This window comes from Monodelphis domestica, chromosome 3 (genome assembly GCF_027887165.1).
Source record: "Monodelphis domestica isolate mMonDom1 chromosome 3, mMonDom1.pri, whole genome shotgun sequence".
Classification (NCBI taxonomy): domain Eukaryota; kingdom Metazoa; phylum Chordata; class Mammalia; order Didelphimorphia; family Didelphidae; genus Monodelphis; species Monodelphis domestica.
This window is the reverse complement of record NC_077229.1, coordinates 230440604-230584782: the sequence shown is the minus strand read 5'-3', so window position 1 is coordinate 230584782 and position 144179 is coordinate 230440604. Positions and strand designations below refer to the sequence as shown.

Sequence of the window (144179 nt, the reverse complement as noted above, 5' to 3'; positions counted from 1 at the left end):
GTTGGCAATGGAATAAAAAAGATCTGAGTTCAAATCCTACCTCAGAAATTTATTAAGCTGTGTGATCCTAGGCAAGTTACTTAACCTTTTTCAGTGTTGGTTTTCTCATTGGTAAAATGGAGATAATAATAACTTACTGCATAGAGTTATTGTGAGGATTAAATTAGGTAATATATGAAGCATGTTGCAAACCTTGAAACACTATTTAAATTCTAGCTGTTATTATTTGTTTTGGCCAGGCTTAGACTTCCACATCCATTTTTCATAAGCTAATTTAAAAAAACAACAGAAAGAAGATCTGATTTTCTGGAAACCACACAGTAAGACAGAAGATAGAATATCATTTTGCTGTTTTCCATTCTAAAGCTCAGTCACTAGATGAAGAGTTCTCCAGAATCCACTGGTAGGGCATGTCTACCTACCTCACATATAGTGCTATCTCAGTATCACTTGACCAACCAGTAGAGACACAGCCTAAAAAAAAAAAAAACATTTTAAAAGCACATTAATTTTGTCCCCACAAAATAAATAACTAGTTTTTTTGCCAAAGGGTAAATGGCATGATCAGTCTAAATAGGAGAATATATGCTTTATGATCATTTAAAGGTAATTAAGTGATAAAGCTATAACAACTATTTTTTTTTCTTTTTAAAAAAACCAACATTATTTTGGACAATGTTAAGGGCACTCTCTAAGCACTTTTTTAAATTAACTATTATCCCTGAGAGCATGAAACAGAAAATGAATTGATGGGATGTTGAGTTAACTAAGCTTCAAATGTTTAGAAAAAAATTTCAGAGTTTTAGGGCGTACAAATGCTGCCATTATGCATTTCAGCATTGCTATCCTGCCATCCATTTGAAAATGCTAGTTAGGCAGTTCACAAAGAAAAGACTCCCCTTCCACCATAGTATTATTAAGTATCATTATTTATGGCTTCCTTTTAATTTAAAGAATTTAAGTTTCATAAACACTGAACAAAATATTAACTCGATGAGAAATTATCTGACTGTGGCCACCCCTTGTTACATGAAAAAAAATACAAATAGGCAACTGGGCTATTTGTCCAAGAGCAAATCTAGGGAACAGCATAAATTATTTTAAAAGATCTGCTTATAAATCATTCAGCTAGTCTGACTTGGAGTTGTTTTGCAAGTGGCAAAGGGAATTGTAACATCTGTATTTCATAATGTACATTCAGTCATACACTTTTATTTCCTGTGGGTCGATGCCAGGTTTAACCTTTCATTTCTAGTGATGCTGGAAGCTAGATGGATATTGCTAAGCAATCGTATAGATAATAATGAATTCAGAGAGTCACTGAGGAATAAAGTTTACAACAGCCATGAGACCTAACAGGTTACCTTGTAGGACCTTAAGGAAAAAAAACTGCTTACCTGTGCAACTTACTGTTTGCTCTAAATGCAGTGGCATAGATTCATCGCCATCTCTTGCAAAAATCATTGTTTGGTCTCTATTCCCTCTTTCTGAGACAATGAAGAGGCAGATCAGTGATTGGTTGGGGTGTTATGCCTGATAAGCTTCAGCCAAACATCATAATGACTTATTAGTAAGTGTTACTTATTGGCCCATAAATTTCTTCCCATTTTTGTTGTCTTTTCATGAAGCATATATGCATTGCTATATTAAGATATGAATTAAACTCTCATATGTCCCAAGCCTGTATAGTTAAAGAGATGTTTCTAGGAGAGTCTTTTAAATCTTTCAAACATACTTAAACTTATAGTATTCTCATCCAAAGCATTTTAATTCAACAAAGCTTTTTTTTAAAGTGTCGGCCATGTATATGGCATTGTGCCTTCTGTGATCCCCTTAGTCAAATTCAACTCTCTAAGTAGGTTTGATTTGTAGGTGGGAGATGATACGCAAAACACAGGGGTAAATATCCTCAGTAATCTGATGTTTGATTACCCAAAGATGCCAGCTTTGGGGATAAGAACTCACTATTTGACAAAAACTTCAGGGAAAACTGGAAAACAGTATGGCAGAAACTAGGTATAGACCAATATCTCACACCCTATACTATAAGGTCTAAATGGATATATGGTTTAGGCATAAAGGGTGAAATCATAAGTAAAATAGGGTATAGAATGGTTTACCTGTCAGTTCTAAGGAGAAGGGAAGAATTTATGGCCGAACAAGAGACAGGAGATATTATAAGATATGAAATGAAAAATGTTGACTATATTGAATTAAAAAAAAAAGTTTGGTACAAACAAACAACAAGCTGGGGAAAATTTTATAATAAATTTTTTGATAAAGGCCTCATTTCTCAAATATATAGAGAACTAAGTCAAATTTGTAGGAATACAAGTCATTCCCCAAATGACAAAGGGTCAAAGGGTATAAACAAGCAGTTCTCAGGTAAAGAAGGTGGGTGCTGGGAGGTGGAATGGTATCTGTACAGAAGTCTTAGTGTAAACATACTGCTTGTTATTACATCAGTCCTTTGGGTTGTGAAAGATTTTGAGTCTTCCAGAGTCCTTTACTTAGTTCCTTGTCTTTATAGTCTTCTATCCACAGAAACTGGGCCCACTTAACCTCAGTCTGTAGATTTAGTCCTCTCTTATAACCTGGCAGCACTTCTGTCCTTGAGCAAAGGGAAATATAAAAAGATTGGACTTAGTAGGCCACCAGTTCCTGCCTTTTTCCTGTTCCTGATCCTTTTTTACCTTTTTCCCTGGTGGTTAGCTTCCTGCCTTATCTTCCAGTTCCTTATTATTGAGTCCATGGATTGTATCTTAGTTTCTCAGGAACTGAGTTCCTTCTCTTGTGCCTCAATGATTGGACTCCTATCAGCTTTCTCAGAGATTGGATTTCTTCTTTGTACCCCAGAAGTTGGCTTACTCTTCCCAAATGCTAGCAGTCTGACAATCTGGGCCTCAGACAGTTGTCTCCTTTTTGGTCTAATTGAATGTAAGCCCTCCATCTTGGTCTTGTAAAGATTGGATTTAGCTCTCCCCTGATTTTAACAATGAAGTCACTTAACTCTTCCTTTATTGTGAAGATTAAATTGTAATCCCCTGTCTATTTTTAGACTTCAATTCCCAAAGTGTTAACTCAGTATTTAAAGTAGATCTACCCATTTTAACTACAAAAATGTGTTAACTAACCAAAAAAGGTGTTAACTAACTATAAAAGGTGTGACACTCATTTCATACATTGAGTGGACAGTCCTGTAGAGGAGCGTCTGCTGTGATTGGTAGATATAAAATTTAGGGGAGGTGACATAAGAGAAAAAGATCTTTAAATATAGTAAATAGAGGCACAGGGAGGAATCAAGAATCAATCAGTTACTAGGGCTTGGAGTGAAGATTATCAGCCAGTCAGTATTGGACTGGGAGTGAAGACAGTCACTCAGAGCTGGAGCGAAGACAGACACTTGAGGAGAGACTGGAAGACAGACACTCAGACTTGGAGTGAAGACATTTGGCTGTGGAACTGGACCCCTGGAGGAACTCATGCAGGAGACTTCAGACTGCTTTTCCTTTTAGATGGTAACCATGGTGAGTGTAAAAGACTGACTTAGTTTCCTTGCCTTTCTGGAGGTGTGAACCTCCAAGAAAGGCCCATCATCTAGAGACTCTTTTCCCCTGGCTAGGCCTTAGAATTTCTACCTGACTCTGAGGAAGCAGATCTTTCTCTCTCTCCCCTTTTATCTCTTCCTTAATATCTTCCCTCTATTGTAAAATAAAATACCATAAATTCCATTTACTTTAGTAATTCATTTTGGGATTTAGAAATTAAATCTCTGGCAACTACCAATTAAATATTCAGTTCAACCATATGTAAGTTTAACAGTCTCATGTTGTTAAAAATACTTGGAGTCTTCCTATCTTTGCCCCTATCTTCAGATGCCAACCCTACATTTGAATCCCCTTTTGTCCATCCCTAGAATACCTGACCCCTTAGCTTACTCTGTCTTACCTTCAAGCAGTCTGGTAAAGATGCTTCATTTCCACCCGAGTCATTTTTCTGGTGAATGAAATTAAAATATCCCTATAAGGTATTAAGCCTCCCTAATTAATATCTTATTTATTATCACTTTATTTGACAGAAATTTCATTTAAATTTCACCAGCATTTATAAACTGTCTGCCATTTACCAGGTACTGTTGCTAGACAAATGGAAAATATAGAAGAACCAATGGGAATGAATGTTTGGAGTGGCCTTTGTTTTGGTGTGATACTGGGATAGTATTGGAAAGGCCACTGTAAGAGAAATGGATCAGAGCTAGGACAGCTACTGGGGTGTAGGCTAAAGGACATAGGATTTAGACCCAGATAGCTAGTGTCTAAATTCCAGATCTACTACTTTACTAGCTTTGTGTCTCTCATGTAGAAAATTTAACTTTTCCTTAGTTTCCTCATTTACAAAATGAAATGTTAGATCAGATGGCCGCTAAGGTCCCTTTCATATATGAATAAATAATAAAATCATCTTTAGGAACTATACAATTTTGCCTAGAGGATAAAACTGCCTATATAGTTTGAGAAAACTCAGGAACATGGAAGGGGATGTTTAAATTTTCAGTTCCAACAAAGAGGTAGGAATTATTTTCAGTCAGTACTGAACTCCACTGGTTCAGAGAGTCTTTGATAGAGAGTCGAAAAGCCTCTATCCCAAGGCTTAGTCTACATTATAAAGATATGGTTTGAAGGTACTTTCTTTGAATTGGGCTTTTGATTTCCAAGTATTAGCACTGGGTGGCTGAAGATTGTCACTGTACAATTTATCTTCCTGTGGAGTTCTCCATTTTTATGAATATACTCTACCAAGCAGTCCAAAAACAGAGTAGTTGGCATGATGTAGTTAAAATCCTTTAAAGACTTTATTTTTTCTTCTTCTGAAAGTCATCATGATTAGTGCCTAAATTGCTCAAAGTTTAGGCAAGTTTGGCTTCATAAAACTAAAAATTAAAGAATCTCTATTTTATAACCCAATAAAGAATCATAATTACTATAGCCCACCTACAGATTGCTCTTGGCTACACAATGGCAATATCAGATATTCCCACAATGCCTCCAAGAATGTTTCCTGATTTTGGAAAATTAAAAAGAAGATTGACAACATAGTATCATTTTTCTTTGTTTTGTCTTTCTGTTTTTAAAAAAGGAGGTCAAGTGAGATAAATTAAGGGAAGAAAAATGGGATGTTTTTGTGTTACGATTTCATGCCTCAAGAAGCATTTAAGAAAGAGCACTGAAATGCCTTTTCCCATCATTTTAATATTAGTAATATTAGAAAAATACTGTCTGAAAGAAAAACCAAAATATTCCTACTGTACCAAAATCAAAGCAACAAATATTTTTATGTGTTTATTGGAAGGGTAGAAAAACATCACCAAGGAAACATTGCCTTGAAGTAATTATTTGATTTTTATTTTTGATCACAAGAATTATGAGATAGCTATTTCCTATAGTTGAATGCCTTTATAATATAGTTTGTCGCTATTCATGAAACATAGACAATATCCGTAGTACCCACTTAGCTATTCCCAAGTTTAATATGGATGTTTGAGGGCAATAACTATTCAAACCATTTCCCAAGACCCCATCTTTTGTATTGCTATATTGTTAGACCATTGCAGACACATAAATCAATAGTAAAAGCATTTAATTAAGACATGAAACAAAGAAATAAAATGCAAGGAATTTTTAAAAACCGGCTTCCTGTACTGATCCACAATGGGTTATAATCTAATTAATTCCTCTTTAGTCCCCCTGACTCCTCTGCATAGTAGCAGGACACATCTACTTTATAATGCACGCCTCCAGGAATGGCTGCTTGGTATTGCTTAGTATATCTGTAGTACAATTTGCTTCTTCAAGTATATTTCACAATACATGCTCAGGAGCAGATAGGAAAATGACAAAGCGACTCAAAACTTTCATCTTCGCTCTGGAATCATCATGGTTCAAATATAACACTGAGCTTCATGGGTGCTATAGCCATATCACTCACATGGTCCTTTTCTTTCACTCTGCCCTGGCCACGGCTCTCATCTTGCCTCTTTATAAATTGCTTAGCAAAATTCCTGGCCCACAATGGGTACTTTATAAATGCTAACTGTCTTCCATTCACCTTCTTTACCACTGCCTCCATAAGTACTATGGAGGTAAATATGGTGAAAATGGAGAACATAGTGTAAGAATTTCTTCCAATAAATGAAGATCATTTGGACCCAAACATCATGTGAAATAGAGTCCTATGAACATGTCCTCTTCAGACACAAGGGGAAGAGTGATGTGACAAAAACTATAATAAGTGAAATCTGGTTTTAGAAATAAAAAGGGTTACTGTTTTTGTCATCTATGTTTTCCTGACTTGGTTCTGCCTAGTGAGAGAAACCAGAAATTGCTTTCCTTCTTTCAGTGATTATTCAATAAAAGAAGATTCCATTTAGTCCCTTAAAGAGAAAAAGTTATTGTTTATGTTGAAATAAACTATCACTATTTTAACTTCTGCATAAATATCCCAAACTCTTAGGTCCATGAAGAGTAGAAAGAAAGGCACAGGACCATGAATATTTTTGGTCTCTGCTTTTATCTTCAGGATTGAACAAAGGATCAGGTTCATAGATTATCAGTCTTAATATTTTTAATCTGATACCCAGGTTGACAAGGCTGCGATGCAGAAACAACCCATTTACTTGACATTATTAGGTAATAATGCATCTACTGAGTGCTACTTGGTCCACTCAAGTGAATTTTCCAGATAATTGAAGTTTAATTCCTTATGAACTTTTTAAAAAGCACAGCTACTAGGGCAGCTAGGTGGCTCAGTGAATAGAGAGCCAGGTTTAGTTAGATAAGAGAGGTCTTGAGTTCAAATGTGACCTCAGACAACTCCTAGCTGTGTGACTCTTGGCAATTCATTTAACCCCAAAGGTCTAACCCTTACTGCTCTTCTGCGTTAGAACCAGTACCTGGTTTCTATTTTCAGATGGAAGATAAGGGTTTTTAAAAAGTGCTAGTATGTCACATTTTCCTGTTTTCTGCAAAAGAGAATAGTAATGATTACATGGGTCAATAGGGATATGATTGGGGATGTAGAATCTAAATCAGGCAGCCACAAACTTTTTACACAGGGTGCCAGTTCGCTGTCCCTCAGGCTGTTGGAGGGCCAGACTATAAAACAAAACTATGAACAAATCTGTATACCGCTGTCTGGGATAGCGGAGGCTGCAGCACTGGATGTGATGGGACTGTCACACCTTGCACAGGCCCAGCACTGCCACCACTATACCAGGCAGCAGTATACACAAGTGTGGAATCCCCTCCCCCAGATCACCACTCACCATACTGACATCTTCCATTGTGCAGCCACATAATCCTTTGTGCAATGTCTCGTTCTTGTTCAGTTACTCTCAGAACAAGGCTCCACACAAAGGATTATGTCACTGGAAGTAGTACTGTACTTGAACGATGTCACATACAGTGCTCCTCTCACTGACTACCAATGAAAGAGGTGCCCCTTCAAGAAGTGCAGTGGGGGACAGATAAATGGCCTCAGGGGGCCACGTGTGTCCCATGGGCCATAGTTTGGGGACTTGTGCTTTAAATGGTCACCCTAATGCAAATATCAATAATATGGAAATAGGTCTTAATCAATGTCACATGTAAAACCCAGTGGAATTGCTTGTTGCTTACAGGGTAGGGGGAGGAGGAGGGAAGGGAAAGAACATGAATTATGTAACCATGGGAAAATATTTTTAATTAATTAATTAAATAAAAAATTTCAAATGAAAAAAGAGAATAGTAAATATCAGGTACCCTTTTCTTGATGACACAGTCATCATAACCAAGTCTGTCTTAGGAGATAGAATATTTTACTCAAAATCAATTAGACCTGAATTCAAATCCTATGTCCTATACTTAATAGCTACTAAATGGGTATTAAATAAGATTATATATATAAAGTTTTAGAAACCATAAAGTGTTATGTAAATATTAACTGGCTAAATCATGGAGCAAGTTAGTTAATCTCTCTGAATGTTAGCTTCTTCATCTGTAAAATAGAATAGCAATAGAATCTACTTCATAGCATTGCTAGAAGGCTCAGATGAGATAATATTATCAATAGTAGTCAATAGTGGACTATAAAAATAGTCAATAGTAGACATTTTGTAAACAATGATTATTAATTACTATTATTACTATTATTGAGTTCTTATTTAAGAGTGCTCTAAGGAACTTGAAGATAGGGAAGGCAGTTAGCCCCAACACTAAACGGACCCAGACCAATTTGGTTTGTTTTTGGTTCTGGTTTTGGTTATTGGTCCAATCTATCCTTTTTTCACCTTTTTAATTTGATACATTTAATCTGAAACTAGACGAAGACATTTTAAAAATTGTTTTAAAAATAAGAACTAACAGAGGAAAATGGAATTAATGAATGGATTTTATAACAAATTTTGACTCTTAGGAGACTTTTTTTTTTACTTACTTTATAGTTTTCTACCATTTTACCAAATGGCCAGTATTGTCAGAGATGCTACCCTTGATTAAATGATCTGTTGCTAAATCTAAAATTTTCAGCTTCATTTCCAGCCTCAACCCTTAGTAACAGGAATACTCACTGAAGCATAAATAGTACTTGGTCATTTTCTGTATGCTTCATCTCCTCCCCCCCATGTATTCTTCTCCAATGTTTTGCTGATACAAATTGAACCCTCCAAACTGGACTACCATAAACCATGCCCAGGAGGAACTAAACCATTCAGCTCTTCATTTCCTGGTCTTCAACTTCACCAGGGCCATTTTTGATATTTTTACTCTACCTCATATCATATTACTCCTTTTCCACTTTTTTCTGGAAGAATTGGAATCCAATCACCACCATTATATCTAGAAAAGGACAGACTACCCTATTGTTCTACTTATCATTTCTGTGACTCCTCTAACCAGAATACTCTAGGTTTATTCAGTAGACACATGGACTCAGTAGGCTAGATTTGCACATAGTCAATCATCACTTGGATTGGGTTCTAGCACAGAAACTCCAGAGATGAGTTGATTAATTTCTCAATCAACTGGGGACATAAGGGCATGGATTGTGGGAAAATGATTTGAGGTCATGGTCTCAGGTCCTGACCGGTCCAAATCTGCAGTGGCAGGAAGGAGAAGTGAGATGGATATGTAGCTGAAGTATGGTCTAGCAGGCAGATCCACCTACTGTCTCTAATCCTGAGAACTTTGATTTAGGGGCTCAGCACCTCCTTCAGACAGTCATCATACCCCATTCAGATACTTCTTTCCATATGGCCTCTACTTACCCCATGGCTTTCTAGAGAGAATATAAATGGTGAAAGTAAACAGCTTAAAGGAAACCAAAGCATGGGATAATGCTGTGGTTGAGTCATTTTTCAGTTGTATCCAACTCTTCATGATCCCATTTAGGGTTTTCTTGGCAAAGATACCAGAGTGGCTTACCATTTCCTTCTCTGGCTCATTTTACAGATGAGGAACTAAGATAAATTGGGTTGAATGGCTTGCCCAGAGTCACACAGCTGGTAAGAATCCGAGGCCAGATTTGAACTCATGAAGTCCTGACTTCAGGCCTGGCACTCTATTCACCAGCTGCCCAATAAATGCTATTCCACTTACTCATTCATTCATTTCATAATCAGATTTTAATTTGTGGCTTTTTTCTTTTGTTGTTGTTGTTTTTGTAGCAAAATTGTATTATAATAGACAGAAACAATATATAATAAGGGTAGAGAAACCTGTGATATGACAGTTTTTAGGAGGAAGCCTCCATTCTCACCCCCAAATATCCTCCCCACTGGTCAGTCTTCCAGCCTGAAATTTCATTGTTAGTGATTAAATCCTTTAAGTTAGGGTTCTCTTTCCAATGAAAAATATTCCTCAGAATTTTAACATATTAAACCAATAATTGTTTCTTTTGACCTTAGTGTGAATTAATTTAATCAGACAGATGTTTTCTTCCTGGAAAGTGACTAAGCTCAGTGCACTGAAGTTCTGATTGAGGGCCGACAGATGAAGAGAGGTAATTCAAGGGTATGAAGCAAGTCTGATTGGAATGTCTCAGTGAGGGGCTCCAGGCAGCTGGAGGTAATAATGAGGGTGCTGGGAAGCTGGGGGGAGGGAGGAAGAGGCAAGGAGAATAAAGAATGGGAAGTTGTAGGGCTGTATGGCTAAGTCAGCAATGACAGTTTTGCTTAGAATGGCCTGGGTAACAGGGCAGCCCCAAAATTAACTATTCTTTGTTCCCATGGCCAGCAGTGGATTGAACACTGGTGGTAAGCCAAGGTGGTGTTGTGGATTAATGGCCCTGGTTTGGAGATGGGATGGTAGGGAGAATAGAGGCGTGGAAAGGGAATTTGATGGGAGCAATTTCTTCTGAATTGGAAGGAAGCAGGGTAACCTTTCCTCAGAGAGCTAATTAACAGCTTCAATGAGCATTATAATGTGTTGCTAAACTGTGAAGTCACTTTTTTTTACCTCTTCCTGGTATGTTACTTATTTATCTACTTGCCCTAATGCTCCCATAGTTTCTCAACTATTTGAAGAAAGCTAGTTTGTAAGCCATTACTGTATTCCTTTAATCCTCCTCCACTTTTTCCCCCAGTTCTTCTTTGAGCCTAACTTATAGGGCATGAAAATCAATTGATTTTGAGATATTTGTAAAGAGATTAGCTCAGTGCTTGGTATACAGAAGGAACTTAATAAATGCTCCTTCTCTTTCCCTTTCCTAGTAGATTAATAATACTAATTTATGTATTTCTTTAAGTTTTGGAAAACACTTTATATATACTATTTCATTTGATTATAGGATTTGGAACTGTAAGACTTAAGGGATCATTTAGCCAAATATCCTTACTTAATTAAAGACCAGAGAGGGAAAGGACCTTGCTTGAAGTTTCACAGGAAATAATTTGCAGAGCTATGATTTTCTGGTCTTCTGACCTGCAAAGCTTCTATTCTTTCCTCTACAGCAAATGGTAAGACAGTGGTGTGCTGGAGCCAGCTCATACCAGCTCACAAAAGCTGATTTTAATTTTCAGTATGAGCATTTATACTTCAGAAATTAGTAAACATTTCAAATAAGGACTTATTTATTATTTTGTTGCCTGTCTAGACTTAAGAAAACTATGAAGAAAATGTTAATAGTGCAGATTAAACTTAAAAGTGTATTATATGGACATATTATTCAATTTTTAGAAAGCTAGTTGTTAAACGTTTACCAACATGCCTCTGGCACATTTCTTGAGTTGAGTTGAATTAAATTTAATTAAAGAGCAGCTAGCCATTAAGAAACTCAGAGACAGTACGTAGAGTAGAACTTCATCAGAAAACATCTGGCTTGAGATCAGCTATACAGTGAGTAATTATCAATAACTCTAGCTCTTAAATCTCCCAGAGGTCTTAAAATCTTTTTATTTCAATTTTAGGCCTTGAACCTTTTTTATTTTACTTATATAACAAGTACTCAGTGCCTAGCACATTGTAGATCCTTAATAAATATTTATTGATCAACTGATTGGTTGATAGGCACTGTGGATGTGCTCAGTAGGCCAAGAGTTCCCATGTAAGAGATTTTTTAGTATAAGCTAAAGCTAAAAAAAAAAATAGCGTAAGATTTTTTAAAAAATACAAAAATTTTTTAAAAAATTTAAAAAGTGTATTCATTCCAAGGCAGAAATGTGGTACGGGCTAGGCAATAATGATTAACTAACTTGCCCAGGGTCATATTGCTGGGAAGTATCTGAGGTCAAATTTGAACCCAGGACCACTTATGTCCAATCCTGGCTCTCAATCCACTAAGCCACCCAACTTCCCTAGGAATAGTATTTGAAGAATAACTTCTATATGTCCAACTCCAGAGAAAGAACTGATAAACTGAAATAAGATATAGTGTTATATATATATATATGCATATATATATATATGTATGTATATCCTTTTGTCAAATAATGCCTTCTCTAATGGGTTGAAGGAAGGGAGGGAGTCAACTGGGCATTTTAATGTAACAAAAAACAAATAAATAAACTATAAAGGAAACCCTTTGCTCAATGCCTGGTGATACTTTGCTTACTCTAGTAGCATTAGGGTGCTTTTAATTTCTCTCATTGCATTCCTTCTGTCTCTTCTGTCTATAAGAGGTATAGGCTACATGAGTGATGGTGCAGGGAAAGCTTTATTCAACTCCTGCTGGGGAGCCATGGTGAAAGGAACTTCTAGGTTAGTTCCTTGGCTAGGAGATTAGGAGAGGGAAGGAGGAAATAAATGTTTTATTAAGTGCTTACTACATGCCAGGTACTTTACAAATAGTATGCTATTTGATCCTCATAACAACCCTGAGAAGTAGGTGATATTATTATCCCATTTTATAATTTAAGGAAACTGAGGCAGATGAGGTTAAGTGATTCAAACAACTAGTGTCTAAGGTTGCATTCGTGAACTCATGTTTTCCTGATTCCAGGAATTGAATGAAATGTACTGTCTATATTTGTAACATTGGAATAATGCTTTCTATTATTTAATATGATTAAATTATTATGCAATGGCAACTATATCACAGAAAGATAAAGAAGCAGGGGAGGAGGATTTATTTGCGGAAAAATATTTATAAGAGATCCTTTTGTGGTGGCAAAGAATTGGAAATTGAGGTGATGTCCATCAATTGAAGAATGGCTGAATAAATTGTGGCATGTGATTGTGATAGAATATCATGTGTTTGTTATAAGAAACGATGATCAGAATGATTTCAGAAAAAAACTGGAAAGACTTATATGAACTGATATAGAGTGACGTGAGCAGAACCAAGAGAACACTGAAAAAGTAACAGGAATATTGTTCAATGATCAGCTGTAAAAGACTTAGCTATCTGCAGCAATACAGTGATCTGAAGGACTTATGACAAAGAATGCTATCTACCTCCAGGGAAAGAATTGTAGGATTTTGAATGCACATCAAAACATATTATTTTTCACTTATATATTTGTATTTTTGTATTTTAGTTTTATATGAGTTTTCTTCTATGACAGCAGCCAATATGGAAATGTTTTCCATGATCATACGTTGCTAACTCTCTCAGGGAAAGGGAAAGAAAGAATGGGATGGAGACAATTTGAACCTTATGATTTTGGAGAATGCATATTGAAAATTGTTATTACATATTATTGGGAAAAGAAAACATTTTAAATGGTTGTGCAAGCCATGAACAGATAGGAAAAACCACACCTATACTCTAGGCCAGTGAAATAAAAAGTGATACCTCCCACAAAAGGGAAAGCTTAGAGGAGAATGACAATCAGACCTTTGAGATCCAGAGAGAGCTTGGCTCTTGAACCAGACCACCCTCTGGTATGGCTGACAGATGGGAAAGAGACCTTAATTAACCAGAGCACCTGCTCTGGTCCAGGCAAGTAGTCATAGAGTTTCCTAACCCACCCAATAGCTAGTATTGAAGTTAGGTTTATACTTGTCTCTGCAATTCTAAAAGACTTCAAGTTACTAGAGGGATGATCCTAGATTTTACTGAAAATTACATTCTACCTGTACCCTGCCAAACACCTAGCACATTGTGAGGCACTCCAATATTTGGACTGAAGCTACTTTTTTTTCCTGGGATATATAAAACAATTTAAACTTCAAGGAATTCTTAAATATATGTATGTATATTTTTTGAGAGAAAGATTTAGAAATAGACACTAATATGATGAAGCTAAAGGACATTTAGGCTTATCTATTGTTTTTTATCTTTAAAATTTTAATGATACCAGCTGTGTGACCCTGGGCAAGTCACTTGACCCCCATTGCCTAGCCCTTACCACTCTTCTGCCTTGGAGCCAATACACAGTATTGACTCCAAGGCGAAAGGTAAGGGTTTAAAAAAAAATTTAATGATAATCTTATTCTTGGATTAAAATGAATAACTTTAGGTAGTTTTCAAACTTCAATGATTTTATTATCATAGAAGATCCTGTCAGACTATAAATGTTACCTTTCTGCCTTTGCAGAAAACATATCTGGTTTTCTGTGTTGGTAATGATGAGCTACAGTTGTTATTGTTCAACTGCATGGATGGGTCAAACTGGAACCATGAGAAAAAACACTGGTGTCCTTGACTAGCATCACAAAATGGGCCTTCAAATCAATTTTATGATTCATGGAGTTAAAATAACCCAAGAATTTATTAATTTTTAAAGAATTTATTCTGTAATAATTATATAAAATAAAATAATAATAAATTCTCTAAGCACTTATAATTGATAATTATATCAAATAATAAATTCTCTAAGCACTTATAATTGATAATTATATCAAATAATAAATTATCTAAGCACTTATAATTGATAATTATATAAGTTATGTCAAATAATAATAATACATTTTCTAAGAACTCATTGATAATTATATAAAATAATAAATTCTCAAAGAATTTATAATTGGTAATTATATGAAATAATAATAAATTCTCTAAGAACTTCTCATTGATAATTATATAAAATAATAATTCTCTAAGAATTTAGCTATTAAGATGAACTTAGCAGATCACAATTGTATTGCATTTTTTGCACTCTCTAAATGCGGATGCCCTGACACAGTTTTTATCAATAGGTCTTAGTTATGGCTCTGGGGCAAGCATTTCTATGCTTCCTGGTGGTGTGTCTATGCTGAGGTAGAGCACGGAGGGATGGTCTGCTTTATTTAACCTGAAGGTGTCTTTCCATCAGTGAGGTGGCAGCTGAAGAGCTGTTAAAAGACAAGCTCTTTAAGCTACAATGGTTTGATTAAACACTAGTCAGGTGACAGAGTTAGCATACAAATGGGGCTACTGACTGAGAAGTGGAGGTTCAGCTTTAAAGTCTGTGTAAGTAGTGACCCTTGAAGACTCGAACTATAGCTGATTTCCAGAGATTTTTTTCAGAATGCACACAATCATTCCTAGCCCAGCAGCAAAACAGAGACAAACAGCAAAGAGGCATTGTTAGAAATGGGCTTTGGGGCCTTGACATCTGTTCTTTTGCAACCCAGCTGCTTGTAGCTCCTCTTTCTGCCAGGGAGGATGACCGATGACCTTGAAATTGAGTACCCAGGGCTGCTGGTGACTCCCACTGTGAGTAGGAGTACTGCACATCATGCTAGGATTTCTTCCTTCTGTCGTGGATAGGCTAAAGATACCAAAAGACACAGTGGGGGTGAAACGGGGCTGGAGGGGAGCAGAGGGGCCAGCCCCTAACTCACAACGTTCTTCTACACGGAGGCACTCCTGCCTTCCAGTGAGTTGGTTTTCAGACTGACAATGGAATGCCAGGAAAATGGCAATGGAGGGAAGGCACCGGCCTCTGTCTGCATCAGCTCACTTTTTAAGGGAATTGAAAAATTTTTCAACACTAATTTTTAAGTAACACATGGCAGAGGGCACCAGTGTTAGTCATTCAATTTAAAAAGCAATTAAAAGTAGTAAATAGAGCCTCATCTACTTGCGTTTCCCTCCCTCATTATGGAACTGTTGATTCCTGCCTCTAAAATAAAACTGGCAACTTTAATCTGACTCTTGGAGAGACTTGCTACTTTTATCTATGAACAAATAATGTCATTCCCATTTGAGAGAGCGGGGGAAGCAGAGTGACAGAGAGACAAACAGAGATTAAGTACATTCTCCAAGGCTGCACTTTATTTGTTGACCATTTTGCTGATAGAAATTATCAGGAACTGGATGAGGTGAAGAGTGTTTGAATAATAGGCTCCATTAGTGCTGTGGTAACCCCTTCATCCAAGTGTCAATCTGCCTCACCATCTCTTATTTACTGGCTGGTTCTGGCTCTTCAACAGAACGGCAGCAAATCAGGAGCCAAGGGAGGAACGTTGGGGAAAACTGAAGAGGTTGTTGTCAGAACTGCATCAGCCAGCGGGAAGCCCACTTACGCCTTTGGAGTCTGGGGGGCTAAATCCTAAACCAACAGGCAGTTTTGTGACTAGTGCTTTGTGACCATGCATGGAGGAAAATAAACTGCACAAGATGGCATCATTAGCGTTTTTGTCCGTGTTTTACAGATATCCCCCTGTATCTGAAAAATAGTTTATTTAAATAATTTTAACATGTTCTGCCTTTTAGTCTGCACCAATCCCAACTTGACTCTTATGTTTTGATTTCTTTAGACTTGCCAATTTGCTCTTCCCTTCCATCTTTTAAGTCTCTCTCTTCCTTTCCTTTGTCCTTTGACACTGAAATACTCCACTTCTGAAATATACCAGGTTACGGTATTATCTTTGATCACATTTTCTCATGGGTCATTTTTATTGCTTTTTTTGTTAGGGTTCCTGAGAATTCTGTCAGTGTGTGATTCCTTAATACTAATGGCTCACAACCTATGCTTGTATTTTCCTTATGTTTATAATATTGGATGATGCAAAGGGCTAATCAGAGAGGTTCTGAGAAAGGATATGCGAGGATATCTAAGTGACTATTAGTTGGTTCTGACCTGTGATTTCACTGATGGTATGGTAGACAGTGTGCTGGATTTGGACTGAGGAGGTCTAGGTTAAAATCAGAGCTCTGTCTCTTACCACCTCTATGACCTTAATTCTCTGAGCCTCAGTGCTCAGTAAAATGAGAGGACTGGACTAAGTACCCTCTCAGGGTCCTTTCAGATATAAGTCTGGGGATCCTATTATTTGAAGAACTCCTGGTGTGGAAACTGTTTCCACCCACACATCTCATTTGTGACTCTCAGCCTTAGAGAGTTGTCTGGGGCACTGAGAAGCTAAGAAATTCCCATGTATACATGCTTATTCTACGTCAGATGCCAGACTTGGGTCCAGACCTCCTGTCAGCTTTCCATCTCCAATGCTATGCTGTCTCTCAACTGAATACAGAAAAAAATTTCAGTATATGAAAACTTTTTCACACATATCTCCAGACCTGGTTCATAGACACTCATTTTCAAAAATGATGACCAATTGTTCTCCATATCCTTCAAGGAGAAGAAATGGATTTATACTGGCATTTCAAAATTTAGACTGGATATAAAGAGTCTTGTTTTAGAAAGCCACTTTTAAGTTTTGAATTTGAGTATATGAAGAATATGGAAAAGAATTAGAATTTAAGGATCCTTTTCTGGAAGATTTGTAATATTTCTAGAGTTCTTTAAATCTAGGATACATTTTATCTATCTAGAATGGATCATACATAAAGATAAAGAAATGAATTCTCCCCCAACTTTTCCAACCCATTTCCCTGCTTCTCCAATGTCACACATCCTCATTTTCTAATTTACTCAGCCCTAAAACTTTAGAGCCATTTTTGGTATATTACCTACATTCATTCATGTATCAAATCCTATATGAATCTTTTCTTCATAATGTCTTTCATTCTTATGGCCACCCATCCTAGTTCCGTTCCTCATTACCCTGTGTCCATTTTTTGTGCTAGTAAATATTTAACCATCAGCTTTTCTGAGGGAGGAAAATTTATTCAGGACACATTTTTAAGTTTAATCTGCACTTTTAACATTTTCTCCATTACTTTCTTTTTTTTTAAAACCCTTACCTTCTTTCTTGGAGCCAATATTGACTCCAAGGCAGAAGAATGGTAAGGGCTAGGCAATAGGGGTCAAGTGACTTGCCCAGGGTCACACAGCTGGGAAGTGTCTGAGGCCAGATTTGAACCTAGGACCTCCCATCTCTAGGTCTGACTCTCAATCCACTGAGCTACCCAGCTACCCCACTCCATTACTTTCTTAAGTCTGAACAATCAACAAAACAATAAATCCAACTCTGATTTTCAGCTTGCTGATTTCTGATGTGTTAATGTTCACACAGAAAATTTAACAATCAAGTTAAAGAATCATTTAGAACAGGCTCCAGCACAACCCTGATTATGTGAAATTACTGTGACAGCTTCCCAACCCAACTGATTTCCTTTTTCTAGGGCTTTTTAACTTTTGATCCAATCTAAATAAGACTTCTGAAATTAAACATTGCCTTCTAAACAGAAACTCTCACCTCTTTTCCCCATTCTCTCCTTAATATGGCTCTTCTCTTCCTATCCAAATTTTATTCCCCCAGCTTTCAATACTTCTGCTTTAGGAGGGGGTTCTCTAGGGTTCATTATCCAATAGACATTTTCATTGAGTGTGTTGATGTCCATTTCCATGCTCTCAGGACTATAATTCTTATTGCCTGAAATGATCTTCTGTTTCCCCTTTGCCTATCCAAATCTACATCTCTCCTGAGTGACTTTCTCAATATTCTCTCTCTCTCTCTCTCAAATATTTGCTGCACAATTTAATTTAATCAACATGTTAAGCATCTCTGATGTGCTATGCACTATGCTAAGCATACTTAATATAGAGAATAATTTCTTTTCTTTTTGGGTAGGATCAAAAGTGGATCCAAACTTGTGATTTCATTGGTTTAAGTTCTGGTGAAGAAATTCCCTCTTCCCAAATTAAATCTTCTCTTCTTTATAATTTAATGTGTTAGAAGGTTGCCTGAGTCACTGAGAAGCCAAGAGACTTGTCCAGAGTTGTACACATATGTAATCTGAGATAGCAATTGAACCCATGTCTTCCTAATTGTGAGGTTGGCTCTCATTATATTGTGCCACGCACCTTGGTAGGGATATAGTAGGACATGTTAGGCACTTAATAAATGCTTGGATTGATTGGTTCATCTTATATATTGCCATCTTGTCCTCTAATTATTTCATGTATATTGGTTTTGTCTTCCTGCCTATGTGGTCAGTATTCTGAGGGAAGGACCATATTTTGGATTTCTGTGAATCCTCACAGCTCTGTCCTGAATCACCCATGCAGTACTTTGGAGAGTGCTGAGCATAAGGTGGTATCCATTGACTACCTGTCAATCAATGACTTGATTTAATAACTGAACTCAATCATTTCTACAACTTCATTTATCCCTGTAATACTGATTACTAATTTTCTTTCTAGAAATATAAGGAATTTCTATGAAATGAAGCAAAGTGAAGTGAGCAGAAATAGAACATTGTACATGGTAACAGAAATAATGTACAATAATCAACTATGAATGACTTACTATTATCAGCAAGGCAAATTTCTAAGACAACCCTAAGAGACTCATGACAAAAAAGACTATCCACTGCTATAGAAAGAACTGATAGAATCTGAATGCAGATTGAAGCATACCATTCTTCACTTTACTTCCTTCATGAATTTTTTCTAGCATGTTCTTTCACAACATGATGAACATGGAAAAATATATTATATAATAATACATGTACAATTTATATAATATTACTTGCCATCTAGGGGAAGGGAAAGGGATAGGAGGAAGAGAACATATATCATGTCAGAAAATGATTATTAAAAATTTTATTGACATGAACAATTTTTTAGAAAAAGAAACACAAGAAACATTACAAGATTTGCCATGAATTTTCCAAATAGCCCTGAGAGACAAACAACATCTATTCCAAATATAGTTGTTCCTCATTACTCCAGACTGGACTGTTTGGATTGTGGATCATCAAAAGCATTACCTATCTCTCTTTACCTCTATTACTTTGCTATTTTTGCATTGCATTGTTCATTAGCATATCTTCCTGAGGTCAGGCAAGGGAAGAAATAATAAAACTTAACTGATTGATAAGTTGCTAAGGAACCCCAATTTATCAATTCTGAGCCTTGATTTTATATTTGCCAACTGGCAACATTATCCTCGATTATCTAGAAATTTTTTTTAACCATTTATAGTGTCCAAAAAAAGAGAGAAAAAGTTCTTTCAAGTTCAGAACCTTCGAATCTAAGAGACTTCATAACATTTGTTAAAACTTCTATAACAGATATGAAGTCACTATCTGGTATAATTGTGTCTTCATATCTGTTATAGAAGTTTTAACAAAGGCTATCAATATGAGCTGAACTTATAGGACTTTCTTCTTTTGTGACTGTATTATTCAGTATTAGAATTTACTATTTCACATAAAATAAATTTTATATGTGTATATATACACACACACATACATACATACATATATATATGTATATATATATATATTTGAGATTATTGCTATGGTATGCCACTTATCTAGCACCTTGCTCCTAAATTCCATCACCTCATCCTGATCATCTCCTGTATCAACACCACCACTTTTATTCTGTCCAGAGGACCAATTAAGAATCTCTCTCTTGCCCTAAATGAGATAAGTTTCTTCTTCCTTTCCTTTATCAATATCTGCAGAGACAGGTAGTTTTTTGTTGTTGTTGTTGTTGTTGTTTAAGGACTGGTTCTCTATTACCCTTTGTCATTCCATATTATGTTGTATTAAAAAGGATGTGTGGCCAAAAGGGGATCCCTGAGGCACATCTCCAATATGTCCTGCCAAGGTGATACTGCATCATTAACAGCTATTTTAAAAATCTAACCATCTCATTTTTTGAGTCTTAATTGTATTATTATATTATTATCTAGTCCATATTTTTCCATCTTCATAAGAATAGTATGAGCTTTATTATCAAATGCTTTAATAAAATGTAGGTAAATTATATCACCCCCCCCCCAAAAAAAAACCCTTACTTTCTATCTTAGAATCAATATTGTGTATTGGTTCCAAGGCAGAAGAATGATACCGGCTAGATACTGGAGGTTAAAGTGACTTGCCCAGGGTCACATAACTAGGAAGTGTCTGAGGCCAGATTTAAATGAAGGACATCCTGTCTTTAGGTCTGACTCTCAATCCACTGAACTACCCACATGCCCCCTAGGTAAATTATATCTTTAACAGATTAGTTCAGTTATCTTTTCATAAAAGTAAATAAGACTGGTCTGAAATGATTCATTTTTTATGAAGCCATGTTGACTCTGTATCCTCTCTACATATTCACCAACTCTTTTTTCAATGTACCATTAAAATTTTTTTTTGAACCCTTACCTTCTGTCTTAGTATTAATTTTGAGAAGAGTGGCAAGGACTGGGCAATTGGAGATAAGTGACTTGCCCGAAGTCATACAGCTAGAAAGTATCTGAGGCTACATTTGAAACTAAGTCCTTCTGACTCTAGACCTGGCATTTTATCCACTGTGTTACCTAGTCACCCCTGATTTTAAAAACTTTCAAGTCTACTGGCCTATATTCTCCTCTCTTAAAAAAAAAAAAAACAGGACAAAATATGCCCTCCTCTAGTTGTTGGTATTTAGTTCTTTTAGTGTCTGAGGATGTCATCTGGGCCAAATGACCTAAATGAATCAGGCAACTAGGTGCTCATTTGAACCTTTACCTTTTGTTTGGTATCAACTCCCTATTAGCTGTTTTTCTATAATTTATAGTACAAAATATGGAGGAGAATCAAAAGAAATATTGAGAAGCTCTGTCTATGCTTTGTTGACAGTGATCATCAACATCACATCAGCTCATCTAACACAAGATCTTACTCCTTCTTTGAGCTTCCTTTTCCTTCCAATAAAGCGCAAATGCCCTTTTGGCTGCCTTAGGTTCTCTTGCCAACCTCAATTTATTCTGAGCTTTAGTATGCCTGATACCTTTTATAAGACTACATCAAATTCATATATTCATCCTGTTTCCTGGCCTTGCTTCCATTTTCTATACATTTCTTTAAAAAAAATCTTAGTTGGTTAGTGAATTCCTCGAGCATTTACAATGGCTCTTCAAATAATTCCCATTTTCTCCCTTCTTTGAATTGTTTCTCTTCTTGCCATTAGAATCTCATTCTGGAATATCTCTCATCCTTTCTGGGCTAACTTCCCTTGTAGCATTTGTAATCTATGGAATCCTATCTGTAGCTAAATACATAGGAGAATACAAAAGCCAAGAAGGGAAAATCCTTATGAATTAATATAAAAGATGTCTGATTCCTTGAAGTCTCATTTGACACTCCTCCCTCACTAACCTCAATGTGCCTACCTCAGCTCAAACAAGCAAACTCATAGGCTTGGATTGGAAGCCCTGGTCCTAAGGTAGGGTATCCTCCCTGCTGCAGTCATTGTATCTGAATACTACCCTACCCCCTCCACTCTGCAGGAAGCACTGCTCACTCATGTCAAGGAAAAGGAAGAAGACAGCTGAAGAACTTAACATTGGTTGATGTATTGGTTAGTTTTGCTGAACTGTCCATTTTTATTCCTTTTTATAAGAAATGTTGCTATTGGAAGGGAAAGGGCATATTGGGAAATGAAAATAATGTAAAATTAAAAAATATATCAATATGAAATTTAAATGAAAACTTAAATTATTTCAACATGGAGGAATAGTAATAGCAGAACAAAAAAGATCATTACTTATATTGGATACCATTGTAAATCAATAGTGATTATGATTCATTTCCATGAGATATTCCTATTTGCAAATAATATTGTATTGATTGCATGAAACCTAAGAAGACTGCAGTCTCCTAAATGAGGTTTATAAAATCTCAAAAATATTTGGCCTCATTATTGACACAGGAAAAACCAAGTGGATAACAAATGTTTATTATTCAGACTATTATATAAGATTGAAGAATAACCCATAGAGCTTATCTGTCATTTTATATGTATATATATATGAGACTGTTACTGCAAATAAACAATAATTTGGGCTCAGAATTTAACAGAAAAAGGAGAATGAATAAATTGCTTTTAGGAAATTAGATTGTTCCTTTAATGACTTCAAGCTTCTCCCTGAAATAGGCCTATCTTTTCAAATCTCAGTATTTTTTCAGTGATATTTTGTATAGCAGCAAGTCATCAAATATTATAGAATACTAAAGAATTGAAGTTGACAGTCACCTACCTAAAGAGGAATGGAGGCACATGGTAAATAAATAGACTGTAATACATTACCAGGGAATAATTATACAAAAAGGAGTATATATAAAGAATGTTATCAGAGAAATATATGACTTACAAAAAATAATGAGACTTTAAAATAACAAGAGTTAGAGATAATTGATGGACAGATCTCATACTATTCCACTGGCATACATCTGTTGTGAAGAGATCTCAAGAAAGGTCAGCACATCAAGTTGACACCCATGAGAAATTTATAGGAGGACAGAGATGAGGTTCTCTCTGTATGTAGACCTGCATTGGTTGTGATTCATGTTATTAAAGGGAATATCAAAATCAGTAAGATCATAAATCCATTAGAATATTAGAGAATGAATTAGATTTATAGCAAAGTAACAAATACATGTTATGGATAGTTGAATTTTCTATGATTAAATATGTAAATTTATAAAGTTATCATTTAGTTTCTCTCATAGCTCCTTCTTACATGTTACACATTCAATATCTGACTCACTCCCTTGTCTACCTTTAATACTTGCAGTCGTCCATAAGTCTGACTAAATGACAAATCTGCAAGAGCAACTAAATTTCTTGCATGGTTTGGTAGTAGGGTCAGTCTAGTAGGTAGTGGTTGGACCTCCTTCTATAAGCTCACTGACAAGTCCTACTACTTAGAAACCCTTTAGGTATCTAGCCACGATAACTATATTTTTTATTTCTGTTTTATGTCAGCCTGTAAGTATCGAATTTGAGCCTATTGGTTTTTTTTTCCCTTGAGGAGGCCAAGTAAGAGGTGATAAAATGTTTATTTTTTTTAGTTTATATTTTTACCCAGTGAGTATATAATTCCCAAAAGATAGTATGATAATCCTTTTTTTTAAGAGTGATAAACTAAGAAAATAAGTTCATGCTGTGGCTTCATAAAGATCATTCTGCATTTCCTGCTGTGAGTTATCTCCTCCTCACCCAGTGACACTTGAATATCCCCCTTTGGGGCAGATGGCTTTCATTATTACAATCCCTGAAACTCAACAGATTCACTGAGCGACACTCCATTTTCAAGAAAAAGACAAAGGTTAATGGTAAATCCAAGTAGTTCTCCCACTCCCGACTGATCTGCTCCTAGCTCCATTGATTTCCATGCTGCTCTCCATTCTTTCCAAGCTGTGGGAGAAGCTGGTAGATTATTTTCCAAAAGATGGATGCCATCTCCTGGGAGTCTGTGAAACTGCATGACCTAGCCCTAAGGAAAGCTGAGTAACCATTTCCGGCAAGTTTTCCTTTTCTTCCTTCCTTCCTTTTTTTCTTTTTTAAAGTATTAGTCTTCCCAAAATCAGATTTCAATATGTAGCTGGAGTAGACAGAGATCCCCAAGCACAGAGAGTAATCACACACTCAGGTGTCACCCATCAGGCCAGTAAATGAGCATTCAAAAGAATGTAGTGTCTTGCCCTTCACAGATCTGTGTCATGATGTTGCTTCATTACATGGGTTATTTATGGTGTACTGGGGATTTAAACTCCATGTGACGTAAGCTGGACCACAAAGTTGTCATTGCTGATGTTCCCTGATTTGAGTGTCTCCCTCTCCTCCCCCTCAAACAGAACAGAATGAAGTCAGAGAATAGAGCTTTCTCTTTTGAGTTAATTCTACAATGTAAAATAAAGTTTATTTTCTCCAGACCTTACACAATATATACCCAGGGTAAATAAATAATCCCACAGGGCTTTCTATGACACAGGTTACTTGTAATGTCCCCCTGTGCCTCCTACCTATATTTTCACTCTTCCACTTAACACCAAATATTGAAATTTTCTTTCTTCTTTTGAATGAAGGTATACCCTAGGGATTATTTCACTCTCATTTGAATAGGCCCCCAAAATAAGTATGAGTCATCTTCTGTGAATAATAGGTCCCTGAAATAAAACTGCATGATCCATTGGCTTTTTGAATGTCTCCCACATAAGGGAAGCAAAATGCTTTCACCTTTTATTTCTCCAAATACATATGGGAAAAGGGCCAAAGATGGAGCAAGAGACTAAACCTTCTTCCTTTGGTTTCAGATGAGTGAGTGATAGGGTACCATAACATTGATATTTAATGTACCTTCTTTAAGAGGGTCAGAGATGAAACACCACTGCTTTGTCAGAACCAGTCTGGCCTGGGAAACATAATATTTAATAAGTCATATTTAATTAGCTTTCATCTAATGTGGTGTTCTGTTGGCTGTTATTTGTGCAGCCCTCCAGGGCCTTCTATATGAGGCCTGCTTTTATTGTCCATTGATATCATATCTGCTCAGAGATATTATCAGAAAATATGAAAGGTGCTCCTCACATGATACTGAGAAATATTAATCAGTAAGAAGTACTGATGGCATTATTAAAAAAAAACAAACAGGGGACAGCTGGGTAGCTCAGTGGATTGAGAGTCAGGCCTAGAGACTGGAGGTCCTAAGTTCAAATCTGGCCTCAGACATTTCCTATCTGTGTGATCCTGGGCAAGTCACTTGACCCCCATTGCCTAGCCCTTGCCACTCTTCTTCCTTGGAGCCAATACTGGCTCCAAGAAAGAAGGTAAGGGTTTAAAAAAAAATAAATAAAATATAAAAAACAAACAGCTGAGCAGTGTCACTGCCTCAGAGTCTTGAAGGGAGAGGCAGAGCAACAAGGAATTGGTATTTTTTGTTTTTTGTGTTGAACACGGATCTATCACCTTCAAGAACAGATCATACTGTGTTGTGGGAGACTAAGGTTCATAAACCCTTTTAACTCTAGACCTTTCAATGCTTGGACATACTCCATGGGGGCCAAATTCCCTTTGAAAGCAACTCAGGGAAGCAGACAGGACTTGGGAGAGATGCTGGCTGACCATGAACCTGAGCTAGTGATGCTATAGCTCTAGAGACAATGAGGAGATCATTCATGGAACCAACTATTCAACTAGGTGTGGTGCTCTTAATTCTCCAACTGATTCTTGAGATAAAAAGTGCTTTACACAGGCCAAGCCTTGTTATTTCTGTTCATTTAAAGAGCAGTAGTATTATGTACTCTGGTGAGACTAACCTAGTTAAACCCTTGCTTTGAAAAGAATGAATTACTTGAGGGAAATTCTCCTTTGTGGAATCCTTATGACCTAGAATTTATGATATAAGGAAAGGTGTAGCATGTGCATAGATCAGAAGAATTCAGTAACTTCTTCTCTTTGAGAAGAAATGTGTGTTCCTAGACTCTTTCAATTAGTGGTAAACAGAGAATCAGCATGTTATAATGGAAAATTATACATGCAAAGAAGATGATGGATCCAGACCTGGAAGAGACCTCAGAAGCCATCTAAGACAGTCTTTTCATTTTACTGATGAAGAAACTGAGACTCTTGGAAGGGTAAGTAACTTGCCCAAGGTCACACAAGCGTGATGGGCTATCAGAAGGAGGATGTGAATTTTCATCTTCTAATTCCAAAGTCACTTTTCCCCCCACTGCACCACACTTCCTCTGCTGAACTATAGTTAAGTGAGACCTGGGTTTTAAGTTTTGTCTCTGATCTAGCTACAGTGTTGCTGGGCAAGACATTTAGTATCTCTCTCAGCTTGTTTTTTCACCTGTAAATATGCGAAAAGCACCTAACTCTCAGAATATGAGAATAAAATGAGATGATTGCGAACAGCAAACTTTAAGGTGCTATATAGAAAGTAAATTTTCATTAATTTATCTGCATCCCAACATTTTTGATACCTGGCACATTACACAACATGTGTTTCTTTATTCTTTGTGTCTTCTCTCAAATCATCTTTGGATATGGAACTCAGTAAAGATTAGATAATAAAAATATTGATTCTCATACCCAATTGCACCATTATGCCCTTTTATTGTGTGAGAATTGGTAATAGGATCTTAAGAGAAGCAGCAAGGTCTTTTGAGCAGTTAGGCAGAAGGATGATGATCAAGAAAGGAATGTATGGTAGATCCTCATGGAGTTTCTCCTCAAAGTTCAAAGAGTTAAAACCCCTTCCTACTTCTTTCTTCAGTCACTTGGACCTACTCAGAGAGGACTTTTTAAAAAGTTTTATTCATTTTTTTTGTTTTAACATTACAAATATTTACAGATTAGTCTCACTCCATGAGAAGTCTCTTGTTACAAACTAAACAATAAAGTAAAACTAATAAAACTTGTGACCTCATCAATAATACTGTAACAGCTTTAATCTGAAAGTTGATACAAACTTTTACATCTCTATCATCACCAACCCCTTTTTTAAGAAAATTAACAAGCTTAAGGGGGAACTAGATAGTAAAACCATACTAGTGGGGGACCTTAACCTTCCCCTATCAGAACTAGATAAATCAAACTAAAAAATAAATAAGGAAGAAGTAAGGGAAGTGAATGAAAAGTTAGAAAAATGAGAGTTAGTAGATCTAGAAAAAATTGAACAGGGATAAAAAGGAATATACCTTCTTTTCAGCAGCACAAGGTACATATACAAAGATCAACCATGTACTAGGGCATAAAAACATTGCAAATAAATGTAGAAAAGCAGAAATAATAAATGCAACTTTTCAGATGATAATATGATAAAAGTTATAATTAATAAAGGTTTATGGAGAAGCAAATTTGAAATTAATTGGAAACTAAATAATAACATTCTTCAAAACTAGGAGATCAAAAAACAAATCATAGAAACAATTATTAATTTCATTGAAAAGAATGACAATGAGGAGACAACATATCAAAATTTATGGAATACACCCAAAGCAGTACTCTGGGGAAAATTTATCTCCTTGAGTGCTTATGTCAACAAAATGGAAATGGAAGAGATCAATAAATTGGGCTTACAACTTAAAAAATTAGAAAAATAATCAATTAAAGATCTCCAGATAAAAACTAAATTAGAAATCCTAAAAACTAAAGGAAAGATGAATAAAATTGAAAGTAAAATAACTATTGAACTAATAAATAAGACTAAGAGCTGGTACTTTGAAAAAATAAAGTACTGATAAATCTAATTTTAAAAAAGAGAATCAAATTAACAATAGCAAAAATTAAGAGGCAACCTCACCTCTAATGAAGAAGAAATTAAGACAATTATTAAGAGCTACTTTTCCCAATTACATGGCAATAAATATGACAATCTAGGTGAAATGGGTGACTATTTACAGAAATATAAAATGTCTATATTAACAAAAAAAAAAGAAAATGAAATACTTAAATAATCCCATCTCAGAAAAAGAAATTGAACAAGCCATCAAGGAACTCCCTAAGAAAAAATCCTCAGGGCCAGATGGATTCACAAGTGAATTCTATCAAAGATTTAAAGAATAACTATTACACAAACTATTTGACAAAATAAGCAAATAAGGAATCTTTCCAATTCTTTTTATGACACAAATATGGTACTGAATTCTAAGCCAGGCAGACCAAAAACAGAGAAAGAAAACTACAGAACAATCTCTTAATTAACATAGATGCAAAAATCTTAAATAAAATACTAGGAAAAAGATTATAGCAAGTCATCACAACGATTATTCTCTATGAGCAAGTGGGATTTAAAAGAGGAATGCAAGGCTAGTTTCACATAGGAAAACCATCCATATAATTGACCATATCAATAATCAAGCTAACAGAAATCACTTGATTATCTCAAAAGATGCAGAAAAAAACCTTTGACAAAATACAACACTCATTCCAATTAAAAACACTAGAAGTATAGGAATAGAAGGGCCTTAACACAAAATAATAAACAGTATTAATTAAAAAACACCAGCAAGTATCATCTGCAATGGGGATTAGTTAGAAACCTTCTCAATAATTAAGAGTGAAAGAAGGATGTCCATTATCACCACTACTCTTTTGTATTTGAAATGCTAGCACTAGCAATTAGAGAAGAAAAAGAAATTAAAGGGATTAAAGTAGGCAGTGATGAAACTAAACTATCACTCTTTGTAGATGATATGACGGTATACTTAGAAAATCCTAGAAAATCAACTAAAAAGCTAGTAGAAATATTTAATCATTTTAACAAAGTTGCAGGATACAAAATAAACCCACATAAATCATCAGTATTTCTATATATTTCCAACACATCTCAGCAGCAAGAGCTAGAAAGGGAAATTCCATTTAAAATCACCCTAGACAATATAAAATACTTAGGAATCTATCTGCCAAGAAAAGCACAGGAATTATACGAACACAACAAGACACTTTCCACACAAATAAAACTAAATCTAAGCAATTGGAAAAACATTAATTGCTCATGGGTAGTATGAGCTAATATAATAAAAATGAAAATCCTATGTAAATTAATTTACTTATTCAGTGCCATACCTATCAAACTATTAAAAATCTTTTTTATAGAATTAGAAAAAATTATAACAAAGTTCATTTGGAGGAACAAAAGATCAAGAATATCAATGGAACTATGAAAAAAAATGTGACGGATAGGGGCCTAGCAGTACCAGATCTTAAACTGTACTACAAAGCAGTGATCATCAAAACAATATGGGTACTGGTTAAGAGCTAGAAGGGTGTATCAATGAAATAGACTAGAGGTAAATGACCTCAGCAAGTTAGTGTTTGATAAACCCAAAGATCCCAGCTTTTGGATAAGAATGCACTAGTGTGGAAGAGAGAAATTATAAAGCATGCAGCAAGACAAGAAGCAATGGCTGAGTGACCTGACTGTTAATCAAAGGAAGATTCCATTTGGAATGTTACTGGGAAACAGTTGAAGGTAAGAGCCAACTGCTAACTGATTTCTGGGCTTCTTGGCTGTTGGGGTGACTTTGAAAGAAAAATCAGGGGTTTATCTCTGGGACTTGGGATAATTAAGCTGGAGGTGCCTTGACTGATTTGAAGGCAGAAGAAGGACAATAGTCCATATCTCTCTCTCTCTGACTTGCTCTGTTTCATGATAGTAACTGAATTGCCATTTCTCTCAATATCCTGCAAGCTAAGATTCACTGTAGATAATAGGGAAACCTCCAACCCTTTTACCTCCATTCTCTACCCTTTCCTGTTTTCCCCAATAAACCCTTACTTGAGATAAAGAAGAGAAAAGAGTATTTCTTCTGAAACCTCATAGCTCACCCTGAGTGACTTAGGTTTATATCAATATCTTATACCCTATACCAAGATAAATTCAAAATGGGTAAATTACTTAAATATAAAGAGTGAAGTAATAAATAAATTGGGCAAAAATAGAAGAGTATACCTGTCAGATCCATGGGAAAAGGAGGAATTTAAGACTAAGCAAGAGATAGAGAACATTACAAAATATAAAATAAATAATTTTGATTATATTAAATTAAAAATTTTCTGTATAAAAAACCCAATGCAACCAAAATTAGAAGGGAAGCAATATATCACAGAAAAATCTTTATAACAAAATTCTCTGACAAAAGTCTAATTTCCCAAATATATAAGGCACTAAGTCAAATGTACAAGAAATCAAGCCATTCCTCAATTGACAGATGGTCAAAGGATATGAATAGGCAGTATTCAGATAAAGAAATCAAAACTATCAATAATCACATGAAAAAGTGTTCTAAATCCCTCCTCATTAGAGAAATGCAAATCAAAACAACTCTAAGATACCATCGTATACCTAGCAGATTGGCCAATAGGACAGTAAAGGAAAATAATAAATGTTGGAGGGGATGTGGAAAATTGGGGCACATTAGTGTCCTGGTGGAGTTATGAATTAATCCAACCATTCTGGAGGGCAATTTGGGAATTAAGCCCAACGGGTTTTAAAAGAATGCATATCCTTTGATATAGCAATACTACTACTAGATTTATGCCCCAAAGAGATAATTATGAAAAAAATATTTGTATAAAATATTCATAGTCAAGCTCTTTATGGTGGCAAAAAATTGGATAATGAGGGCATGTCTCTCAATTGGGGAATGGCTGAAGAAATTGTGGTATCTGATGGTGATGGAATACTATTGTGCAACAAGGAATGATAAACTGCTTGATTGCCATTTGAGCTGGAAAGACTCCATGAACTGATGCAGAGCAAAATGAACAGAACCAAAGCAGAACCAGGAGAACATTGTACATAGCAACTGAAATATTTTGGGGCAATCATATGTAATTGCCTTTGCTACCAATAGCAATATAATGATCCAGGATAATCCCAAAGGATTTATTAAAAGAATTCCATCCACATTGAGAGAAAGAACTGTGGGAGTAGAAACATAGAAGGAAAACATTTGATTTATCACTTGTTTATATGGATATTGGATGTGGGGTTTTGGTTTTTAAAGATTACTTTATTACAAAAATGAATAATATAGAAATAGGTGTTGAGTAATAATATATGTGTGTAATGTAAGAAAGAGAGATCCAGGGGGTTGCAATGAGAAGCCAGGTTGAAGGAGAGATCAGCTGAAGAGCAGTGGAGGAAGGGCAGAGAGAGAAGCCTGGGAGTTCTAAAGGGGTTAGAACTCTGAAACCAACTGTTAACAGTCTTCCAGCCTAGGAGGTGAAGGAGGAATGTGGTTTTCCTGGAAGCTAAGAAAGAGTCCATTCATTTGGAACCTGACATTTCTTCTGGGACCCAAAAATATCTCCACTAAGACTCTTCAAGAACAGCTACCTGAATTATCAAGGGGGTTTTGGATTGGGATGTCCAGAGGCACTCAGCCTTGAACCCTGAGAACTTGGGGGGCTAGTCTGCCAGAGGTGACAAGCATTAGGATTTCCTACTCCCCACTTTCCTTGTCTGACACCCCTACTTTTCCTCCCCTTTGTCAACCCAAATAAATTGTTTGCTACTTTAGAATTAGGTCTGGTTGGTTTCTGATACTAGGAAAGAGGGCAGAAGATTTGGGGAGAAACACATCTTTCCCCAAAAAGGGAAGGTTAGCTCAGGATCCCAGTGATCCAAACTGCCTAACCCAAGGAACAACATCTCTCCTTGATAGTGGGGTGACCTCAGGTTTCTGAAGGGAAGTGATAGTGGGTGTCCCTAAGGAGACCAGAGGCAGAAGAATCCATCCTGCCTCTCAACAATAGCTGGGACCAAAGGGGAGGCAGTGGGTCATCTTACCAAAGCTAATCTCTCCAGGTCTTGTCTTCCATCTTCCTAAACTATCCTCTGAGGAGACATATTCCCCCTGTCAGGGAGACAAGACTTGGCTACCTCTCCCCCATAAAAGAGAGGGGAAGAAGAATCTTTTCACCCTCTCTCCGCATTACCCTCTCTCTCCTTTCATTCCCTCCATTCCCCTCCCAATCCTTCTATTACATGTATAATGCAGTGGAATTGTTTGTTGGTTCTGGGAGGGAGGAGAGGAAAGGGAATGGAAAGAACATGAAGCATGTAACTATGGAAAAATACATGAATTAAAAAAATTAACAGAAATCTATTTTCTTTCCTTCCCATTCCTCTCATCCCCACTACAATGGATAAAAAAGGAAATTGTTATAAAAAATATGAATAGTCAAGCAAAAAGAGTTTCCTCTGTGTCTAAAAATTAACTATATCTAGATCATTCTGCACCCTAAATCTATGATCTCACTGTAATTGATAACATGTTTGATCATTTGTCTTCTGTAATAATGAATGGTCATTATATGGATCATCGAAGTTATAGCTTTCAAAGTTGTTTATTTTTATTTAATTGTCATTGTATAAATTGTTCTCCAAGTTCTACTCATTTCATTCTTTATCAATTCATAAAATTCCTCAAAATTATCCATTTTTATGATGTTGACTTTATATCCTAAATTGTTCTTCTGGTTCTAGTCACTTCACTCTATACTAGTTCATATAAGTCTTTCCACATCCCTTTAAAATCATCTATTCACCTCTTATAGCATATTAATATTCCATTACATTTATATCCCACAACTTAGTCATTTCTCATTTGATGGAAATCCCCTTGGTTTCTAGTTTTTTTTTCCATCATAGAAAGAGCCACTTTAAATATTTTTATTATTTTTTACTAATAAAGGATTTTTTCCTCATTCTTTGATTTCTTTTGGGTTTAGGACTGGCATACCGACATAGATGAATCAAAGCAAACATGCCTTTAGTAATTCTTTGTGCATAACTTCAAATTGTTTCCCAGAATTGTCATACTTAATTCACAGGTTCACTAACAGTGCATCAATGTATCTATTTTCCTTCAATCCCTCCAACAGTTATCATTTTCTCTCTTTTATCATCTTTTCCACTCTGATGAGTGTGAGATAGCATCTCAAATTGCTTTGATTTGCATTTCTCTAATTAGAAGTGATTTGGACCATTTTTTTTCATATACATATATAAGAAAATATAGATAGGCTAGGTTTCTTTGGGTAGAATTTTTGAATCTCATTGTGTTATTCAGATTGTGTTAGAAGGACACAGAGGATAAGAGCTACAAAATTGAATTTGAGGGAAGGAAATTGTGAAGGATTTGAGAAGAGCTGTAGAAGAAATTGAGCTACAGGAAAATAATTTAGGAAAAGGGAAAGAAAGAGAAATGGAAGAACCTGAGGAAGAGGGAAGAAGAAGGCAAAGAAACTAACAAAAGTCAGTAAGAGAAGGATTTGAGATGAAAGAGAAATGGAAGACAAGATAAGAAAGACAAATTAGCAAACGAAAGGATTTTAGTGAGAGAAGGGAAAGGAAACTGGGTGTAGCTGTCCAAGTGATAAGAGATATTAAAGAAGCTGTCAAGGTATTATGGGGTCCTAAAGAAGTAAGAAGCCAAATGACAGTTTTGGAGTGAAGACACCCATAATTTGTTGCACAGCAGCAATACAGAGGAGATGACTACTATGAAAGACAAGAAATCCAAAGATCTCATTTTCAGTGAAATATGGAAAGTAGGTGAATTTTCTTGTGACCTACATTGAAAGCATGATGCTTATATTTTCACAAAATTGTTATCTATATGCAAAGAAAAGGCTATTCTCCTTTCCTAGAAAAGAAGACAAAATGACTAAACTTCCTGCTTTCCAAATTATCAGGTATAGTAAAGTGTTCCTGTAGAGAATAGAAAAACATTAGCATGTAAACAAAAAAGAAAATCCCCTTGAAGAAAGAGAAAAAATACTAACCTATGAAAATAAATTGGATAGAACTCAGAGGATAAAGGCATGAAAGATCTCTGAAGACTTGGAATTATGAGATAAATTTTAGTTCCTTTCTGAACAGAAGAGAGCCAAATACTCTAAAGACAACGCCACTGCTTGTCCTGCAAGGAATGATAAAATAGATCCTTTAGTCCTGCAGTGTGTGGGATCATACAGTAAGGGTCAGAAGAGACAAGTAGAGGTGCTTTCCTTCTAAACTCTCTGCCTTAGTATACCTGAAGTCACAGTTTAAGTCCTGAATTTCCCAAGAAGTCTGTCTCTATCCCACTTGATGGGAATGCATTCCCACTGTTGATTATTTCCAATTTACCAAGTTTCTATCTTGCTTATACTTAGTTGTTTTCTGTTATCTCCCACAATAGATTGGAGCTCTTTGGGAACAGGAACTGTCTTTTGCCTTTCTTTGTATCCTGACCAGTTAGCACAATGTCTGGCACATAGAAGGCACCTAATAAATCCTAGTTGGCTGACTGACTTTAGTGAATTCCTGCTGAGTTTGACCAAAGCTGCTATTTGTTACCCTGGTAACAACAATAAAAGCTCTGATCTCTTTCTAGGTAATATGACAGAAAATCTTTTAAGACTTGTCCAACTTCTCACTTCTATTGATTCATTTGGACACAAATAATAGGGTTAGAAGGAACCTAGGAAGTATGGCTAAAGGTTATTAAAGTTTTGGAAAGGAAAGGAAGATGTCAGGATGGAAAAGGAGTTAAATTACAGAGATGACAAATTCTTGGCCAGTGATGGAGTATACCTAACAAAGGCTGGTAAAAAACAAAGGCTAGGTATCTTGCATATTGAATAAAAAGGACTTTTATAAAGGATAAGGAAGGAAAGAGGGCACCTATGTATGTTTCTCAAATAGATACCATAAAAAGTAATTGTAAGACAAGAATCCAGTAGTAAAACCATTGGTCTCAACTATTTAGATTCCAATACCTAAAGCTTAGACAACAACCAAAAAGAAATAGGTGCCCTAACAAAAAGAGGAATATTTGACCTCATGGGTATTAATGAGGTTTGGTGAGATGAAACCCAAGACTTTAATATGGCTCTGGATGGGTACACCTTATTCAGAAGTGACAGGAAAGGGAAAAAATAGTATGGATGATATAATACTGTATATTATAGAAATATACTTATATGGGAAAAACAAGGAATCAGAGGAGTGAAGCATAGTGGAAAACATTTGGGTGGTGCTTTTACCATTATAGTTCATCAAAGACAAAGCATTAGGAAGAGAAAAAACAGATTAGGAAACCATACTAAAATGATGCTATCAGAAAATGGGAATACCATGTATGGAGGATGGATTAAAATATAGGTCTGATGGGTTCCTAGCTAAACATTAAAGGCACTTAAAAACAATATATTTACCTGGAATCCTACAAATTTAAACAAAAAGGCTCTAAAATGAAAAATAAAGGAAAGTAAGAAATCTGTGTGTGTATATACCTAACCAAGTTAGACATCATAGGGATGGCCTGAGATGTATAGAGAAAAATAGCAGTAGAGATACCTAGATGTTCATAGGAGAAAAAATTCAAGTAAGAAGCCACAATAAAGATATATACATATATAAAATATATACACACATTTAATATTATATATATTTATATACACACACATATATATAAATTTCAGATACTCAAATCCACAAAGTATGGAGGGGAGATAGATATACAATTTTACATCTTTTCTCTAACTTCAAAAAACATTACAAATACCATTCATGCAGTAAGAGTGAAACCAAGATTAGCTTGAGTTCCATAGGATAACATACAACACAAAACCTTATGAGAATGAAGACTAGTCTTAGGTAGAAAAAGAAAAAAATATTCTGACAAAAAGAACAACTAAGTAATTTAATCACAACAAGAAAAACTCCTAAGCTTTAGTAGCAAACTCCAACATCATAACTATGACAAATACAAACACACAGTAATGGAAGACTGGAAACACCTAGAATACTATTGAAGCATCTATTCACATTGGATGAATTTGTTATCAAAGACTTTAATACCAACTTATAGATGAGAACTGAAACAGGCTACCCATATCTCTTAACCTTCATCCTAAAACAATTTCTACCAGGGGAAGGAAGAGAGGGAGGGTATGCCATGAAGATATTACCTCATAGTTTCAGATATCTCACAAGAAACAATGTGGTCATGTCATCAATGAAGATACATACAAATGATATCTGATTTAAATGAAAGCCCTAGTCATAAGAAGCAACATGAATAGCCCTAGAAAAATAATCAATAACAAGCAGTCTTTATGAATGGAAAGCTATGAAAGGAAAGCACACGAGAGTACTAATCAATAGAAAGTATAGACAAGAGAGCATTACACATGTTAAAATGATTGAAAGAAAAGCACTCCTAAAGCAAATAAAAAAGCTCCGGATAGGAATATAGTCAGTAAAACAGACAAAAAAGAAAAACATGTATTTTAAAAAATTAGCTCCAAAGAAAAGTCTCTACGTAATCTATACAAAGTCTCTGCCAACAATAGTAATAACAAAGAAAGTAACAAAGTTATTTAACATGAAAACATAACTCTGTGACCAAATGAAATACATTATTTCCAAATTCTATCTCTAAAATATATCTACAAGACAGCAAACAATAAATCCCCTTGTGAAAAATTCAGACATCAAAAGATAAGAAAACTTCAAATTTATATTCTTAACATAAATCTAAGAACTTATACATATTGCATACACCTATTCATGAAGATGATCATATGTAAAACTTACTTCCACACATGAAGAAAATTAATGAATACTGACAAGCACTCATGAAGAATTCATTTCTTACTTCCATGCACAATGAAAAATTTCAATCTTACATACATGCACATGTAAAAACCTTACACACATTCATGATCCTGAATGTTCCAGTATGTTCCTGAATATTAAAAGGACACAGGACATCAATCAAGGTGACAACAGACAAAACGTGGAATGCAGCACAGATGAAGAGACCAAGATACATAGTTTCTACAATCAACATCAAAAGACATGGAAGGACTTTGAAATTTTGGACTTGTGATCATGAAGTTATGTAAGAATATGACATACATGTCAATATCACATATATACATACATATACTACACATAAATACAATGTGGAAAATCTCATGGACTGGGTAAGTATATAACAAATGCATAATTGCAAAACACAAAATTCACACTGATATATAAATTTCTGTGGAAAATTCAAACAAAGAAATTTCTTATCTGCATGAGTTTGCACAGAAATCAAGAACAATGTATTATATTTGTACATATGTAAATCTGTATAGATACAACTTATGTACATATGTAAATACTAATGTACTAACAAACTAACTATATTAGAATAATTTATTAATGTTCTAATAACTAACTATAGGGACAGATTAGAAAATTTGTTCAAAGGCTTAGGGAAGTAGGGACAGACATATATTTAAGTAAAGAAGTTAGATTACAGTATGATTTTAGGTTAACAGTTGTTAGTAATAGAAATTTTACTTAGTTGAATTTATAGACATAAGGAGTTAAGACTTACATATTCAAAATACTGTTGGAATTGTTTAAAATTGTTACATGATTTCTTATTATGTTCATAACTATATTCATGTAAATTCTTTACTTACCTAAACCATTTTCCTATACCCAAACTTAGCATAGAATGAGGTAAACAGAATAGCTAAGATAGATAAGGATTTGTTGTTTTGGGAGGGTAGAGGAATATTTAACATAGTAAAGCCTTAAGAATTAGATAGTTAGGGGTCAGCCCGGTGGCTCAGTGGATTGAGAGTCAGGCCTAGAGACTGGAGGTCCTAGGTTCAAATCTGACCTCAGACACTTCCCAGCTGTGTGACCCTGGGCAAGTCACTTAACCCCCCATTGCCCAGCCCTTACTGCTCTTCTGTCTTGGAGCCAATACACAGTATTGACTCCAAGACGGAAGGTAAGGGTTAAAAAAAAAAAAAGAATTACATAGTTAGAAATGTAACAATATATATCTAAAAGGTAAGTACCATTAATACAAGATGCTGGTTGCATCTTTTTTCCAAAGACAAAAAGGGGGGATTGTGGAAGAGAGAAATTGGGAAAGCCTACAACAAGACAGGAATAGGTGGGAATGATGACCTGTCATTCAAAAGAGCATTCTGTTTGGAATGTGACTGGGAAAAGCAGTTGGAGGAAGGGAGCAGACCAAATGAAGTCTGGACCTTTTAGCTGGGAAAGACAGAAGAGGTCTGGCGTCTCTTGGCTTTTGGAGACTGAAGCCTGAAGGTTATCTTTTGGCTTGGAAGACAGAAGAAAGAAGGACAGTCCAGTTCTCTCTGATTTGCTCTGTTGTGATAGTGACTGAACTTCCAGACTTATCAGCTATTTTCCCAAATTGAACTATATCCCACCATCCTTCAAACTAAGACTCATTTTAGTATTAGGGAAATCCCCACTTTACTTAATTTAGAAAAGAGAAAGAGTATTTTATTTGAGACATCATAAACTCACCCTGAGTTGATTTAAAGAAACCAGAAGGAGAATCAACAGGAATGGAAGGGGGGAAGAAAGGGGAAGGGAGGGAAAAAGTGAGGAAGGGAAGAAGGGGGGGGAGGAGGAAAAAAGATTAACAGCCTGATCTGTATTTATCAATTACAATTCAAATAGTCCCTCATTACACTAACAAACAAAGTGAACTAGTACTCTAAAGGCAAACTTGATCTCACAGATACTGAGGCTTGGTGATTAGAATATGACCCTTAATGGGGTCATAACCTTATTCACAAGAAATATAATAGGAAAAAGGAGGGGTGGTGTGAGTAACACTGTGTAGTAATGCAATATACTAATGCAAGGAAATACATTAACTAGAAAGTAGACAACATTCAGATGAAAATCAGTGGAAGGGGAAACAGAAACTATATTGTCACCAGAGTACAACACAGATAAATTTGTTCAAAAAGAGTAAACAAGAAGAGATTGGGAAAATAGATCATAGGCCTTATACAAAGTAATTTGAGGGAAATAATTTTCCAGAAATATGTTGGAGCCTTCTCTCTAACAAAAGCAGGCTCGTGGCTTGCTTTAATGACAGTTCCATCTTTTAAAGGGCAGAGCAACCAAGCAGAAATTCTATTTCTGTCTTTCAAAGCAGATGTATTTTCTATATAGTATATATAATATATACTATGTATATATTATATATAACTATATTTACATATAGTAAATATGTAACTAACTGTATAGCTAGAAAAACTTGTATTTGAATCAACCTGCCTCCAACACATACAAATTCTGTTATTCTTGAAAAATCACTTAACTTCTCAGAGTTGTAGGTAACTCTCTAAGACCATAATGCGATCTATTGCATTGATAGAGAAGGTTCCTGGGACCTAGAGTTCCTTATATCAATGAAAGCACAGATCAAGCCCTTATCCCACCAAAACATAGAAAGTTCAAGGGAAAGTGGGTTAAATCTTAGAAAAAACATCTGTCAATGGGGTACCTAAAAACACTTGGTTGTTAGAAGTCCATTTTTCCTTTCCATGGCCCTCTCATGAAGTTCTTTTTATGTATGGTATAGATTTCTGTTGGACTCCTTATAGAGTCCTAAAGCAACGCTACCAGTGAAAAATGTAAATCCTCTGTCCTTTTGAAATCTACAAGATCCTCCTCTGTTTATGAGGAGATGACAGAAATTTTCTCTCCCCAAACATTCTGGATAGCTATTTTGAATTATGCCTAAAAGGCTATAAAATATTGCATACCTTTTGATCTAGTAATACCACTACTGGGTCTGTATCCCCCAATTTTTTTTAATGGGAAAAGACCTATCTGTACAAAAATACTCTCAGCTGCTCTTTTTGTGGTGGGAGAATTGGAAACTAAGGATGTCCCTTAATTGGGAAATGGCTGAACAAATTGTAGTATATGATGGTGATGGAATACTGTTGTGCTATAAGGAATGATGAACAGGATGATTTCAGAAAAAGCTGTAAAAGGGAGACTATTTGAAAAGAGTATAAGATTTCTCTTAAACCCTTTTCAGTGACGAGCTAGAGAATAAATATGATTATTCAACTGCCATCAAAATGGGAAGTTTTAGAAAGACCTTATTTAGAAAAACAGTTATTATAAATAGGACATGAATCCATGAAGATGGGATAAGATGTGATGAGGAAGGGGGAGGATTTGGGGGGCGAGGATCTGTACTTAAATCTCAGAATACAGATTTGAGAGAATCTCGGTGATCATCTTGTCAAATCTCTACACAAAAAGGAATCACCACTCTATTGTCTCTGCCAGGGATAACTATGTGATTTTGGGCAAGTCACTTCTCTGAGACTTAGTTGGCTCATTTATAGATGTCAGAAGGTTCATCTATATAAACTCTAGGGTACATATCCATTTTATACTTATATTCTTATTTTTAATATCAATTTATTTTTTTAATTTTTTATTTATTTAGAATATTTTCCCCTGGTTACATGATTCATATTCTTCCCCTCGAACCTCCCTTAGCTGATGAGCAATTCCACTGTTTGCTTATATTCTTATGATACATTTCAGAATCAGTCTTATGGTCTCATATGAATATATTGACATATGTTAGATCTAAAATAGTTTTGAGTGTTCCTAATCTAGGAAGTTGTTCCTTAAGGGAAAGGATATTTAGAAACAGCTCTTCCAGCCAGGACTTTAGGGTCCTGTTGCTAAGATTTAAAACAGCTTAATTTAAGGAGAAAAAAGGTTTTTTACTCACCCATTCTTGCAGCTGTAAATTTGAAGTCAAGTTAAAAAAAAACAAAACTGACTGATATGCAAGTAATAAAGCAAAAAAAAAATAAAGGAAAGAGATTTCACAGAAATATTTTGAGGGTTTTCTCACCAAATTCGTGGTCAGCCATAAACTGTTAGATTTAGAATAGTTTTGAGTGTTAATTAGTTGTAGATAAGAGAGTGGGAGCCATAAACTGTGATAATTAAAATGTTTGGGAGCAAGGGAAATATATATATATCAATTATGACCGCTGAAATGTTTCCTACTGTGTCTTGGTTTTATATAAATATAAGATGGTCACCAGGGAACATATTCCCAATTTATGAATATGCCCAAGCCAACTGGGTTTTATAGAGAAATTTAATTTATAATACACTGATTAATCAATAGAAAAAGAGAGAAAGGAAGAAAGGAATAAGAATGAATAAATCAGTCAGTTGGTTTTATCACTCACCCAAGATCTCTCTAGGTAAGGCTTCTCATGCCAACCTCAGGCTCCACCTTCAAGAGAGCCTCCTTTCAAAAAATGTTTCCAGAGAATTCTCTTCCTTCAGAGCCAGCCTTCTCTCCTGGTCCTCCAACAGAGCAACCTCCTCAGTCCTCCTCCAGAGCCACCTCACTCAGAGCAAAACCTCCTTTTTCTCTCCTCAGACCCCACTATCTTTAAGGAAACCATCTAAGTTCCCTCCCCTCAGTTCTCATATCTACCAATCACTGTCCATGTCTCCCCTGTGCCAATGGTGGCTCCAGTTTAACCCAGGACCTCCCAGAGGTCTGTGGCTTTGCACATGTCTGTTGAAGGTCATATTCTCAAATAATTAAATCTTGATCTTTGCTGCAGCCCTTCCTAAATCCTGTTACTCTAAGTAGGGTGGAGATTGTATTTTCCAAGACCTGGTTCTGTCATTCCAAGTATCTCTATTGTATCAATTCTAAAATCAATCATGACTCAAAGAACTTCCTGTTCTATGCTTAAGCATAGGTCAAAACCCTTTCCATTGTTTAGCAAAAGGTTTCTGTCCTAAAGTAGTCTTAAGTAGGGAGGAGAAGGTCCTCCCATGTCAAGGGATTTCACATTCCAATAGAGTTCTTACTATCAGTAGGAAATTTTTTCCAAGTATGAAATTTCCCAATGGTGAAATTTCCAACATTCATAAGTCTAAGAAATTTTAAGGTTTACACGTAGAATAGAAAGACATTCATCTGAAACCACATTCCTTCTATAATATGAATATGTTTTTAGTATCTTAACCAGGGAGAACAAAACTAGAGAAAGAAAAGTATAGTCTAATCCCTCAAAAAATATAGATGCAAAAATTTTGAAGAAAACATTAACAAATAGGCTACAGCAATATATCACAAAAGTCATATGGTATGATCAGATGGGATTTAAATCAGGAATACATAATTGGTTCAATTTTGGGGAAATTATACTCTTAATTGAATATAGTAGTAGTAGTAGTAGTCTCTCGGTAACTGAGGATGATGATTGTCTTTGTGCGCTTTCATCTGTGATGTAGATGAGTGTGCACAAAAACACTTGTGCATGAAGGAGATTTAAGTGGAAAAGTCGATGCACAGAGATAGTCCAACTCTCTTGGCGTTGGAAGCCTGAGTCCATTGGCACGAAATGTCGTTACACCTGGAGACTTCCTCAGTTGCATTGGATGGCCGTGTTGTCTTTTGTGCTCCAACATGCCCTAAGCACTCCACAGTGCTTTGCTGCGTCGCCATCTCAGCCGTTGAACCTTCTTATTGGTTTTTTCCGTCAAAGCAGTCTTCACATGCTGGGTGAGCAAGGCCCTGGTTCACCAGGGGTCTATGACCCGATGGCTACCCTCACAAGGTTTAGCCGACCTGTCGAAGCCATTGCCTGGGGAGTGGCTGCTGCCACATGCTAGCAGCTACTAGGAGCCACAAGTGAGAGCTGGGTGTCAGGTGGGGGTCAGAGGTTGGAGAGCTGCCCTAAGACGGCAGGACAAGCCCTCCATACCAGAGATACTACTCCTCCCTGAGCACCCCATATACCCCAAAATAATTGAATAATAATAAATTAATATATTAATAATAAAAACAACAAAGATAATATGATTATATCAGATAAAGAAAAGGCTTTTGACAAAATATGGTATCCATTCCTATTTTTAAAAAACCATTAGAAATTATAGAAACAAATGGAGATTATCCTAAAATGTTAAGTAGAATCTATCTAAAACCAAGAGCAAGCATTTTCTGTAATGAGGATAAAACTAGAAATACTGTCAATAAGATCAGGAGAAGAGCAAAGATGGCTATTAAAACCATTATTATTTAATATTATACTAGAAATGTCAGCTATAACACTAAGACAAAAAAATGAAGGAATAAGATTAGTCAATGAAGAAACAAACTGTCAATCTTTGCAGCTGATATGATGGTAGACTTAGAGAACTTGAGAGAAGTAACTAAAAACTTTTGAAGCAATTAAAAACTTTTGCAAAATTGCAGAATATAAAATGAACCCACATAAATCATCACCATTGCTATAGATGACCAACAAAATCCTACAGGAAGAGATGGAAAAATAAATTCCATTTAAAACAACTGCAAATCATATAAAATATTTGGGAGTCTATCTACTAAGATTCACACAGGAACCATATGATTACAATCAAAAAGCCATTCAAATAGAGACAGACCTAAATAACTGTAGAAACATTAAATACTCATGGGTAGGCTGAGCCAAGATGGTAAAAATGACAATTTTAGCTAACTTAATTTACTAATTTAGTACCATACCCATCAAATTACCAAAGAATTCCTTTTTTAGAGCTAGAAAAAATAACAAAATTCATTTGGAAGAGCAAAAAGTCAAGAATTTCAAAAGAATCAATTTTTTAAATGGAGGAAGGCAGCTTAGCAGTAAACGATTTTAAACTACACAATCTTATACTAAATTAAAAAAATAGAGTAGTAGAACAGTGGAGTAGATTAGGCATATAATATATAGAAAAAAATGAACATAGCAATCGAGTATTTGATAAACCAAAAGATATAAGCTTTGGAGCAAGAACTCATTATTTAACAAAAACTGCTGGGAAACTAGAGAGTAGTCTGTAAAAACTAGGACTAGACCAATATCCCACACCATATACCAAGATAAGGCCAATAAATACATGATTTAAACACAAAGGGTGACATCATAAACAAATTAGGGGAACATGCGGAAAGAATTTGTCAGATGTATAGATAAAAATTTTATGACAAAACAAGAGATAGAAAGGATCATGGAAATTAACATAGATACTTTTTATTACATGAAACTAAGAAGATTTTACACAAACAAAACCAATGCAGCTAAAATTAGAAGGAAAAAAGCAAACTAGAAGAAAAATTCAATTAAAACAACTTTGAGTTACTACCTGACACCCATTAAATTGGCTAACATTGCAGAAAAGGAAAATGACACATCCTTGGGGAGATATGGAAAAATAGGTATACTAATGCACCATTCATGGAACTGTAAATTGGTCCAAACATTCTGGAGAACAACTTAGATTTATGGCCAAAGTGGTATAAAAGTTTCATACCCTTACTAAGTATGTAGGTCCATATTCCAAAGAAAAGGGAAAAGTATTGACACATCCTTGGGGAGATATGGAAAAATAGGTATACTAATGCACCATTCATGGAACTGTAAATTGGTCCAAACATTCTGGATATAAATTTAGATTTATGGCCAAAGTGGTATAAAAGTTTCATACCCTTACTAAGTATGTATAGGTCCATATTCCAAAGAAAAGGGAAAAGTATCTTTATATTAAAAAATATTTATAGCAGTTCTTTTTGTGGTGGTAAAGAATTGGAAACTGAGGAGATGCCTATTAACTGGGGAAACGGTTGAAGAAATTGTGGTATATAATTGTGAAGGAATACTATTATGCTGTAAGAAATAAGGAAAGAATTCAAAATGGACAAATGACAAATATAAAGAATAAAATCATAAATAAATTAGTTGAACATAAAATAGTATGCCTGGGGGCAGCTAGGTGATTCAGTGGATTGAGAGCCAGGCCTAGAGACAGGAGGTCCTAGGTTCAAATTTGGACTCAGACACTTCCTAGCTGTGTGACTCTGGGCAAGTCACTTGACCCCCATTGCCTAGCCCTTACCACTCTTCTGCCTTGGAGCCAATATACAGTATTGCCTCCAAGACAGAAGGTAAGTGTTTTAATTTTTAAAAAATAGTATGCCTGTCAGATCTGTGAGAAAGGAAGGAATTTAAGACCAAACAAGAGAAAGAAAACATTACAAAATGTAAAATAAATTAATTCGATTACATCAAATTAAAAAGGTTTTGTACAAACAAAAACATGTAGCCAAAAATGAGAAGGAAAGCAACAAACTGAGAAAAAAAAATTTACAACAAAACTCTCTGACAAAGGTTTAATTTCCCATATATTTAAGGAACTAAGTCAAATTTGCAAAAATAAATTAAGCCATTCCCCAATTGTAGCATCCCAAGCATATTCACATCTATGAATCATAAATGACTGTATGGCGACTGTGTCTCCAAGCATAAAGTTTTATGGATAAGGTTTGTGAAGGTAACCTTGATCTAACCATGCGGCCTGTTGCCTAAGACAAACTCATTAACATGTTCGGAGCACTCGCGGGGGAAAGCCTGGTTATAATCTACACGCACAAAAAAGTGTTACTCTCACCCCACTATCCAATCCTTATTGTCCATGCTTTGTAACGTGGTTACTATGTGCTTGAGAATACTTCCCTAATCAGAGGAAGGCAATAAATACAGAGGCGGCGACCTTGAATCAATCTCTCTCTCTCTCTCTCTCTCTCTCTCTCTCTCTCTCTCTCTCTCTCTCTCTCTCTCTCTCTCTCTCTCTCTCTCTCTCTCTCGGATCTTCAATATTCTCTAGCAGTGACTATGTCTCTCTCCCCTCTCTAGACCTTCTCCTTCCCCGAGGCTGTAACCCATCTCAGCCTGCATTCCTTGTCTTAATCTCCTGATTCACCTTGTGTTCCTTTCCACTCATACTTTCCTATTAAAGGGGGTACCATAGGGGTTGCCTGCCCTATCCAACCACTGACTTGTCCATGTTTTTCATTCTCCACCCTGGTTCTCGGTTCCTATCTCTCCTCGGGTCCCATCACAAAGGTGAGCCCCTTCCCTTGTGGGACCCTGCTGGTCAGGGAAGTCCATAAGTGACACCCCACACCAATTGACAAATGGTCAAGGGATATGAATAGGCAGTTCTCAGATGAAGAAATAAAAACTATCAATAATCGCATGAAAAAGTGTTCTAAATCCCTCCTCATTAGAGAAATGCAAATAAAAACAACTCTGAGGTACCATGTTACACCTAGTAGATTTGGCCAATATGGCAGCAAAGGAAAGTGATAAATCTTGGAGGGAATGTGGCAAAATTGGAACAATAATACACTGCTGGTGGAGTTGTGAATTAATTCAACCATTCTGGAGAACAATTTGGAATTATGCACAAAGGGCTTTAAAAGAATGCCTATCCTTTGATCCAGCCATACCACTTCTGGGTTTGTACCCCAAAGAAATAATAAGGAAAAATGCTTGTACAAAAATATTTATAGTTATGCTTTTTGAAGTGAAAAAAAAAAAGGAAAATGAGGTGGGGTGTAAGGAAGAGATTACATCAGCGAGATTGGCAAGAAAATGCAAGGAAATGAAAGCTTGAAGGATCTGTCAATCAAGGTGAGAAGGAAAGAAGATTCTGAAGAAGAATCTGATCAGAGAGACAGTTAAGAAAGTCAGCATCTGAAATTGGGCACTTCTCTCCTGAATTGTGGAGAAGGAGCTAGCAGGCAACTGCTCTGGATTCCTGGATGTTGACTTCCCATTGAAAGATTGGAGTATAGCTCTAAAGATCCTTTTCCATTTATCAACAATATCCCCTCAGAGACAAATCAACTTTACTTCCTTGTATTGGATTTCATAGTAGATTAAGGGAGACCATAAATTCCCTCTTCCCTCTCCCAATTCCCTAATTTTCCTTCTTTAAAATAAATCCCTTTTAGAAAGTATTAGAGTGTGAAATTAGTCTTTTGAAAGCTGCTGTTAACTTACCATCTGAGAAGAGCTGTTAGGACTAACTGAGAGAGAGAGAGAGAGAGAGAGAGAGAGAGAGAGAGAGAGAGAGAGAGAGAGAGAGAGAGAGAGAGAGAGAGAGAGAGAGAGAGACTGGAAGTGGGGGGAAGGGGGCAGTAAGAATCCCAGCTTCCCCTCGTAACCTATTAGTGTCACCACTCCAGCACTTCTCTTACCTTAAATATCCTAGTGAGGAGCATTTATTCCAGGTGTCCCTCAATTGGGGAATGGCTGAATAAATTGTAGTATCTGATGGTAATGAAATACTATTGTTCTAAAACAAATGATGAACTGGAGGCTGGAAAGACCTCCAGGAATTGATGCAGAGCAAAATGAGCAGAACCAGGAGAACATTGTACACAGAAACTGAAACATTATGGCACAATCAAATGTGACATATTTTTCCACCAGTAGCAATGATCCTGGACAACATCGAGGAATGTATGAGAAAGAACTCTTTCCCCATCCAGAGAAAGACCTGTGGGAACAGAAATGCAGAAGAAAAACATATGATCAATCACATGGTTCAATGGGAATATGACTGGGGTTTTGGTATTAAAAGATCACTCTATTGGAAATGTTTTGAACAATGATACATGTATACCCCAGTGGAATTGCTTGTCAGCTCAGGGAGGGGGAGGGAAGAGGGTGGGAAAAATCATGAATCATGTAACCATGGGAAAATAGTCTAAATAAATAAATAGATAAATAAATAAGTAAACGAGAATGCTAACAAGAAAAAAAAGAAGAAAAATGAAATAAGGAAAGAGTTCATTTCAGAAACACCTGGAAAGACTTATATGAATTGATGCAAAAGGAAATTAATATAACCAGAACACGATAAATAATAATGACACTATTGTAGTGATTACCAATTGTGGAAGATTTAGCTATTCTGAACAATTCAATGAGCCATGATAATTCCAAAGAACTCTTAATGGCGATTGCTATCTACCTCCTGAGAGACAACTGATGAACTCTGTAGTACAGACTGTAGCATATTTTTTCACATTATTTTTCTTGTATGTTAAAAATTGCAACACATATATAGCCTAACACAATAATAATATGAGTATATATTTTCCAAGACATCATATATAATTATATTGTTTGCCTCCTCAATGAGGAAAGGAAGGTCTGGAGGGAGGAAAAGAATTAGAACTCAATATTTTTTGATGAACACTGAAAAAAATTAAACATTTTTAAAAAGAAAGTCATACATCTTGGAGATTGGCTGCCACAGGCTTGCCAATTTATCCAAGTCATATTTTTAGAAAGCATCCCCAGGTATTACACGGGTCCCTCTTCTAAGGTATTGTAGAAGGCTCTGTAAGATGTAAAATTGTCAGTGTTTAGCAATCAGCCACTTTATTTTTTTGCCGTTGGGTCTGTGACAATAATTTTCTTTTACTCTCTAGGGGATCCCTGTCTAAAGCAAGTTAAATGTAATCCACACCGCCATTTGTCTTAAATATCAGAAGTGTTTGCTAGATAATCAAATCAAAATAAAACTGAAAGAGGGCTTCAGCTCACTTTTCCACTCCATCAGTATCCCAAGCCATTGACCACCCCACATCAGTGCCCCATGCAGCTGCCCACATTGGCAGGCATCATCACCACAGGAAATACCATGTGTTTGATGTTTGCTGTCACACTTTCCAAATGGCACAAGATGCAAAAGGGGGAATGTGTTGAATGATAACTTATTTGTTTCGCAAAGAGAAGCACAATAATGGGGAAAGAAAAAGAGAGATAGAGAGGAAGGCTCCGACACAGAGACAGCATTAAAGAGAGCAACAGAGACAAAGAGAGACATAGAAAGAGAAAGATAAGGACAAGGGAAGAGACAAAAAGAGTTAGAGTTTATATACAGTCTACTTGTCAATTTTTTTGATGCAAGGAAAGAGGAGAGAGAAAAAATATTATATGTCCGCTGGAAATTAGTGTCCTTTCCCTAAAATTCTGTAATACTTATATAATATAAATTAGAATAATAACTGGAATCAGTTGTACAAAACATTTTTTTCTCTTCCTCATTCCTCATATCCAATCACTTTCCAATTCCCATTGATTCTCTCCCTACATTATCTCTTATATCCATCTCCCATTCTTAAACTTTTTCCATTTTACCATTGCTACCATTGAGACACAGGTCTTCATTACTTCTCACCTATATTACTAAAATAGCCTTCTGAAAGATTTCCTTATCCCTACTTTCTATGCTGGTACAATCTTTATATAATCATGAAATTAATCTTCTCACTGAATTTTTGTTGTTGAGTCATTTCATTGATGTCCAATTCTTTGTGACCCTATTTAGGGTTTTCTTGGCAAAGATACTGAAGGGGTTTACCATTTCCTTCTCTAGCTCAACAAATGAGGAAACTGAGACAGAGGATTCAGTTGCTTGTCAGGGTCATATAGTTAGTAAGTATCTAAGATAAGATTTGAACTCAGAAATTTGAGTCTTCCTGACTCCAGGCCCAGAATTCTGTCCTCTGCACCACATAGCTTCCCCCTTCCACTGAATGAATTTGGTCTAATCATTTCTCAGCTCAGAACTACACAATCAGTCCTGTGGCAAATAGCACAAAGTGCAAACTCTTCATCTTTGCATTCAAAGCTCATTGCATTTTAATCAAACTGGATGTTTCACTATTTTTTAGACCTGCCCTGCCTTCTTCTACCAACATATATTCATTCAAACCATCCCCAATTGCTAGAATTCAGTCTATTGACTTCCCTGCCAATTAAAATTCCTCTCTTCTTTCAGTGTCCAATCTATGAAAACTTTCTGACATCTACCCAGCTCCCCAAACAGAAATACTCTTTACCTCATAAAAAAATGTTTGAAATATTTTGATTTGATCTTTTGTCATCAGCATGTCCTTTCTTGTATTATAGTTATTTGTGTGCTCACTGTATTTTCTCAAAAAATAAAAAAATACTTTAAGCATCTTGAGAGCAGAGACTATCTCAAATTTCTTTTTTTATGCTAATACTTGATATAGTATTACTAAATACTGCTGATACTTGTCTCTTTGGAAGAGTAAGCCAATCATATTATCCATATATATATATATATATATATAAGGAAAACAGCAAAGTCTTCTGTAAACTCCTGGAAATTGTAAATATTTGCAATATTGTAAATATTGTATTGTAAAAATTTATTTGTTGACTAATTTCAGTCTTGCTAAATTTCATGAAAATTCATGTTATAATGCTTTGCTACCTTATAGGTGGTAATTTGATAAAATTTTAAAATATAGATTGTGTATTTTTAAAATAAATATATATTAGAGTTTTTATTATTGCTTTTCAAGCTAGAAGGGATCTGAAGGATCATTCTTCCCAATCTCTTTGGCTTATTTAATTATTTTGGCACTTTAATGTGTTTAATAAATTTGTATTGATGTTTTGTTTTACATCTAAATATCCCCCAGATGACTCCCCTTTCTGAGAGGGCAATCACATATTTTAATTTTTTTCTTTTATTAATCTATCCCTCCCACTATCCTCTTCATTTAGCAAGTTAAAGAAAAAAATAATAAAAGCTCTGCACATGTATTCATAGTTCACCAAAACAAATTCCCAACTTGGCCATGTCTAAAAACATTTATATCTTACTGCATTTAAATTCATCACCTCACGAGAAGTAAGTGGTGGTTCATATTCTTTCTTTTGGATTCTTGATTTATCACTGTACTGAAAGAGTTCTAAAGTCTTTCAAAGTTGTTTTTCTCTACAGTTTTTTTTTATAGATTGCTCTTCTAATTCTACTGCCTGATCTCCCTCAGTTCAGAGATGTCTTCCCAGTTTCTTCTTTTTAAAAAACTCTTACCTTTTGTCTTGGAATCAATATTGTGTATTAATTCCGAAGCAGAAGAGTGGTAAGGGCTAGGCAATGGGTGTTAAGTGACTTGCCCAGGGTCACACAGCTAGGAAGTGTCTGAGGCCAGATTTAAACTTATGTAATGAGTTATTTGTTGATTAGGTGAGCAATAAAAGATTCTTAATAGGTTAGGAATAGGTGGATAGAGAGCTGAATTTGAGTGAGCTGAATTTCTTTAATTCACAGTGGAATCCTCAAAGAGGATGATGGGAAAAAGGAATATGATCACTCTTTGGACGGTCCTGATTAAGGAAGGGTGTCTAAGGATCTTGCTTTGAGAATTTCTTCGAAACATCCTAGTATCAAGGAGAGAGAGAGAAAATGGTTGATTGGAGAAGAGTGGTCTTGCAGTTCCTCTGTTTCGCCAGTGGTGGCAAGAGAGAGCAACAGCTGAGTGGAGATGTCTGTGAACTTCTGACCAGTTGAGTTTCATCTGAGCAGAAGGAAGAAATCCAATTTATCTCTCACTGTTTATAAAATTATATTTTAGTTTTAGGATAGAAAGATAGCTAATTTGGGAATTCGATAGACAGCAAAAGTAGTTAAGTCAGGCTTGAGAAATCAAGCATGAAGAAAGTCTCTTGTGAGACAGATTTTGGAGTGGTTTTTAGTTAAGATAATTTTAGAATTAGTGAAATCTAATCCCCAACAACACCTAGAACCTCCCATCTCTAGGCCTGGCTCTCAATCCACTGAGCCACTCAGCTGTCCCCTTTCCCAGTTTCTTATGAAACTATTTTTGTCATTTCTGATAGAATAATAATGTTTCATTAAATTCCTGTACCACAGGGTTTTTTTCAGCCATTCCACAAATAAGAGGATAGCCCATTAGCTTCAAGTTTGGGAATATGAAAATAACTTCTATAATATTTTGTATATACATATATTTTCTATCTTTGATTTCTTTGGAGTATAGGACAAGTAACGGTAAAGCTGGGTCAAAGGGCATGCAGTTTAGTAACTTTATGAAAATAGTTTTGAGTGTTTTTCCAGAATGTGTGTTGTGAAGATAATTTGTTCCACTTATCAACCTCTCTCTTTTTGTAAACCAGTAGCAAATCATTTTTATGATTGTAGCTTAGGGTTTATATAGATATTATTTACTATATTAAAGAAAGATTCATTTATTCCTATGGTTTCTAAAGATTTTTAATAGAAACAGATATTAGACTTTTTACTATTTATTGATATAATCATTTGTTTTAATATTATTAGTATAATTTATTATATTTATAGACTACTTTATGTTTAATCGACCCTGCATTTCTGGCACAAGCCCAAATTGGTCATAGTGTATAATCTTTCTAATATATTATTGTAGTGTAACATTTTGTTTAAAATGTTTATGTCAATGCTCATTAGGAATATGGGTTTCTATTTGTTCTTTACTTTCTATCTTCTTGGTTTAAATATTGATCACATTTATATTGATATAAGGGATTGGAAGAGTGCCTGCTTTTCTTATTATTGAAAACATTATCAAGTTGTAGTAGTAGTATTGGAATAAATTGTCCTTTGAATGCTTGACTGAATTCACTTGAAAATCCCTTTGGTCCTGGATGTGGTTTTGTAGAGAAATTAATTTGGAGATTGTTCAATTTATTTTTCTGGTATTAGTTTACTTTCTTTTTCTGATATTGAATTACTTAAATAATATTCTTTCATTAGTCTATATAATTCAAATTTTATAAGTATTCACCTATTTCCTCTAGGTTTTCAGTTTTACTAGCATGTAATCAAGCAGGCACAATAATTTCTGATGTTTTTCTTTATTACCTCTTCAATTGGTGAGTTCTTTTTCATATTTGATATGAACAGTTTGATTTTCCTCTCTTAAAATATCTGATTTATTTTTGTTATTACTTTTTGGTCAAAAAATAGTTTTTATCAATAATTAGTCTTTTATTTTCAATTTTATTAATCTCTTTAATTTTCAAAATTTCTGTGGAGAGATTGACCTGTTTAATCCTTTAATTTAATCTTATTTTTAAAAAATATATTTAATTGATATCTGTTGTCTTTAAATCAGTCATTTCTCTATTACCCCACCTGATTGGAGATTTTCTCTAAACAATCAATAATCAACCAAGAAACATTTATTCAGCACCTACTGTGTTCTAGGCACTGTATTAGACTTTAATAATAAAAACTCAAAAATGTCAACAATCTCTACTCTCAAGGAATTTACATTAAAACTGGGGAGATTAGAGATGTATGTATAAGTATATGGGGGGGGGGAACATAAGGAGAAAAAATACAAATAAATGAATGTAATTCAATTCAGTGTTAAGCAGAGAAGTTACTAACAGTTGAAAGGACCAAGAAAGGTATATAGAAGATGGTGCTTGATCTGAATTTTGAAGGAAAAGAAGAATTATATGAGGTGGAGGTAAGGAGGGAGTCATTTTCAGATATGGCAGGAATCCAATGCAAAGGCATGGTTATGGGAGATGGCATTTTATGTATGAAGAACAGGAAGCAGCCAGTTTAGCTAGAACACTTTTTGGGGAAGAAAGTAATATCCATTGAGATTGGAAAGCTATTTCCATGCCAAGTTGTGAAAGATTTTAAGTAATAAACAAAGTTTAAATATTATCTTAGAGATAGTAGGGAGCCACTGAAGTTTATTGAGTAGGGGAGTATGATAAAGTAAAATAATTAAGGAAAAATATCAAATAAGGTGATAATCTTATAGTGTCTGCACTATAACATATTGTATACAACATAATACATTGTAAACAATGATCCTATTATATCCTAGGATTTCTCCACTGTCCCACTCTGAAGGGAAAAGGAGGTATGCTTCATTTTACTCTCTAATAGCCTCATTGTGAGTTACTCAGAATTCTATTTTTCAGTAATTTTTAAGTTCACATTATTTTAGTGTTAAGTACACTGTTCTTCTGGTTCTGCTTATTTAATTATTGATTAGTTCCAACAAATCTTCCTAGTTTCTCTAAATTCCTTAAAGTCATCATTTATTACCACACAATAAATATCATTACATTCTTATACATTCATATACCGAACTCTCTATTGGCTTCTAATTCTTTCCTATGAAAAAGGCTGTTGCTATGAATATGTTGGTATTTAGGGGACTTTGGCTTCTGTCTTTGACCTTCTTTGGGTATGTTTCTGGCAATGGGATCCCCAAGTCAAAGGGCAAAGGCAGTTTAATCACTTTTCTTGCATAATACCAAATTGACATCCATAATAGGTGAAACTTCATAGCATCTGTCTTTCCATACTTGCTCCAACACTGGCTGTTCCAAATTTTTGTCATCTTTGCCAGAGTGTGTAGGATGAGATAAAACCACAGAATTATTTCATTTGATCATTTATAGTTTGCAATCCTTTTGAAAAAAAAAAAACATTTGTTCATATCCTTTGACCAACTTATCTAGTGGGAAATGATACTTGGTATTATAAATGTTTTTTTAATTGAGTCCTAAGATATCTCCATTAACCATTCTTTCATTTATTGGAAATCAAGAAAACCTGAAAGCAATCCTCCTTGAAAAATAAATTCTTGCCAGACTATATTACACTTTTACTAACCTCCTTTCAGCAAACTGACCCTCCAAATAGGCCTTTCATCATTGGCTTCCAGCCTGATCTTGGTCTCAGCAAAGCTGATACTTGTGGTAGTCCAACCACAAACCTCAAACATAAATGTCCTGAACATAGAGATTTCAGTGTATCTAATCAATGTTTTTTTTTTTCACATGTTCAAAGTGAGTTAAAAATTTTTAAGTAATTTTTCTTACATTGGTAATATTAATGAGCAGAAATGTGTCATTTCCCACATAGTACAGTTCATTAGTTTTTAAACACCTTAGATCAGGAAAATCTGAGCTTAAGTCCTGCCTATGACCAGGTGCCAATCTTCAGTGAAAAAGGAAATTTCAGGGGCAGCTGGGTGACTCAATGGATTGAGAGTCAGGCCCAGAGATGGGAGGTCCTGGGTTCAAATATGACCTCAGACACTTCCTAGCTATGTTACCCTGGGCAAGTCACTTAACCCCCATTGCCTAGCCCTTACCACTCTTCTGCCTTGGAACCAATATTGGTTCCAAGGCAGAAGGTAAGGGTTAAAAAAAAAAAGAGGAAATTTCCTCACCATGAGCTCCCTTTATCAATAAAGTTATAAGTCAAGGTTAAAAAAAATTATACATTAAAATACATTGCTTTTTTGCCTAAGGCATTACATGAAAACAACTAATAGTTTTTAAATAGGCTTCATGATAATGCCTTTATTTCTACTGGTTATAAAACAGAATATATTATCAAAGAATATATTCCATTCAATAAGAAATATCAGGACCAGATGACATCTAGTTAATCAGTCAATACATCTTTATTAAATACAGACTACATGCCTGGGACACTGTGCTAAGTGCTGGAAATACAAAGAAAGTTAAAATTAGTCCTTGCCCTCAAGGAGCTCACAGTCTAAAGGGGAAGGCAGCATAAAAAGAACAAAACTTTTTGTTCAATCCTTCCCTTTTACTCATATGGTTTGTTGGTTCAATTCAATTTTTTTAATTTGTTTGGAGAACTGCAATTTCCAAGAGGAAATCAGCCATTTGCAGAAATCTCCATATATTTAAACACAGAGGACACTATAAATAGAAAGAGAACTCCAACATACCCAGTCTTCTTTTTATTATTATAAGAGAGGGTGGGAACATATAGATAACTCCAATAGTTTTTCTTTGTTAATGGCCTTTTATGCTTTGAGGTTATAATTTTTTGAGCAGTTCCCTCAGACTCTATGACTTGTCAGGAATAAATAGCATCAACAAAGGAAAAGATTACTTTGAGTCGGTCTACTGGACTTGTACTATTTACTGGAAAATCACTTAGACACGTGGTTGGTCACTGAACTAAGAAGAACAAATAAAATGACAAGCCCAAGGAAAGTTGATGGTCCATTTCACTAAGGTACATGTCATTCTCATAAAGCTCTGTTTGTGTTAGTATCTAGTCAGAGAGTAAATTAGGCATGATCTTCTTGGATTTCAGATCTAAGTGCTGTTCTTGGAGGACTTAAAGGGAAGCAGAGAAGGAAGAACCCAAGTTGTCTAATCACTTCTCTTTAACTCTGATTCTAATCAAATGCACTTGATGTAAAATGAATTCATATTCTGGTCCAAGCCACATCTTTTATTTTAATTAAAAATCCCAAGGCAAAGGTTTCATAACTTGCCTGAGAAAAAGTTACTCTAGTGCTTTCATGGGAAATAACATCCCAAGAGAACATTTACTTCTTGAGATTAAAAAAGGTTCAGATATTTTAATTTGTAAGATGTAATTTTTAAAAAGAAAAAATTATTTCTCCAATAATGAGAAAAATATTAATCAAAAATACCATTCATTTTATATCAGATAAGAAATATTTGGGCTAAGATAAATTATTATGACAGTACTAACTACTGAAGTAGGAATCATCAGATTCAGTTGTCTCTGTGAAGTCAAATTATTGATTGAGCGGATTAAAATCAGTTTCAAAGTAGTGATAAAGATAGGAAAATAATAGTATATTGTGTCATTATAAGAGTTCAAACTTAACCTATTTAACCAAAATGTTGAAAAATAGTTGTCACAACAAAGGGGCCAAAATAATAATAACTATTATTATTAATAACAACACATAGTACTTAAAGGTTTGAAAAACACTATGTCTATTTTTGTTTCTGCATACACATATAAGTATACAGGATGTTTCAAAAGTTTCAGTGCAATTTTAAGCTATTAAAGCTAAGAAAGGATTCAGATTTTGGGGTTACCACATATAAATTAATTTGTTTCAAAAAAGAAACATATTCAATAGATACTTGATCTTTTTATCCAGACAGTGAAAACAACATTAGTTTATAATGAAATCAATGTGCATAAAATATTACTAGAAAGTTGATAGAATATTACTAACACTAAAACTTTTAATCATGAAAAGTGGTGAAGAGGAAAACAAGCCTATAAAAAATTTGGCAAGAGAAATCAGGAGGCCTGAAGATCCTGAAAACAAATGATAGAAAGAAAATGGAAGAACAAAAAACAAATATGAAATTGAACAGATTTGCTTTACTTCTATAGCAACTTATTTGTTCATTACTGATAGTCATACATTCTGATAAAAATTTTTATAGAATGGAAAAGCAGAGTTATGGGTAAATAGCTACTTCTTGGAATTATCCTCTACCCTTGTGGCCTCTTTTGATTATTTCCTCCTTCCATTTTAATGAACATGCCCAGGCTATCTATGTCTTCATTCCTCTCTTTTATGCACTCCTGACTCTGTCTTCCACCATTAGAATATAAGTTCCTTGAAGACAGGGACTATCTTTCTGTTGTTTATACTTTTAGGACATAGAAATAAGTGCCTGACACATAGTACCATAATACCCAAATTAAAATGGTTCTTAATGATTAAGTTGGAAAGAATATCTTTTGCCTCTCCCTCCTTCTCCCCCATAGAATATGTGCTCCATGCACAGTGAATATTTAAATTTTATTTTGTATTCCTAGCAAATAGCACAATGCCTAACATATATTAGATCCTCAATAAATGCTCACTGATTGACCTAATAAAAGGTTATTTGTTGATTGACAAAAGAATGTCATACTGGAGGTAGCAAAAATTTAAAGGCATTCTAGGATTGATTTTTTAAAAATAACTCAAAAACCAATATCTTATACCATTTACCAAAATAAGGTCAAAATGGGCTCATGACCTAGGTATAAAGGGAACTGAACTTCCTAATTAATCAATAATTTAACTTCACACAGACAACTGGATCTGATGATTCCTACTTCAGTAGTTAGTGTTATAATACTTTATCTTGGCTCAAATATTTCTTATCTCATATCAAATGAATAGTATTTTTGATTATTATTTTTCTCATTATTGGTGAAATAATTTTTCTTTTAAAATATTACATCTTACAAATTAAAATATCTGAACCTTTTTAAATCTCAAGAAGTAAATTTCCTCTTGGGATGTTATTTCCCATGAAAGCACTAAACTTGAGTAACTCTCAGGAAAGTTGTAAAACCTTTGCCTTGGGATTTTTAATTAAAATAAAAGATGTGGCTTGGATCAGAATCTGAATTCATTTTACATCAAGTGCATTTGACTAAGTTAAGTCAATAAATATTTATTAAGCAATTATTATATACCAAGTACATTCTAAGTGCTGGAAATACTAGTAGAAAGATAGTGTCTTCAAGGAGCTAATATTTTTTATGGGGAAAAACAACAAAAAAAAGGAAAGGAAGTGAGGAATATGGAGAAATGGGGAGGGGGAAACCAGAACCCAGAGAATCATGAGTACATACTGGGGATGAATAAAGACATGGCTAACCTAGAGATACTCCTTAAAATGGAGGGAGGAAACCCCAGTAGATCAGAATAAAAGGATTCAGGGGTAGAAGGAACTTCTTAAAAGGACCTATTTGCTCATAATTCTACTTTCCTACTTTATTATGTCTATAGAAATCTTTATAACAATGATCCATTGATGCAGAGGGTCTCTGGTGAAAAAATAGAAGGAAATGAACAGAACTTTACTGAGACAATTAACTGATATGGACAGAAAATACACATTTTTGGTTGATATTTTAAAAGCACATGAGAGAAATAACTGGAATTCTCCTACCACAAACTGTTCCCATTTATACATTAAGACTGTATAAGTGATTAAATAGATAAATAATTCCTTAATAACTATTACAATGATCTGATTTGTAACACTAAATAAGGCATAAAAACAAAAAGTCATATGACTGCCAAAGGTATTTGCCATTGTGATAATTAATATCCTAGGCACAGTCCAAGTAAAAACAAGATATGATGTTCTATATATGGTATGCTCCTCTAGATGCTTTTATCTGCAGAGAACATTGTTCTAATTTCCCTGAAATATGAAATATAAAAGGGACTCCTCAATGAGATCCAGAGATAATCAAAATAGTTTGGTAAGGCTGCCTCTAATATTTCTTTTCTCCCACACATTCTTTTGGAACTAGCTCTGGCAATGCATGTGTCAACCTCATCATCTATGTGAACATCCCTGGAAATTTTACTGCCAAAATAATTGAACTTATCCACAGCATTCAGAATTTCTCCATTTTCCATACCTAATAGTTCCACATTTGGATGATGTGGTGCTGGTTAGTGGACAATCTGTTTTCTTAGTGTTAATTATCAGGTCAAAATTCGCACAAGTGGCAAGAAAATCAATCCAGCCTCAGAAGCTGCACTGAGTGCACAATCATCCGTGAACGAAAAGTCAAATACCAATTTTCCCTCCACTTTAGTCTTGACTTGTAGCCTTTTCAAAGTTAAATAATTTACCGTCAATGAAATAACTGACTTTGATGTCATTTTCTTCCTTGTTGAGGGTGTCTGAAAACATGTTTAAAACCATATGAACAGTTACCTGCATTGGTGACTGGGAGCACTGGAGAATATTGTCCATTATCGGGGAAGTGCAAGCATGCCATCATGAAACTGACACACAATACTGACAAACTTCTGGGCAACCATATTTTGTCATGATCTTCCACAAGCCCTCTCCACTGAGAGTGTCAGATCAATGAACGTTGTGTACAGACTTCTGTTTGACTCCTGGTATTTTTTTTCTGGAATTGCTGGGTAGCAAACACTGACTGTTCCGAAGCCCTTTCCGAAGCCACCTTGACTCTCCAGTAGATGAACATTTTCCAGGTGAAGGACCAGTCTATTAAGGAGGATTCTGGCAAGAATCTTACTGGTGATGACTAAGAGAGAGATAGTCTTCCCCCTTTCCTTTCTACCCCATATCTCGTGAAAAGACAACCTATTTCCTTTTCCTTTATAGAGATAGACAATGGAGGCATCCTTGATCTCCTGGGGGATAACCTCCTCTTGCCATATAGCCCAGAAAATTTTAGTCAGCTTTTGTATGAGCAGTGGGCCCCCTGCCTTGTAAATCTCTGCTGGAGAGAAATCAGCACCAGGCACTCTGCCACATGAGAGGAGCCTAATGGCATTCCAAACCTCTTCTGCTTATTTCTTATATTATGAAATATAGTAAGACTCTCCAAGTTCTTCTTTTCTGATGCTTAATCAGGACAGAAAGGTGATTTTGGGTTCTTTAAGTCTCTGCTAGCCAACCACAAGCTTGGGATGATTATAAAAAAAATCAAAAAAGATTCATTTCATAGGATCAGCCACAAATTGTATGTGAATTAACTGAGTATCTAGTTAAGTCAGAGAGGAACATTACCAGGCTGGCAGAAATAAGAGGAAATTTTCAGCCACAACAATTCCCTAAGACTCCCTACTGAATTGTGACTAGGTTATAATGTGTATCAGCATTATTCAGATCAATAAAACACAGATCATTAAAGAATTGAAGTCATCGCATAGTTAGATGAGCAATCCACTAAGTCTATTCATCAGTCCCTGTATCTTGGGCAGTCTCAGTTTACGGGGTTAGGCTTAGAAGTGAGCTGGAAAGAAAAGAGCATGGGTAGAGCCCAACAAATATAAATAATGAATTCTCTAAAATGGCCATGTGTCCAATTCACACTATTTGAAGCTATGATGGTATAAAACATGGTAACTGGTTCCAATCCAGCGGAAATATGCTGTTTGAATCTGAATAATGTGACTACTTCCAGGGGACTCATTATTAGCAGTAAACAGAACCTCATTGTATGCTGCATTTGAGAAACTTGGATTTAACACCAAGCTATTCTCTACTACAAAAATTTGTTTTTTTGAGAATGTTCTCCCAATAATAATGAGACTATGAATTATAGAACAATTTAATTCAATTAAACAAGCACTAATTAAGTACTGAGAAGCTAAGGCAGTACAGTGGATAGAGTGCCAGGCGTGGAATCAGTAAGAGCTTAGTTCAAATCCAGAATCAAACACTTACTAGCTGTATGACCTTGGGCAAGCCACTTAACCCTTTTTGCCTAGTTTCCTCCTCTATAAAGTGAGCTGGAGAAGGAAATGGCAAACCACTCCAGTATCTTTGCCAAGAAGACCCCAAATAGGGTCACAAAGTATTAGACTTATAACTGAACAACATGTTCAAGGTGTGAGTGATAAAAAGAAAAAAAAACAACAATTTTAAATCCTTTTCCTTGAGATTCTTATAATCTGCTGGAGAATGCACTGAGGAAATAGACATAAATAATAGGTTGATTTGAGAAGGGAGAGAACCCTATCAATTAGAGAAATAGGAGAAGGGACACATGTAATAATCTAAGCCCTAATGGAAGTAAAGGATTAAGAGAGGCAGATGTAAGGATGGAGTGCATTTTATCTATAGGGGACAACCTCCCATTAGGCAAGGAGATGAGAGATGAAACGTCAAATTTGAGTGTTGTTCATAGGCTAGTTTGCCATGGAATGTGGAGCACTGAAGGAGAACAATTTGAAATAAATTTAAAAAGTAGAATGGAGATAGAATGTGAAGGGAACTGAATGCCAAAGGGAGAAGTTGATTATTTAATCCTTTATCAATGAATTCATCAGATATGATAAGGTCAAAGGAAGAGAATCAAATTTAAAGGAGCTTAGTCTGTGCATAGAGAATCATAAATGCTGTTTCATTGTTGGTTTTGTATTCCTACCATCTAGCATAGCTCTTGGCATATAGTAGGTGCCCAATGAATGCTTATTGATTGAATAATTGAACTGTATTGGAAAGGACTTTAAAGATAATCTAATATCCTCACTTTACATCAGAGGAGAAAGGTGGTGACTAAAAAATCACATCTAAGATAATGGCAAAGCCAGGACAGAGAAGCCCAGAGCACCTTGCTTCCCTACTAGTCACTCACTTTCCATTAAATCATGTCAGGTGTAGAGAGACAGACAACAATGGAGGAGAGGGTGAGGGGGAGAGAGAACTGGGAAATGAAAACAAACAAGACTTCTTGGTCCCTTCCTTCAAGGGGCTTCCATTGTAGAGGGGCCAGACAACAGAGAAAGAGCAAGCGGAAAGCCAGCAGGGAAGGAGGGGATAGCCCTGGCACAGCAAGGAGGCGAGGGAGGAGGGATTGCCTGAGATTTGACTACTATCTGCCAGCAATGATGTTTGGGCATTAACTATACATTTCAATTATCTAGGCTTTTACTGTCCCTCACTACCATGAATAATTAAAAATGTCTTATATGTCATGAGCAACATTTAAAATTGGAACTAACAAAGCCCAATTAAATATTCAAAATAACATTTTAAAATACATTTAAGTGATACTCAATATTAAAGTTGAGAAGACTTTTTCATAGCTACATTATATTCTGAAGGAACAACTAACCGAGGAGTACATGTCCAAGGTTTTGCAAGAAAGGAAAAGCAAAAGGAGGCAGGCTTGGCATGCAGCAGCTCTCTGGAATGCTCACAAGTGCCTAAAATAATTCAGTAAGAAGCTCATTGTGTGTGCTCGCTACATCTGGAAAATGCTTGTATTAGGTAAGGCCTGTCTCCATTCTTTAATTCTGTTACTAACTCACTCTGTGACCTTGGGCAAATCATTAACCTCTCTAGGTTTCAGTCGTCTTATTTGTAAAATAAGGGGCTAGATTCCAGCTGTGAAATACTACGGATTTGGAATTTTTTTTTTAAATTGGCATGCCCATTTTATCACCTTCCATCACAAATGGATTGCAAGCATCATGTTATCTCCTGCCTGTTGCTTTTTCATGTGTGTATACAGTGCTAGTACTGAGTAGCTATTTAAAAAAAAAAAAACATCTCCACTATAATTCTCTAGATTATACAATAACAAGCAAAGGTCAGGGTTGTAAAGGTCATAAAAATAGCAGACTATAAATAAAGTTAAATGTGGTATACTTCCTTTTTATGTTGAGATGAAAGTATAGACTTGGACTGGAGAGGTGGGGGAAGGGAACAAGTTAAAAAAACCAAATGTTATCTGCTTTAATGGAGCTCAGGGGTATACTGTATGGGTGACACAGATACATGACTCTCCTTAGCCATGGTAGAGTTACTCATGAGCACTGGGGAAAGAATATACCTCTATATTTAGAGTAGATTGGTCTGAGCCAAATATAAGAGAGAATGTGGGAAAGGATGTGAAGAGGGAGAAAAATATAGTTGTTAATATTTGGTTTGTTCATTTCTAGAGAGACAGTTTGGTAAATACAATGCCCACATTTGTAATAGCTCTGTTTGTAATTATACATAGGGGTGTGTTGAAAAGGAATCAACCTAAGAGCTGAAGGAAGCTGAAAACTGGCTGATTTTTCATGTGGGGCATTTTCTGACTTTGCTGAATGTCTTCTTGCTGAAGAAATGTCTGGCAGCAAAAAAAGCATCAGCACCTATATGTAAAGGTAGGGCTATGTGAAATAGTAACTATGTGGTTTCCTAATGATGAAGCTGTGCTGTGTTCAGTATTTCTGAGCAAGATAAAAATTGAGGGGAGGGGAGAGGGAAGGAGGGAGAGAAAGAGAGAGAGAGATGGAGAGAGAGGGGTGGGGTGGGGGAGGGAGGGAGAGAAGGAGAAAGAGAAAGAGAGAGAGAAACAAGCCTGGAAGGAATAAATGTAGCTTCCAATAAATGGCCCTTTATAGACATTCTGGATAGGAAATTGCTGTACTAAGGAAACACTATGTATGAAAATTGGAAAGCCTATTGTTTACTTAGATGTATGAAAAGAAATAGGTCAGTGACTTTGTTTCCATGGTGACTATTATTGAAATAAGACAAACTGACACCAATGCTGATTTATTTTCCTATTCAAACCCTCTTTAAAGATCACTTTAATCTGAGTTTGCTACTGGATATAAACACAGCGACTGAATGAGCTTTCAGAGGAATTACCTTTTGCTACTTGCAAATGAGAAAGGAAGAAAGGATAAGTTGTGTGTGTGTTAAACCAAATAAGAAGAATCCAGGATCACAACTTATAAATTTGGGAGGTGAGATAATACAAACAATCATAGCCTTATATGTAGTCATTATATTCTAAGCTAACTGAAAATTTCATTTTCACCTACAAATTGATTTGTTGTTTCCCTTCAAATTCCAAACTTGTTTCTTTTGGTATGCTATTCTCTCCTGCTTGGTTATGGAAGTTTGATTTTCAAATGCAAAGTCAACCAAGTATTATTAATAATCAGTTATAAATAATGCCATAGTAGTTTGAATATAGGCTACATATTTTTCCCAAATCTGCCTTGCATGAAACTTTAGTATATGTTATATATAAGTGATATTATTTTTCAGTATATATTTTCAGTTTATCTTCATCCCAACTTTTTTCTCAAAAAGATATCCTTCTAAAGATCAACATATAATAGGAGATAATTTCTATTTGGATGAATACCATCTATAAAGCAAAAAATGAGGCAAACTACAGATTAAATGAAATTAATAGAGTGTCAGTCTAATCCCTTTGATCATTTTAACAATCAAGGTAAATCACTATGTGATTAATTCTACCAGAACAATTAAAATTAATTTTCAAGGCAGTTGAAGTGTTCTGATTAGCCAAATTGCAGAATGATTTGATGCTTCATATAGATGCAACACTATATGTCTATGATATCACTGGATGAAATGGAAAAAAAATTGTAAATTTGCTCCAAATTTGTTTCCAAATATAGAAACTGGGATTCATCATAAATTCAACTAGACAATATCATCACTCTAATCATTCAGGCTTGAAAACTTAAGTCATATTTCACTCATCCTTTGTAGCTATAAATATCTGTTGATTCTTCCTTATTAACATTTCCCCCATATATATATATATATATATATATATATATATGTGGGAAATAAATAAATAAATAAATATTTATTTATTTATTTATTTCTAGGCCCTAAGATATCATTCCTGGATCACTGTAATACCTTTCTAATGGATCTGTCTTTCCCTTGTCTGATACTCTCCCCTCTAAATTATCACTACCCATGACTTTCAGCTTCCTTTTTTCTAACAAAAACTTCTTTCATCATATAATTTCCCTGCTCAGATCCTTCATCAACTCATAATTATCTACAGGATAAAGTCCAAAGTCCTTAGAATAGCATTCAAAAGCATTCATAATTAGGCCCCAACCTGCCTTATTCTCATTCTCCTTCCTAACCAGAAACAATACACAGTACCACAGATTAAAATTAGGTAGTGATTAATTCAAATAATGAATCTCTGAAAATGATTACATATATTTTAATTTGTACTATTCAAAGTTGTAATTATATAATACATGGTAACTGGTTTCAACTTAATGGAAATATGGAGTATGAATTTGGTAATGCAATCACTTTGGGGGGAATTAATTTTTCGCACTAATCAAGACCTAGCTATACATGTTTCCCCCTCAATTATGTCAGTTACTAGTAGTTTAATAGTAGATATAAACATGACTGAAAAGAATTATTGCCCCCAAATTCTAACACTGAGCATCCCAAATATATTTTCTCTCCCTTTAGATAGGCAATTTATTTTGATGCTGGAGCCAATGTATTTTAATTTGGGCATTGCTACTATGGGACAACATTGTTTAAAATTCAATGGGCTATTAATCTTGAAAGTAAAATTTGATTAGCTGAAAAGGAACTACCAAAGAAAAAGGAGAAACCTTAGTCCAGATGGATGTACAGAAAAATTCTATAGAATGTTTAAGGAGCATGTAATACATATGCTCCACAAATTATTCTAAAAAAATTAAGATAGAAAACTCACTACCAAACTCTTTTTGTGGGATAAACATAACCTAAATCACTAAACCAGGATAAAGCAAAGAAGAATTATATACAAAAATCACTAATGAATATTCAAAATTCTTAAATAAAATGTTAGCCAAAAAAGACTAATATTTTTAAAAATTATTAACAGGAAGTTGGATTCATGCAGGTTATGTAAGATATCCAGTATTTGGGAAATAATTAATACATCATCATAATCATAATAAAAATACCTTAAACTATATATATCAATGGGTGGAAAAATTCTTTGATAAAACACTTAATGTTAAAAATACTAAAAGACATGAAGGTAGGGCTGTTTCTAAGAATAAAAAGTATAAATCTTATACCAAAAGCCAACATTTTTCATAGTTGGGAGACAACAGAATCTCAGTAAGTACAGGAGTAGAAAGTATGGATACATTTTCCTTCTACTATTAATTAACATCATTCTAAAAATGCTAGCCATAGAAATAAGATAAGAAAAAGAAATAACCTAGAGATGGGAGGTCCTGGGTTCAAACCTGACCTCAGACACTTCCTAGCTGTGTGACCCTGGGCAAGTCACTTGACCCCCATTGCCTAGCCCTTACCACTCTTGGAGCCAATATGGAAGGTAAGGGTTTAAAAAAAAATTAAAAGCATAAACTATAAGCAAAGAGCGGATAAAATTGTACCTATTGAGTGATGGCATTATGATTTATCTAGAAATGCCCAGAGAAAGGAAAAAAATGGAAACAACTTATATCTTCAGTAAAGTAGCAGGATACAAAATAAATTGGCAAAATCCATAAAGAAATTACAAGATGGGGGGGGGGGCAGCTGGGTAGCTCAGTGTATTGAGAGCCAGGCCTAGAGATGGGAGGTCCTAGGTTCAAATCTGGCCTCAGACACTTCCTAGCTGTATGACCCTGGGCAAGTCACTTGACCCCCATTGCCTAGCCCTTACCACTCTTCTGCCTTGGAGCCAATACACAGTATTGACTCCAAAATGGAAGGTAAGGGTTTAAAAAAAAAAGAAATTACAAGATAGGGGCAAGAATAGAAAGAAAGGGCTTACTCAAAATAACTACAAAATCTTAGGTAAGAGTATCAGATACTGAGGTAGAATATAAAATCAACTAGCCCCCCTCATTCTTCCCTGGCCCTTTCCAACCTTTATCCATAGTCAAGGGAGATGGTGGTGGATGGCACTTCCTGTTACCTGCTAAAACCCCCTCAAGACCTAGGTTTTAAAGAATGACCAGATTATGCAGGTATGACTGTTTGGACTCTTACTGATTTCCCTGATATCAATGGGCTAGAATAAAGGATCCTAGGTTCTCTCTACCTATTAAAGACTAGTAGACTCATGGTGGAGATTGGGATTGAAGCTGTGGATTGAGAAATGAGGATCAGGATTTAGTGGTTGGAGTCTCACCATTCTTCCCATTTGCTAGTCAGTCCCTGGACCACTAAATGCAATATGGCCATGTGTGGAAAGGGAACTAGACTAACAGTTGGTGGGGGGAGGGGCAAACTGGGAGTGGCAGTTGGGTCTTGTGACTAGCACTTCCTGCAGGCCGGGTGGTCTTGCTTCCTGGTATGGGTGTAGAGAGGAGCTCATTCAGCCCAGTCTGGAGTGGCATGCTCTTCTAGGTTCAGCCCGAAGATTCAGGCCCATTTATTTCTGAAGGTCAGAACTGTCCTTGTTTGTTTTCTGTCTACTGCTACGATTCTAAATTAGACTAAGCAGGATTGATATAGAGTAGATGGGAGTGGGAGAACCCTCCACCAGCCTCTGGGCCTGGCCTCAACTCTGAAGCTGAGGAAAAAACTCCAATCCCAACTGGTTATTAAACTTTATATTATTTGAATTGGCAGTCAGATAAGTAGACTATCTTTTCTGGTCATAGAGGGAGTTCAGTCATTCCAGAACAAACAGTCCTTATCAGACCCCTGCTGCTTCCTCTCAGTAGGGAGCATCTCTCTCCTTTGCTTCACCAAGTGATATTCCCTCTCTCCTCCATACCCCCATACAAACTTCATATTATCCCTGTTTTCTAATTCCCCATGTCCTTTCCCAAAAAACATTACACATGGTAGACCATTCTGCCAATCAGAGGTATTAGGAATAGCCCAGGAAAGGTGAAGAGTTTATAGTCAATTTCTTGCCATTGGGACTTGGACTTTCTTTTGGTGGTTCACTAAATGAAGTGGGCTGGGCCAGCATGATAGCCATGATGAAATAGGAACAGTTGGAGCATAAAACAAAGATTTCCACTTTCTTACATTATAATATCCCCTAGCACAACCCCCTCAGCCTGCTGCTGACTCACCTCTACCACACAGGGCCATTCATTTAGAGCAATATATATCCAAAATGCCAACCACAAAAAAAAAAAAAATTATAGATGAAACATAAGCATCCATTTTAAAGCTTGTATTTCCACAAATTTGGCTGAATTCTGTTTTAACAAAACATCATAACCATATAAGGAGGTTGTTTCTATTTTTTAACCAGGCAGCCATGGTGCTACTACTTATTGTGGGTAGACAAGATGAATTCTGTTTGAACAAGAAATACTGTATAAAGGGTACTGTCAGAAACCCAGCAAAGCAGTCGATCTATTCAACAACACATCCTTTAAACAAGAGCCTATATTGCAACTACTGAAAGTATTAATAAAAATCATCATAAAAATATAAAATACCTGGAAATTAATCTACCAATGTGCACTTAAGACATATAAAGTCAATCATAAAAGTCTCTTTAAAGAAGTGATAGAGCATTAGGTCTGGAATCAGGAAGATCTGGGTTCAAATATGGCTTCAGACACTTCCTAGGTATGTGACCTTGGGCAAGTTCCTTAACACTGATTGCCTAGTCCTTGTTGCCTTTCTGTTTTAGGATTAATAATAAGACAGAAGGTAAGGTGTTAAAAAAGTGAATGACTTATTCAATGCTTATAGTTGTGCCGTGCATATATAATTAAAATTATATCTAAGTTAATTTATGAATGCAAGGCAATATAAATCAAATTTCCAAGGTGATATTTTATAAAGTTAGACAACATAATAACAAAGTTATTTTGGATGAGGAGAAGGTCTAGAAACTCAAAGAGAAGAATGAAAAAGTAGGAATGAAGGGATAATAATACTTCCAGATCTTAAATTATACTAAAGCATTAATCATCAAAACTATTTGTTATTGGTTAAATAATAGATTGATGGATAAAGCAGGAATCAGAAAGAACTTAGTTACTCCAGATTCAGTAAACCGAGAATATAAATTACTCTTGGGAAGAAATCCCTATTTGATAAGAATTGCTGGAAAAACATAAAAGCAATTTGGCAGAAATTAGGTTTAGACCAACAGTTTACACCACATATGCTCAAAATGAATATCAAATTGGATATTAAAGGATATACTATTAAAAGACAGAAGTGAACCAGATTAGGCATTTTTCATAATTATGACTAGGAGGAGAATTGTTAACTAGACAAGGGATAGAGGTGATTGGAAGCAATAAAAGATGATTTTGAATCCATGAAATTAAGAGGCTTTTACATAATCAATAACCTAGGATAAAAAGGTAAGATGTCAATTGGAGAAATATTTTTGCATCAAATATCTCTGATAAAGATTTTATAATCTTTTTTATATTTTTAAAATAATTTTCTTATATTTATATATATTTTTATTATAATTTTATAATCAAGATATATAAAGATATGATATATATACGTGTGTGTGTGTGTGTGTGTGTGTGTGTGTGTGTGTGTGTGTGTGTGTGTATACACTGTGATAGAGGCTGGCACTAGAGAAAAAGTGCCAGACTGAAGAGTATGTGAAACTGATCACCTCGACAGGGGAGGGGTCCCAGGAGTGAATATCCTGAAGGGAGAAGACTCTGGCTTGGAGAGCAGTGAAGGTCTCTCTGTCTGGAGATGTCAAAGAGAGAAGGTGGATAAAGACTTTCTCCTGAGGGTTACCCATTTTTCCTGCTGGTGACTGGAAATCTTTCCCCCCAACATTTCTCAATTGAAGGAACTTTCTGAAGAGAAACCTGAGCAGACTTTACCTCAGCTCCTGTTGCCCACGGGTAAGTCGACCTGACTTTCTCTCAGGGGGCTCAGACTGCCAAGGCCTGAGTATCCCCAAACTTGAGGAGGGAGGAAAAGGGTTTAGAGATAGGGACCCCCTTTTCCCATTCTTCCCTACCTGTTATTTCCTTTTGTATTACCTGATTGAGTTAACATTAAAGTTATCTGTTCCCCAAGCTGAGGGTGAGTGAATGGATCAAGGAGAGACCTTTTGGTCTCGAGTAGTGGAGGGGGGGACAAGAGGGACCAGAGCAAATTGGGGAGAGCAGCTTTAGCTAAGGAGGGAAGGCAGAAGGGGGAAAATCTTCAAACCCCCTCTCCTCTCTCTTCTCTTCCCTCTCTTCTCCATACCTCGGGGTTTAAGCCTCCCCTCAGTGGACATTCCCTTCCTTTAAAAATTTTTTTAAACAGTTGGCACCCCAGATTTAAAAGGACCATGTTTATTTAAAAAAAAAAAAAGCTTTAGTGACTGTCACCAACTGCCATCAACTGTCAGTTGTGAAGTTGTCAATTATAACTCCTGAGGCAAGCAGTCTCTGTCACTAACTCTGTGGTGAGGGAGAACAAGTCAGTTACCAACTGCCACTCTGGTCAGTTACAATACTGAAAGAGAGAGGCTGTACTAGGGCTGTCAGCAATAGGATCTAGCTATCTTGGATCCTATCTAGCTAGAAGCAAAGCTTGTGGGGATAACAACCATTTTCTAACTGTTAATTCCTGGCAGTTAGAGCCTAGAAAAGATCTAATAGAGAACATGTTACAACTAATACTATGGTAGACCGTGCTAGGAATAATTGCCATTTATTGGGGCTACTGTGTCATTTATAATACAGTGGCAGGGATGATAGGCAATGTTCTGGAGACATTAACTAATATGACTATGAGTTGGATGCAGTTGCCAATGAATTATCTAGATGTAAATTACCTCTGGCAAATCATACCCCAAGTCTATTTTGTGTTCATGGTAGTGACTAACATCTTAAAGAATATCAAAGCTGGTGCCAACCTGATCTTCCCAAAGAAAACTGTACATGCTCTAGTCATTGATAAAAGATTAGAGACATTGTTTGGTCAGATCCCTCTTGTAACTGAGATATACCAGCATTACATGCAGAGAAAACAAAGCATGGGTAAGGGAACTCACGAGGAGACTGGGGACATGACAGGACAGATTAATAAGGATGATGTAGTTACTAATACTAATACTGGGACACCGTTAGGTGCAATAGGGGGAAATAGGGGGAAATGGCCTTGCCAATAACATACAGGCACCAATTAATGCATCTGCTAACAATTTTGCAAATGCATCAAAGGCTCAAAAGATTATGCCTTTGCGTGATGTAGCTAAGGTCACTGATAACTCTGGCATTTTACATGCAAAAGTTCATAAGTCATTCACCACCCATGACTTAGAGTCTTTACATAAACATATGCCTAAATTTTTATTAGAGCCTCATCTCGCAATTAAAGAACTAAAAAGAGCATTTTGCCTATATGAACCAGATTTTGAGGATGTAGAAATTCTTTTATCTGAACTTTTTATGCCCCAGGAACATAAAAATTTTATTGAACAAACTAGAAAAGATTCCTCACTCACGAGCTGGCCAGAAGTTTTTGAGGACCTGGATTTTTCTAATCCAAGATCAATGGCTTATCTAAGAAAATGCCATGAAGATCTATTGCAGGGAATGAAGCAATTGTCAGAAAGACCCAATACATGGTGAAAATTTGACAGATTATCTCAAGAAAAAAATGAACATCCAAGCTAATATATTGATCGCCTTATTGAAAAAACTGAGGGACTGTTAGGTTTTAACCCTGATTCAAAAGAAGCAGAAGTACATGTGAGGAGGCAATTTCTCAAGGGCTGTGATAAGCACTTGAGGGATTTCTTCAGAAACTATTGCTCTAATTTTGAAACCATCTCACTTAATGAATTTAGAGATATTGCCACCTATCTTCATGATAACAAAGTAGATCAAGAAAAAGAAAAGAATGATCTAAAGAAAAAGCTCCAAGAGACTCTGAAATGTTAAGGCAGAAAGAATTAGAAGAGGTTAAAAATGTGGCTACAATTAAGACATTCAGTGGACACTCCCTTTTAAAAAACATTTTTTAAAACAATACATAAGGCCAAGAATCAATTTTCCAAATGATAAATTACCAAAATTACTTATAAATTACTTATCAAAAGAATTGCCAATTATTTAAAGGCATGAAAATAAGAGAAATATACTTCACACCAAGCAAATGGGAAAACTCAGAAAAAATGGAAATAGTCAATTCCAGAGGGGCTAAGAAGAGAAGTACATGAATACAATATTGGTGGAGCTGTGAATAGGTCCAATAATTCTGGAAAATAATTTGAATTGTTTTAAAATGTAACTTAAATGATAAGAATAACAAGGATACTAATAATGTGCATAGCTACTACAAACATGTAAATAAAAAGAACAAAAAAAGCTTTTTATGATGTAGCTAGTGCATGTCTATAATCCCTGTTCATAGGAAAACTAAGGCTGATAAATGTAAACTCAGGAATTCCAAGGTACAGGGCGTTAAATTGACCAAGTAAGTCTATCATAATGTGGTCAACCTCCTGGGAATGGGGCCCACAAGGTTGCCTAAGGAGGGGCAAACCAAACATATCAGAAACAGAATAAGCCAAAGGTCTCATGCATGTAAGAAAAGGGTCCAGGCTATGAGTAGCCCCTGCTACTCCCAGCCTCAGTAACAAAATAGAAAAAGAAAGTAGGAGGTCAAGAGGAAGGAAAAAGAGAATGGGAGTAAAAAAATGTTAAGGGAGAAAGAGAGGAGGGGAAATAGAAGGAAAAGAAGGAAAATTGAATAGTTTCAGAATACTTGCTCTTAAAAGAGAGGAGAAAATGTATTTCCTTCTCTTCTATGCAGAGATGAGGAATAATATAAGGAAAATTACATAATACCATCAGACAGTTTTTACGTTGGTAAATTTTGTTAAACTGTTTTTTTTTCCCTTTCTTTTTAATTCTTTGTTACTTGGGATTATTTTCTGGGTTGGGGAGATAAGAAATATATTTTGAAATGGTGATAGAAAAACAAAAGCTCTAATAAAAATTTTTAATGTTAAATGTAGATAACATTAAAATTTTGAATTTTAGTGTCAATTGATTCTGGAATCAAACAATATGAAAATTATGAAGCTATCATGAATTATTTTTTCCCATTTGGAGTATACAAAATACTTTGAAAACTTTAAACATTAGATAAATATTACCTCTAGTATTAGAATATAGGACAAAAATCCCTGCTCACTATATTTTCTCTGGGATAGAACTTGATCTCATACCCTTCAAACAACATCACTTGATATCAGAGTATTGTTGGGTCAATTTGATCATCATGAAAGTAATCTGGCAGAAACTAGACATAGACCAATATCCTACACCATATGCCAAGACAAGCTCAAATTTGTTACTTTAGACATAAAAAGTGCTATTATAAGCAAATTAGAAGAACATGGAAGAAAGTCAGATTTATGATAGGATAGGAGAAAAGTTCATGATCAAACCAGAGATAGAAAGGCTCATGAGAGATAAAATCTATCATTTTGATTACAGGAGATTAAAAATAAATCCAAAAATTAGAAGTGGGAAATTGAGAGAAAAATTATGTTTTCTCTGATAAGGATCTCATTTCTCATAGAGAACTTATTCAAATTTATAAGAATAAAAGTCATATACCCCTGTGATGACATATAAACTGATACAAAGTAAAATGAGCAAAACCAGGAAAATAATTTACATAGTAACATAGTAATATTGCAAGGATAATCAACTGTGAGAGACTTAGTAACACTAATCATTACAATGATCCACTACAATTCTAAAGAACTCATGATGAAAAGTGCTATACATCTCCAAATAGATAAACTCAGAGTGCAGATTGAAGCTTTTTTTTTCTTTTTTTTCTCTCCAGAATATGTCTAATGCAGAAATGTTTTGTTTGATTTCATAAGTATAATGGGCCTTCTACTCTTTGCCTTCTCAACAAGATGGGGAGAAAGATTATTTGGAAATAAAAATAAAATTGAATAAAAAAAACACAACAATCTCCCTATTCTCACTTGCCTCCTGTTTCCAGTCAGTCCATCTCCAGTCTGGCCATCCCTCCTTTCAGTCCTAGATCTCATACTGCCATTCTCAATTTTATAGAGGCACATGGTACAGTGGGTATAATATTGTATTGGGAATCAGAGGGCTGGAATTCTAATCCTGATTTTTAACATTTTCTACTTCTGTGACATTGGAAAAAACCATTTAAGCCCTTTGGACCTCAGTTTCCTGATCTTTAAAATGAGGTTGGACTGGATGATCTCTAAGATCCCTTCCAGTTATAAATTTACTATCACATGAGTCTTCTTACCCCTTTGTCATGTCTTTTTCAGTCCTTTCCGCAACCGTAGCTTAAATCCTTGTTATGAATTCCTGCTCCATTTACTAGATTGTCATCCTGCCTCATAGCTTTCTGTAACTATTACCTGACTCTCTTTTCATTGTGAAGCTCACACATTAAGCCCTGGAGACTTCAAGTGCTACATAAGTACCAGTTATAATTATTTAATCAGCACAATATCTTCAACAAACAGGAATAGCTAGAGGACATTACTATTAATTATATTATTTGGACTTCATTTCAAAGAGGACCAATGACATCATGGGGCAATATCCTGACTCTTGGTTAAACTAGATTGAAGGAAGGAAGGATTGCACCAAGTCATCAGCCTCATTCTCTCTTCCAGTCAGAGAAATCCAGTGTCAGGACAAAAGTTTGGACAACTGGTGATGGTCTGAAATGCAGTGGATGATCTTGGCATCATCCGTGTCTAACCAAGCTCTAAAGGATCCCTAGCACCTGCTTCAGCAACCTTCATAGATACTGGAACAAAATGTTCTCATCTGAACATCCTTTCTAGGGGAAGTCTTCTCTGCTTGCAGTAAACATCCTCCCTAGCTCATTGAAGAATTTGTGGTCCACTGGTTAATATCAACCTTGGTTAGCCCATCTGCTAAGACCAGTTTACCAGGGTGTGGCCACTGTGCATGCTATAGCTTCTTGGAGCCAAAGGTAAGAGTTGAGTGAAAGGTGGATGCCAAAGTGGATGAGCTCTCTTGAAAAGGGTTAGACCAGCCCTCGCAACAGAAGTGCTAGTCCTCTCCCCAAAAGCCATATATACCTCACCATAAATTATAATGCAAATTCAAATATAAGGGAAGAGAAGAGAGAGGAAAAGGAACAAATATTTCTATACCTACTGTGTGCCAGGCACTTAAATTTTTTTAAATTTTATTTTATTTAATTGATTAGAGTATTTTTCCAGGATTACAAAAATCATGTTCTTTCCTTCCCCTTCCTCCAACCTTCTCCTATAGCCTACGCACAATTCCACTGGGTTTTGCATGTGTCATTGGTCAAGACTCATTTCCATATTATTGATATTTGCACTAGGGTGATCATTTAGAGTCTTCATCCCCAATCATATCCCCATCCACCCATGTGATCAAGCAGTTGTTTTTCTTCTGTGTTTCTACTCCCACAGATCTTCCTCTGAATGTGGATAGTATTCTTTCTCATGAGTCCCTCAGAATTGTCCTGGATCACTGCATTGCTGCTATATTACATTCGATTGTACCACAGTGTATCAGTCTCTGTGTATAATGTTCTCCTGGTTCTGCTCCTTTCACTCTGCATCAATTCCTGGAGGTCATTCCAGTTCACATGGAATTCCTCCAGTTCGTTATTCCTTTGAGCACAATAGTATTCCATCACCATCAGATACCTCAATTTGTTCAGCCATTCCCCAATTGAAGGGCATCCCCTCATTTTCCAATTTTTGGCTATCACAAAGAGCGCAGCTATGAATATTCTCGTACATGTCTTTTTCCTTATTATCTCTTTGGGGTACAAACCCAGCAGTGCTATGGCTGGATCAAAGGGCAGATAGTCTTTTAATGCCCTTTTGGCATAGTTCCAAATTGTGCCAGGCACTTTTTACAAATATTATCTCATTTGATTTTTTTTTTTTTTTACAAATCTCCCATTTGATTAATATAAGTACATTTGAGTACAAAGTAGTCAATAATGAGAATGAGACCCAAGAGAGCCAGTGTGGTATAGTGTATTGGTAGAAGAAATTTCCTCATCTTGGCACTTCCTGTACCAGTGAAATCACAGGTTGAACTGAACAGAAGATAGCATGCTCAACCTAGAGTCAAAAAGACTAGGGTTTGAATCCTACCTCAAATACTTAACAAGGTGTGTCACAAAAATGGCAAACCCCTTAGCTTCTCAATTTCAGTGTCTTCCTTTATAAACTAAGCCAATATTTGTAATACTCCACAAATTGGTCTGAGGCTCAAATAAGAGGATATATGTAAAAATTTTCCAACATCGAAAGTTTTACATGAAAATCGATTCTCACTGAAAACAAGACTACTTTTCCTCCTCTATCTCAAAATTTCTCTTTATCTTAATTCACAATTCTGTTCGGAGCCCCCCTCCCCCTCCCAAGGCCAACTCTTTAGATAACTCCCTCCGAAAAAGATTGAGTGAACCCAACAGTCTGGTGCACTAAGGAATGCCAATGGCAATGTCTATATGTTGTTTTGTTGGTTTTCAAGTCTCTCAGACTTTCACTGAGGGCACAGGGTATTAAGGTCCAGAGGCTGGATGGTTATGAAGTATAACTTTTGGGTAAGGGGTAATTTCAGTCTGCTAGTATAAATCAACACCATCAGCTTGTGCACATTGGGGGAAATTGCTTTCCCAAGAACTATTAGAGAGAAATCTGAGAAGAGGCAGGTTTTGCTGAGAGCTATGTCTCTTCTGGCTCCCTTTTAAGGCATTGGTTGCTTTCTGTACTCTATGGTAGAGAAAGCCTTGAAAGGCTGAGGAGGGAAAACGGCTTAAGGCAATGGATAATAAATGGTTAAAGTATGGACTTAAATGAATGCTGGAAATGGGAATGCCCAAGAGAATTCTCGTAAAAATAAATCCACAGACTCAATCCCCTCCCCCTTCTCTTTACTGTGAGTTGGGGGTGTGGGGTGTGGGAAGATATACTAGAGCATCTGTGTTCAGATGAGAGGGCTCTTTTATTTATGCCCTTGTCTCTGATATTTCTTTTATCTCCTTTCTCCAGAAAAAGTTGGATGCAAAGAGAAAGAAAAGAGAAAAAAAAAGGCACAGTACAGTAGTGACAGATGTTGACTAGGACTCTCTCAGCTACTGAAAGCAGCCTTGTGTATATTCGGTTTCTAACACAAGTATTAGTTTCCCACATGAGACTTTGGCCTTTTGACAAACAGCCATGGAAAGTCAGTGCTCATAACTAACTCCAAGGAGCAAGTCGGAGCTCGGGGAGGCAAGGAGAGAGAAATAAAAGAGGAGGAGCTGGCTGGCCCAGCCCTAGCCCCAAGCTGGCCACTGCTCCCGCAGCCCGCTGACCAGCCATAGCGGAGGCTTCAAAAGCCCGTTTTCCTTGGGTGTTGCTGCAAATCGATGCGAACCAACCACAGAGGCAGGGAGAAGACTGGTCTTTCAGGCAGGGAGTGGGAGGCCGCTGCAGGCTCCGGTGTTCTCTTCCAGCGCCAGCAAGTCGTAGTTAACATTTTCAGCCCACTTGCCCTGAAAGCTCCATCCATCTTTGCCCATTCAAGGAGCCTGCCAGTATTCTCCAGAGCTCCTACAACTTTTCTTTCTTTCTCCAGGGTCTGGCTGCTCCGAGTCCCCTTTATTGTCACATAGCCAATAAGAGTTTAAATTGACTGTTTGTCCTCAGGCACCTACCTACCTGATGGTCTTCCTCTGCCCTGCTGTTTCCCTCAGCCATCTGTTTTCCCTAAATGAGCTCAGCTCTTCTCCCTCCTCTTGTTCTCTGAACTTTCTTCATGGGAACAAACACTCGTTTTCTTGTTTGAGGTCTGATTAGAGAAGTGCTCTGATATCCACTGGATGTCTTTTTAACAAGGTACAGGCTGCTTCTTGACGGCTGCTTTTTTCAAAGCCACCTTCTTCCAGCTGTTCTTGATTTAGCCACGCCCCCTCCCCCAGTCCCCTCACTCCCACCCCTGGCCAAGCCTTCTCACGAAACACGGTTTATTTTTCAGGCATGTTGATGCTTTGTTGACTTAATAATTTGGGAAATGATATACACCCTCAGCAATCAGCATTGGGGTTCTTCAGAGAGATCCTCGATTTCCCTTTGTTGCTCTCAACTTCAACACCTACTCTGCCCACTCAAGTCTTTGTTGGCTATTAGCACCGGCTCAGTTTACTTTTTCTAGTATAGAGGCAGCAGCCTACCCAGTAGAAGCTTTTAAACAAAACTTCACTTCCTGGCCCTGAAGGGCAATGACAGAAAGTCAGAAGTTTGTAATGAGAAGAGGGGGAAAGGAGTGGAGTAGTTGGCTTGGTTCTCTGTAGGCGGATGCCTTGCCTCGGTCTAAGAAGTGATATTATCCATCCCTACTGTGAGATGGGAAGATCATAAAACCAAGTTTTAAGTTTCTTTCAACATCTTTATTGAAAAATAGTTCAAGAAGTTAAGCCTGTGGGTTGTTTTGGTTTTTGTGTCTTTTGGGAGTTTTTTGTGGATCTGTTGTCCCACTCTGCTGACCCCATTTGGGGTTTTCTTGGCAAAGATCCTGAAGTGGTTTCCCATTTCCTTCTCCAACTCATTTTACAGATGAGGAAACTGAAGCAAACAGGAGTAAATGACTTACACAGGATCACCACCAGTAAGTATCAGTCTGGATTTGAACTTCGGTCCTGACTCCTGTGCCACTTAGATGCCCTGAGCCTGGTTAAGGGTTCTAAATCAGCAAGCTCTGAAACTATATGGAAGACAGATTTTTGAGCTAAACGTGTTGTAAAAAGAATTATTATTGTGTAAACGCCAGTTCTTTAGACAAAGAGCAGATGGAGCATGTTTGACACGTCTCAGAAAAAAAAAAAGTAGAAAATTAACTTCTTAACAACTGAGGAGGAATAGAGCCATGGATGCTTTTACATTCTCAGTATGGACATTCCCTCCTTAGTTGTAATCTTACTTTTTTTTTTTTTAACAAAGTGCCATGAGTTAGCACATATAGTGCAAAGAGGCATAGATTTGGTGTCATAAGGACCTGACTTTGCCTCCCAACGCTGTCACTTAAGATGGATGGCCTTGCCCAAGTCACAACCTCCCAGGACTTCAGTTTTCCCCATTAGAGAAACAGTTAAGAGTTAATAATATATTTAATAGTATACTAGTAAAATAATAGATAATGGTTACACTACCTAATGGGCTCATGGGGTTATTGTGAGGAATTCCTAATTGACTATATAAATATGAATTGTTGGGGTTTTTTTTCCTTAATAATGCATAAAAGAAATAATGGAAGAGATCTGGCAGTCTGGGACTAAGGAGAAGATGTCAACCTTATACTTGGCAGTTTTTCCTCTAGTAACTGACAGGAGACACTGGGAAATATCCATGGCTAGCTATTGAGAAATAAGTACCTAGAGGCATTTAACACTGATTTAGTTCAAGGTTGAGGGCAAACTGCTATGTTGAGGAAATTTTTTATTCCAAATTAAAGTAAGGTAGAATACATTAAAATTTATTTGTGCAGTGTGCAATAATTATCTGATGTGAATCACATTAGGTATAGAATTGGTTGATAAAAGTTAAAGGTTCATAAGAAAAATATGAAATTGTATTTTTGTCTGTTTACTTTAAAAGTAACTATAAACCAGTAAAAACTGGATTAGTCACTATTGATTTTTGAAGAATCACTTTGCATTTGAGTTGGCTGGTGGGTGAACATGAATATGGGTGTGAATTGGGAGAATGAAAGAATGTTAACAGTAAAATTCCTAAGAGTGGTAAGGCTAGGAAGAATTACTGGTAGTGGATTCCTTTAAAAGATGATAGAAGAATAGCAGATAGGAACGTCCAGGGGCAGGAGGTTGGGGTGGGGGCTTGGGGGTGGGGTGGGTGTGGGTGGGTGGGTGGGGTGTTAATGGTTGTGTTCCCCTTCTAAATGGGAATTCCAAAAATTGGATTCCAAAAATCCAAAAATGTAAGAGGGAGAGGCAGTGGTGTTGGTAGCAAACAGGCTGAAGAGTTTTAAGCTAAGACTTGAAGATCTACCAACTGATCTCAATCTTTGAGTTAAGGGATTTCTACTCTAAACCATCATATTAAAATTTAATGCTGGTTTACATTATCGATTTAGTTGGGGACAGACTGAAACAAAAAAGTGTGTCCATAAGCACAGCACTCCATCCAATTTCAGGCACAGCACATGCCTTTTATTCTGGACTAGATGGCTGAGGCACCATTGCCACCTGGTGGGAACATGCCCAAATTACAAGTCCAGATTTTTGAAGCCTAAACAAATAATTTTTAATGGCATTCCTGTAAATCTAAAATTATGAAGTTCCTAGTATCATAGTTCTAGCACTTGAAAGCACCTCAGAGGCCATCTGGGCCAACTCTCTCATTTTACATATGAGACCTAATATGATCGAAGCACAGGGAGAGGAAATCAGATGATTTTGAGCACTTCTTGAGACTAATCTTCAAGGTAACAGTTTTATTTGAAATATTCTTAATCTCCATAATTTCACATGAATTAAATGACAAAAACATTTTTAATGCTTTAAGGATTTTTTATGCATTATGTTTATCCATCACAAATATTTACAGATTAATCCCACTTTGGAGAAGCTTCTTGAAACAGAGCAAAATAATTTTTAAAAAACCAAAACTAATAATATAATGATCTCATCTAAAAGTTCATGTGATATTTATATCTGTAGTTTCCTCCCCCAACTCAATTTTTGGAAATTAACAGAAATTTATTTTTCTCCCTCCCCACCCCAATGGGAAAAAAGAGGAAGCTTCTTTTTAAAAAATATACAAACAAAAAATTCTCCCAATGGCTATACACAAAAATATGCCTGTTCTGCACTCATTGCCTTTCTCTAATTGATAGCATGCTTCATCATGGATCCTTTATTATCATGAATAAAATTATTATTTATCATAGTTCTTATAGATTTCAAAGTTTTTTGTTTTCATGGTGTTGTATAAATAGTTCTTCTGATTCTGCTCATTTCATTTTCATTAATTTATAAGTCTTCCAAAGAGTTTGTTTTTATAATATGATGTTATACTATAAATTGTTCTGACTGCTTACTTCATGCTGTATCAGTTCAAGTAAGTCTTTCCAGGTCTTTTTGAAATCACCTCTTTTCCTCATTTCTTACAGAACCATATTATTTCATCATATTCATTTACCATGACTTCAGCCATTCCTCAACTGCTGGGCATCCTCTTACTTTTTAGGTTTTGCCACTACAAAAAAGAGCTGGTATAAATATATATTTTTTTGCCTAAAGTAAGTGCCTTTTCCTTTCTTTGATATCTTTTGGCTATGGACCTATCTGGATCAAAGGGCATGCATGCACTGTTTAGTATCTTTTTGTGTCTAATTCCAATCTGATTTCCAGGATGGTTGTGCCCATTCATAGGTCTATCAACAGTGTACTGATATGCCTGATTTCCCTAGTCCTTGTAATATTTATAATTTTCCTTTTTTACTTGTCTTTACTACTCTAATAGATGAGGTAGAATCTTAGATTGCTTTAAACCCTTTGTATACTATCCCCTACAAACTTCTAATCCCCAGGGGGAGGTTGATAGTGAAAAGAACATAGCATGGAAAACATTAATTTTCCTCACTCTTTTCTATAACAATTAGTGATGGTGAGTCAGGTCCTAAGGGTATGAGACAAGCCAGTCCAGGACCAAATTTCTAATTCTTATAAATACTGAGAGTTTAGTCCCAGACCATCATTCCCCACTATGGAATTATAAAGACTAAAGTAATAAATAACAGAGCAACCTAAAAAGTTCAGGACCTCTACAGGGCTCTCTAAAAATAGTGATCATTACTCTAGAAAGAAATAAGATACTTGACATATTTCCTTCTAAACTTTTGCCTACTCTCTGGGTAGAAGAATTAAGAAACAAAAGTGGGCCACTGCTAGAAACTGCTTAGTGATCTTTTTTCATAGAAACTGGACAGTCTTTACATATGTAGGCTAATGCTTGCCAAAACAATTTCCCAATAGGTTTGCAAGGCTCACCTCATTGTTTAGGTAAGAGGGGTACAAGTTGGGGTAAGGCTTCACCGGAGCTCCTTTATTGTTCTACCCCCCCCCCCCCATCTCCCCTACACGCCACTTAAAGGCACACTATGGTGCAAATGACCAGTAGATGATCTTTTGTTAAGAAGAGATTTTTGTGGCTGGGCAGTGGGTGTCTAAAAGAAAGAAACATCATGATGAAGTTGGAAAAATCATAGAAAAGGGAAGCTAAACATAAAGTTGTCTACTTCACAATTTTACCTGAGGATGTCCCTTTGAACCCAAATCCTAGGATATTCCTGGAACTGTTCAAGTCTCCTGAAGAACTCATGCCAGTAGCAGTGACCTAAGGCAAGTCCAGATCTGATAACATTGTAAAGGCATGATTAACCCCAGACCAGACCCACACGCACACTGGCATATCTCCATGGGCATGAGAAAACTCAGTTGCCATCTGGCACATTTCAGTCTATGTCCAGAGCTATTCTGATGGATATGGTTCATGGAAAATGATGCCTTATTCTGTGATGTCCTGCATAAGAAAAAAAAATAGGAAGGGGTTTAGACTAGACCAAATATACAGAAAAAGAGTCCCCAATGGACTCCATACAATTTTAGGGCATTGAAGGATAGATTCTCAAGATGTATTAAAGAAAGAAGGACAAAAAACACAATTAGGAGATGTGATATGGATGATGAGCCAGCAAAGGATATTGAGAAGGAAGAGTTAGACAGGTTGGAGGAGAGCTAGGAGAGAGCAGTGTCACCAAAAAACAAGAGAAAAAAAAATATCCTGGAAGAGACTATGTCCAACAGTGTTAAATGCTGCAGAGATAACAAGAAAGATGAGGACTAAGAAAAGGCCACCTGATTCAGCAATTAAGAAATACTGATTATTATACTCAACTTCAATTGAATGATGAGGTCAGAAATCAGATTGCAAAGGTGTAAGAAGAGAGGAAATGTAGTCAAAGTAGATGACTTTTTTGTATTTAACTGAGAAAGAAAAGAATCAGAATGATAGCTTAAGGAGTAAGGGCTCAGTGAAGTTATTGGGTTTTTTTGTTTTTTTTAAGGATATGGAGAAACAGCTAGGTGGCTCAGTGAACAGAGCCAGGCCCAGAGATGGAAAGTATTGGGTTCAAATCTGCCCTCAGACACTTCCCAGCTTCCTCATTGGGCAAGTCACTCAAACCCAATTGTCTAGCACTTTCTACTCTCTTCTGCTGTCCATTCTAAGACAGAAGGTAAGGGTTTTGAAAAATATAAATATAAAGAATATGGAGACTAGGGCATATTTGAAGGGGTAAGGAAGAAACCAGCAGGAAGGAAGAGATTGAAGATTAAAGAGAGATAGGATATTGAAGAAGAGAATAATCAGTAGGATTGAGGGCATGTCATGAATAGAAGGAGAAAAACTACCAGATGATCTGACACTGGCTGAGGTAAACAGATAAGAGTATGAAATGATTTCAAGTGGTTTGGGGAAGAGAAGAGGGAAATCACCCAAAAGTGCCTTCAGTTTTTACAATATAGGAAGAGAGTAAGTCCTTGACTAAGATGGCAGGAGAAGGAGGAAGCATGATAGACTTGAAGAGAAGAGAGAAATTTGGAACAGCCTCTTTGGGGAGTGGTGTTGAGAATCAGTTAGGGAAGAATAAATGAGTTGCCTATAAAGGGAACAAATTCTCATTGGCTATTCTTAGTGAGCTAAGGAAAACCAATACTCTAGCCTCCTACAAAAGCCATCCCCTTGTAAATTTATGCCAAACACCACCTTGAATTTACTGGGTTTATCCAGGCCACGTAGTGATGAACAGAATTTCAACATACTGTATGGAGTCCATAAAAAAATACTAATTTACTCAACCAAAGTATACTTCCAGTAAACAACTTGTTTTCTTCTTTTCCTTCTTCCTCAGTCCTTACAATTCTCTATGTCTCTTCAGGTTGATAATGTGAATTTTTTTTTAATTGGATGACTTCCATGAGAACACTGCCCACTTTGCTTCTCTCTTGTCCTTCCCCAAATGTTTTGCTATATACTTCCTGTAAAAGAAAGACATCTGACTTCATTTCAGGATTTAAGAATTAGGAATAGTCATATACAAACATTATTCAGAATTTCATCCTGACCTCTTTTTGGCTTTATGCATGAATGAGTTTGGGGGTGGATGAGGTACTAGAAGATCTGTATGAGTTTACATTGAAGGATTTTGAGCCTATGAGTTAAGGAAGCAGACATCTTAATTTTTAAAACTGTTGTTGTGTTAAGCACTTTACAGCCAGACTCCTCTTTGACTACTAAATCCAATAAATCTGTAGGGCTGTGAGACTTGAAACTTATGCATAGCTGCTAATGCATGCCAGCAGTGGTTTCCCCAGTGAAAAGAAGCTGTATAATAAGCAGTGCATAAAGAACATTCACATGCATACACATGCATTTAAATTCAGTCCCATACATTACATTGGCAGCATTTTTATCAAAAGTTCAATCTATAAGTGATGAACATATGATTGCCACGCTTACCTTCTGTGGCCTGTCAAAGATAGAAGGCAACATTCTGATTCCAGGAAAGCTGCCCAGGATGAGCGTTCAACAGAGACAGTTCATCCTTACACAGAGATAGGAAGCAACGACATTTCAAAGAAAGCCAAGCAATGCCATGTGTCTGCATGTATCACCATGCCACCACCATGTTAGCTCAGTGTTTCCATGATTCAGATTCCTACCAATAAATCCTTCCTTTTTTACCCTAACCTGTCTGATAATAAATTGATGCTACCATCCAAATAATTTAAGAGAAAAAAAGACAATACTAAAATTTTAGTAAGCCTACAAAATTTGTTTATATTCTATTTGTATTTCTGAATACGTCTGCCCAATTAATCCAAGCTATTCCTATCTGTTACATATAACCTAGCTTCATAAAGCTAAAAGGGATTCTGGAAATAAACCAATCCAACCTCATATTTAGATGGGGAAATTCTTTATGTCAGATAAAGATAACAGTATTCAATTCACTGACTATTAACATCGAGGAAAGATTAAAAAAGGAAATCTGTCAATGTCTCAGGGGACTATAGATTTCCTATTTATGATGTGCTTTTCCTAAATGTTCCTATTGATAGATGACATTATTTTAAATTTTGAGACCTCATCAGTGAATTTTCACAGCAATGGAAGAGTTGTCTAACCATTCACTCTGAAAAGCCAAACTGGATGAACTATGCACAGATTCAGACATAGATCAGCAGGTCATCAAATTAATTCTTACAGTTGCACATACACATCTTAATAGGAAAAGTGAATGGAGCATATCTGGAAATTCATATATCACATGTTTTTGTCCTCAATTTCTTGCTGCCTCAAAAGCCTATCTACTTAACACCAATATTTTCCCAAAGATACTATTCAGCTGCTAATCATGTCACATTATAATAAAGTAATTTTTTAAAATGACATCCCAATGCAATACAGATTGTAGGAAGAGAGAGAGAGACAGAGAGAGACAGAGAGAGACAGAGAGAGACAGAGAGACAGAGAGAATTAAATAAGCATTTACAATGTGCTAAATCCTGGGAATATAGATATAAGAGCAAGACAACTCCTGCCTTCATGGAATTTACATTCTAATGAGAGAAAGCATATAGAAGATAGGATGATCAGGGACTGAAGCATATTAATAATGATGACTTGTATTTAAGAAGTGATATAAAGTGTTTTCAGAGATATACATGACTAGAAAAGAAGATGAGAACATCATTTTAACAAAATGAAACACAACAAATATATCACTCTAGTGCTACATTAGTGGGTTTATGGTTAAGGCCCAGACTTGTGATTTCATTAGTTTGAGACTTCTTTTATGAGGAAATTCCCTCTACCAAGGCAGGTCAGCACCATTTCCTCAATTTGTAGCCTTAAAAAAAGTGCCTATAGTACTGAGAGATTGTGACTTCCTCAAGGCCACACAGCATTGCACTGCCTCCCTCTAAATTGATACTCTTCCCCTCTGCAAAATATTAAAAGAACCAGAAAAAATTCTTCAACACCAGAACAATATAATGTGAAAAAGTATAGAATTGTAATCTGTATTGGCAGTGCCTAAACTAATAAAATCATAGTTTCATCAAAGTTTCTATAGGCTCATGAATAATTCTAATTTCACCTATCTGTTAGCCAGTGTAAAATTTTATCCCTGGACTTTAAATTAATAGCTTTCTACCAAAAACTAAGCTCTAATAAATAAACCTCTGTAAAAACTTTATTAATTTCTTTATGGACAAATTAGACAGCAACTCTTGGAATGATGATTTTTTTTTTTTTGCAAATTAAACAAATGTTTTCAAAAATCTAATTATATGCAAGGCATATTGCTATTCACTGGGGATATACAGACAAAGAAAACAGGATCCCTGTCCTCAAAGAGTTCATTATAAAACAGAGATTAAAATTAGCTTTAATAGAAATTAGAATGTGGTAATTAAAAAGGAAAAATACAAACAAATTGGCATAAGAAGTTCAAAGAGAAAGAAAGCAGTTCAGGTAGTCACCTTCTCTGCAGCTTATGGCCTCAGAGAGTTCCTTAAGGCAATGGCAAGTTAAGTAACTTCCTCAGGATTACATTTAATACCTTTGGAATAAAACAACACATTCACCAAGACATAGTAGTACTGTAACAGGAATGTGCTGGAACCAGTCAGGAATTTTCTGTGTGAGCATTTAGAAACCACAGAAATCTACAAGCTACAAATCAAGAATTGGTTTATTGTTTTGTTGATTGTCTAGACTTAAGAAAGTTATAGAGAAAATGTTAATAATACAGATTAAATTGAAAATACATCCTGCATTCTTAAAGAGTTTGAGATTAAACATTTCCCAGCAATCTGAATAATAACATTTAGGACTAGATTAAGAAAGAATCAGAGGTAGTGTGGTATAGGGATAGAGTTGGGAACTAAGAAGACTTCGATTCAAGTCCCACCTTTGACACAAACTGACTTTGTAATCCTGGGAAAGTCACTGAATTTCTCAGCGTCTTAAGCAACTCTCTACAAGTTTCAGAAAAGGTGTTCTCCTGCATTGATGGAGGGAGCTTATTCTTTTGACAATTGCCTGTCCTGGTGAAATCACATCTATAGCAATCTCTACCTGGAAAGAAAGAAGAAAGCATTTCAAATAAGGCAAGAGTACAATTATTAGCTTTTCCCTTTTCCCTATCAACTTTTTCTTATTTGAATTAAATAAAGCAAAAGAGTCATAAATATTCTATATATTTAAATATGGCCTTGGAATTTCATTTAATCTTCCATTCATTCCCCTGGAGGAATATTCTCTCTCTCTCTCTCTCTCTCTCTCTCTCCCCTCATTCTTTTTTTCCATTTACATGTAGAAACAATTTGTTAACAAGTGCTTTCTGATCTTTAAATTCTGTCTCTTTGCCCTCTTCCCCCCCTCCCCAGGTGGCAAAAATCTGCTATAGGTTAGGGAATACTATTCCTTAAGTATCAATCTGTTCTCAACTCAAAAAAACCCTTCAGTGACTGCCCATTTCCTTCTAAGTAAAATTCAAATCTTTGCCTTTTTTTAGCCTTAATATCAGTATTTGCATAGCACTTACTTTGTGTCAAGCACTATGCTGAGTGCTTTATAATTATTTTCTCATTTTGATTTCAACAAACTATAGGAGGTAGGTACTATTATTATCCCCATTTTATTGGATGAGGAAACTGAGGCAAGTGGATGTTAAGTGATTTGCCCAGAGTCACAGCTAGTAAGTGTCTGAGGCCAAATTTGAACTCAGGTTTCCTTGACTGCAGACCAGTGCTCCATGCACTCTGGCACCCCCAGCATCCTAGCTCACATTATTCCCCTACACATCCTATGCTCCAGACAAACTGGATAACTCTCTGATCCTTTCACATTTCTGCCTTGGTGCTATTGATCTCATTTTTCTCTATGCATAGAAAAAGTTCCCACCCTTTTTCTATCCCATCCTAATTCATATGCCTCCTTCTCTGGGCAGCTTTTTTCCAATCCCATTTGCTAAAGACTTTCCCCCCCTCAGTTTTCACATAACACTTTTTTTCCTCCAACTGTAATGTTTTCTCAGACATCTGCACACAGCATGTGTTTAATAAGTGTTTTTTGACTGATGTGGCAGAATGAAGACTGAGCAGCTACATGTAATGGGGACAGAGAAGAAAGTCAGGCTCAGGATAGCCAAAATGTGCCTGGAAATGAAAGATATGCACCAGAATTGACCACAGGCTCTTAACCATTTTGAGTGTGTGATGAACCTCTTTAACAGTCTAGGGAAGTTTATGGAAACCTTATCATAATAATTTTCACACATAAAATACATAGGATTACAAAAATCCCATTATACTAAGGTAAAATGATCAAATTGTGTATATGTACATATATATTTAACATAAATTCATGGATCTTAGTTAAGAGCTCTTACCTTAAAGGTATCCAGAAATTGACAAATGAAGTGAACCTAGGATTATGAAGCTAGGTAAGCTGTCCACAGTTGGGTGAAGCACAGATGGGCTAGGTTAGAGGACAGTAATATATAAAAACCAGGAGCCAGGAGAACAGAGATCACAAATAATGAGAGTTGACATTTATATAACATTTTAAGGTTTATAAAGTGCTTTCCATAAATCTTGATTGAGCCTCACAACAATCCTACAAGTCAGAAAATGGATGTTTGAGCTATGGAGTAAGTAAGAAGGAAGATCTCATTTGATCATCAGAAGAACCCTGGGAGGTGGGTGCTATTATTATCTCCATTTTACAGATGAGGAAACTGAGGCAAACACAAGTTAAACAGCCTTGCCCAGGATCATGGCTGGTAATTATCTGAAGCAGATTAGAACTTTTGTTTTCCTGACTGCAGGTCCAGTGACTTATACACTGAACCACCTAGTTGTCCCTATTGACCTGATAGAAGTTGAAGGGAATTGGGGAAGATGAATAAAGGGCATCCTCTTTCTCTGGCATTCTCTTTTCTTGAGACCAAGCCAGAGGCAACATGCTTTTTTTGGGGGGGTCTGGCTCCCAGACTGGCCCAGAATCTCCTTTTTCTGATGAGGAGAGCAGCAGCCCAGTAAGAGTTCTTACTCTCTCCCCATGCACAATTGACTTCAAGCTTATAAAACTGATATATAATAGAATTTTATCCTATTTTCAAGAATGCTTGTTTCTTTTTCTTAAGACATTTTTTTTTGTCAAAAATTGTATTATAAAGTTGTAGAAGTAATTTTTGATGTATGCATTTTGTATTTGAACTAGAAAATTTTCCTGATAATCCAAGGGCTCAAGCGGAAATAATTAAATGCCCTTTTCCCAAAAAAGTCTTCTCTGTTTTATTGAGTGAGAGTCATCCCAATATGATTTTCCTTTAGTGACTTTCTTTAGGATCCTGAGAACTATTGACTGGGAAGGGAATTAAAGGAAGCATGATTGGAGTGGAAGAACACTGATTCTGGGATTAGAGGATTAGGGTTCAAGCCCCAACTCTGATATTATCTCTGTGACCTTGAGTAAGTCACCTAAGTACCTTCGGATGATTTCTGCATCTTTAAAACACTTCTTCCTCGTTTCTTTGATTTTTTTAAGAGCAATGTTCATAAAGGACTACCAAAAGAATGGGGGCATGATACTAGCAGACTTGTAGAGAAGTGTTTATAACAGACTGGAGAAAAACAGAGACATAAAAGATCAAGTATGGTCTTAGGGGTCTATTGGTAAAGCATGCTTCCTGACTCTTGACATAGAGGTGATGGGTTATAGGTAAAGAATGAGACATTCACTGTTAGATATGGCCAGTGAAGTGATTTGTAACTTTTGTTACAATACAGAATTCTACCGAAGAGAGGAGGTCATCTAGAAATGACAGCTACATTCTATCTAGTACTTTGCATAGTGCCTGGAACATAGAAGGCACTTAATAAGTGCTAGTTGACTTACTTTTTTAAAGCATTAATAAATTTTGAAAAAATCTTAAAAGTTCTAAAAGGATAAAAAATAAGCTATTACTCTAAAAATTTAAAAGAAAAAAGACAATACTTTTATAAATGGGAAAAATGAGACTTAGAGAGTGACTTGCTCAAGGTCACACAACGAATAAATATTGGAGGTGGGGCTCTTCAAACATTTGAAGGTCTGCCACTTAGAGTGTTTGTTTTGTTTGGCTCTGCAGGGCAGAACTAGGAACATTGGGTAGAAGTTACAGAGAAACAAATATCTGTTAAATATAAGAATTTTTAAAGCCTTTCAAGATCTGACCTAAATCTGTCTTTCCAGCCTAATTGTACACTATCTTCCTTAACACATTCTTTCATCAAGCCCAACTAGCTTTCGCATTGATCTTTACACACAAAGGACACTCCATCCCTTATTTTTATGCCTTTGCACTAGATGTACCTGATTGCTGGAATGGATTCTCTCCTCATGTTCTTTTCAGAGGATCCCTCTTTCTTCAAGATATGGCTTAAGCACTACTTTCTACACCAAAAATTCTTAATCCTAGGCCCAAGAACTTTAGATAGATAGATAGATAGATAGATAGATAGATAGATAGATAACTAATCTTAATATAATTGGTTTCTTTTGTAATTTTACATATTTTGCTCTACATGTTTAAAAATATTATGCTGAGATAGGATCTATAAGCTTCACTAAATTGCTAAAGAGGATCTATGACCCCCAAAATGTTAACAACACCTGTACTACATGAATTACAGGTACTACTCCCTTTTCCAATGTAATACAATTCAATGGACATTTATTAAACACTTACTATGTACTATGCTGAATTCTGGGGATAGAATTCTTGAAAAGAAAGGCAATCTCTATCCTTAAGAAGCTTACATTCTAGGGGGCAGCTGGGTGGCTCAGTGGATTGAGAGCCAGTCCTAGAGACAGGAGATCCTAGGTTCAAATCTTTTAATTCTCTCTCTCCCTTCCCCTCTTCTCTCTCTTTCTCTCCCCATCCCCTCCGTCTCCTCTTTCAATCTCTCTCTTCTCCCCATCTCTGTTTCTCTCTGTTTATCTCTCTCTGTTTCTGTCTCTCTTTCTCTCTGTCTCTCTCTCACACACACACACACATACACACCCACACATACCCTATATCTTTATACATTTAATCAATACCCATTTTAACTAACTCACTGTAAAACACAGATTCCTGGAGCATCCCTTTGGAAGCCTCCTTTTGACACTGAAGCCTTAAGGATTATCCCATGCCTTCGACCATTCAACTAATTTCAAATCCACTGAATTGTTTTGTTGTCTAGCCCATATTTCTCTGTCTCTTCCACAAGAACACCATGAAGAAAGTGGCAGAGTGGTGCAAGGCTGGCCTTGGAGTCAGGAAAACCTCAGTTCAAAATCCTCCTCTGGCACATTCTTCCTGTTTGATTCTGTGAATTAACTTTCATTCCCCCCCAAGCAATTCTCTAAGACCAGAAGTTATAGAAAAGGTATCTGTCTCCATTGGTATAGAAAGTTCCTTGACTAGAACCCACAACATAAATAAAATCACAAGTCCATTTGAAATTTAAAAGAAAATATGGCCTTGGAAAATTTGTCAAATGCTTTGCTAAAATCTGGGTACAGCATTCCCCAGAGCTACCATTTTAGTCACACTATCAAAAAAGGAATATGATTTGTCTAATGCGGCCTGCTTTTGAAGACATGCAGCCTCCTTGTGATCACCACTTCCTTTTTAACACATTTACCAACTGCCCTTTTAGTAATAAGTTAAAACATTTTTTGCCAGGAAAAACCTTAAGCATAGTTGCCTGTAGGTTACAAACTTTTTTCCTGGAAAATCAGGGCAGCAATTGCCTCTCTCTGATTCTGCTCTTCCTCTCCTATTCTCTGTGAAGTTTCGGAAGTCTTTCTTAAGTGGATTGACCATACTTCCAATATCCTAGAATGTGGTTCATCAGAGCCAGGTGATTTGAAATGATCAAAGACAGCTCAGTGCTCTCTTACTCCTTGTATATAGAGAGCAGGATTGGCAAACCACTTCCTCAGTTGGAATGCCCAGAGGACAAACTCAAGCTATCTGGGAGCCCCAGCATTACCTGGGAGAGCTGAGGGAGAAAGTGCTTGCTTTGGGCTGCTGGACTGAGGGGTGGGGTATGGCTTAGCCAGTGAGGATATCGGATATCCCAAAAGTCTTAGTGCTATTAATTCTATATTATTATTTAATTTATTAAAGTTTAAAACTACATGAAGACTTTTGGGACCCTTGTGTGATTTGTCAACTTCTAATAGCTATTTTTATTCAGTCATTTCCATTCCAAAATCATTCTCCTTGGCAAAAAGAACAGCAAAATTAAAGTGGAGCAGTAGATAATGGTTGGATGAAGAAACTCCACCTACTAATTCAGGCCAGAACCTTTTCTACAACATATAATCTCAGAGAGTTCTCTTCTAGAGCATTAAGAGATTTCATGATTTCCCCAGTCACACAGCATATGTGTCATTTCCTAGAGATACACACATATACACACACACATACATACATGTCATTGAACCTGGGATTTCTTGGCCCCAAGATTTGTTCTTTTAACCACCATTTATACTGAAGGGAGAACACAAGCAGCAAAGGGAACCAGAAATTTTCCTCTCTCCAAATTGTCTCCATCTTTTTTTTTTCCTTCTTGGTTCCAAAGTTACACAAATTATCTTCAAAATTCCATCTCCCTTTTCAGTTTATCCTCCTCCTTCCACACAACCTTCTTTCATAGAAGTCAAAAGTATAATGCCTGGCAATAAGAGTAAAAAAGCACAGCATCAAAATCATACTATGTTCAGTCAGGATCAGTCAATAAACATTTTATTATACATTTATTATTTGCTGGAGATACAAAGAAAGTCCTGCCCTCAAGGAGTTTACTTTAGTCAAGAAAACCAATGCATTAAAAAGAATTTGTGAAAATGCATGCTATAAAAAATGGACAAACCACTGATTTCAGGGCCAGATCTCATCCAAGTTCCTCTTACAGGAAGTCTCCTGACTCACTTACCAATGTATTTTCCACTCCATCCTCTCCGCCTCTATAGATATGGGAATCAGCAATAAGGGAACCTTAATACACAGTTCAAGCATTGACAGACTGAGAAAGTTTCTTGTGGGCAGTCAGAAGAGCAAGTGAGACCAGATGAAGCAGCACAGTTAGCCATGTTAGGTGAGGAGAAAGGTCTGCCTTCATAACCGCGATCAGGATCTTTTGCATTGGCTTTAAAAAAAACTGCTTCCAGGCACATGGATCTTCCCACGATTTGTGGCTGATAAGTTGTGGCATATAAATGTGTTGGAACACTATTGTGCTATTTAGGAAAGAAATCATTTTAAAGAGATATGAACAGATCTACTATAACCTCAATATTATAAAAATGAACAATTCTTAAGACTTTTAAAAACTAATAAAAGAATGAAATGAGCAGAACCAAGAGAATAATTTATACAAGGACTATAAAGAAAAACGAATTTGAAATCTATAAAAATCATGGTCAAAACAATGTCTAGCTATGATTTAAAATAATCAGTGATGAAACATCCTATCAACCTCCTGACATGTAGGTGATAGGTGACAGTTTTAGGGTACAGAATGATTCATATATTTTTGTATATGACCAAAGAGGAATTTGTTTTGCTCAACTATGCACATATATGTCACACTGAATTTATTTTTCTTTTAACTTTTTTCCCCAATAAGACAGGGATGAAATAGAATTAAATAGATCTTGGTTCATTAATTTTTTTTAAACCCTTACCTTCCATCTTGGAGTCAATACTGTGTATTGGCTCCAAGGCAGAAGAGTGGTAAGGGCTAGGCAATGGGGGTCAAGTGACTTGCCCAGGGTCACACAGCTGGGAAGTGTCTGAGGCTCAGTTGGTAGTAAAAGTAAAAATCAAGTGTATAAAACCACACTACTGTGAAGCTTATATGATTGAAGTCCAGGCAAACCTTTAGGCTCTGGGCTGTTCTTGAACTCTTTCTTTCCTGAACCTCATCAAGTGCCTCATTGGTGAGGCAAGTAGCCAGGAGTGACTCCCAGCACATCAATAAATTCTCCTGAGTCTTGCTAAGATTAAATACATGTCATTTAGAAACGGCTTGCCCTATCAACACTCCCAATGCTGTAAGTGTCCCCCAGAAACCTATTGTCTTCAGAGAGATGACAGTCAAGGATATCAGATTGGAATGGTGTGGAAGAAAGGGAATATTAGGAAATGGCCACAGGGGTCTGATAATCAGGATACAAACATGGTTTGAGATGCCAAATGCTTTTACTCCACTGTCTTTGATTGTCCTATTTGTCTCATTAGTCAGAACCCACTCAGCATGAATGAAATTACTTTCCCTTCATTTGTATGTATCTGAAAAGCAGAGATTTCCAATTTCACCCATAGGCAATTTAAAAATGCCTGGTAGCATCCTGTGCTGTGTGCTGTCCCTTGGCGTGGTACATGGCGCCCGTGCTTTCCTTATACTCTCCTCCAAGTTTTAAATTCATCATGGAATCCAAAACAGATGTACTGAATCGAGGGAGGTCTCAAGCAACATTGTTTTGTTTCTGGTGGGAATGCCCTGAATAAGCATGTTCTCAGGCAGACATTTCTGATAAGATCCAGGCAATAAAAGATCCCAGCATGCTTTAAACAGGGCCGTTTTTACCATTTGTGTCAAAGGAAATTTGGAAGGAATGGATTGCTAAAGGAGAACTGACTGAGTTTATGGCTCCACCTTTCACTGAAATATTCACATTTGGAAGATGTCACAGACCGAAGAAACAGGCATTTGGATAGAGGGAGGAAACAGTGTTTGGAAGGCTGGAGCTGCTAACTCCATGTATGGACTGTAATTCGGTTAACTAGGATATAGAACAAATGAGACCAAATTTGCAGGTTTAATTCCAGCATGAGTCAGTCAACCAAAATTCCTATAGTACTGACATTATGCAGAGAAGTTTCTTAGGCAGACTATTGTAGTGCAAAAAAGAACCGCATTAGGGAGTCAGAATCACTGGGTTTGACACTCACTACCTGGCTAAGTCAGTTAAATCCAACCTTCATTTTCTTATCTGTAAAATAGGGATAACATACTTGTAAGGATTAAATGAGGTCATGTCAGTCAATAAGCAGTGCAGAAGGGAGAATTATTATTAGAATATCAGGAAAGTAGAAAGGGGCCAAATTATAAAGGGATTTAATGGTCAGAGGATTTTGCATTTGATCCTGGAGATAACATGGAGTCACTGGAGTTTACTGAGTAGATGTAGGGGAAAGGGTTGGGAAGTGGTAACAAAGTCAGATCTCTACTTTAGGGAGATCCTCTTGGCTACTGACTGGACTATGGCCTGGAGTGGGGAGAATTAAGGCAGGGAAAACAACCAGAAAGCCATTGAGGAGGTCCACCAGGTTGGCAGCTATGTCAAGGGAGAGAAGGGGATATACAAGAGAAATATTGCAAAGGTAGAAATAAGACTTGACAACGCATTGGATGTGGGGAGTGGGAGTGAGAAATTGAGGCTGACACCCAGATTGAGAGCCTGGGTGAGTGAGGAAATGGTGGTATTCCAGGAAACTAAAAAGGGGGTTGGGGTATAACCAAAAAATAAGTTCTATTTTTGTAACCCTTAATTTTTGTCTTAAAACCAATACTGCGTATTGTAGATACGGTGTCTTGGTTCCAAGATGGGAGAGCAATAAGGACTTGGCAATAGAGGTTAAGTGATTTGCCCAGGGTCACACGATGAGTGTCTGAGGCTGCATTTGAACCCAGAACCTCCCATCTCCAAGTCTGGCTCTCAGTCCACTGAGCCACCTAGTTGCCTCTTCTAAGTTCTGTTTTGGACAAGTTGAATTTGAGATGTCAATGGGACATTTAGCTCAACAGGTTAAATTCCCTAACTATAATGCTACAGTACACAGATATGTGTACATATGTGGGTGTGTTATTATTAAGTATTTTCATTATGAGAAGCAAAGTGACTGCATGAGCCAAGAGAGTCAGCTAGCTGCAGAACACACACTGGGACCCCCAGGACCAGCAGGTGTAGAGGCCTTATTTCTAGAGTTAAGGGATTGCAACTAGTAGTAAGACTAAAGGATAATGATAGCTACCCCTGAAGCAAGTGATTGCCCCTTTCTGGAACTGATTCTTTATAGTAGAAGAAAATTGGCTAAGATAGTATAGGTAGCTGAGAAGAGTTACTTTGAAAAGATTCGAGGTTATTTATGATCTTTGTATCCCAGCACCTAGCACAATACCTGACCAATATTAGAAGCTTAATACTCACATCTTATATTGGATTAGAGTGTGTAAAGTTTTTGTAAGTGTGTGGAGTCTAAGCAATGCATGTCTTTGGGATTGATCAAATCAATCAATCAAGCACTTCTTAAGGATTTGCTGTATTCCAGCTACTGGAAAAACAAAAATAGATAGAACTAGCGTTCTATCAATGGAGAATACACATAGAAATAAGAACAAAACAGGTAAAAAATAAATGCAGGATAAACTTAAAAACACATTGTATAAACTCCCCCACCCTCAGAAATCTGGTTGTAATTTATATCAGCATACCTTTGGGCACAAATAACTCTGATACAAAATAGGAAATGGCAAATGCACAGGAATGCTCTAAACAAGTGTATAGGAAAACAGAGGAAAGAGAAACGACTTTGATTGGCAGTGGGGAAGATCTAAGAAAGCTTCATGAAGGAAATAGTATTTGAGCTAGACTAAAGCATGGGTACTGGGAGAGTTGTTCAAATGCAAATTACTTTTATAATGTAACTTCAACAACAGAAATTGAGAAGATTATAAAGGACATTCTGGCACTGAAAATAAATAAAAAAGAGAGGAATAAATTCAGAGAGGTAAGTAAATGATTCCCTGTGGCAGGATCATAGAGTCCATAAGTTGGAATTGTACAAGGTAAGGTTAAAAAAGGAAGTTGAAGCCAGATTGTTGAGGGCTTTTGATGCTAGATCAGGGAGTAAGGACTTTTTCATTTCTTTCCTATCAAGAGAGGAGAATGTAACCCAAATAAAGCTTGAAAAATAATTCTTAAGGTTACATATAGGATAAAATAAAACAGAGAAGAGACTGGTCAGAGAAAAGAGCAAGTAGATACAAAAATGACATGTTTTTAGCTAATGCTTAATGTGGGAAGATCATAGAATTACAGAATTTCAGAGTTGGAAGAGACCTCAATGACCATCTATTCCAACCCATAACCAGAGAACAATAGGTGCTACAAACCATGTAGCAAGGGCAACTAACTTTTACTTGAAGACTTCTATGTGGAGAGAGCTCTTTCCTTCCTAAAGTGGCCCATTCTCAGATCTTTTACCTTGTACCAAGAGAGAGAAAGACTGCCCAGTGGTGGGGAGAAATAGATGGTTTTTAAAAAAAATAATTTTCTTTCCATTCTCAATTCTGTTTTCTGAGAAATCTTCAATTCTGCAAAGCATTAGAGGAGAAGAAAGAAGTATAACAAATGGAATTAGGGACTGTATCGCTGAACCAAACGCCAAAGGACAGTTGGATTTGAGGAACCAATGCCACCAAGAAAATCTCTGGTTGCTGTTGTGGGAGTATGAAAGCAATTTGGACTTTTGCATGTCACAAAGTTTCCTGAGTAGTCTACTTCTAAGTAATACTTCTAAGATTTTATCAGTGTGAATCCCTCCTTTCACAACTCAGAGGGCAGATTAATCCATCACTCTGGTTCCCCAAAACACCACAGGTCAATCTTCTTACAATGAGACTCTCCAGACTTAGCTAGACATCCTCCAGACAATAGTACATTATATAGATACACCACTAGACCCAAACTTGAAGCCTTTCCAACTTAGTAGTTTTTGTCACATCTTTTCCTTCCTTGGTATGTTTTGATCTCCTCCCTGTTACAGTGAGGGGAGGTTCCAAATAATCAATCAATGAGCATTTGGGGGTATGTGACAGGCACACTGAAAGGGGCTGAGGACACAAAGACAAAAAGTGATCTCAAGGATTCTATCAGAATGGAAATGATAACAGTTCAAATTTATATAGTACATCAGGTTCACAAAATATTTTTCACAGCACTCCTATGAGATAGAAAATTATTATCTACATTTTACAGATATAGAAACTGAGACTCAGCCTAGATTAAGTGACTTGCCCAAGGTTGTACAGTTAGTAAGGAGGAGGCAACATCAGGATCTGAATCCAATGAGCTTTCCTGTGTTGGATTTTAAAAACTGTGGCCCTACCCCCAATAGATGCCCTGAACTTTCAAGTGTTCACTCACACTAGGATGTCCTACTTTCTCCTTTTTGCTGTCAAATTCCTTTAAAGCTCAGCTAAAATATTTTCTTCTTCAGGAAGTCTCCTTACATTCCTTCCAATTGATAAAGACTATCAAACCTCATATGACACTTTGTTTTGTAACTTTCATACACCTATCATGGGGCAGCTAGGTAGCACAGTGGAAAGAGTAGCAGGCCTGGAATCAGGAAGACTTATCTTCATGAGTTCAAATCTGGCCACAGGCACTTCATAGCTGCAGGTCTCTGGACAAGTTTCTTAACCCCAACCTCAATTGTCTAAACTTTACCATTCTTCTGACTTGGAATTCTAAGACAGAAGGTATGAGTTTAAAAATATATACTTAGGTAATTTTGTTTATTATGGTTATTCATCTTTATGGTTTAATATCCTACTAGATTGTAATCCCCTTCATAGCTAATATCTCTTACCTAAATGTATCTCTCACCTACCCTGAAAATTCCCAGGACAGGACTCTGCATATGATTATATTACCTAAGAAATATTTGCTTCTTGACCTTGAATAAAAGAAATCATCATTTGTTGCTAGTAGAAAATGTCTACTAAATGGCTAATTCTTTTGAAAATAATTCAATGGAAAACTAGTTGTTTAGAACCTTTATTAAGTGAGCATCCCCACAAGAATGCATGGCAGAGCTCATGGCTTTATATTTTATCCCTGAAATTTGAAGATTTGCAAGCCTCTGCTTGACCAGCAACAGATGGAACAACATTTAGAGAGTCTAGCACTTGAGCATCGCCATGAATAGACAGTGAGGAAACCCTGATTGATTGGCTGCAGCATATGATAGTGGATTATTTTCAATTGCAAATAAGAAAGGGCAGAAAGAAAACTTGCTCCTGTGGCCAAAAATAAAATACATCAGAGGTTACATCCCCATTCATAAATGGAGTAAGAAAAACACATGCATATTTAATATTTTTTAGTAGAAAGACCAATAAACAGAGAATCTGGAAATGCAGGCTCAACTCTTCATTGATACTTGCTAGCCATATGACATTCCATAAATCATTTAGCTTCCATATATGTTTCCTGATATGTAAAATATGGACAGCTGGGTGTCTCAGTGAACAAAGTGCTAGATCTAGAATCAGGAAGACCTGAGTTCAAATATGGCCTCAGACACTATCTAGCTGGGTGATGGTCCTAGCAGGTCATTGAACTCTGCCTCAGTTTCTTTATATGCCAAATGAGCTAGAGAAGGAAATGGCAAACTATTTCAGTATCTTTGTCAAGTAAACTCCAAATGAGACCACAAAGAGTTGTTCATGTCTGAAATGACTGAACAACAACTTATGTAAAGTGGTTCAATAATTCACTTCAAACAATGGAGGACAGGTTTATTGTTGAAAGAAATTTTAAAAGTCATCTTGTCTCACATCATTTTAAAGTTGAGGCAACTAAAACTCAGGGAAGTCATGTAACGTGCCCAAGATCACAGAGACAATAAGTGGATCTCAGATTCAAACCCAATGCTTAATGATTTGAAATCTGGTGCTCTTTCCACTGCATCAAATCCCTATAGCAGGTATCTGGCAAATTTTGTTCCATAGGAGGGCTTCAGTTTAGAATCATTCCTTTTCCCTAGTCCTAGCAGTCATGTCATTTATATGTTTTCATGAGTTCTTCAAATACAAAGCCATAACTACAATGAAATAAGCTTAATGTCATAGTAGTTTTGGAAAGAAATGTCTTCACTTTAGAGTCATGCTTTGTATAACTTAAACTAAAAAATAAATAATGTTGTTTATATTAAATTTCCATTTTTTTAAATTCAAGAAGTATTCATTTGAACCCCAAACCAACCAAGGCTTTCTTTATAAATAAATATATTTGAAAAGCAGATGCCTAGATTACTTTTCATCCAGCAGTAACTAAGAATAGTATTTTAAAAGAATGACAAAAAAAGAAAATAATAAAATACAGGAGCTATAAGAAAGGCACACAAATGCATGTTTAACCTATAAGTTAAACTATTGAATATATAAATTTGGAATTATGTAATCAAAAGCAAAGAACTCTTAATTCTCTCTTATCATTAATCCCTCTACTGAGTATAAAGCCCAAGGAGATCAAGGATCACAAAAATGGGCTTTATATGACAAATTATTAATAGTAGCAATTTCTGTGGAAGCAAAAATATGGAAATGAAGCAGGTGTCCATCAATTGAAGAACAGCTTAACAAATCATCATTTTTAAATATAATGGAAGATTGTGCAGTAAAAAATGAAAAGTATGGGGTGGGGCAGCTGGGTTGCTCAGTGGATTGAGAGTCAGGCCTAGAGGTGGGAGGTCCTGGGTTCAAATCTGACCTCAGATACTTCCTAGCTATGTGACCCTGGGCAAGTCACTTAACTTTCATTGCCTAGCCCTACCACTCTTCTGCTTTGGAACCAATACATGGTACTGATTCTAAGATAGCAGGTAAGGGTTTAAAAAAAAGCATAAGGAAGTCAGAGAAATATGTTTAAAATATGTAAGTGATGCAAAAGAAATAGGCAAAAGCAGGAGGAAAATATACACAAAAACAACTACAATGGAAATAAAAAAAGAACAACAACAACACTAAAAAGCCACCAAATTCTATTTAACTGTAATGACCAAGATTGGGCCCAGAAAACAGACAATGAAACACATTCTCCCCTACTCTGTAGTGGGGAACTGTATATGGAATGTTGCATTCTCTGTTGGATGTGGTCACTGGGTTAGTCATTTCTTAACTTTTTTCCATCTCTCAAGGAAGGGTCTGAAATCTGGAAATGGTGATGCAAAAATTAAATGCACCAATAAAGCTTTCAAAATTGTAATTGTAATTGAATTGTACTTCAATATGCTTAGTTTAGAAAAAACGAACAATATCAATTTTCAGTTTCACAAAGCACTTTCTTCATAATAGCCATTGAAGGTAGGTAGGTGGTATATTATTATTCCCTTTTGTAGACAAAGAGGACAAAAGGGTTTAAGTGATTTTCCATTGGTAATAATAGCTACTAAAACTACAACTAAAATTAGCATTAATTTTTAATTTTTCCACAGAGTAAGTTCCAAAGCCAGGTCTAGGTTATACAGGGTAACTAGGCTATTGTTTTTGTTCGGTAGTGTCCAACTCTTCATAACTCCATTTAGGGTTTTCTTAGCAAAGATACTGGAGTCATTTGTAATTTTCTTCTCTAGAAGATTAAAGCCAACAGAAGTTGGGACTTGCCCTGGGTTACACAACTAGTGAGGATTGGAACCTGGATTTGAACTCAGGTCTTCTGTACTCCAAAACTCACTCTATCCACTGAGCTATCTGCCTCTAAGTGGTTGTTGGCATTTATTAAATATTGAATAACAATCATAAAAGTTGCTCCCAGGATTTAATTTGGGGGCAGTTTTTCTCAGGAGAAGTTTCTAATCTTGTTCTTATCTGGTGTACACCATACACATAATACTACTAATTTGACACGGTACTACAAACTTTATTTTTTAGAATAAAATTGAAAGTTATATCAGTGCTATAAGCAAATACAACTTGTAAAAACTCAGCTACATGTAAGAACAGGGTTTCAAACTGTATAGAAACTATGGAGAAATAGAGCATTGCATTAATACTTGATGTGAATGACATTAATGGATTGTCGTAAGAAGTAAACCAAATGCCCATTGTTAACGACAATGCCTTAGATCCATGTTAGTCATATGGTCAAAGGAAATACTGTTTGTGGCAGAGGGGAAAAAATTACTTTTCTTGGCATCCTCTGAAAATTCTCATCCCCCAGGACATAGCTGCCATACTTTTTCAAGAGATAAACAAAACTCTGATTGAGGCTTTTCTAACCCTACAAGTTGAGCCTGTTAGTTAAAATTTGACCTACTTTATACCCATTCCTCTCCCACCCACACTTTAGAAAACTAATTGGTGCTTTCTTCGAGTACAGTTATATGTTTTCCTTCAAGTCAGCTGTAGAATAAAGATGGAGTGTTCAGTCTGTAAAAGAAGGAGAGGAGGGAGTAATCCACCAAAATAGAACACAAACATCTTCTATAGTTTCACTGTTTATTAATAACACATTTTCTTGCCAGCTTATTTCTTTGTAGACCACAAAACAGAACAAATCCCATTTATGCTGAAGATCAACGTCAGTGAAAGTTGTAATGCCCTTTGATTGATCCCTCCAAAAGAAGCTTACCTCATTCCCCTAAAAATAAAAGCAAACATTCTAACCTGAGAATGTTTATCCTCTCTCCAAAGGAAAAGTTGATTCTAACAGGATCTGCTCAACAACTGAAAGCACTTTCATACTTTTCTCACCCCATTCTAGAAATATTAAGAAATTTGGTGTCAGGATCAAATTTGCTATCGTAGCAAAAAAAAAAAAGTCAGTACAATAGTAGATGAGAAACAATTTTAACTTAATTCTCATGTTTTAGCGTCCTAAATGGAAGACGCTAGTAGCCAATATCAAATGTCATGAAGCATCTTTACTAAAAGGTGCTGTCCACAGGCGGACCCTTTCCAGCAACAGTCATGTGACCTGTGCCCCGCCCCCACCTCTTCCCCCAACCTCCTTTTTTTTTTTAATTCACCCCCCTCACCCCTACCCCTACATCTGACTGTCAGTTCCGCACATTCCCTGGTACTCCAGAGCCATCTACCAGTAGAGACTGCTTATTCAAGGACATGACTCACGCTGGTAGTAGAAGAGAGGCATGAGGCCAGGCTGGGAGGCCGTTGACAGTGCTCCGCCCTTTACTTTTATCCCAGCGCATTTCCGCTGGTCCAGAGAATCACACGCTCTACCGTGGAATGTACCACCGGAAGTGGGGGCCCACTGACTTGCCAGGAGAAGATGGCGTCTGTGTGGGATGAAGCGGAGCAAGATGGAATTGGGGAAGAAGTGCTCAAAATGTCCACAGAGGAGATTATTCAACGGACCCGTCTGCTGGACAGTGAAATCAAGATCATGAAAAGTGAAGTGTTACGTGTGACACATGAACTACAGGCTATGAAGGATAAAATCAAAGAGAACAGCGAGAAAATTAAAGTGAACAAGACGCTGCCCTACCTTGTTTCCAACGTTATCGAGCTGCTAGATGTTGACCCCAATGACCAAGAAGAAGATGGTGCAAACATTGACCTTGACTCTCAGAGAAAGGGCAAATGTGCTGTGATCAAAACCTCTACCCGACAGACCTATTTCCTGCCAGTTATTGGTTTGGTTGATGCAGAGAAATTGAAGCCGGGAGACCTGGTGGGAGTAAACAAAGATTCCTATCTGATCTTAGAGACCCTGCCCATCGAATATGATTCCCGAGTGAAGACCATGGAGGTGGATGAGAGGCCCACAGAGCAATACAGTGACATTGGAGGACTGGACAAACAAATCCAGGAACTGGTAGAGGCTATTGTATTGCCAATGAACCATAAAGAGAAATTTGAGAATTTGGGTATTCAGCTTCCAAAGGGAGTATTGATGTATGGACCCCCAGGTACTGGAAAAACCCTGCTAGCCCGTGCATGTGCTGCCCAGACCAAGGCCACCTTTCTGAAATTGGCTGGACCCCAGCTGGTACAAATGTTCATTGGGGATGGAGCAAAGCTTGTCCGAGATGCCTTTGCATTGGCTAAAGAGAAAGCTCCCTCCATTATCTTCATTGATGAGCTGGATGCTATTGGAACCAAACGCTTTGACAGTGAGAAAGCAGGGGATCGTGAAGTTCAGAGGACAATGCTGGAGCTCTTGAACCAGCTGGATGGATTTCAGCCTAACACTCAAGTCAAGGTGATTGCTGCCACAAATAGGGTGGACATCCTAGACCCTGCTTTGCTCCGCTCTGGTCGTCTGGACCGCAAGATTGAATTTCCAATGCCGAATGAGGAAGCTAGAGCCAGGATCATGCAGATACATTCCCGAAAAATGAATGTGAGCTCTGACGTGAACTATGAGGAGCTAGCACGCTGTACCAATGATTTCAATGGCGCCCAGTGTAAAGCTGTGTGTGTGGAAGCCGGAATGATCGCCCTCCGGGGTGGAGCCACTGAACTCACCCATGAAGACTACATGGAGGGCATCCTGGAGGTTCAGGCCAAGAAGAAAGCCAATTTGCAGTACTATGCTTGACAGGGGTAGGGAGGCCCTTGGCCCTAAGCCTGGGATCAACTCATTTGTCTGACTTGCTGGTAAAAGTAGCAACAATAAAAAGCGGTTGGGGTTGTTTTCCCCCTCAAAAAAACAAACAAAAAAAAAAAAAACAAAATGTGGCATCCAGAACTGAATCCAGCATTCCAAATGTTGGCTGACTAAGTACCATGTTGTTATTTGTTGTTGTTATTCAGTAGTCTTTAAGTTGTATATATACATACACACATACATATATGTATGTACACCCAAGTTTTTCTGTTGTTGTTTCAGTCATGTCTGACTCTTTCTCTTCATGGCCCCATTTGGGGTTTTGTTGGGAAAGATACTGGAGCAGTTTGCCATTTTCCTTCTCCAGCTCATTTTACAGATGAGGAAACTAAGGGAAACAGGTCTAAATGACTTAGAGTCATATAGCTAGTACCTGTCTAAAGCTAGATTTTAACTCATGAAGATAAATTTTCCTGATTCCAAGCCCAGTGCGCTATCCATTCTGCCTCCTAGATGCCAAGTACAATGTATAGTAGGACTATTATCTTCCTTCACCCAGGAGTTCTCAAACTTACCATGCAGGATTATTGTGAGGATCAAGTAAGAATCATGGGTAGGAAAATCAATAAAACCTCATCACGTCATATAAATGTCAGCTATTATTATTGTTGCTATTGTAATTATTAAAATCATCAAAACAGCCCACGATTGCTTTAAGTTCTTTGGAACCAGCATCACACTGTCTGTTGAGTCTTATTGAGCTTGTAGAAAATGTCCTAGGTATTTTTTCCACATGAATTGCTTGCTATCAAGACAAACACATCTTTACTTTATATTTGGACAATTGCCTTTTAAATATTCAACTCAATTCAACAAGCATTTAGGCAGTTACTGTTGTTGCCAGGAAATTGTACTGGACTATGGTGATAGAAAGACAAAAGTTAAAATAGTACCTGATCTAAAAAAATAAACTTACATTCTACTGAGAAAAACAATGTTCACACAGATAAACAAATGAAAAACATATACAAATAAATAGAAAGTAGCTTTGTAAGAAAAGAGGACCTAATAAATGAGAACAGGAAAGAACTTGGTAGGAGGTAACACTTAAGCTGACTTTAATGGGGGTTGAGGTTCCAAAAGGTGAAGGGGGGGATGGGGTGAAGCATTCTAAGCCTGTAAATATCCTATAAAAAGGAGGAAGGTGGAAGACAAAATGTTTCATACAAGGAACAGCATGTTGGCCAGTTTCACTGGAACATAGTATGTGAGGGAGAGCAATGGAAAATAAATCTAGAATGATTATAGATTTAAACTGGGAGCAGGACTCTATATTTATGCCTATTATGTTTTATATTGCTAATTTCATTAGCCTATTATCAAAATTTTTATTTTGACATTGACTTTAGTGGTTTTTTCTCCCAGCTTAATATCATTCACAGACTTCATAAATATGGCACAAACTATGCTAAGGCTTTTGGGGTACCCTATATTTTCACTAATGTCCCTATAAAAATGTTATCTCTGCAACATGCCATTAAAGGCATCTTTACAGGATGACATCAACCAACTAATTAATGCTTCTTGGGTACATAGCTAGCTATTCAACCAACTATGAATCCAATTAACTATATTACCATTCAGACAAGAAAACCTTCTTGATCCTCACCTTCCTGCTCCCAAATAATTGTTCCTCCATCTGAATTATCCTGTTTCTTTTTTTCATATATTTTGTGTATGTATATATGGATAGATGTCATATTCTCTGATAGAATTTAGGGTCCTTGTGGGCAAGAACCATTTTGTTTTTTACTTTGTATGTCCCAGCACCCAGTACAGTATCTGGAAGGCTTTTAAGATGTGCATGTAGATTGATTTCTTTTTTAATATGAACAAGAGGTGGCTCTTGAGTTGAGCTTTGAGAGAAACTAAGGATTCGAAGAGCTGATACAAGAAGGGTATGCATTGCCAACACAGGGCACAGCCTGTACAAAGGCACTGAGAATGGGAATGGAATGTCATGAGTGAAGAACAGTTAAGATGGCTCATTTGGCTGGGCTAAGAGAGTCTGCGAAGAGAAGTAATGGATATCAAGGCAAAAAAGTAGTTAGGAGCCTGGTCATGAAATACTTGAGCAAATCAGATTCTGAGCAGAAGAGATTACAACTGATCCTAGTGATCCTAATAGGGAATAACAAGTTTTCTGAGCAAAAGTTTAATATCATCAGACCTGCACTTGAGGAAAATCTCTTTGGCAGCATTTGTTTATGAAGCAAAGACTAGAAAGAGGAGAGCTTAAATGCAGGGAGCCCCAAAAAGAGACTATTGAAATCATCCAAATGGCTCAGTAGTTAAAGAGTACCAGCCCTAGAGTCAAGAAGACTGATCTTCCTGAATTCAAATCTAGCCTCAAACACTAGCTGTGTAACTCTGAGTAAGTCACTTAATCCTATTTGCCTCATTTTCCTCATCTGTAAAATGAACTGGAGAACAAAATGGCAAACCATTCCAGTATGTTTACCAAGAAAACCCTAAAGAGTTGGTTGGACACAACTGGAAAATGACACAACAACAACAAATGAGGTGTTATGAAGAATCAAATTTAGGAGTTGGGTAAATGGAAACTATAAGCAGTTCCATGGCTGAGATTAACTTCTCTTTCCTCAATCATTTCTATTAGTGGTTTCAATTATGTTTCTTAGAGATGAAAAACATTAAACCATTCTAAATTCTTTACTTCACTTTCACCCTCTACATCTAATCTATCCAATCTGATTGTTTCATCTTTGCTTGATCTCTTAGCTTTATCTCTTCCTCTACATTCTCCCTGTCAATCCCTTACTCTAATTGTTAATATTATAATAATTACTGCAGTGGAATTACTCTAAGACCTTTCTGCTGGTTGGCCTTTCTGCTGCCTCCATTTTCTTTCCACTGCAATCTATCATGTATGTTGTAGTTGTTCTCCCATATCTATTGATTCTATATCTGCTGATTCCATTACCCATAGTTAAGTACAAGGAAAAAAAAACTTAAAAAAATGGAAAATGTGGAAAGTTCCAGAAAATAAAAAATATAAATGGTTCATGAGTTTCAAACTGCCCACCAAGCAAATGCAGGTGGTAACATGGGGAAATCTCCTAACCCAGTATATAACTCATCTCCCTTTGTCCCCATACCTATGCTCCCATGTGAAACTTTCCTCCAGGCTGCCTCTAGTGTTCTCACTAATTGCATTCATTGTAGCATTGTCACAGGATCTTTGTTTAAGAAAGCCCCCATTTACTGTAATAATGGCCCCCCAAAGCAAGAGTAGTAGTGCTGGTAGTGCAGTAGTGCACCCACATCTGTTGATTTGGTAATCCACAGATTCAGTTACCTGAGGTTAAATATTTAGCAAGTGTTTGCTTATATCTGTAGTTTCAGTCATCCATAGTACCTCTTGGAATGTAGCCCCTGCAGATAAAGGGGCCCTACTACACCATCTAAAATTATCTTAAAGGATCATTTTCATCATGTCACTCTCTTGCTCAAAAGACTAACAAATATCTCCCTATTGCTTACCATATGAATTTCAGATTCCTCTACTTTGTTTTTTAAGCCCTCCATAAGCAGGCCATCATTCACCACAGTGGCACTTTGGGTTTCCTGCTCACATTAACTCCTGAAAGCTAATTCTTGACAATTGATTTGTAGGTAATGATGACTATGGAGGATTCTGTTTTTAATTTGATGTGCATAGCACCAACCACTGAACACTCAATACATTACATGAAGTAAAATAACCTCCCTCACCCTCAATTTCATCTGTATAATGGGAATAATAATAGCATTTATTTCAAAGGCTTGTGAACATCAAATGAGATGACTTAAAGTACTTTGCATGGGACAGTGAGGTGGTGCAATGAATAGAGTACTGGACTCAGAGTCAAGAAGACTCATCTTCCTGTGTTCAAATCCAGCCTCAGACAGTAGCAGTGTGACCCTGGACAAATCACTTAACCCTATTTTCCTCAATTTCCTCATCTGTAAAATGACCGACATGAAAGCCAAGAAAAAACCCCAGCTAAAATTAAAAAATGACTGAACCAAAAATAAAGTACTTTGTAAATGTTAAAATACTATGTAAATACATATTAAATACTTGGTGAGCAGCATCATGGAATAGAGCAAAGAGCACCAAATTTGGATTCTGGACATTTCTGAGTTTAAGTACAAATCTCAGCTCTGCCAATTCTTAGGCAGATCACTTAACTTCTAGGCTTTCATATCCTTTTTTATAAGACATGAATCTATTAACTATAGTAAGATCAAATAAGATAATTATAGGATAGTGCACTCTGCAAAGCTTTGATAACCATTTAAAAGGCCAATTATTATAGTAAAAATGAGAGCAGGTTCTGTTTTATTTTTTTAATTCATGTCTCTACTTCTTAACATAGTTCTTAGCACACAGTAAGTGCTTACTTAGTGCTAGATTGATTAATAATAAATGCAATATGGCTGTTGAGAAAGGAATGGCTTCTCGACATTGATAAGAAGACAATTCCAAGTATTTGGCAAAATATGAGGTAAGCAACAGCAAAGAGGCCACTCATAGTCCTTCCATATGACCTTGGGAATGAGCACCAATCAAGGACAGACTTATGGCCAAGCCAGTGATGGGGAAAGCTGGAGTGGAGAGGGGCAATAAAAGAGATTGTTTGGATATGAAGGGAGTTTGGAGAAATGGAGATTAGTAGAGAACCTTCCTTAAACCCTTTAAGGAATTTAGCAGGACTTGAGAAAGACTTTAGAATAACTCAGGAATTTAAAAGGACTTGCTAAAGACTGAAGTAACTCCAAAGGATTTAGACCTAATCCTTCCTTGGTGGGACTATAATATCCATGAGGGGAGCCTGCTAAGACTTGTTTGGTATTTCAGGGAAAAAGGAAATTAAACGCTTATACCTGATAGTAAGATTAGGTGAGCTTGAGGTGAAGAGTGGAAACAATTGTCTAGAAGCCAAGCAAAGTCTAAGGATGCCCTGCTTGATCATAGAGTGTCACCTTCAGGAAAGATCTGAAAGGTATTCAGAGCTTATTATTCAGGCAGTTATCAAGTGTATAGAAACTGGAGGGAGAGGAAACAGATTTCTAGCTTTTGCCTAGCTTGCCACTTATAGCTTGGATGTGGGAACTGGAAAGGTCAGGTATATCAATATTAACCTGTTAGGCTTTATTTCTACCATTCTCAGTCTTTTTTACAGTATGTCCTTGTAAATGACCTTCAGAGAAATACACACAGGAAATAGATGAATGAAAATGGCCTGTTGAACGGGAGCATACAAGTTGTGAGATTTGATTAAAAGATCCTGATCACATTTCTCAAACTGATGGAAAATCTGACATCTCCCACAAAGGGGGCAGAGTTGCCAGGTAAGTAACTGACATCTATTCTGAGAATACATGGAACCTGGTGGGTGTTACAGCCCTGCCCTCTATTTATGGGTGGGACTGGCTTCCCTCTCATCCTTAACCAAATGCCTAAGGATACCCAAGAAGATGAACAATGTGCAAAGTCATTCTGTGCCTGTGAAACATTCTCTTGTCCCACCTATAATTTTCCATTCTGATTACCCAACAGGAATTGTTGAGTACAGTTGGCTTGCTTCAAGAATTAGATGGTAATTGAGCAAAATAATACAAACCTTGAATTATCTGGAACTTTAATTTCCAAATAGATATAAGCAAATTTCTATCATTTTATCCAATTTTCTCTAAAGGGGCATGAGAGATAATATCCCTGTTCAATAGACATGATAACCAAAGAAGAGGGTCATTCATTGTCAAAAGATGGAAACATGGAATGGAATTTAGACATCCATATTAAAAGTCTGAAGTTTATTACATTTGAATAGGTCATTTCTGTTCCAGGTTGAAGGTGAAGAAGCAACAAATGGATTTGCTATGTAAATCCAAAATAGGAAATTGGGAAAATCTCTGATCTTACTTAGTACAGATGTTCTTCAAATGTGATCCATATTTATAACCATAACCTTGTCTTTAACTCTTCACTCAGTTTACACATCCAGTCAGTTACCAAATCTTGTCATTTCTACCTCTGGAATCTGTCCCCTTCTCTCTACTCACCTGGCTACCACCCTAGTTCAGAAGTTCACTCTAGATGTCTATCACCTTTGCCAGTCCTACTTGAGCTCCTTCTTTGGGCTTTTTGCCCCCGAGTCTCTCTCTTCTCTAATCTGCCAAAGTGATTTTCCTAATGTGAAGGTATGAACATATTACTCTCCTCTTCCATAAATTCAGATGGCTCCCAGTTGCCTCTCATATCAAATGTAAACTGCTCTGTTTTGCTTTTTAATCCCAACACAACTTGTCCTCAATTTTCCTCTCCAGCATTATTAAACATTTCCCCACTTCTTATACTCTTTAGTCCCCCCAAAGTGATCTTTGTGATAGTGCTCATTCATTCCTCTTAGATCATATATTTGCAGTGACTTTCCCCTGGACCTGGAATATACTCCTTCCTCATCCAGGCCTCTTAGAATCCCTTGTTTGTTAAAAACAAAAACAAAAACAAAACAAAACAAAAGTGCTATCTTTTAAAGCAATCCTTTTCTCATTCCTCTAGGTGCTATTGCCTTTCTCCTCACCAAAAAAGAAAAGTACTTATTTTATATATACTTTTTTTATATGCATGTGTTCTCCCCAAAAGAATAACATCCTCAAAAACAAGGACTGTTAGATTTTTGTATTTGTATCACCAATGTCTAAAATAGTTCCAAACACATAATAGATGCTTGTTGATTGATTGGCATGTGGAAGAAATAAGATTTGAATCTCAGGGTCAAAGAAGAGTCAAATGGTAAAGAATATAGACTCTAAAGGAATGGGCCAACATATTAGTAGCAAGGAGGAAAGAGGAATCAAAATGGGCTCCGTGGGATATTGCAGAAGAGGGGTAAAAAAGCTAAGGTGGCATTTGAAGCAAAGCATAGCAAGCAAAAGCAACATAAAAGAAGCATGTATCCAGAACAAAAATGAACAAGGAGGAATGAGTGGTATCTTTAAAGTGATGCTATTTTGAGAGAAAGTAAGTACAGTATGAAGGGATCAACTGTCTTATTCTCAGCTTAGTAAGTAAAACTAACGGGCTATACATAGGATGTGCCTGTACACATCTGACAAGTGACACTGTGGTTTGGATTTGTAGCAACAAAAGGTTCCATTTTTATCAGTCAATTCCACAAAAATTGTCTTGAGGCAAAAAATAAAGGCACACAGTAAAAATGTATTTTAGTCTCCTTCATTTTGGAAATGAAAGATCATATCTTGAGAAGAATATTTTGGCACCATTAAAAAAAGTAATTAATGCCATGTTGAGACATATTTATCTTGGGCTTTATAAAAGGGATAGCACAGGTTAGGCAGTCAGATGCCAGGAATGGCCTTCTCTCTGCATTTATGCATGATCTCTAGAGTTTGACCCTGGAATGGCAGTTCCTATCAGTTGAATTTTGAATGGATATTTGGCTTGCATACTTCTGGTGGAATCTACATCCTGGTAGAGAAACTTACAAAAATTTGAAAGAATGAACACCAGACATTGTTAACCATTACCCTCAAAATACCAAATGTCACAAAATGAATGTTTCAGCAATTGGCAAAATGCCCTCCCTCTGCCCTGGCCCAATGCCAAGAATATGAAATGAGGGCGTTTAGAGGGACTTCCCATAGGCTGGAGCAACCCCAGGAAAACTGACCCCATTCCAGTTTTGTACCAATTTTAAGAATCAAGGGTCAGTTTAGAGGTGTTTTCTTTAAAAACCTTTACTTTTACCTGTTTTCTAAATATGTTTCTGTGGAAATTTGGCTTTCTATCAGTCTACAACTGACTTTTTGCTAAGGGATTTGATGTTTGATTATTATCACCTTTGAAGGAACTCAATTCTGTGATAGAAAATATTAAATTGAACACCATGGCTGGGAGTTCTGCCATATGAATAGGATTCTATGACACAGAAAAATTTAGAGGTGATAAGTTGTTTTGAGAAGAGGACTAATCTATTCAGGTACCTTGTCTTGATCAGCACTTTCCTAACTCCATGCCTAGAATGCCTTCTCCTTGTCCACCTCTGAAAAAATTGGCAGAATTTGAGAGTTGGAAGAGACCTCAGAAGCTATTTAGTCCAACCCATGCCTGAACAAAAATTCTCTCTTCCACATACCCAAAGATGTAGTAATCCAGGCTCTATGAGGCAGAACCCACCAGTTATTGGGACATCATTCATTCCATGTTCAGAGAACTATAATTGTAAAAAAATTTCAAACCCTAATTTGCCTACTTGTAACTTCTGTCCCTAACTCCTAGTTCTTTCCTAATGATTAAAGTAGAATTCATCTGATCCCTCTACTACATGACAGGCCCTTCAAAGTCTTGAAGACAAATATCATGTCTTAGTTCTTTCAACCAATATTCATTTATTGTGCCTTGTAGTCCTAATTTTACCACCGTAGTTATCTTCTAGACATGTTTCAACTTGTCTAGGTATTTCCTAAAATGATGACAAAGAACCTCCCAATGAGGTTCAATCAGTGAAGAGGACAGGGGCTAAACGAGGCTGAGGATTACCAACAGGCCTCAAACACATTGGTTAATTAGGGGGGTATCTATCCCAGGTGTATAAGATTTTCCCCTGGCAGAATGGTTGGATGAGAAGTTTGTTTCAAGGTCATGAAAGTGGCTGAAGCAGGTGCTGTGGAACTCTTAGAATTTGTTTAGACAGAAGAGGCCATGGTCATCCACCAATTCTGTACAATCACTAGTCAACTTCTTTGAAAACAAAGGACAAATAACAATAACATTGGTTCTATAAACTTTCTGGTGTTGGCGGCTAAAGTGTTAGACTTTTGATTCAATTTGAGATTGTAGGCCAATGAAATCCCTAGATCTCTTTCATAGAAGATGTTTCATAGGAGATGTGTCTCCTTGACCTACTACTTACGGATTGCAATTTTTAAAAATTCAGGCTCAGAACATTGCATTTATCCCTAATAAGTTTAATTTTATTCAAAGCTTTGGCCAAGTGTTCTAGTCTGGAAATATTTGGGAATATACTGTCTGCCATCCAATCTGTTAACCTCCCACCTGTCTTTATGTCATCTGCAAATTTAGCAAGTATACCTCCTATTGTTCCACCCAAATTACTTGCATAAATATAAAAATCACAAGGCCAAGGACAGATTTTCTCTTCATAAATGGAAAGGTATATACTAAACCATATTGGGCTTTTCTTTCCTTTGCCCTCACCTTCTCATGATGGATTGATCCTTTGCCCTCAGAGTCCTCATCATTTCTACTTCATCAGCCAGGATCAGGTCCCCAAAAGCAGTAATGCCCTGTGTTGCTTCCTCTTACTTTGGAAGGATAAAATGATCATTAAGGCATGTAGAGAATCTATCAGCTGCTTTACTTTTGTCAGAGATAGCACCAGTGAATGTTTGAATCATTAGAGTGCCCCATCACTCTATCAAGTCTCAATGGTAAGTCTGTGATGTTTCCCAAATTCCTTTTCTATTTCCTTGTTCTGTTTGTAGAATAGGCCAATGATAATGCTTCTCTTTCTTTCTTTGTTGATCCTCATCCTCTTTTCCCTTTCTATGCTTTCTCTGACTGACTCCCAGTTGCCTCATTTGAGCCTATCTTAATATATAATGGTCCTCCGTTACTCTTTTTTTATCTTTCTTTTCCTTTTTAAAAAGGTATTTTGATTCTTACTGTAGTTATGAGAGTCATCTCATTGAGTGTAAGGGATACTCATGATGCCCAAATTACTTCCTTGCTGATGAATTTCTTACCAAACAAGGAATAGAGGTGATAACAAAAGATAAAAGATAATTTTGATTACATGAAATTAAAAAGCTTTTGTAGAAACAATATTAATTCAACTAGGATAAAAAAAGGGAAATGGTTGACTAAGCAAACATCTAAGGTTTGGTATATAGGAAAATTTAAAAAAACATTAAATGTGGGGAAAATTCTCTGAGCAGAAAAAGTCAAATAAGAGAAATAGAGTCTCTAAGCCAAAAAGAAATAGGTTTATTTGGAGAGAGCCAGTCTCACAATAAAGCCGAACTTCTGGGCAAGACCAAAAGACCCAGAGCACTGTGAGAGACCTTCTTTTATATTTCAAGAATATCACAATTTATATACCAGTAAAAATAGTCCAAGACAATAGTTATACCCATCTAAAAATAGAGGCACACGGAATCAATGTTTATTGGTTGAGGCAACTAAGAAGTCCTTCTCATTGGTACAAGAAGTCACTTGATAAAAAAGGGGACCAGGGGAGCCTGAATCCTACTTTCTAAGCTTGATGTAAATGGTGATGAGTGGGTGGTTCTGGATGGTAATAAGCTTTGAGCCCAAGGTCAAGCCTGGTGATGTATACTGGATCAAAAGTTCAAAACCACAATTGCTGAGGGTGCATGATATAGCAATTTTAAAGGCTGAGGCCCCAAACTGAGGCCTACGCTAACCATGATTACCTATGCTAAAGCCATTATTTACTTAATTCAAAACTTTAAACTTATACCTAAGTTTATATATATATATATATGTAATATATATATATATACAGTGTATTGTGATATTAAATCACTTAAGCCAATTTTATTTAACTATCTTAGAATTACAATTATGATTACCTAAAGACTACTGCTAACATTAAAATCGAATCCTCATATAAGGGAGTAGGGGATTTTTCACTCACAAAAGGACTAAGCATCATTCCCAATTAATACATGATCAAAGGATATAAGCAAATAGTTTTCAAAAGAATAGCAAACTTATATAAATAACCATTTGAATAATCAACCCCACTTATTAATAATGAGAAAAATTCAAATAAAAATAATTCCAAGATTTCACATCACACCCAGAAAATTGGAAAACATTATAAAAGATTAAAATAATTAATACTGGAGAGATTGAAAAAAGATAGCACACTAAGGATGTTATTGGTAGAGCTGTGAATCAGTCCAACCTTTCTGGAAAGCAATTTGGAATTATGCGAAGAAAACGACTGAACAGTAGCTTTGACCCAGAGATTCCACATATAATTAAATGAGATCAACATAAAAAAGGAATCCATATATGTAAAAAGATTTATAGGAGCATTTTTTTTGAAATCACAAATAACTAGAAACAAAGATCAATTAGGGAATAAACAAATGGTGTTACATGAATAAAATGGAATATTATTGCTTCCCAAAAACTATGGGTATGATGATATGAAGAATGGGAAAACACCAGAACTTATGAAAAGTGAAGAAGAATCAGAACAATGTTTATGATAATTACAACAATATAAATGGAAAGAACAACCAAATAGTTCAAACTAAATGCTATGAAATTATAATGACTAGGGCAACTAGGTGGCTTAGTAGATTGAGAGCCAGACCTAGAAAAGGGAGGCTGTTGGTTCAAATGTGATCTCAGACACTTCCTAGCTCTGTGGCCCCTGAACTAGTCACTCAACCCCCATTGCCTAGCCCTTACTGCTCTTCTGCTTTGGAACCAATACACCAATTTGAGTCTAAGTTGGAAGGTAAAGGTTAAAAAAAAGAGAAAAATTATAATGATCAGCTTTGACCCCAAAGAAGAGATTTGAAGAGGCAGAGGACTATCAGAATGGAACTCTATAACACTGGACTTTTAAAAATGTGTTAGACACTTTTGTTGAACTGCTTTGTTCTTGTTTTAATCTTTTATATAAGAGGAATAGGAGGCAAAGGGGAAGAAACATAGGTGATATAAAAGTAAAATATATGAATAAAAGTGTATTTTAATGGCCCCCTTACATTAAGATCTATAGTTCATTCTATTACCTATACATGCTTTGTATATATGTATCTAGACATCTGAGGACATGTGTTTTCATATGCTCCTTATGTTAATTGCTAGCATACAGTGATAGACTTGGCAAATCTGTCCACATAGTATTTTTCTCCTTCCTTTTTTTATTTAATTCCAAAGACTCCAAGTGGATAAACAAAATATATATCACATATGCATATATGTACACACATTTATGGATGATGACCAAATGTGAAGTACTTAGCTATTCTCAACAATACAAAGATCCAGGACAATGCTGAAGGACTTATGATGAAAAATGGTATCTACCTCCAGAGAAAGAGCTGATGGAGTCTGAACATAGACCGATGTATACATTTTTTACTTTCTTTGTTATTCTTGTTTTTTATTTTGTGTGTGTATGTGTTTTGCAACATGGCTAAAATGAGAATGTTTCACACACATATAATATATAAAATTGTTTTCCTTTTTAATAAGGAAGGGGGGAGGAAATTAAGGCAATCATTAAAAACTACTTTGCCCAATTATATAGCAATAAATATACCAAGCCAGGTGATATGGATGAATATTTACAAAAATATAAATTGCCTAGACTAACAGAAGAAGAAATAGAACTCTTAAATAATCCCATATCAGAAAAAGAAATCCAACAGGCCATCAAAGAACTCCCTAAAAAAATCCCCAGGGCCTGATGGATTCACAAGTGAATTCTATCAAACATTCAAAGAACAGCTAACCCCAATACTATACAAACTATTTGACATAAGCAAAGAGGGAGTTCTACCAAATTCCTTTTATGACACAAACATGGTACTGATTCCAAAGCCAGGCAGGCCAAAAACAGAGAAAGAAAATTATAGACCAATCTCCCTAATGAATATAGATGCAAAAATCCTAAATATGATACTAGCAAAAAGACTCCAGCAAGTGATCAGAAGGGTCATTCACCATGATCAAGTAGGATTTATACCAGGGATGCAGGGCTGGTTCAATATTAGGAAAACCATCCACATAACTGACCATATCAACAAGCAAACCAACAAAAATCATGATTATTTCAATAGACACAGAAAAAGCCTTTGATAAAATACAACACCCATCCCTATTAAAAACACTAGAAAGCATAGGAATAGAAGGGTCGTTCCAAAAAATAATAAACAGTATATATCTAAAACCATCAGCTAATATCATCTGCAATGGGGATTAAACTAGATGCATTCCCAATAAGATCAGGAGTGAAAAAAGGATGCCCATTATCACCTCTATTATTTGACATTGTACTAGAAACACTAGCAGTAGCAATTAGAGAAGAAAAAGAAATTGAAGGCATTAAAATAGGCAAGGAGGAGACCATCTTTGCAGGTGACATGATGGTCTACTTAAAGAATCCTAGAGATTCAACCAAAAAGCTAATTGAAATAATCAACAACTTTAGAAAAATTGCAGGATACAAAATAAACCCGCATAAGTCATCAGCATTTCTCTATATTTCCAACACAGCTCAGCAGCAAGAGCTAGAAAGAGAAATCCCATTCAAAATCACCTTAGCAAAATAAAATACCTAGGAATCTATCTCCCAAGACAAACACAGGAACTATATGAACACAACTACAAAACACTCTCCACACACTAAAACTAGACTTGAGCAATTGCAAAAACATTAACTGCTCATGGGTAGGACGAGCTAATATAATAAAAATGACCATCCTACCCAAACTCATCTATCTGTTTAGTGCCATACCCATTGAACTTCCAAACTTTTTTACTGATTTAGAAAAACCAAAACAAAGTGCATTTGGAAGAACAAAGGATCAAGGATATCCATGGAAATAATGAAAAAAAATACAAAGGAAGGGGGCCTTGCAGTCCCAGATCTCAGACTATATTACAAAGCAGTGGTCATCAAAATAATTTGGTACTGGCTAAGAGACAGAAAGGAGGATCAGTGGAATAGACTTGGGGTAAGTGACCTCAGCAAGACAGTCTATGACAAACCCAAAGATCCCAGCTTTTGAGACAAAAATCCACTATTTGATAAAAACTGCTGGGAAAATTGGAAGACAGTATGGGAAAGATTAGGTTTAGATCAACACCTCACACTGTACACCAAGATAAATTCAAAATGGGTGAACATAAAGAAAGAAACTATAAGAAAATTAGGTGAACACAGAATAGTATACATCTCAGACCTTTGGGAGGGAAAGATTTTAAAACCAAGCAAGACTTAGAAAGAGTCACAAAATGCAAAATAAATAATTTTGATTACATCAAATTAAAAAGGTTTTGTACAAACAAAACCAATGTAACCAAAATCAGAAGGGAAACAACAAATTGGGAAACAATCCTCATAAAGACCTCAGACAAAGGTTTAATTACTCAAATTTACAAAGAACTAAATCAATTGTACAAAAAATCAAGCCATTCTCCAATTGATAAATGGGCAAGGGACATGAATAGGCAGTTTTCAGATAAAGAAAGCAAAACTATTAATAGGCACATGAGAAAGTGTTCTAAATCTCTTATAATCAGAGAGATGCAAATTAAAACAACTCTGAGGTATCACCTCACACCTAACAGATTGGCTAACATGACAGCAAAGGAAAGTAATGAATGCTGGAGGGGATGTGGCAAAGTAGGGACACTAATTCACTGCTGGTGGGGTTGTGAACTGATCCAACCATTCTGGAGGGCAATTTAAAACTATGCCCAAGGGGCAATAAAAGACTGCCCTTTGATCCAGCCATAGCACTGCTGGGTTTGTACCCCAAAAAGATAATAAGGAAAAAGACACGTACAAAAATATTCATAGCTGCGTTTTTTGTGGTGGCCAAAAATTGGAAAATGAGAGGATGCCCTTCAATTGGAGAATGGCTGAACAAATTGTGTTATATGTTGGTGATGGAATACTATTGTGCTCAAAGGAATAATAAACTGGAAGAATTCCATGGAGACTGGAACAACCTCCAGGAAGTGATGCAGACGAAAGGAGCAGAACCAGGAAAACATTGTATACAGAGACTGACACACTGTAGTACAATCGAATGTAATGGACTTCTCCATTAGTGGCAATGCAATGTCCCTGAACAATCTGCAGGGATCTAGGAGAAAAAACACTAGCCACAAGCAGAGGACAAACTGTGGGAGTAAAAACATGGAAGAAAAGCAACTGCTTGACTACAAGGGTTGAGGGGACATGTCTGAGGAGAGACTCTAAATGAACACTAATGCAAATACCAACAACATGGAAATGGGTTTGAATCAAGAATACATGTGATACCCAGTGGAATCACGCATCAGCTATGGGATGGGGGGGTGTGGGGAGGAAGAAAATGATCTTTGTTTCCAATGAATAATGCTCGGAAATGACCAAATAAAATAATGTTATTTTAAAAAATAAGGAAGGGGAAGGGGGAGAAAACGTGGAACTCAATATTTTAAAAGCTAATGTCAAAAATTTTTGTTTATATGTAATTGCAAAAAATAAAATAAAATTAAGTGAAAAAATAAAGGCAAAATATTATGCTGGAAAGTGGGATGAATTCTGATTCAGTGGGCTTGGGTATAAATCTCAGCTCCACCACTTGATACCTGTGTGATCTCTGGCAAATCACTTAAGCTCCACAGCCTTAGTTTCTTCAACTGCAAAACGAGTAGGTTGACTAGATGATTTATGTTCATTTCTAGCTCTGAATTTATGATTTCATTAGGCTACTTGCCTCTCTTATTCTCTGAATCTCTGTCTGCCGAAATCTCCATCTTTCAAGTGTCTAGTTTATATGCTACCTTCTTCAGGAAACCTCAGATTTTCCTGGCTAGAAGTAATGTCTCCCTCTGAATAGGAATGGAAACAATAGCTGATATTTATACCATACCTTGTGATTTACAAAACACTTTTTTTATAACAGCCTTATGGGAGTAAGTAGTATTGTTATGCCCATTTCACAGATGAAGAAATTGGAGCTCGGAGAGTTTAAGGACTAATAGCCACAACAGACACTTGAATCCATTCACGTCCTCTGATTCTAAAGCACAGATTCTTTTCCTTTGTAGCCTAAAGTCCTATTTAAATTCATCACAATTTATAAAAAGAAATAATTCCTGGCACTTTTGTGGACCAGAGATTAGATTTATTCTTTAGACATGAGAGAACAAAACTAAGGAACAGTGGTTAGAAGTTACAGAAGGGCATATTTTGGTTCCATGTAAAGAAGGACTTCCTAACAAGCAGAGCTGACTAAACATGTTATTGGCCTACTACTTTAGGAAGTGAGCTCCCTGTCATTGGAGATGTTCAAACAAAAGCCAACTGATGACTTATGTGGAATATTATAGGAAAGAACCAGCATTTGGATCAGGAATTAGACTAAGTGATCTGCACTTGCAGTTTACCTTCCAGTTTCAGGGTTTTACTCTATGTAGTACAGTATAAAAGTGAAAGAAAATACTTTTTAAACGCTAAAAATTTTACCTCGAATAAGCTGCCAACTATCCCCCCAAAACAGAAGATGTGTTTCTTGTTTTCAAAAGTAAACCATGCAATTTTCCTCAGGAATGAGACATCCTCTCTCCCTCTAGATCTTGGGGCCTCTGCCTTTTAAGGTACTTGGTTAGATCATGTGTCTTTCTTAAGCTTCCTTAATTGACATACTTTAAATCAGGGATACCCAACCTTGTCCAGGAACTGCCTGCACATAATTTGCTTGTGTTCCAGACTTGAAAGGAGATTCCCCGTCCCCCACCTTTTACAAAAATTGCTCATCTCTAATGGCACCGTCTTTCTTCTTCCTCCTGGGGTTGGGAGAGAGAGGAGGAAGCGACACCTTACTAAACCTCTTTTGTTTTAGTTCTGTTGGTCTGCGAGCTTAATTTAAGCCCCACTTGACCTATTTTATGAACAAATCTCTAACAAGCGCCGCGCTGTGTGGCCACCCTTCCTAGTGACTGTATTTGCCAACTGGTGGCCAGACTCTGGCACTGACTGTTCCAATTAGCAGAGCCCTCCATCTGGTGGCTAAACAGCTACGGTGCACATCCTCAGGACTTGGTTTTGTTTTTTAAATTCAAACAAGACTGCCTGAAACTTTGGACCATCCAAAGCAAACCCTTGCTTGAATAATCTCTCCTCCAGAAGGGCCAGAGACAATCCTATTTTGTGCTGGGATGAGATCATTTCTTCCTCTTCTTTGGGCACAAGATGACTTTTGGTCCTAAATATTGAATCCATTCTTCCTTTCATGTTGGTGCCTGACCCGCACATACCCATCCAAGGAAAATTATCTGGGTAAAGAAAATGATCAGGCAGAGAGGAGTGCTACAGTAAATGTATTTTAATTCATTCGCTAGCTGCTAGGAGGAAATTGCAGGGGAGAGCATCAGCTATCCCATAGATGTATACCATTTGGTGAGGAATGGTGAGAGATGGTGATATTGTCTCCAAATGGAAAGTAGTTGGTGGAGTATGTATAATTATGAGATGTTTATTGATCATATGGATTTGTGGTTGGGGGTTTCGGAGCTTTCTTGCTGGCGTAAGATGGAAGAGGCTGAAGATGGAAGTTATCGTCCTGAAGTATAGTTTTGGGTGTGCTGAAGGGGCAACTGGGAGACTGTGGAACTGCCTGGGATCTGGAGTCCACTAGGGACAGAGGTCTCTCTCTGGATTGAAAAATTGCATTTAATTAATTTAGAATATTTTTCCATGGTTACATGATTCATGTTCTTTCCCTCCCCTCCCTAGCCGACGCGCAATTCCACTGGGTAGAGGTGTCTCTGGAAGGCGGTGGCTTGCCCTCTCTCTAGGGCTCCGGAGTTGCTGTAGATACAGCACACCTGCTCCTGCTTCCCTCCTCACCTGCTCGATTGCTTCCCCCTCCCATTCCCTAAGACTGTGATGCTGACGTAGAAGCCTCGCTAGAACCCCACCACCCCGTTCAAGGTCTATCAAGGACCTTCCTGCAGACCTTCTCCCCAGCAGTTCTGTCTCACCTGCTCTGGGGACGCTCCTACAGAAGATGAGTGCCTGCCAGTGTCAGAAAGATTGTCTGCCCTTCTCTTTCTCACCCCCACCCCAGGAAGGGGCCCTGCTCATGCCTCAGGATTCCTGCCACCTGCAGCCAGGCCAAGGGAAAACAATCAGCTAGACAGGATTATTATTATTATTTTTTTAGATTCCTCTGGCACGAATTTTTCATGGCTCCGCCTTTAAGTCTGGGTGTCTAGAAGTTTGTCAAGGAAGACGGAAAAGTTGAAATCTTACATTTTAAAAGGCTGTGCCTTAGGTTGCCATTCTATGAATTTCCCAGCTATCTTTCCTTGAAAAATAGAGGAGTAGAGGATCGAGGTCCAGTTTAGCTAAAACGATAAGGCTGGGAAAACTTCAGTATTTTAGGAGAAGGGGAAGGGGAAAGATTTTATTAAGAGTAACCCTTTGTTAAGTTTGTATTTTTATTATAGTTAATATTGAAAATTTTAGTTTCTTTGATGAATAAATTCTAAACATAAATGCTAGCATATATGTAGCATCTTAATGATTACAAGGGACTGGATTAATGTTATCTCATTTGAGCTTCACAACAACTCTATGGAAGAGGTTCTATTTATTATTCCCCTTTTACAGATGAAGAGACTGATGGAAAGAAAAGTGATACTATTTGCCCAAGATGACACAGCTTAGAAATGTCTTTAATTAGAATTTGAACTCAGGTCTCTCTAACTTCATATCCTACCCTCTATCCAATGCATCATCCCAGAGCTGAGTCGAATCATTTATTAGTACAATACAAATACAAATAATTTCCTTTATGATCTAGTATTCAATAAAAGATAGCCTTAAAAAAATGATAATCTCTCTGCATCTGTAACTATCTCTCCATGGACTACAGCACATAGACTTCTATTACTGTATTCATTGTGAAAGAGTCAATATAGTAAAGTAGACTAATAAGCCAAAACTAAAAGTTGGCTAATGTAAGCAGTTACGATTTTCCCCCCAGATTACACGCAAATGCAGTTTCAATAATTGTTTTCAGACATTTTGCAATCCATGTTCTCTTTCTTTCTTCATTTTCATCTCTTCTCCCTCTCCTCAAGAGTGCAAGTAATATAATATAATATAATATAATATAATATAATATAATATAATATAATATAATATAATATAATATAATATAATATAATATAATGTATTGCTATCATGCAATACATATTTCATGTTTGTCATGTTGTGAACTAGGGCACGTAACACTTAAACTAGAGAAAAATTCATAAAGGAAATAAAGTAAAGAATTGGATGCTTCACTCTGCATTTAGACTCCATCCATTCCTTCTGTGATGGTGGATGGCCTTTTTATCCTGAGTCTCTTTGAGTTTCTCTTGGATACTTGCATTGCTGATAATAGTTAAATCCTTCACAGATACTCATCATACATTATTCCTGTTACTGTGTATAATGTTCTCCTGGTTCTATTCACTTCACTTTGTATTAAGCATTTAGGATTAAAAGTGAAGTTTATAATATACTATTGGCTTTAGGTGATGTTTATGCTTTTTTCCCCTTCTTTATTTTGCACTGACAGAAAAATAGAAGGGATATATTAGAAAACAAAGTTGATAAAAAAATTTTTTTAAGAGAATTGAATGCATGACTCAATTGGTGCTTATTTGGGGAGATGATTTGTGTGTCTGAGCTTGATCATTAGAGCAGGAAAAGCACTAGATTAGGAATCAAAACACAGTCCTTACATTGTCTTCTAGTTGTCTAACTTTAGCGCTCTGACCTCAGTTTCTTTAACTATAAAGTGATGGCATCCAGCTATGTCTATGACATTATACATTTTAGCCTGATATTGTCAATTAACCAACAATACTTCAGAAAAGAGGAGTATCGAGAATTATTTTTCACAAATAGAATAGAAATGCTAGATTTAGCAATAAGAAAAGAAAAAGAAATTAAAGGAATTAAAATAGATAATGAGGAAGCTAAACTATTATTCTTTGCAGATGATATGTTGGTATACTCAGAGAATTCTAGAGAATCAACCAAAAAACTAGTTGAAACAGTCACTTTAGCAAATTTGCAGAATACAAAATAAACCCACACAAATCATCAGCATTTCTATGTATTTCCAACAAAGTTTTGCAGCAGGAGATAGAAAGAGAAATTCCACTTAACATAACTTCAGATAACATAAAATACCTGGCACTCTACTTTACAACACAAACACAGAAATTATATGAACATGATTACAAAACAGTTTTCATACAAATAAATATCTAAACAATTGGGAAAATATTCATTGCTCATGGGCAGGCTGAGATAAAATAAAAATGACAATTCTACCTAAATTAATTCGCTTATTCTCTACCATACCAATCAAACTACTAAATAATTAATTTATAGAATGATAAAAAAATAAATAATAAAATTCATCTGGAAGAACAAAAGGTCAAGAATATCAAGGGTATTTTTAAAATGTGAAAGAAGGTGGCCCTGCAGCATCAGATCTCAAACTGTACTATAAAATAGTAATCATCAAAACAGTCTGATACTGCCTAAGAAATAGATCAATGGAATAGATTAGACACACACTATATGGGAGTAAATGACGTTAGCAATCTAGTGTCTGATAAACCCAAAGACTCCAGCTTTGGGGATAAGAACTCACTAATAAAAACTTTTGGGAAAAACTAGGAAACAGTATGGCAGAAATTAGGTATAGACCAATATCTTACTTCCTATACCAAGATAAAGTCAAAATTGAGGATATGATTTATATATAAAGGGTGATATTAGAAGTAAATTAGGGTAACATAGGATAATTTACCTGGCAAATCTATGGAGAAAGGAAGAATTTATGGCCATGGGCAAATAAGAGCTAGAGAGTATTATAAGATGTAAAATGAATTATTTTGATTGTATTAAATTCAAAAGCTTTTATACAAATAAAACCAATGTAACCAAGATTAGAAGAAAACCAACAAATTAGAACAATTTTTAATAAATTTCTCTGATAAAGACCTCATTTCTCAAATTTATGGAAAACTAAGTCAAATTTATAAGAATACAGGTTATTTCCCAACTGACAAATGGTCAAAGGATATGAACAAAAAATTTTCAGATGAAGAAATCAATAGTCATAGGAAAAAATGTTCTAAATCACTCTTGATTAGAGAAATGCAAATTAAAACAACTCTGAAAAACCACCTCACACCTATCATATTGGCCAATATGATGCCAAAGGAAAATGATAAATGTTGGAGGGGATGTGGCAAAATTAGGAAACTAATGCATTGTTGGTGGAGTTATGAACTGATGCAACCATTATGGCAAGCGATTTGGAACTATGCCCAAAGAACTACAAAGCTGTGGGTACTCTCTTTGATTCTACTATGTCTATATACCAAAGAGATCATTTAAAAATGGGGAAAGGATCTACTTGTAAAAAAAATATTTATAGCAGCTTTTTGTGGTGGCAAAGAATTGGAAATTGAGGAGATATCCATCATTTGGGAAGTAGCTAAACTGTGGTACATGTTGGTGATGGAATACAATTGTGCTATAAGAAATGACAAGCAGAATGGTTTCAGAAAAAGCTGAAAAGATATGCATGAACTGATTCAGAGCAAAACAAGCAGAACTCAGGAAACATATAAAATAACAGCAATATTATATGATGATCAGCTGTGAAAGTCTTGGCTCCTGTCAGCAGGGCAATGATCTGGGACAATTCTGAAGAACTTAAGATAAAGAATGCTATCCACTTTCAGAGAACAAACTGTTGGAGTTAGATGCAGATCAAAGCATACATTTTTTCCCTTTATTTATTTGTGTTTTTACTTGTTTTTTTTTGTTTTATATGAGTATTCTCTTATAACAATGACCAATATGGAAGTATGTTTTGCATAATAACACATGTATAACCCAGATTAAATTCCCTATCATCTCTGAGAGTGGGGAGGAAAGGGAGAGAGGGAGACAATTTGGATCTTATAATTTAAAAAAAACATATGTTGAAAATTATTATTACATGTAATTGGAAAAATAAAATATCTTTGAATTAAAAAAACTGAATACAGAGAAGTATGGCAAGATCTGTGTAAATTGGTACAAAATGTAATAAGTGTATAGTAACCTTGTATTTGACAAAAATAAAGATTTTAAGCTTTGGGAATAAGAATTCACTATTTGGTAAAAATGTTAGGAAAACTGGAAAGTGGTCTGACAGAATTTGGATATAGACTAGCATTTCATACCATTTACCGAGATAAGATCAAAATGGTTAAATACCCTAGACATAAAGGTGCATATAAGCAAATTAGAAGAACAGGATGATATTACCTATCAGATGTTTGGATAGGAGAGGAATTTGTGGATAAACTAGAAAGAGATAGCATTGTGATATGTAAAATGGCTAATTTTAATTACATTAAATTAAAAGGGTTTTATACAAATAAAACTAATGTAGCCAAGATTATAAAGAAAGCAGAAAATTTGGGACTGGGGAGAAATTTTATAGACAGTTTCTCAAAGAAAGGTCTTATATCTAAAATATATAGAGAACTTTGTTAAATTTATAAGAATGAGCTATTCCTCAACTGAAACATGGTCAAGAAATATGAACCAACAGTTTTTGGATAAGGAAATCAAAACCATATATAGTCACATGAAAAAATGCTCTAAATCATTACTAATTATAAAAATGCAAATCAAAACAACTCTGAGATATCTCAAATCTCTCAGATTGGCTAAAACGATAGGGCAAAATGATGAATGTTGAAAGGAATGTGGAAAGATGGGGACACTAACATACTGTAGGACTGGGAACCAATTTAATCATTTTGAAGAACAATCTGGAATTATGCCCAGAGAGTTACAAAACTGTGTAAACCTTAGACCCAGCAATACCACTGCTGGGTCTCTATTCTAAGGTGATCAGGAAAAAGGAAAAGAACCTGTTGTGTCCTCAAGTATTTGTAGCAGCTGTGTCTTTATGGTGACAAAGAACTAGAAATTGAGGGGAAGTCCATCAACTGGGGAATGACTAAACATGTTGTAGCATATGATTGTGATGGGATACTATTGCACTGTTAGAAACAATGGGCAGGTTAATTTAAAAACATGGAAAGACTTTCATGAAATGAAGAAAAGTGAATTTAGTAGAACCAAGAGAACATTATGTACAGCTATAAAATTAATGTTTGAAGAATAACTTATGAATGTTGACTTCCAGAGAAAGAACTGATAAATCTAAATGCAAAAGACATAGTTTTTATATACAATTTTTTCATGGTCAAGTAATGTCTCCTCAGGTTCAGAGAGGGAGGGAGGGAGGGAGGGAATGAGGAAGAAACCTGGGAATTTTTGTGTGACCAACAAGCTTTTTTGTGTACATATATCTGCATCTATATATATGTTTGTGTTGACGTATATACATATGTATATATGTATTAAACAGAACTAGGAAAACTACATACAAATACTAAAACACTATAAAGAGGGGAGAATAACATCCATGTAATTAACACCGAATTATGTAAAATTACAATGAATCATAGATCTAGAAGAGATTTCAGAAGCCATTTCTCTAACTTAAACAGCTGAGGAAATTGGGATATAGGGAGGCAAAGTAGGTTTGCCCATAATACATAGGGAGCAAGTTCCTGTATATAGGATTTGAATCCCTATCTCTGACTTAAGAGGTGGTTTTCTTTCCACACACTAACCCCCCCCCCCTTCAATAACCAACCTGGACCTCAAAGATGAAATATGAAAAGGCGTCTATCTCCTTGATGTCTTCTTTGCCAAGATGAGGGACTAAAGGTATGGAACAGTACTTTTTATGTCAAAAGGAAATGCTGGTTTCTTCTGCCTCTCTGAAGTCTCGTATGTTTGACTGCCAGAACTATACGATGATAGAGTAATAATGATAAATGAAAATATTAGTGATTACTAAGTCCCTTGGAAATGCCCAGGTCTAATCTAAACCACAGCTCTGTCACTGATATAAGAGCGATAGCTGTACTTCAAAGAGATTCTTTCTTGAACAGTCAAACCATCAAGCATTTAAGTGCCTATGTGCCAGCCACCATACTATGTTTTGGAGACACAAATGAAAGGAAAAGATAGCTCCTGCTCTCAAAGAGCAAATCTCAAAAATATAATGAATGAGAAAATAGGCTCATAAGTATGTACAAACTATATACAAGGTACATTAGAAATAATAGAGAAAGAGCACCAGAATTAAGGAGGAATAGACAAAGTTTCCTGTAGAAGGTGAGATTTGAACAGATCTGAAAAAAGCCAGGGAAGCTAGGAGGCAGAGACGAGGACAGAGAATTCAAGGCATTGAGAAAAGCCAGTGAAAATGCCCAGAATTAAAGATAAAAGATTAAGAAGCTGACCTAGCTTCTCTGATGAGTACTCCATCTTTTCTCTTTAAAGAAAGAAATTTCCCGCTATCCCTAAGCCTTGGAATAATGACTAGGAAATGGGAATAAGGAACAGAGAGAGGTGAAGATAGTAAGTCAATAGGGTGCTGTTCTATGAACACAGGGAGAATGGAAGCAAAGAGAATATGGAGCTGCCAGGGAAATCCCTGAGTGGAGTGGAGGTGGCAGGGAGAGACCTCATTCTCTTTCTACTAGAAATCCCTACACAGTACAGAGAAGAGTCCATGATAGCTTCAGCTAACTTGAAAATATAACAGGGAAGTTTTCATGGTTTCCTGATAGAATTCCTCTCATTCTTTAATGACTGTTATGGATTATTTTAATTAAAGAATGAGAGTATTTCTATCAGGAAACCATGAAAACTTAGTGAATGTTATGGATCCGATGGGCAGCTAAGTGGCCCAGTGGACAGAGTGCCAGGCAGATTCATCATCATGAGTTCAAATCACTAGCTATCTGAATGGGCAAGCCACTTCACCCTGTTTACCTCAGTTTCCTCATCTGTAAAATGAAATTGAGAAGAAAATGGTAAACCACTCCAGTTTCTTTGCCAAAAGAAAACCCTCCAAATATGGTCAGTAAGGGTAGGATGCAGCTGAAAAATCACCTGAAAGACAGTCACAACAACAATGGATTAGATATATCGGGAACTCAAACCAGAGTACTAAGTCCAAAAAGTTATACAAAGTAATTAATAAATGTTTATTGACTCAAATTGTGACCCCAGAACATGAATTCACAGGTATTAGAATACTAAGGGTAATTAGAAAAATTAAAGTTGTGACCATATGTATTTGGTGAGAGAACAGAGGAGAAATACCCAACTTTTCTGATTTATGTAGAAGATTCAGACAAATTTGTCAAATGAAGAAATAAAAAAAAGATTTGCTGCTCCATATCTATCTAATCCTGGAGATTCCTGAATTAGATGTTTCATCATAGTTTCAGTACTCAGGTTAAGTGCTCGGGGATCTCTCGCTGTCTGTCTGTCTGTCTGTCTGTCTAGGTATATTTCTGTACGCATACTCACAAGGATTAGGCTCCTCAGATACACACAAGTATGCAGTCCCATCGGTGCTTTAGCCAAGCCTCCCCGCTGCTTTTTCTTGCATGCCCTCAGGCAGTGACATTACTCACCTACCTCCTAGAGAGAAGGTGGAGAAAAATAAAGAGCAGGAAACCCAACGCAGTTGTTTCACTGCTCATTAGGTTGGAAAGCACTCAGTGCACCTCCTGACGACCCCAAGCTCAGTCCCCTTAACTCAGGGCCTTCTCCCTAACGAAATTAAGGGAAGGTTTTGCTTCCTATGAAAAAGAACAGAATCCCTCAACTCTTTGAATGCAGCCTCTTTCCTTTCTCCCCCTCCTCCTCTCTGTCGCGCTCCTCCATCATGAATCATGACTTGTTTTTATTGGGGTCTGCCAAGAAAAAAAGAGAAGTGTGACTAGGAAACACTCTAAACAGGCATATGCTCTGCACAGTCAGCAGTTGCAAAAACTACGTAGTGAGTCACTATTGACTCACTACCCCCATTTTCCTCTTGCTTGCTTAAATTATGCTCTGGAAAGGCCAAATACTCTGAGCCATCAGAGCCATCCCACTGGCAGTGTTTATTGTCTGTGACATTTTACAATGAAAATGATAGAGCAATACTTAAACATTGGAAATTAAAAATAATTTGTTCCCAATGACAGCTCTTGGAATACAAGGACGATATCTTATATTTCTGTATGTACTTCAGGAACTTTTAATAAATGGTAATAATTAAGTAACTGCAATAGTAATAATATTTTTTGCATATGGTTAGAAATACAGTGGAATTATCATTTCTTGGCATAATGCCGGAGCTTCTGCTAAAGAAAAGAACAACTAAAAGAATATGTCATTTGTGGGGAAAGCTGGGGGTTCCTTTCCCTCTGCTCACTAGAATAAGGTGTTAATGAGGTAAAGGTGGCAGGTTAAATTCCTCTATATGTCAACACTATTTGACTAATCACACCATGAGTGATCCAAAAGACAGGATGAAAAAATAGGGATGGATCAAAGCAAATTCATTTGAAAAATATTAACAGAGACCTTCCTGTATCTAATGTGCTATGCTACCACAGATCCAAAGAAAATTAAGCCTCACGCTGCCCTCATGTTGTTAAAGTCACGTAAAATTCTGACCAATAATTTTAATCTGTTCAAGCAAATCATCATTCTATACAAAGAATAGAATATTCATAGCAGCAGCCTATTAGAAAAGGAGATGGAGTTGAGGATTTGAAGACAGGATGACTGGAAATCAAATCTTACCTCAAACACTTATAGTTATGTGACCTGATAGAGGGCTGGCAAATTTCACAATGTTATTCAAATGCTGACTACCATTATGGTCAATAAAGTCACAAATATGAAACACAGGGATAATATCATGATGGGAATGGCAAGTAAAAACATAGTTATGTTCACTGTGGCCATTAGAATTGAGAACAGTAATATCTGACGTTTTTCTATAGGGTCATAACAAGGAAAAGATTAAAACTTTTGTGGGTACCCCTGATAACTCTAAGAATAATCTTCCCATGAAAATAATTATTGAGGACACAACTTGTTGATTTGTTTTCCATCATGTCCTATTCTTCTTGATGCCATTTGAGGTTTTCTTGGCAAAGATACTGGAGTGGTTTGCCATTTCCTTCTCTAGTTTATTTTATAGATGAGGAAACTGAGGCAAACAGGATGAAATGAGTTGCTGAGGCTCACCCAGCCAGGAAGAATCTGAGGCTAGATTTAAACTCTATGCCTGGCACTCTATCCACTGGGCCACCAAGCTGTCCTAGGATGCATCTAAGCTACACCCCAAAGATGTTACATGTTGTTTGAGGTGGGAGATGCTTCTGTTACTATAGCCATCATGCCAAGAAATCATGTGCTTCCAATTCCAAGAATGCAGCATCCACTTCTTTTCTTTGGTTTCTTTTCTTCTAACTTCTAATATTGAGTCAAACATTTAAAATCCAGTGGAATTGCACATCATCTTCAGGAGGGGGTTTGGGAGAGAGGGGAGGAAAAGAACATAAATGTTGTAATCATGGAAAAATATTCTAAATTAACTAAAGAAAAATTTCCCCAAAAAATTAAAATTTAATTAAAATTTAATTCAATTTTAAAAAATAATAATACTATGGAACCTTCTTTGTAGTGTTCTGTTGTCCAGTTATTTCCAGCCACACTCTCTGTTATCCAGGCTACCTGAAGGAAAAGTTGTCTGGTCTGAATATCTGCCCCCAAAGTCCAAGTCAAACAGACTACCAGCAAGTTTCTAAGACTATAAGTTGCATAGAAGGTATTGATCTACATTGGAAGAAAGAATTTCCTCACCTGGAAATTCTCTATTGAATGAAATAAGATGTCTAATCCCTATCCATATATTGATACTGGTGACATTGAAGAATGAAGAAACTCACCCTAGCCTCTTTACGCATGTTTTGTGCAAATATTGTTCATACCTTGATGGGAACAGGTTGGAAACACAGAGAAAGACTGTTGGGAGAAGGGACATAGTCATACTGGGTCATCAGAAATGTTGTTACTTATAGGCTTAGTGGATAGAGCACCAAGACCGAAGTCCAGAAGATCTGAGTTCAAATTTGGCCTTAGATACTAGCTAGGTAACCCTGAGCAAGTTACTTAATCTGTTTGCCTCAATTTCTTCAACTGTAAAATGGGGATAATAATATTACACCTATCTACTGGGGCTGTTGTGAGGAATAAATGAGATAATATTTGTAAAGTGCTTAGCACAGTGCCTGGCATATAGTAAATACCATATAAATATTAGCTATGTTTATTGTAACAAAAATATCTCATGTGAGGACAAAATACTTGCTTATGGTCCTACTCTTAAACCACATTTTAGACCATCTTTAATTAAAGAGTTCTATGACTCCTGTAAGTCCTGTAGCATCTTGCATAATGTTATTATTCTAATAAGAAGATTAGATATTTTGAAAAGCCACAGATTGAAGACGAAAAGCCACAGATGCAACCACAATTGTGATGAGTTCTGTGGTATGATGATCACTATGGAAGACTGTCAAAACTGAACACAGATATCAGTATAAAGATGAAGGCAAAAGAGAGTGGCTGTGAGAAAAGTATTAACAATATACTGTATTTCAACTGGTAATTTGGGGAAAATAAAAACAATAATTAAAAAATTTTAAAGGCAATGAGGCAAAAATTCCCCCAAACTATAGATTGTGTGAGACATGATTTCCAGAAGACAAACAATTCTAACAATTCTAGCACTTCAATGACTTCTGCCAAAAGTGGTCTCAAGTAGATGATGTACCGTCCCTCTGAAAGCATGAGTGTACATTTTTTTTAATTCAAAAAATAATACTTAGGATCATGTGCTGGAATGGACCTTAGACATCTCTGAGTCCAATTGCCCTCACTGTACAGAGGAGAAAGATAAGACCCAATACTGCTTCAAAATTTACTTTTACACTTCAGGTACTACCTAAACTGATAATTCTCCACAAACCAGTTTTTCCAGCCCTGCAATGTGTAAACATATCTGCAGCAGAAAAGAAGTCCACAACTCTGGGACGCCATTTAACCCTGAACTGTTATCACAAATTTATGGTGGCAGGGAGAAGAAAAGAAGAGATGTGTAATCAGTAACTGGACAATGAAGGACTAGAGCCCTGAGAACATATAGGTGCTTGGTGGACTTCATTCTGGACACTATTCAATAAACTCTAGTGGTTTCTTGTTGTCTCTAGGACAAAATACAAAATGTTTTGTCATTTAAAACCCTTTTCTTTTTTTTAAGCCCTTCTTAATCTATACTTTATTCCCCACCACTTATTCTTTGATTCAGTGATGCTGGCCTCCTAGCTGTTTCATGAACAAGATAATCCATCTCTTGACTCTGGCATTTTTTTGTGGCACTTCTCCATCCCTAGAATGCCTCATCAACCTCCTCAACTCTATCTATTGACCTTCCTGGCTTCCTTTAAGTCCCCTAAAACTCCATGTTTTACAAGAGAGCTTTCCTAACCCTTTCAATTCTAGAGTCTTTCTTCTCTTCATTATTTTCTATTTATTCTGTATTTAGCTTGATATATATATGTATATATACATATATATACACACACATAGGGAAAGGGAATCCTTTGTTCTCTTTGCTTTGTTGGAATTAACACTTTGGAATAACAATAACTTAAGTACCCTTATTTAGAACCTCACTAATTTGAAGAAGGGAGTAACTCTCTTTTGTCTGCTTTTGAATTAATCAACAAAAACTAATACACCCATACTTAACCCTAAAGTAAGGGAAGTCCACAAACTCTTACTCCTAAGAGGAGAGTTAACACCTTTGGAGGTGAGAAAACAGCAAGATACTTGAAAAAGTTCCACCCTTTTTTCTAACTCAGACAGCCAGAAACTTGAATTCTTTTAAGAATTCACACACTCAGAACCATGTGAATCCAAAGATGTGAAACGTAGGAAAAGAGTTGCTACCTTTAGAGGGTGAGGTGTGACAATTTTGGAAACTGTGATTGGCCCCTGTGAATATGGAGAGGGATAGTAAACCACCACAAAAGTCACAAAATCCTTTGGCTGGGAAGGCTGGTGAAGTTGAGTCTGGAAGAGAGTGTCTCCTGGAGATAGTCTTTGAGGGAAACTCATTGGAGACTGCATCGTGGATCTTGACTTCAACTTAGACTCTGACTCCTGGACTACTTGGTTGAGTGAGAGGAAAGGCTGACTCCCTTCCTAGTTTCCTAAGAGTCTAGCTTGCATCTTGGAGGAGACCACGTAATTACTCACTACTGGCCCTCCTGGCTGAGGACTAGTATAGTTATTTTCTTTAACCTCTTTCACATTTCTCTAATTTATTGTTTCCCCTCTATTTTGGTAAATAAACTGTGTCCAACTATTAAATGTAACCATATATATATATATATATACACACACATATATATATATGTATTGTCTCCTCCATTAGACTAAGCTCTTTGAGGATAAAGACTGTCTTTTACTACTCTTTGTATCCTTAGCACTTAGTGCATTGCCTGACATGAAGCAGGCATTTACTCAATGTTTATTAATTGATTGATTGGACATATGCAACAGAGCACCTTGCTCTCCACAACATTGCCCAGGACATTCTTCTACAATTGTCTCCTGTTTACCAAAGGTAGAGGAAAGTCTTTTCAATTGGTTTCAGAAACTAAATGGAGTGTACATTCAAAAGATTCCAATGACTTGATCATTTTCATTTTCTAGTGTGGCTGTATTTGAGTAAAGAGGCAATAATTGCTTTAAGCCTCTGGGTAAGGAGAGTACCAATGACCCGTTCTCTCCACAGGCCTTGCTGTTCCTTCTGTCTTTCTTGTGTCATACCCCTAAGACTCTCAAGGGGAGATGCAGCTAGATGGCTTTGGGGGACCCCATTCATCAGTGAGTGTGGGAGGACATGTAATTCCAGTCTCTGAAATCTATTCCCTACTACTCTAGGAAAGACAGAGCTTCTACATGGCCATTCACAGAATTCCTTGCTTTCCCCACTGCCTTATTTCACATCACTCAGATGCCCTTTGCCATTAGCTCGCCTTCTCTGTTTCAAATGAAGTAGTCCTTTTCCTTGCCAAAGCAAAGCCTTCTACATGTGCAAGTGATTCATTCAATCTTGTCTTTTCTAGTAGATTGCCTCCTCTATTATCCCCACTCTTTCACTTATCTTCAATCTCTCCCTGTCTACTGACTCGTCTCTACTGCCTATATACATGCCTATATCTCTCTCATCCTCAAAAAAAGCCTCTCTTGATCCATCTATCTCCATTAGCTATTATACTATATCTTTCCTCCCTGTTGTGACTAAACTCATTGAGGCCATATGCAATTGCTGCCTTTATTTCCACTTATCTCACAGTTTTCTTAACTCTGCTCTCTGTCATCTCACCTCATCATTCAACTGAAACTACTCTCTCCAAAATTACCATCTTTTAATTGCCTAATCTAATAGCCTTTCCTTAATGTTTATCCTTCTTGGCCTATCTTTAGCCTTTGATATTGTTGATCATACTCTTCTCCTTAATATCCTCTCTCCTAGTTCTCCTTGTTTCTGCCTGTATAGAGTTTATACTGTTTTATAGCCCTATATATAGGACATAGGTCCAAATTGCTCTTCGGAGTGATTGAGTCAGCTCTCAATTCCTCCAACAGCCCATTAGTGTCTCAATTTTTCCACATCCCTCCAAGTTTCTTCATTTTCCTTTTCTGTCATAATGGCCAATCTGATAGGTATGGGGTGATGCCTCAGATGTTTTAATTTGCATTTTTCTAGCAGATAGTGATATAGAGCATTTTTTTTTGGCATGACTATAGAAAGTTTTAATTACCTTATCTAAGGACTGCCTGTTTATATCCTTTGAATATTTATCAATTGGGAAATGACATGTATTCTTATATATTCAACTCATTTTTCTTTGATTTGAGAAATTAGGACTTTACTAAAAAGACTTGTAAACAATTTTTTCACCATTATGACTACTGTGTGTTTCTCTCAATAGTATTTACCCATGTATTTTTTCTCTCTCCTTTCATTCTGTCCATTCTCAAAAGTGTTTAGCTTCTGACCACCACATGCCCCAGGTTGCCCTCTTTTCTATCATCCCTTCCCCCCTTTTCTATCCCCTTTCCCTCCTACTTTACCTTTGGGTAAGATAGATTTGTACACCCAGTTGATTGTGTATGTGTATGTTCTTTCCACTTTGCATCAATTTTGATGAGGGTAAGTTTCAAGTGCTCCCTTCTTAATCTCGCCATCTTCCCCTCCTCCATAAAAGCTCTTTCATACTTCTTTTATTTGAGATAATTTAATCCACTCAATTTTTCTCTTCTACCTCCTCCCTATATATTCCTCCTTCTCATGTCTTTATTTTTTTATATCATCCCATCATATTCAACTCATATCCTTACCCTCTGTCCATATATACTACTTCTAACTGCCCTAATAATGATAAAGTTCTTTGAAGTTTCAAGAATCATCTCCCCATGTATGGATGTACACAGTTTGTCCTCATTGAATGTCTTGATTTCTTTTTCCTGTTTACCTCTTAAAACTTACATTTTCCATTCAGCCCTGGTCTTTTCATCAGGAATATTTGAAAGTCTCCTATTTCTTTGAATACCCATTTTTCCCCCTTAAGGATTATGCCCAGCTTTTCTGGGTAAGTGATTTTTGCTTGAAGTACTAGATCCTTTGCTCTCTGGAATATCATATCCCCGGCCCTCCAATCCTTTAATGTATAAGCTGCTGAAGCTTCTGTTATTCTGACTGTGCCTCCATGATATTTGAATCATTTCCTTTTGACTGCTTGCCATATTTTCTCCTTGATCTGAGAGTTTAGGAATTTGGCTATAATATTCCTAGGAGTTATCCTTTTGTGATCTGTTTCAGGAATTTATCAATAGATTCTTTCAATTTCTATTTTGCCTTCTGGTTCTAGAATATCAGGGACGTTTTCTTTGATGATTTCTTGAAAGATAATGTCTAAGCTCTTTTTTATCATGGCTTTCAGGTAATCCAATAATTCTCATCTCTCTCTCTCTCTCTCTCTCTCTCTCGTGCATATTCATTTTCTTGGTCAGTTGTTTTTAAAATGAAATAATTCACATTTTCATCTACTTTTTCATTTTTTTATTGTTTCATTTTCTTTCTTTTTTATTAAACCCTTACCTTCCATCTTAGAATCAATACTGAGTATTGGTTCTAAGGCAGAAGAGTGATAAGGGCTAGGCAAAGGGGGTTAAATGACCTGCCTAGGGTCACACAACTAGGAAGTATTTGAGATTAGATTTGAACCCAGGACTTCCCATCTCTGAACCTGACTCTCAATCCACTGAGCTACCCAGCTGCCCCCTTTGTTTCTTGATGTCTCATGGTATCATTAGCTTCCACTATCCAATTCTAATTTTTAAAATATGATTTTCTTGAATGAGCTTTTGTACCTCCTTTTCCATTTGGTGAATTCTACTTTGTGAAGAGTTCTTTTCCTCAGTGAATTTTCATACCTCTTTTTTGATATGGCCATTTCTGCCTTCCAAGAAGTTCTTTCCTTTAGTGCATTTTTCATATATGTTTTTTCCATTTGGCCAATTCTACTTTTTAAGAAGTTCTCTTCAGTGAATTTTTGTGCCTCCTTTATGAAGCTATTGACTCTTTTTTTTTATCATTTTCTTGTATCACTCATTTCTTTTCCCAATTTTTTTCTACTCCTCTTATTTTATTTTAAAATCCTTTCAGAGTTCCTTCTTTGATTCTTTTTGGGTTTGAGACTAATTCATGTTTTTCTTGGAGACTTTGGAGGCAGCAGGGTTGATTTTGTCTTCTGAGTTTGTGTTTTTCTCTACCTGGTCACCAAAATAACTTTCTATGTTGAGTTTCTTTATTTTGCTATTTTCTCATTTTCCAGCCTTTTCCTTTTCTTTTAAGTAAAACTCTTAACATCGAGCACTGTTCCTGTGATTTAGGGAGTACTGTTACAAGCTTCAGGTTCTTTGTGTACCTAACTTCAGAGCTAGCTCTAGAGATCCCTAAGTTGTTAGTTCTTCCAAGGTGGTATGATCTGAGGAGAGATGTGTTTAACATTCTTATGGTTTGTGCTCTGGCCTGTAAGCAATCACAAGTATTCTTTTCCACCTTGGAACTGTGACCAGAGTCCCTGGCTCCTCTGTGGCCACAAGCACTGTGTGCTAATGTTCTGCTTCACAGTGAGACTGAGACCCAGGACTGCAATTTGGATTTCAGTATGGGCAATGCGATAAAAATCTTGCACTCAGAGCCAGGAAAGAGACCTTCATAATCTCCTTCTGACCAATTATCTGATTCCCCTCTTCCCATCTCTTGCTGAGAGCTCTGGAAATCTTTGCTGCTGATTCAGCCTGTTGGGGCCAAACTTGGTGTCCTGTTTTAAATAAATCTTTGGTGTCAACCTTATAAGTTGTTTCAGGCTGAAAAATTATTTCATTTTATCTTTTTGTGGGTTATGTTTCTTAGAGTTAATTTTGAAGCACTACATCATTATTTATTTGGAGGTAATTTGCCAGAGAACTGGTGGGTTTATGTACCTTCTCTGCCATCTTGGCTCTAACCTTCCCAATTCTGGATATTTTCACTGGCTGTTCCTCTTGCCGTGAATGGTCACTATCCCTCTATACTTAATAAACTCAAGTGGCTCCTGCTCACCTCTAGGATAAAATATAAATAAATGAACAAAGGAATAGATAGATAGATAGATAGATAGACAGAAAGATAGACAGACTATAAACTCATATGATTGGTGTTCAAAGTCCTTCACGAACTGACCCCCTTCTAACTTTCTAGTCTTTTGCACTCCTCTCATTCCCTGCAGTATTCTATGGTACAGTAAGAGTGGCTCCCTGTTTATTGCACTTGACACTATCTCTCAGCTCTAGGTATTTTCTCTGGCTGTCCTCTATGCCTGGAATTCTCTCCCTCCTCATCTCTTATCTCTTGGCTTCCTTCAGGTCCCATCTATAATCCTACCTTCTAGAATAATCTTTTCTGGAACCCTCTGAAGTATTTTCCCTTTTTTGATTATCTCTAGTTCATTCTGTGTATATCTTGTTTGTACAGAATTATTTACAGGGAGTCTCTCCCTTTAGTTTGGGAGCTTTTTGAGAGCAATGATTGTCTTTTCCTTCCTTTATATCCCCAACATTTAGCACAGTACTTGGCACATAGTATCTATTTAATAAATACTTATTGGCTTGTCATGGTCTACTGTCTCCCATTGTGTAGATACAATTTACTCCCCGAGGCTTGTTCGACCCAGCTCCTCTTACCCAGCATTCCCTTTGTGTGCTAACGCTGCGTGAATGGGCATCTACATATGTGCATGGTGGGGTCAGAGGATAACATTTTTGGTGTGGCACCGACCTGCACTCTGTTTCCCTGAACCTGGCTGGGGAGCTTGGCTCTGAGCCAGGTGGTGGTTAGTTAGGTTAATTTCTCTATCTTTAGCGATTATTAATAAAACTCTATGGAAAATAAGAACCTGGAGTTATAGTTATTGATATTAATTTAAATTTGACCCCACACTACTGCTCTTTATCTATACTTAGAGAGAGAACAAATAATGGGTAAGAAAGAAGCAAATGTATGAACAAAATAGAAAGGAGTATTTTGTTTGTTTATGATAATTATCTTAAAGGGCTTTCCAGGGAAAAGGCCCATAGTCAGTAATAAATGCATCACATATGGACCTGTGATTAAATCTAAACCTTCTTTTTTCTTTTTGACTAACCACTGAAAGATATGCTGTAAAAGCTATCAGGTTCTTAATATTTTCTCTCAAATTTTCTTTAAGCATAGCTCAACCAATGACAACTGCTAATCTTTCAGGAATTTCCAATGATTGGAAAAACCACAAGTGAACTCAGGGATTTTATCAGCAAAATTACTGGATTAGATAAATGTATGTAGTTTAAGGTTTCAATGTCAGGAAGGAGCACATCGAAAATGGAAAATATTGAACTGGACTAGATAAACAAACGCTCAGGTCTTAAGTTATAGTTTCTTCCAACTTGCATAGGATTAAAGATCCCATTTGAAAAGGCTCTCCTTAAAATATTCATAATAGATTGTGGCTGCATTAGCATTTCAATGATGCAGAGTTTCCATTGTGCTATAAAGACCTCTTTAGTCTGTCACATTGATTAAATAAGAGATGCAGCCAAATGCTAGGGTCACAGAAATGCAGCAAACATTTGAGGACCTCACCATTCCAGGAGTGAGATTTAGTCAGGGTCAAAACCCAAAGGTTGCCACTTTTCATCCAGAAAATTCTTGGTATCTGTTATGGGGGTGCAGATGTGTACCCCTGGGGTTTGGGAAGCATACCTTTTGGGGTTCAGGAAGGATACCTTTTGGGGTTCAGGAAGGATACCTTTTGCAAGAATGCAAGACTCCAAAACTTAGCTTAAAAACAAAAAAGAGATTTATTAATTTAGAAAGTAATATTGAGAATGGCCAGGAGAATAGCAAGGTGGAACAGCAAGATGGGGAGCAGTTCCTGGGAGGACAGCATGAATGGAAAGGCTGTTCCCCCTGACGACATCAGTTCTGGGGATTTTATACTTTTTACAACAGAGTGTTAGTCACCCGGGCATTTGTCGAGGTGGGGTGACCATCTGCCTGGGGACATAAAGATTCCTTAGTTTTAGGGAACAGACAGATGTCTGATAGGATCTAGGTATGGCCTCGAGGTGCCTCTTCCTGCCCATCTTAAATCTAGAGGATGATCAAAGGAAGATAGTCATCTCAGGACCCCAGGGGGGTCATTGGGTGTTTTTAGACTCAGAGTCCCGAGAATGTAAGGGAGCAAGGGAGTTCCCCTGATAATAGTTTGCCTGGGTTTCTGGGGGTACAGTGCCCATGTCAGTATCTATTTTGTTTCTGGAGCCCTAAAATTTGTGTCAAAGAGAATGGCTTCTGCAAATTACCACCAGGATCCAGTCCTCCCCCCATGGCCCCAGAAACATAGGCCCTTGGGTGAGCAGAGATAGGACTCTCTTCCTCTGACTCCCTTACACATTTGCCTACCTAGCCAGATTTATGCTTGGTTACCCTGGAACGTGGCCTGACTGCTGATAACAACTGCTCTCACTGTGTGGGAAGTTAAAGAAGTAAAAAGAGGAAAAAGAAGGAAAATAACAATGCCTTGAATATGCATAGGTCCCAGCTCTTTGTAAAGCACCTACAAAGATTTTATAATTTTGACATGGGCACTGTACCCCCAGAAACTCAGGCAAACTATTATCAGGAAAACTCCCTTGCTCCCTTACATCCTCCTGACTCTGAGCCTAAAAACATCCAATGACTCCTCTAAGGTCCTGAGATAATTGTCCTCCTTTGATTGATCCTATCAGGCTACATCTCAGATATCTGTTTGTTTCCTAAAACTAAGGAATCTTTATGCCTCCAGGCAGACCCCAGTCAGATGACCACCTTAGGCCACCAAATGCCCCAGTGACTAGCACTCTAGAGTCATGTCCACACCATGACATACCATCTGTTGTAAAGAGTATAAAATCCCTAGACTGATGTTGTCTGGAGGACAGCCTTTCCATTCATGCTGTTCTCCCAGGAACTGCTCCCCATCTTGCTGTTCCACCTTGCTATCCTCCTGGCCACTTTCAACATTACTCCCTAAACTAATAAATTTCTCTTTTTGTTTTTAAGCTAGTTCTGGAGTCTTGCATTATGGCAAAAGGTATCCTTCCTGAACCCCCGGGGTACACATCTGCACCCCATAACAATTTGATCCTCACTAAACTGAAAAATACCATCTCAACATCTCAACCATCTCAACAGCAACTGCAATAATAATTGCATCTGACATTTTGAATAGTGCTTTAAGTTTAGTGTAGTGCTTTACACACTTGAGGATTGAAACTCTAGATTATTATTCCCATTTATGGATGAGGGAACTGAAATGATATGGCTAACCCAGATGATTTCTAAGGTCTGACCTGACTCCAAAATTCTAGGATTTTTCCCATTTTTCCATGGTTCTGTTATTCACTGAAGGTCACATAGTGAATTATAGCCATTCTGTAGTGGTAGTCTCTCAGTGACCAAGAATGACGATTGTCTTGGTGCATTATCATCTATTGATGTACCCTCATGTGGCTTTGGAGTCCAAAGGCTGAGGCGCAGAGTTTGTGGCACATGGGGCATGGGACGCCAGTTGTTACGGGAGGTGCGGTTGTGGCCTGGTGTCGGCGCAGTGGCAAGACGTCAACGTCGTTCATCTTCAAAGGAGGTAGCAGCATGGTTAATGCGGGTTCACCAGCTGCTTCTGTCAGAGGCAGCGAGTTCTAGTTGCTTTGGTGTAATGCCAGCCCACTTCAAGTTGGACTTTGGCTGATCCTTGAATCTTTTCTTTGGTCGGCCTTGTTTCCCAAGTCCAGCTGACAGTTCACCATAGAATACCTGTCTTGGTATTCGCTGTGGGTCCATGCGGATGACGTGTCCAGACCACCGTAGCTGGGTTTTGGGGAGCATTACTTCTGTGACAAGGAAATCACTTTAAAAGACTGATATATATATTAATTTAAGGTCGCCAAGGAATTCAGCTATGTAATTCCTAAATGAAAACTCAAATCAGCCATCAGCCTTTTATAGAGTCTAATTATAAACAGGAGGAAGAAAGGAATTAGAGATAGAGAGAGAGAGAGAGAGAGCGAAAGGGGAGAGAAGGGAATAGGGCTTAAATACCTCCTCTGTTTAGGCTGGGCCAAAAGGCCCAAGCCCTTAGATAGCTGGGGCAAAAAAAAGAGATCAGTCCCTATTACTCACGTGACAAAAATGGAGAAACAGTCTCAAAGGCCCCCACCTTCAGCTTCCTTCAAAGCAAGCTTCCCAGAGCACACTCCAACCACTCAGACCAACTCCTCAACCACCCCCCTGAGTCTTCAGACCCCTCTATCTTTAAGGAAACCATCCAAGTTCCCTCCCCTCAGTTCTCACATCTACCAATTGTAACAAGGGAATCACTTTAAAAGACTGATATATATTAATTTAAGGTCGCCAAGGAATCAGCTATGTAATTCCTAAATGAAAAACTCAAATCAGCCGTCAGCCTTTTTTGGAGTTTAATTACAATAGGAGTAAGAAAGGAATTAGAGATAGAGAGAGAGAAAAAGGGAGAGAAGGGAATAGGGCTTAAATACCCCTTCTGTTTAGGCTGGGCCAAAAGGCCCAAGCCCTTAGATAGCTGGGGCAAAGAAAAGAGATCATTCCCTATTACTCACGTGTCCAAAATGGAGAAACAGTCTCAGAGGCCCCCACCTTCAGCTTCCTTCAGAGCAAGCCTTCTCAGAGCCCCACAACCACACCGACCAAAACTCCTCAACCTCCTCGGAGTCTCCAGACCCCCTATCTTTAAGGAAACCATCCAAGTTCCTCCCCTCAGTTCTCCCATCTACCAATCACTCTTCATCAATTTCCCTGTGCCAATGGAGGCTCTAGCTTAACCCAGGACCGCCCAGAGGTTTCTGGCTTTTGCACATGTCTGTTGAAGGTCATATTTTCAAATGATTAAATCTTTACTCCTTTGCTACAGCCCTTTCTAAATCCTGTTAACTTGAGTATGGTAGAGATTGGAATAATTAAATTTTGATCTAGGCTGCAGCCCTTACTCAATCCTATTAGGACTGAATAGGGTGGAGATTTATTCCAAGTATCTCCATTGTATCAATTCTAAAATCAATCAAGACTCAAAGAAATTCCTGTTCTATGCTTAAGCATAGGTCAAAGTCCTTTCCATTGTTCAGCAAAGGGTTTCTGTCCTAAAGTAATCTTAAGAAGGGAAGAGAAGGAACCTCCCATGCCAATGGGGTTCCCATTCCAATAGACTATCAGTAAGAAATTTTCCAAGTATGAAATATCCCAATGGTGAAATTTCCAACATTTATAAGTCTAAGGAATTTTGAGGTTTACACAATCACTGTCCATCAATTTCCCTGTGCCAATGGTGGCTCTAGCTTAACCCAGGACCTCCCAGAGGTCTCTGGCTTTGCACATGTCTGTTGAAGGTCATATTTTCAAATAATTAAATCTTTGATCCTTTGCTACAGCTCTTTCTAAATCCTGTTAACCTGAGTAGGGTAGAGATTGGAATAATTAAATTTTGATCTATGCTGCAGCCCT

At 36.6% G+C, this 144179-nt stretch overlaps 1 protein-coding gene and 1 long non-coding RNA gene across 4 annotated transcripts; both read left to right on the top strand.

Annotated features, from left to right (window-relative positions):
* The first annotated feature begins 62016 nt into the window (after positions 1 to 62016).
* On the top strand, positions 62017 to 119386 carry LOC107651823 (uncharacterized). Of its 3 annotated transcripts, XR_008917652.1 has the most exons (7): positions 62017 to 62122; positions 62859 to 63006; positions 63430 to 63594; positions 78180 to 78231; positions 80752 to 80880; positions 109352 to 109532; positions 118914 to 119386. It is a non-coding gene; the product is annotated as an uncharacterized LOC107651823 (long non-coding RNA). The 3 variants fall into 3 exon arrangements; XR_008917651.1 differs by lacking the exon at positions 62017 to 62122 and having other exon boundaries at positions 62632 to 63006; XR_001628926.2 differs by lacking the exons at positions 62017 to 62122; positions 63430 to 63594 and having other exon boundaries at positions 62632 to 63006.
* On the top strand, positions 102702 to 104291 carry LOC100022319 (26S proteasome regulatory subunit 6A-like). Its single transcript, XM_056823561.1, has one exon. The coding sequence runs from the start codon at positions 102834 to 102836 to the stop codon at positions 104103 to 104105; it is 1272 nt and encodes a 423-aa protein (XP_056679539.1). The 5' UTR covers positions 102702 to 102833; the 3' UTR covers positions 104106 to 104291.
* Positions 119387 to 144179: the final 24793 nt, after the last annotated feature.

What these genes read in the sequence shown, in the direction of transcription:
- LOC100022319 (XM_056823561.1), top strand. Translation starts at nt 102,834, where the DNA reads ATGGCGTCTGTGTGGGATGAAGCGGAGCAAGATGGAATTGGGGAAGAA.